This window comes from Malania oleifera, chromosome 6 (assembly GCF_029873635.1).
Source record: "Malania oleifera isolate guangnan ecotype guangnan chromosome 6, ASM2987363v1, whole genome shotgun sequence".
NCBI lineage: Eukaryota > Viridiplantae > Streptophyta > Magnoliopsida > Santalales > Ximeniaceae > Malania > Malania oleifera.
In genome coordinates, this window is record NC_080422.1 from 43,930,500 (window position 1) to 44,074,678 (window position 144,179).

A 144,179-nucleotide genomic window follows, 5' to 3' on the forward strand; every position below is an offset into this window, starting at 1 on the left:
TTAATTTTTTATTATTTTCTTTACAAAAAATTTTTAAGAATAAATAATCGTGTGCATGCCCATGACTATTCTTTTATAATATAAATGAGATTTTTCTTTGGTGTAATTTTTTAAAATTATCTAATTTATTCTTATAACTACCAATGATTACTCAAAAATACTCCTTTAACTATTGCAACTATTCCAAAATATCCTCATAATAATGTCAAATTTATTTTTATAACTATTTATAATTATCTTAATGTTATAAATGAAATAAAAGAGGAATACAAAATGGTTTGGAGCTAAAGAAATTCAACAGTCTAGTTCTTTAGGAACTAGATGTTGCTAATCATCTATTATCTCATTTTGTTGTAAAATATGTCCTTATATAGGCAAATATATTGACATCCTAAAGGTTAATCACATAACCATTATGTGAGCATACCAAAGGTTGTAACCTATTATCTAGATAATCATCTACATAAATATACATGTTTTATAACACTTCCTCTTGGATGACTATATACTATGAATATGCCTTGTTAAAACCTTTGCTAAGGAAACCTGTAGGATAAAACCTTAACGAAGGAAAAAACGTACAATATTCATACTTCCCCTAAAAATATAATCAATTAAGAAATATCCTTAAGTTGTCGCATTCTAACGATATGTACATGCTTCTTGAAAATTGAAGTTGGCAATACTTTTGTGAATATATCTGCTGGGTTGTCACTTTTATTCACTTTCTTTTTCTTTTGAGAAACAGTATCCTTTGCACCAATTGGTCTACCATGTTTTTGGCGCATTTTAGATTCATTAGATGTTATTCCCATTGGGTGTTCTTCAGGAACAATCAATCTGGCAAGAATATTTGCAGCTGGAACATGTGATTGAGTGACCCTTTTAGTGCCTGTAAAAATATTTGGCAATTGATTTGCAGCATTTTGCAAATGAATTATTCTTTGAACTTCAAGTTCACATTGATTTGTGCATGTATCAAGATTAGACAAAGTTAGTGTGTTCTAACAAATTTCTTGTGTTTTTAATCCTTTACCTTTTCCTTCTCCTAATGACGGGAAAACTGATTCATCAAATTGACAATCTAGAAATCTTGAAGATTAACTATTAGTGGTTCAAGATATCTAATGATGGAAGGAGAATCAAAACCAACATAAATACCAAATCGACATCGTGGTCTCATCTTACTTCGTTATGCAGGTGCAATAGGAACATATACAATGCAACCAAAAATTCTAAGATGAGATATATTAGGTTGGTGGCTAAACATTGAAAACTTGTGATATGCAATGGTTTAATTCTAGTCAAAGATGCAGTATGCACTATAGCATGATCCCAAGCAGATGTAGGAAGCTTTGATCGCAGAAGCGTAGGTCTAGCAATAAATTGTAAATGCTTAATGAAGGATTCTGCTAAACCATTTTGTGTATGAACATGTGCAATAGAATATTCAACACTTATTCCTAGTGACATGCAATAGTCATAAAATGCTTTTGAAGAAAATTCACCTACATGATCTAAAACGGACAGTTTGAATGGGATAATTAGGAAAACTTGATCTTAATTTTATTATTTGAGTAAGAAATTTAGAAAAAGCAATATTACAAGTTGAAAGTAAACAAACATGTGACCATCGAGTGGAAGAATCAATTAAAATCATGAAATATTGAAATGGCCCGCAAGATGGATGGATTGGGCTATAAATATCTCCTTGTATCCTTTGCAGAAAAGATGGAGACTCTAAAGATAATTTAGATGAAGAAGGTCTAACAAGTAATTTTCCTTAAGCACATGAAGTACAAAAATAATCACTAGGTAAAAGAACTTCCTGATCCTTTAATGGATGTCCATGTGTATTTTCAATGATTCATCGCATCATAATTGAACCAGGATGGCCAAGATGATCATGCCAAAGTATAAAACTTCTAGGCTCGGAGCACTTCCGGTGCATAAAATTTGATTCAACCATCCTTATTTTTGTGAAATATGGGCCAGATGAAAAACTTGAAAATTTTTCTAATATGATCTTTTGGTTTGAAACTGTAGATGTAATAAAAAGATACTTCATATCTCTTTTATTTTTGGTTTCAACATGATATCCATTGCGACATATATCTTTAAAACTTAGTAGATTTTTTCGGGATCTACTAAAATACAACGCATCATCAATATATAATTTTATATCATTTGGAAACATAATGTGAACTCTTCCAGAGCTCTCTATTGCATTTGCAGAGCTAGATATTGTATTAACATTAATTTCAGTTAATGTTAATTGCAAGAAATATTTTTTAACACGAAAAATTGTGTGAGTCGTGCCACTATCCACCAAACACATGTCATCCTCCATTTTATAAAGTTTATTTGGTATGATTTAGCATCAATGGGTTCAGACAAATTCACTTCAGCATTTTTCCCTTTTCCTTTTAACGATGCCTTGTAAAGATCAACTAAGTGTTTAAGAGTGCGACATATTCGAGATCAATGACCTTTTGTTCCATACCTATAACAAATATTGTCATTATTTTGCACTTTGTTATTTTGTTAAGAACTTTCTTTATTCTTTGCCCATTTTCTTTGAGTCTTTTCAACACCTTTACTTTCAAACTTTGAAGAATGATCATCATGGGTTCAACAATTTTTCCCACCACGACCCCTTTTACCACTACGATCTCATGCATGACTTTGAGAAAAAGTCACATTCACTTCAGGGAATGGTGTTGAGCCAATTGGACAAGATTGATAATTTTTTAAACAAAAGCTCATTATTTTGTTTAGCCACTAGTAAACAAGAAATTAGCTCATAATATTTTGTAAATTTACGCTCTCGATATTGCTGCTGCAGGAGCACATTCGAGGCATAAAAAGTCGAATATGTTTTTTCTAACATATCATCATCGGTAATTTTTTCTCCACATAACTTCAATTGAGAGCTAATTTTGAATAAGACTGAATTATATTCACTTACAGTTTTAAAATATAGTAGCTGCAAGTGTATCCAATCTTATCGAGCTTTTGGAAGAATTACCATTTTTTAGTGTTCATATATCTCTTTTAAGTTGTTCCAAAGGACTAATGAATCTTTAATAATAAGGTACTCAATTTTCAATTATTCGTGTAAATGGTGTTGAAGGAAAATCATTACCTTTGCGAGCGATCCTGCAGTGATGTTTGATTTCTTTCTTCAATTGTACTTCCAATATTCATAGAATTAAGGTAAATCTCAATATCAAGTACCCATGGGAGATAATTTCTTCCAGAAATATCAATGACAACGAATTAAAGTTTTGTAAGGTTTGACATCATAAAGTCACTCTGAAAACAAATAAAAATTCAAAATTAGGTAAGTATTAAATAAAAATGTTATCCTCACATATACCTTAACATAAAAATATTTAAGGATACGTACTCAAGATAAGAGATATAGTTAACATATAAATATATTTTGATGAAAAACTGAAGTTATATAGATAACAAATGTTAAAGGAAACAACATTCTTATCTTAAAATAATACCAACGAAACTTACTATACCGTTAGAAACTTGATCGTACTGATAACGTGTTGTAAATAAAATAAAAGAGGAATACAAAAAGGATTGGAGTTATATAAATTCAATAATTTAGTTTTTTAGAAACTAGATATTACTAATTCTCTTATTATCTCATTTTGTTGAAAAGTATGTCCTTATATAAGTAAATACATTAATATTCCAAATATTAACCACATAATGAATTTTTACGTGAAGATACCAAAGGTTGTAACATATTATTTAGATAATTATCCACATAAATGTACATGTTACATCACTTAAAATATTCTTATAACTTTCTATGTATATTCCAAAATACCATTATAATATTAAATTTATTATTAATTTTAGAAAATGATTCCGCCTGTTCTTTTTCTTTGCGAAAACTCGAGCAAATTTGGTCACTCGAGACAGTTGTACCCGGTTTTCTCGCCGTCTGTCTCGTTTCTCCCTGCTCCCTCCGTCTCCCTCCATCCCTCCTTAAGCAAAACCCTATGCATGGCTTGAGAAACCTCTGAGATCCTCCTAATTTGGCAATGGCTAAGAAACCAGTTACTAGAAGAGAACTCTTGAATCGATGGAGAAATATTGAAGAAGAAGACGAAAATTTCGACGATGCTTGCTCCGATCCCTCGAAAGTCAATCGCCTTCGCGAGCAGAAGGAAGAATGGTTCGTATTAGTCCTTCAACGTTTTCTTTTTCTTCTATTTGTTCAAACATTTACTCCGTAGGTTCATTTCATTTATTATTCCCTTAGGTTGCGGAGAAAAAAAACAGAGGAAAATGCAAGGGATGCAAGTTTGAGTCTTTTGATTTTCTTGGTTTTGTTTCTTAGATTAATTGATTTCTACGGAGCCTAAATGGTTGTATTAGCCTAAATTGGTTTATTTTGTTACTATTTGCAACCAAGCAGGCAGTAGCCTTTGCTATTGAGAATTAGCTTTTGTGTTATCATGCAATGCAATGTATGCATTGAGTGGAGTTGTGAGATTGAGTTTCTACCGGATTGGTTTGAGGCTGACATGTAATTGATGACCTCTTTGGGCTGTCTTTGTTTTTATGGACTATAACTGCTGAGCGCTTTATCCATGACACGTTGTCCCAATGGACACTAAGAAAAATATAATAGCGTGTTTTTGTTTTTTGCATCCCTGATAAACGTACTGCTTTGTGTCGATCTGTTTACTGATTCTAGCTTTTGACACTCAAATGTCATTTGAGCAGTGGTTGTAGTGTTCATTCTCCAAAGAAGAAAGGAAGAAGAAGACATTGATTTGAGTGTTTGACATGGTGTCCAAATTTCTTTTTGAGGCAAGAAACATGAAACAGCATGTGAATCATAGAAAATGTACGTCTGCACACTCTATAGGCGAATTTGATTTGTTGGAGTACCTGGAATGGAGTGTCATGGTGCCAATAACTTGAGCTGCTACTGTTGATTAGCACTGTCAACTTGTCATTGCAGCCTAGGGCATACCAAATCTCCCACCATAAATGCTTGTTTCTATAGTTTGCCTTTCTTCATTTATTTTGGGTCCAAAACATATTTTCCTTAGAATCTTCACAAGGCTCTAGTTCATTAACAGTTCTTTGAAAATGGAAATCCCAAGAAGACATATGACTTGTCAATATCAAAAAGGAGGAAATAGTTATGCCCCAAAGAAAAATGATAAAGGCAAGAAAAGGTGATGAAGAATGCATTATTATGTAGTTCCAACATATCTCTCAAGGGCCCTGCCTTTAATTTCTACCTTGTCCTTAAACTTTGATATTTTGAGTTAAGTTTTTAAATTTCGAAATCAAAATCCCCTCTCTCTGTCTCTCTCTCTCTCTCTCTCTCAATATAAAAAAGGGCAGCCCGGTGCACAAAGCTCCCGCGTATGCGTGGTCCAGGGAAGAGGCGGACCACAATGGGTCTATAGCATGCAGCCTTACCTTACATTTTTGTAAGAGACTGTTTTCACGCCTCAAGTGGGTTTTGTTTGGTGATGTGAGGGTATAAGAGGTGGCAAGGGTTTCCTTCAGGGAAGATGGGCATTGAAAGCTAGGTAGTTTTGGCTTAGTACTATAATAATTGCTTGGGCATAGGACGAATAATGGATAGGAAGGGGGCTTCATTTACTCTACCCTAATATTCGTGTCTTTCTTGCTGAACACCATGGCTGTGAGATGCTATGAATTAAGGGGCTTGCTCAATCCTGATTGAGGAGAAGACCTTCTATCAAGAATTGGATAAAATGAGGATGTTTTCATTCTTAAACAAAATTTGGTGCGTAATAGGTGGGTTGAGGTTATTGTCAATTGTTGCAAAATGGTTCTTTGATGGGTTTTCGTCATTTCTTGGAGTTGGGAGCTTGGGTAGTGGTTTTCGAGAAGTTCGAGATATTGGATGGCCATTTGTGCAAGAAAGGTAGGGAAAGTTTTGAAATTAGGGCATGGATGTAAGGGGAAGAGATTATCTATTTTTTGTTATTAGAGGGTCTAAAGTTGATGGATGGCATTGTTTTGGGGGAAGAATTCAATGTGTTGGTTAGGTCTCTTCTTCCTGGCACAGGTGATGAATATGTGATGAAGAAAATTGATAGTCGATTGTGGAGCCAATTTGTGTTAGTGGGAAAAGGACGTTGTAGGGGAAGGAAATTATCATCAAAATAGTGAGTGCATAATATAATGAAAGTAGAAAGTGAGCGATATTGTGTTCACTAGGGGTGGGGGACTGCAAGTGGAGGACCATGGGTTCTCATTGAGAGGAGCAAATAAGGTTCTTTGGATTTTAAATATTCCATAGTTGTGATGGGTGGGTTTCGTTTGGTGATGTGAGGTTATAAGAGGTGGCAAGGGTTTCCTTCAGGGGAAGATGGGCATTGAAGGCTAGGTAGTGCCAGCTTGGTACTCTAATAATTGCTTGGACATGGGGCGAATAATGGATAGGAAGGGGGCTTCATTGACTCTTTATGGGAGGTTAGGCTAGCCTATTGATCAAGCTAGTATCAATTTGAAGTTCCTAAGCTGGGCCAAAATAATGCAAAGAAGAGAGGCCCAATTATTTCTTGGAGCCACTTAATTGGGCAGGCTCAAATTGCTAAATGATAAGAGGATTTTACATAGAAGGAGAGTCTAAGGTCTGCAATCTCACTTAGCTCATTTGAAACTAGCCCAAATTCCTTCTCAAGGAGTTCAAGAGGTGTTTGTAATTGATCAAGCCTAGAGTTCTCCTATTAAATGTTGAAGGCAGCTGAAGGACTCACAATAGGTGTTTGTCGTCAAAGCAGAACCTAGGTGCAAATAGGACATTGCAATGCTCGTCTTTGAAGCAAACTCATGATGGCCAAGAGGGTATTTCCTCTTCTTCTTTAGAAAGAAGTAACAATGCATGAAGGTAATAAAGGGGAAGATGTTACAGAAGAAAGGTCCATCTCAAGCAATTCTAGAAGTTTTGTGGAAGATGAAATTTAGTTAGAGGAGAGGACCTTTGGCGGGACCTTGGCAGTGAGTGAGAGGGTGGGTCTATAAAGAACCAAAATTCTTGTGAGGTTGAGATTTTAAAGGGATAATGTTGTTTGGAGGAAAAATCTAATGGTGCAGAAGCAAACTTTGATAAATTAGGAGTCAAAAGGTTGATGCTCATCTTGCAGTGTTTTTAGACACCAAATTTCCAAGACCCAGCCCTCCCTCCATTTAGACCTGCAGACCTCTTTCCACCTTACTAAATGATCCTGTAAACCCCCAACTTCAGATCATAAGAAATCTCTCATTATTTTCTCAATCTTATTTGCAATCCTGACTGGAATTTGAAAAATAGAGAAACAATATAACGGGATACTTGATAAACAGGCCTTAATAAGGGTGACTCTCCCCCCATGGGAAAAAAGCACCCCTTTCCAACCATCCAGCCTCTTTGTCTCTCTTTCCGCTATTGGGTTCTAAAACTTCGCGAATTTAGGATTGCCCCTCAAAGGGACCCCTGAAAGTTCTCTTTTTCATATCCTTCTTGTTGTAGCCTCTATCCTTCTTGCTGTAGCCTCTATTTTCAATAAAATAGAAGACTTGTTAGGAGAAACTTTCAATTTTGGGTTTTGAATCCCAACTTTCAATTTCCAGGAAATTTCATTCAATTTTATTCCATAGTTAAAATTTCAAAATATTTTGTTGAAAGTTCAAGCTTTCAATAAATTTGGGATGATGGTGGAAATTTTGATGGAAATTGATTGTCATTTCAAATTTGAGGGAGGTGGTATGCAGAATTTCAAAAATTTTGTGGAAATTTAAGATGATTACTGGTAGTTTGTTGAATGGTGATGCAGGTGGGTTCTAAAATGAGAAAATATTTTGAAGAGGAATGAGTTAATTCTGATGGGAGGGTGATCAAATGAAGGGGCATTTGTGTATTATGGAAACATTAAATGTTCAGAAGACTGAATCAGATGAGAAGGTAATGAGGGTGATTGTCTTAAGGGAAAAAAAAAAGAAAAAAAAAAAGAATGGGGTGATGTGTCTAATAATGAGTGATGTCGACACTGAGTTTGCCTGTGATGCTGGTTTATTATTGGATGAGGTTTGGGAGCATTATGATTTCTATGATTTAGACGGTGTTATCTCATGTGATAGGGATTCTGCTTGATGATGTGAAAGGTGTCATTGGTAAATGCCAGAAAGTTATGAATCAGAGTAGGGATGGTATTTTGCCTACCCCTGTTTCATCTCCATTTGGGATCAATAGGAAGGATATTAAAACTCAAAAATGGTGGATCAGATGGATTTGTGGTTGTCATTTTTTCTTGGTCAATCTGTTCAATTAATTATGAGGGAAAAGGGTTGAAGTGGGATTTTCTTGTCTAGCAAGTTTAGGTTATCTTTTTTGTTTCTTTTCCTTTTTTATTTTTTATTTGTTATTTTGGCCTTTCTTTTGAGAACTTCTTGTCCTTTTTTCTGTGTAAGTCTTTTTTACTGTTTGTCTTTATACTTATCCTTTTTATAAAAGAATTTGCATGTTCTTCTGTTTTCTTTTATGAGTATTTGTCATTCATGCTACTGATAATACAATAGCAATTGTTCTCTACATTACTGCTTCTTTTGAGAATGCAACTAAACAAAGTGTATTCTTTTTTGCCTTGATGCACTTTGTCCAACTTGGAGGAAAAAATTCACTCATGACTTGAATTTCATGGCCATCATTTTTTTTTTTAATCTTTTGCTCTCGCCTAGTTATTGTTGACCATGTTTTAACACTTCAAATCAATTTTACAGTTTATGTTGGCTATGGATTTCCATGCAACAGGAAAATTTAAATTGCCAGTCATTCAAACTAATTCCTTTCTTGGGTACAGGAAACTTCTATATATTCACTTGAGAGAATGGAAGCATTACAATTTTAAACTTAATGAGACCTGTTTTCCTGGTAATTTTATTAATATATATTTGACTACAAAGAAGAATTTATTGAAGAAGAAAAGAGATGAAACACTAAATTTGAGGATTAGACATCCTCCTGAGAAAAATAACGAACAATCATTTCAACTGATCTGATGGAGCATCATAATGAGGCCAAAGATATACCTTTGAGAAGCTCAGAAGCAGAGCACCACAATGAGGCCAAGAAAATGTTCTTGCTCCGTAACTGATGTATAACAAAAATCTGCCCCTTGAAACACCTAGCGTTGTACTCATCTTAATATCTAATCGTGCTGCTGGGAGACAGCTACAGAATCTTATTCTATTCATTCCCAAATCCTGAATTGTGATGAAGAAATCTCTCCAGATCGAAAAGATTGATGTGCCCACTGTTCTCCAGAAAACTGTAGAGTACTCCAAATGCTCCCGAAAATGGGATGATGCAGAATATGATGTGCATTCGTTTTGTTACTGCAATAGCACACAACGGAGAGAATGTCTTAGTAGATGTCTGTCTCTGCTTTGATTATTTGGTGATAGTCCTAATTCCTGATCACATCATACTGTGTAGAACCCATTATCTTTGGAGGAGCCTTAGCTTTCAAAATATATATTGTATTTTTAGCTGTTTTTGAATATATGTCATAGAACATTGGTGATTGGTCTATGTTTGGTTTTTGTCTTCATCATTTAGTGAAATAGATTTTTCATGTTCTGAATTCAGGTTTGCAGATGCTTTTAACTTCTTAATTTGTTCACCAACTGAAAATCATATCTGGTGTGGCTTTTGGGATTTGATGGGACCTCTTGTGGAGACATTTTACAATTACTTCAAAAATGAGCATCATGATTCTCCTCTCAAGCTTCTTTGGGTGAGGATCTCTAAAGAAATGCGTCGATGCACACAATGTATTTGTCAGCACCATCAAGCACAAGAGATGTATTGTGTGGAGTATGAATCAAGTTCCATTGGTCCCCTTCTTGATGTGCTGCGGCATCTTGATGAAGAAAGGGTCACTCAACACTTGAAAGAGATAAATGCAAGAATAATTCAGGGAGAATATGTTCCTGCACGCGATGATGCTGAAGTTGTTAGCGTGATGTTTGAGGTATGGATCCCTTTTTCTTATTTGGTCACTTTTGTTCACTCGCTTTTATCTTTCAAAAAGATTCACAATCACTTATGAAAAACGAAGTGATCATCATAAGAAATGCTAGTGTTAGCTTCCAATGCTTGTAATTATGCTTTTATGTGTTTAAGCATCAACTAACTTGTCCTAGTGTGTGACTTTGATTCTGGAAGTTGTGTTACAGACTTACAGTTAGAAGTTAAACGTAAAAGGCAAATATCTCTATATTTTCATTATGGAATCCTATTGGTTTTTTTTTTTTATTTTTTCCCCTCGGTTTTTTGTGGTGACAGCACACAGCTCAAAAAATACTTTTTAGCTGGCTCAGATTTGTCAACTCAGAGACTTAAGCAATTACTGATTCTGACGCACTTTATTTATACTATGGACATATTATTCTGAAGTTGGATATCTATTTGTGCGCATTGCTCATTTTGTCTGCAAACCAACCATCTGCCGTGGGCAGTTTTGTTGTTTGATGAAGTTACGCAAGCCTAAGCAGTAATTGGATGTAGTAATCTAGCCAAAAGATTGATCTGCATGCTTTATAATTGGCACTTGCACACTTGGGGTTCTGAAAGTGTTACATGCAGTTTTCTACCTACTGATGCTATGCATGCCAAAAGTCCCAAGGCCTTTTGATTCAGGATACATGATTTGAGCTTCATCTTCTACCTTTTTTTTTCCCTCCCAAAATATGCAAAAATATGTTTTGAAGCTGAGAGCTTATGCCTCCCTTTGAAATCATTGGGAAGGAAAATCGAGAAAATACTTTACAAAAATACGCTCCTAGGTTTTTGGAAATTTGTACGATTTTGCTAAGTAAGGAAAAAATATATTTTTTGTAACTTGGGAGGTTTTTGGACTCATTTGGGATGAAAACAATTTCTCGGGACCTCAAAAATATTTTTATGGTTTTTGATGATTTTTATGATTTTTCTAAGTGCAAAAACATTTTTGTGAATTTTTGTGATTTTTTAATATTTTCCCAAATTTTGAAATAACAGAAAGATAATTAAAGAAAAATGATGAAAATCAAGTCCTAAAAATATTTTTAGAATATTTTCCCGAGTTTTCTGAATTTTTAGCATTTTTTGATTTTTTTGGTGATTTTTTACATAAAAATTATTTTAAGATGAGAAAGCAATGAAAATTGGCTTGAAAACATTTTTAGAATTTTTTCAATTTTTCTTGATTTTTTGGATTTATTGTGAATTGTTAATAATAAAAATAACAAATTAAACCGGTTCCATTCTGGTTCAAGGGACCCGAATCGGTTTGGAGAAGAACCAGTTCAAAGGGGAGGTAACCTGTTTAAGGTCTGGTCAAGATCAATGGGTTCAGAGTGGTGCGTGTAAGTGTGTGTAAAAGTGTGTGCAACAGTTAGTGTAAACAGTGTGTATTTTTTAGTGTGTGCATGAGTGTAAACAGTGTGTTTTTTAGTGTGTGCATGAGGGTGTGAACAGTGTGTGTTTTTTAGTGTGTGCAGGTGTGTGAACAGTGTAAACAGTGTGTCTTTTTTTTTAGTGTGTGCATGAGTGTAAACAGTGTGTGCGTGAGTGTAAACAGTGTGTGGGAACTCATGGTTACCTCCGCGGTCTCTTATAAAATTCAGATATCAAACCCGTTCACTTTAATTCAACAATTTTGAAAACAACACCAGCTTTTGAATTTGAAGAATGGATCACTGAGACTCTCCAGCAATACCTTTTGAAGATAATAAATGCAACACGGACTGCCAACAAAAACAAGAACTGCTATTGTATTTAAGATTGCCGAGCGGATCATCAATTGTATGCACTGTGCCACGCGGAAGCAACAACATCTTGAATAGTGAGCAAACAACAAATCTCAATAGTGCTGTAAATGCACGCAACGACACAAACCGGAAATCGAAAAAATGAAGCTTTGATCAGAAAAAGAAAAACACTGAAATTCCGGCGAACACCCATCTGAACAGACAGCAATGAATAGATTTGGATGATGCGAACAAAAAGAACCAAAGAACAAATGAATTGAAAATCAAACCTTCCCTGAACTGGCAGGACAGCTTAACAACAACCCATTCTGGAAAACAACCAACAAGATTGATAAGAATGGATGGAGCATCACCGATCTCGAACGCATGAACAGATTTGTAGAAATTAAACCACGAACAGATTTGTAGAGACACCAGACCACTGAACTAAACACGAATCTCTGACCAAGGATTTAAGAAATTCCAACAAGTGAGAGATTCGAAAATTTGATGTCAAAGTCGATTGTGAAAATCTAAACATGCAAACAAATTTCCAACCAAATCGAAAAATCAATGGCCATTGGGAAAGCAAGTTCACATTCACTTGCCGTGGTGAATGAAGATCTCATCCAAGCATCACTCAAAATCAATTCAATCAAGATCTCATGGGTGAGGTTCAGCCATGGCCGAGCCCCTCCCCCCTCTTTTATTTCTATCCTCCTTCCCATAATAGCCGTAAATCTACTCAAACAAAAACATATGCAGGATCCTGAAACAGACAGATAATACAGCACGCCCCAATCCTTTCTCTTATCTTGAGCAATTTATCAAACAGTTAGGATGCATTGAGAAATATATAAACAATCACTGAATCACGCAACATGTGATCGTCTTCAACTCAAGATCTATTCCATATTTTTCAACCAAAGAAGAGAAAGGAGGTGAAAGCTAGAAAGCGCTCACTTGGCATGTCGAGCATGCATGCAGCTGTGAGGGGATTCGTGAAGGAGGTTGGAGGTGGATGCTGGTTCGCCAGTTGGATCTGCGAGATCCTGCTTTGAACAGCCCTTGAAGACCAAGGTGGAGTAATCGGGAGCAGAGAGAGACGCGAGAGAGACGAGTGATGATGCCAAAGTTCGTGGTCGGGAGAGTGCCTGCGAAAGAGACGAGAGATGATGCTGGAGAATGAAGAGAGAGACTCGAGGGTGGTAATGGAGAGAAGAGGGACTGAAAGAGATGTTGTGCGTTGGTGGTGACACCGGTGTGAGGGTACGGCAACGATAGTGCGTCAGTGATGGTTTGATAGCGACGGGGTGTAGTGGTGATCGTGAGAGTGAGAACGAGAGAAAATGGAGAGAGAGAGGTGGTTAGGGGGAGATCGGAGATGCCGAGAGAGAGTCTGTGAGGGTGAGATACCGAGGGTGATGACTGTAGCAGTGTACTCTGCGGTCTGTGGGAGAACCGTGGGGGAGAGAAAGGAAAGCAGGAAAAATGGAGATGGGGTTGTGGGAGTATGATGAGAGAGAGACGGTGGATATGGTGGAGATGATGGCTCTGTGGTACTTGCAGAGGAGTCGCAGCTACTGTGTGTGGTGGTGGAGGCCGGAGATGGGGTCAGGATCTGGTGGTGCTTGCAAAGCTTGGCTAAGAGGGAGGAAAATGATGGCGGTTGGAAGAGACCGTGGGGATGCCGAAGTTGGTGGCTACGGTGAGACTGAGAGGGTGGAGGGCAGGAACGATGGAGATGAGAGAGATGAGGTGCGAAGAGATGGGGGATGATGGATGAACAGTAGAAAAGTCAAGACCCCATGCGTGAACAGTGGAATGAATGGAGACCCCCCCTTGCGCGTGAGCTGACACTTCCTATTTATAGGGAGTCTGGGTGGTGCAGATTGGCGCAAGAATGCCCGCGGGAAGCAGAAATATTCCAACAGAAAGATATTCCTTTCCTACGCTTTCTGTTAATGGGGTTTGGGAGGGAATCAGCTACTGCGCACACTTTTCCTTTCCCTTTTTATTTTTATTTTGAATTTCTTGCATATTTATTTTTTGTTTGTCCAATTTTGTCTCCTAAAAGGAAAGTCCTGGTTTGTAAACATAAAACTTGATTCTCGGGAATAGAAGGACCCGTTAAAGAATTCAATTTTAAAATTAAACGACTCCATACAAAAATTTGAAAGACTCAATTTAAAAATTAAGGGGCTTAAATTGAAAGACTCAAGTTAAAAATTAAAAGACTCGATTTAAAAACAACCAGGATTTATTTTGAAAATATCGGGACTCAACTTAAAAATACTGGGACTCATTTTTTTTGGAAAATAAATTGGACGCACTTTTGAAAATAACTGGGATTCAACTTAAAAACACTGTGACTCAAATAAAAGAATTTTAATTTTGTAAGGACTCAATTGGATTTTTTTTTTTAAAAAGGATCCTCTAATTTTCGGGATTTGAAGTCAACTTTTATTGCGCCGGGTCTCTTCAGGAAGGCTTGGTAAAAATTAGGGTGTCTACACGTGTATCTTGTGCTTATTTAGAAACCTCTATGGTCAAAATCTTCTGTCAATAATTCAAACTGAGATTCTGCTCATCTAGTCACCACTAGTTTCATGAATCATGACAATATCATTTGTAAACTAGGTTAGTTAGAAGTACAATATTGTACCCAAATTATGATTTTACAAAGAGTTGTAAGGAAGAAGAGACCCCCTAGCTGCTGTTGTTAACAGACCAGCTAGGATACTGCCATTGCTCAGCTACCAGCTGCGGCCCTCGCTGCTCCTTTAGAGTTACCATTGTCGCTTGGTGAAGTCGCCAGAGGCCTCTGGGTTGTTGGAAAATTGCCGACTGAAATGTCTTGTTCTCTCTCTTTTTCTCCTCCTCTCTCTTTTCCTCTCGTGATATGATTCTCTTTCTCACTCGTGTGTACGAAGTTATGGTGTCTTATGTTATAGGCTATGGTGAATCATTCGATCTAGATTGAAGGATTTTCCTTCAATTTGTGTTTAGACAAGATCGGGGAGATTTTTTCTTTGCTTGTGTTTGAAAAGAATGTTGCTCGAAACAAATGGGTTAGGTTGTCTAAGGAGGCAACTTTTTGGGTCATTGATGGGTTGTTGGTTTTTAGTCGGATGGAAAGGGGTTATCGGAGCATTCGTAAGGGTATCACACAATATTGGATGTCAATTAGGTGGACAAAGGTGGGAAAGTTTTTGGAGTTAGGGTTGGGGTTGAAAGGAAGGAAATTTGCAGTGTTCATTCCTGGAGGTGTAAAGGGCAATGGATGGAGAAACTTTGCGAACGATTTTTGCGAGATTTCTAAGGAATTTCAAAAGGACTCTGGTGGTGTTGTTGCAGAGTATTCTTCATATCCCAGGTCGTGGAGTCAAGTGGTGCTGGAAGGCAAAAAAGATGAAGGTGTAGTTTCTGGAAATTAGGTATGATGGTTGGGAGATAAGAACAATGCTGTTGGTGTGGAGGTGCGATGTAGCTGAAAGATCATGGGATTTTGAAGTTAGGTTCCATCATAGAGCGACCGGAACCAATTGACCAGAATGTGAGGGAAGCTAAGGTTTTGGTGGGAGTTACTCTTCTCTCAGATATAACTAGGGTTGCATTCAGGGAGGAGATTGTGAATAGGACAGGGCTTTGGGGGGTGGGGGGCGTATTTCTTATTTTGGACCTGGTCCAAATATTTGAAAAAGGAGGCTTGTCTTTTTTGAACAAATTGGTTCATTTATTTAAACAGGCCCAATGCTCAGGAAAGTTAGAGTTGGGTTTTAATGTGGTGTCAAAGGGAGCTCAGCCTTTGGGCTCTACGCAGATGGGCCATGGTGTTAGTCAGGCTTGTTATTTGTGTAAGAGTGATCCAGGTACTTCCTCGCTGGAAACCAAGAAGGGGCAGGCCAAAAATACTGATCCTAAAACACAGAAGACGAGTATTGGGAAGGAGGATCCTATTCCCTTTGATAGCCGAATTCTTTCCCAGTCTACTACTTTCCAAGTTATGAGTCAAAACTGATCAAGTTTTGGAACAAGCTCAGAATATTAACAGATTTGATTTGAAATAAGATTGCGGGATTAAAAATGTGACAAGTTTTGAAGAGGGATTAAAATGTGGTATGGAAAAGAATAAAAAAAAATCAGAAGATGCCTTGAAGAGGGGGGGGGGGGGGGAACTGATGGTTTTGGTCTTAATAATAACAGATTTGAGGTAAACAAGGTTTATTCTTGTCGGAAGGCGGCTTGTATGGGTGCTGAGATGAGGAAGGTCTTTGCAGATAAGAGAGAAAAATCTGGTGAGTCAGCGGCAAAGCTATTAAGAAGGGATTCTAAAGGAGAGCTTAGCATAGTGGAAGACTCTCATGCTAAGGACTTTGGGTGTAGTAATGGGGTAAGTAAAGAAAAGCAAAGAAAGAAAAAAGGGGACTTTTTAGATTCAGAAAGTGATGATATTAGTGAGTTTGACTGCAGTGGGGGGTTGTTGTTGGATGAAATCCTAGAACAATATGGGTATGTTTTCGATAATTGTGAAGAAATAGGGGATTTATCATATATTCATCCATCCCGTTGGGGGATTTGGAGAAAGTTTCTATTTTTGATAATGATGGGCTAGTTAAGAATCCATAGCCAAGGGATGGAATTTTGCCTACACTTGTGGAGGAGGTTCCTAGGAAGGAGTTAGAAGCTCAAAATCTTTTGGATAGAGTGGACTTAAAATTGACGGTGACATTAAAATTGAGGTTCCTAGGAAATTAAGTGCATATGGATGGTGACATAAGTCAAAAGTTAAGCGTCAAAGGGAATTAGTGAATTTGAAGAGCTTGGTAAATTATGATGGGAAGGGGTTGAAAAGGGATTTCTTTTATTTTTTTTTTAATTTTTTGCTTTTTATTTCTTTCGGTTTTTTGTTTTTTCTTTTATGTTTATTTATTTATTTATTTTTTGTTTTATTTGGTGGACTCGTTGTCCCAACTCATTGTGTCTTCCCATCTTTCTATCTAATATAGCTTTTTTTTTTTAATTAAAAAAAAAAACAATATTGTATTTTACCTTCTTTCATGATTTTATCCAAGCCTCTCCCCTTTAAAACATTACCACCTTTACCTTGAACCCTAAAGATACTCTACCCACTCCTAACTTGTTCAAAGATGCTGAGGTTCGTTTTTGCCGAAGGCAGAATTTTAATGATGGATGAGAATTGAGTCATGAAAGAGTTCTTTGGTCTGGAGTTGGGGAGAAGAAAGATCGTTTTGTTAGTTGGAAAGTGGTGTGTAGGTCTTAAGGAAGAGGGTGGTCTGGGTCTTCGTAATTTTTTCTAAAAACATTGCCTTTTGGGCAAATAGTCATGATGGTGTCTTTCGGAGGAAAAATTCCCTTTTGCTCAAAATTATTAAAAGAAAATTTGGCATGCATGGGAATTGGTAGGACACAAATATGGGGATAAGATGTTCCTTTGAGAATCCTTGGAGGTGTATTTCACAAATTTACTCTCTTTTTGTCCCATTTACTGAAATTGCTCTTTGGTAATGATCTCATATTCGTCTTTGGGAAGATATTTGGTTGGGTGGTTATGCTCTGTTCATTTATTTTCTCATCTTTGTTGACTATTGTACATTGGGGTTATCTCCTCTTCGTTGATCATTAATGGGGGAAAACTTTTCTTGAGATTTCCATTTTCATAGGTCTCTTAATGATAAGGAGGTGGATGAATCTCAGCCTTGGGGTTTTCTTAGAGGGTTTTTATCTTTCTAATAGGAAGGATTCTCAGTTATGGCCTCTTCATTGTTTGGCGTAGTTTTCTTCTAAGTTTTTTTCATTCATTTGATTCACATAAATGTGCTGTTTGATCTTTATGCTTGTATTTGGAAAGACTTAAGTTCCTGGAAGGATAAAGCTTTTAATTGGTTGGGTGTTCTTAATAGAGTTAACTCTAGCAATATGTTGTAGAGTAGGAGACTTTCTAAGTATTAACTCTGGATATGTGCGCTTTTTGTTTTGATAGTTGAGAATAAGTTTCTCATCTTTTTTTGCATTGTTCCTTTTCTTGTAGTGTTTGCCTGTTTGGTATAAGCTTTTTGGTATGTTTGAGGAGAGTTGGGTGTGTCCTTCTTCGGTAGAGGATTTGTTGGCTACTTCATTTATGGGGTTTGGTATGATTGTAGGTGGTTTGAAGTTGTGGAAGTGTGGGATTTTTGCTGTTTTGTAGGGTATTCTGTTGGAGAGAAATGCTCATATCTTTACAAGGAAAAAGATGTCCTTTCTCTTTACTTTGGGAGATAGGATTCGGTATTGGGCTTTGCTTTGGCCTTTTGCAGTGTTTTAAGGGGTTTTTTTTGGGGGGGGGGGGGGGGTGTGCTTTTCGGATTTGCAGCATGATTGGAAGGCTGTGTTTGACTGATATTTTTTGTTATTTTCTTTTTTGAGGAGGATTCCTTATGCTCCTTTTTTATGTTGATTCTTTCTTCTTTAATAATATATATTTTTTATTTCTCTAAAATATAAATTTTAAATTTATTGTACAAATATGCCTTTATACAATCTACACTTAAGAACAATATTGTATTTTTCTTATAATTTTTTGTTTGTAAACAAAATATTGGATAAATTAAGTTTGAAATTTCACTTTGTGTCTAACTATAACATTTGAATTGCAAGGAAATTACATTTCTTAGTTAAAATTTTGACAAGTTTTGCTAAAATTTTGAGATTTCAATGAATTTCGAGTGATTCATTGAAATTTTGATGCAAATTTTGTAAGATGAAAATTGACTATCATTTCATTTTTGAGGGTGATGGAGAGCAGAAGTTTTGATGAGAATTTCTTCAATTTCAGGGAAATTTAAGACGTGCAATGAACCAGATAAAAGCATTGGTTTTTGGGGGAACTTTGGCCTTCCAAATAGAATTGTCAAGTATAAACCTCTAAGGGATCGAAGGACCTAGAACAATTATTTGCTTACGAAGAAATGCGATAGTTATTGAACATAATTGACATAGAGAATAATTGTTTCATCCCTCTATCATTAAAGGGTCTCCTAAAGTAAAAATCCCTTGAAGGCAAAGGACCACATGAGTAAAAAAAAGAAAAAAATAAAAAAAGAAGAAGAAAATGGTACTATTATGCCCCAAGCTAAAACAAAAAGAGACGAGGTATAGAGATGGACAACAAAACATTCCCCAATCAAAGATCTTTCCAAAATGAATGTTATAACCCCTATCAGAGGACTTAGAGTGGGGAAAAAAGGGATGTACTTGAGAGAGAGCTTTTTACAAACTTTTTGAAGAGCAACTAGATCCCATAATGTTATCCCACCTATTCTCATCCTGCGCAAACTTGCTTTTACAATTGTATACCAGAGGGAAGAGTCCTTTAGGGGAAAGCACCAAAGTCATTTAGCTGGGCGAACAATGTTTTTAGATACCAAATTCCAAGACATGAACCAACCTTCTGTTTAGACTTCCACAACCTCCCAGCTCACCAAATGATGCCTAAAACCCCAACCCCTGACCACAAGAAATCCCTCATGATTTTCTTAATCGTACTAGAAATCCCGCTAGAATCTTGATACTAGAAAGATAATACAATGGGATACTACAAAGACAAGCTTGACTAGGAGTAATTCTACCCCCTAGAGAAAAAAAGAGCCCCCTTCCACCTATCTAGACGCTTAGCCACCCTCTCGACGACTAGATCCCAAAAGCTAATAGATCTAGGATTACCTCCTAAGGGGACCTCTAAATAGGACAAGGACCATTCCAACACAGTGCACCTCGTCTTTGAAGAGAGCTCTTGAACACACTTATCAAGCACATTAATAGCAGCAGTCCTACTTTTCGCCATGTTAATCTTATGCCCAGAAAACCTCTAAAAAATATGGAGAAGACCCAAATATTCAAAAAAGAAAGCCTATGGTCATCTAAAAAGGAAGATAGCGTCGTTAGCAAATTGATGGTGAGAAACCAACACTCCCTCGCTCCCTAGTCTCCACATCTAGACCTTTAACCAAACCTCTATTCACAGCCCTATCAACCATGGTCTTAAATTTCCATGAAATTGTCAAAATTTTTGTCGGAATTTTTTATTTCAATCACCCTCGAAATCGAAATGGTTAAATTTTCTTTTTACATAATTTCTATCAAAATTTGAAAGAATCATGTGAAATTTTTTGAATTTTCAAAATTTTATAGAAATCTGTTGAAATTTAAACTATAGAATGAAATTTCCTCAAAATTCAAGTGAGAGATTTAAGAGCGAAGTGAAATTTCTCTCTTAATTTGTTTTATTTTTTTTTTATTGAAACCAAAAGATTATTACAAGGGCTTTTAAAATTATATGAAAAAAATATACTTGCAACAATATTTTTTTTATCTAACCATTCATGTCTAAATATCATTATTTGCATAATAAAAAATATTTAAATAATTAAGGAATTTCATTTGTATCAACTGAATATGTTTAATGCACATTATCTTACAAATATGTTTGATACACAAATTATATTACAATTTTTTTTGCCTTACACAAGGTTTATCTGATGCCTCTGACATTAAGGCAAAGGGATCTAAGGGTCCCAAGGTTTATGCTTGTGGAAGTTTGCGTAGAGGGGTGTGGAAATGAAAAAAATTGTTCAATGATAAGAGAAAGCACTCTAGTGAGGTTGTGCCAAAGAATTTAAAAAGGAATTTAGAAGGAGACTTAGGTATTGTGGAAGACATAAATGCTAAGAATAAGATGGGAAATTCTTGTGATGGGGTTAGCAAAGGAAAAGAGGCAATGAAATGGGGGGATTTATCAAATAGTGAAAGTGATGGTCTAAGTGAATTTGATTGTGGCAGGGGTTTGTTGGATGAAATTAGTGAACAATGTGGATATGTTTCTGATTTCAGTGACATTTTAGGGGATTTATCACATGCACATCCATCCCCTTTGGAAGGATTGGAAGGGGTCTCTATATTTGAAAATGATGATTTGGTTAGTGAGATGCAGCACAAGGATGGTATTTTGCCAACTCCAGTGGAGGTGATTTCAAGGAAGGATTTAGAAGTTCAAGATCTCATGGATAAATTGGATTTAGAGTTTTGTGATCCTGGGGGAAATGAAGTGCATCTTGATGGGTGTAAAATTAGAGCTAAAAAGGGTCAAAGGGAGTTGGCTAACTTGTAGCGTTCGGTGAATTATGAAGGAAAAGGATTGAAGAGGGGGTTTCCTTGTTTAATTATTAATTTTTATTTATTTTATTTTATTTTTATGGGGTGGACTTCTTGTTCTCTTTCATTGTAATTTCTCTTTCTCTATGTAATATACCTTCTTTTATTATATAAAAAAAAATTATGTTCCAAATATTTTGATCTTCAAAAGCCCATATTTTGAATCATATTCTAGCAAGCAATCTCTCAACCGTTAATTTGAAACTTATTCAAATAGTACACATTCAAATTCCTCAAGCACATGGTTTTGGAAACTCATTGTGCCCATTTGTAATGTCTCAAATATGATCTGTCTATCTTTTTTTGTGGGATTTTTAGTATGTCTTTAGCTGCAGGAAATCTTCATTAATGAGGATAAAATCTTGTTAACAAGATTTACCAAAATGATCATAGAGAATATCTTGTAAATCTTCATAATTTGGATTTCAGAATCTTCTTTCAAAATTTACAATGTAGAATGTTTTAATCTTGTTTCAGTATCTCTTCATGTCAAAGTCAACAAACTACAGGGAATATCCAAAGCACTCCCCTAGAATAACACGTTAATTTCTAATTCAAGTTTCTGCACACATGGATGAGATGAGTCATTTTAGGTTGAGCTGTTTTAACTTCTGAATTTTGTGAAAACATAAGTTTTGCAGCCTGCACACGTACTATTTGTATTAGTCAACACATGCAACTTCTTCGACTTTTTCTTTCTTTAATATAAATCTTAGGTTCAAGAGTGATGATGCTTAATTTATTATTACTTTCTACCACAGAAGCTATTTATCTTTTAAGAAGATTAATGGAAAAGTTTAGGGAAAAGAAGAGGGACTTGTATATGGTATTTATTGACCTTGAGAAAGCATATGATAGGATACCTAGGGAAGTTGGTGGGTTTTCGAAAAAAAAGGTGTATGTAGTAGGTATACTGATGTCATTAAGGATATGTATGATGGAGTAATGACTAGTGTAAGGAACATAGATGGAGAAACTAAAGAACTTCCAATCACCATAGGTGTACATCAAGGATCTGCTTTGAGTCCTTATCTTTTTGCTTTAGTGATGAACCAATTGACTAAGAGTATTGAAAAAGAGGTTCCATGGTGTATGTTGTTTGTAGATGATATTGTATTAATTGACGAAATTAGGGATGGAGTAGAGGCTGAGTTAGAATTATGGAGAGAAGTTTTGGAATCTAGAGCCTTTAGGATAAGTAGAAATAAGACAGAATATATGAAATGTAATTTTAGTAATGATAGGAGGAATATTGGAGACAAAGTTAAACTTGATGATGAAGAAATAAATAGCACTTGTAGATTTCGATACCTTAGATCTATTATGCAAGCTGAAGGAGAAATTGAAAATGATGTAATGCATAGAGTTAAAGCAAGTTGGGTAAAATGGAGAAGTGCTTCAAGTGTGCTCTGTGATCGTAGAATACCTTTAAAATTGAAAGGGAAGTTTTATAGGACAGTTATAAAACCAGCTATGCTATATGGATCGGAATGTTGGGTGACGAAGAAACATAATGTCCAAAAAGTAAAAGTTGCCGAGATGAGAATGCTTAGATGGATGAGTGATATAACATTGAAAGATAAATTAAGGAATGAACACGTTCGTGGTAAGTTAGATGTAGCTCCTATGAAAGATAAGATAAGGGAGGGACGACTTAGATGGTATGGACACCTGCAACATAGGCCACATAGTGCACCTGCGGGGAAGAGTGACTTAGTTACTGTGGGGGCCAATAGAAGGGGTAGGGGTAGACCATAAATTAAGGAATGAACATGTTCGTGGTAAGTTAGATGTAGCTCTTATGAAAGATAAGATAAGGGAGGGACGACTTAGATGGTATGGACACCTGCAACATAGGCCACATAGTGCACCTGCGTGGAAGAGTGACTTAGTTACTGTGGGGGCCAATAGAAGGGGTAGGGGTAGACCTAAAATAACTTAGGAGGAGATAGTGAGTAAGGATTTAATATCCATGAATCTATCAAAAGAAATGGTCCATGATCGCATAAATTGGCGGAAAATGATTCATATAGCTGACCCCACCTAGTGGGACTAAGGCTTGGTTTTGTTGTTGTTGTTGTTTCTTTAAAACTGTTAGATGTAAATTTAGATTTTTACCCTTGATTTCCTTTGCATAAAAAGTATAATTCTTTGCCAACATTTTTTCCCCATAAATTTATACTCCCATAAATTTTCCATTCCTGTTGATTAAAATTCACTTAATGGCTGTCTTATGTTGTTTGTTCATGTGTGGTGACTGGATCCTGGTACTGCTTATCCAATCACAGGTTTTGATGTTTCCGGTCCTGTTGGATGACCAGTCATTGGTCACTGAGTTTCAACTGTTCATTCAAGCAATTGATGACATGCACGAATTGGCTTTGGCTGGGCATCAACAATATCCGGTACTTTGCAGCTGAAATGTTTGCATACTTTTTCTGGTTGCATTTTAAGTTGCTACTCTACTTTTACTGAGAAGTGAACCTTTTCTTGAAGGGTGTTTATGCATTGCTTTTTTTCAAAAGTACAAGAATTCGTTCTATTGGTCGTCGCTTAGCTGGATATATGGGAAAATTAAGGTATTTTTTCTTAATACTCATTGTTACTAGTCTCTCTTTCTCAGTGCGCGTCTCTGTGTGTGTGTGCGAGTTTTCAATGGCTTGAGTTTTCATTTTGCTTTCGTTTGTAATGTTAATGGTTCTATTACAAGAGGGGTTTACCCTTTTTTTTTTTATAGAAATTTTTAGTTATTTATTCTTTATATGGATGCACAAGAGGATCTGTACAATGAAAATGGAGTTTGTAGGGACAAAAACATCTGGTACAATCAAGTTTGAGTTGAAATTTGGAACTGAAGGAAAGCACGTGAGCATAATAAAGAAGTTGAGAACCATCTGAAAATAATCACCTAGGAGAAAAAATCTAATCAATGCATGTAATAAAAAAAAATCATTTTCTCATTTTGCTTGAAGTAAGGGAATTATTACTCTTGGAGGGGAATGAGAATTTTTAATTGATTTGAAAAGGCGGAAAGGGAAGCAAAGACTTCTACATATACATGAAGAGTAAATCGTCATAAAACTTTGAAAATAATTCTTGTAATGGAATAATATAAAAATATCAAAGGAAAATGATGCAAATTTCGTACATAGTCCTTATTTAAGATTCCAGTGTGTGTTGCCTGCCGTTTAAAGAAGATACGGAGGAATTTTTTGTGATCTTGAATGGGTATTAGTGAGGGGGATCATTTAGTTAGAGGGGGGATTTTGTGCAGATCTAAGGATGAGGTTAGTTGAAATTTGGTTTCTGAAAACATTTTTCTTGGGGGAAGTGTTCATGGCAGTTTCCCTGTCTTCTGGTTGTGTTATGACTTGTGAGACCTTTATCCTTCTCCTCTGTAGGACTATCAGAGCTTCATCCTATTGCCATGGCAATTGTAGGCTCTGAAGGAAAGGAAATGCAGATCAGTGCTGAAGGAAATGCCACTTGATATATTTGGTTGGAGCGCCATACTAGAATCTTTAAGGGTTATGTCACTCCTATACACCAAATATGGTATAGGATTGTGTTTTTGGCATCTCTGGTTTTTCTGGTAATGGTTTCGTTAGAGGGGTTTCATTGACCAATCTGTGGAGGGATTGGAGAGCTATTCTTCATTAGTTGTTTTATTCTTAATTTTTTTTCTTTTCTGTTCTTTTTCTTATTAGTGGACGATACCTTAACTCTTTTTTCATACGAGATCTCTTTCTTGCTTAGTATAGTTCTTTGCTTATCCCAAACAGAAAAATAGTACAATATTGCTACTGTAGCATGAACAATACAACATCTCTCTCTCTCTCTCAAATTTTAACTTTTGCTTGATAATGGACCAGAAATTTTTTGAACATTTTGTTGATTACTATGTTGCTGAAATATATGAATAATTAGTAGAACAAGGGCTCTTTGAGTTTGTGTGGTTGAGGTTCCAAAGGGTGTCCTGAGATTTTTTTTTTTTTTTTTTGCAATTCTTTGGGGGTATCTGGTTGGAGGGTACTGCCTGAATCTTCAGGGAGATTTGTGAATCTGGATAATTTGGGGATTTGTGACCTTTTCTTAGCTCGTTGTCATGTTCCTCAACAGTTTCTTTCAGGGGGTCTCTTTGATTTTCAGAGTGATTGGAGAGCTTTGATGTATTGATCATATGGTTTTGTTGAGTTTTAAATTTTTTTTTTTTTTTTTGTTGTTGTTTATTTTTTACTTTTATATAGAGGATGCCACATCCTCCTTGTTGGATTTTTTTTTTCTCTCTTTAAAAAGCAACCCCATGCCACAAGGCTTCCTGCTTTGTGAGGGTAGTGGAAGGCCGTCACAGTGTACGCAGCCTCACCCCTACTTTTATGTGGAGAGGCTATTCCTTGGACTCAAACTCATGATCAATTTGGTCACAAAAGAGCAACCTTACTGTTGATCCAAGGCCTGCCCTTTTTTTTTTTTCAAAAAATTAATTGAATAAAAAAATGGGTGTTCATTAAGGTTACTCTTGTTGGGGGATAGTGAGTAGAACTCATTCTCCTTCCTAAAGGAAAGAGAATGATTGTGGCTTAAAATTTTTTCAGCATTGGAATTATGCAGTGAAGAATTTTATTATGCTCTAAGAGAGCCCTTGCAAGATGGCAGGCAACAAAATACACTTGCTGATTTTTGAAGTCGAGCCTTTTGCTGTTGGTTAGTTGGCTTTTTTAATTAGGTTATGTACTTCCCACAGGAATCTACAAATAACAGATATTTGGAGTTTTCTTTATGATTTTTTTAAAAATCTATAAAATCTCTGTCCTTTATGTACAGGGTTTATTATTTTGAGGCTTTGAACTTACATTTGACAACAAAGAAAGGAGAAGGGGGAAGAGGAAGAAGAATAGGAAGAAAAGAGGGAAGAAGATAGAAAGAATGAGAGACAATAGATTACACACTTCAATAATTTATTCCAAGCTACTTGATTAGATGCACAGGCCTATATATTTTTTGGAAAATGAGAAACACTAGTTTCTAAAATAATCCCAAATTATGAAAATACTCCTCATTAATCAAAGTATCAAAGTAGCCAAAAAATAACTAGAAATCCTAAGAGAAGGCACATATAATAAAACTTTAAAGGGTAAAATCAAGTAACACCCCCTGAGTTTTCTAAAAGTCCAGGAACTCTCCTTGTGTTTTTAAAAACTACCAATGAGGTTTAATTTTGTTGACAAAATGAGCCTTTTAAGTATATATGGGAAAAAAAGGTTAGTTTTTGCCATAATAAAGTGATATTTTAAAATGACACACATTTAATAAATTTAATTGAAGAAATTGGTCAATATTATGTCTTGAAAATTAAGCGACTCAAAGATCTAATTGATTCGTAAATTAATTGGTCTATCCACTCCAATTGCTTTGAATCAATCAATTGACATCACCATAACAAAAAAATCTATCATTATTTCAATTTTTTTTTAAAAAAATATATGAAAAAAAAAATAGTAATAAATCATAAAAAATAACTAGTAATAAAAAATGTTTGTTAGATGTAATTTTCATTAAAATTTAATGACTAAGCATATCATAAAACAAATAAAACTTAGATAAATATTTTTAAATTCAAGTAACTTATTAAACATAGTGTTAAACAAAGATAAATAAAAAATTTAAAATTCATTCTTTATGAATTAAAATTATTAAATTGGATGTTAGTTCCTCCATGTAAAATATAAATGTTAAATGGATAAAGAAAACTCAAATTTAAATTAATTGGTTGATCATTGTTTGAGACAATTCATTGACTTTTCCTAATTTTTTTCAAGTTGGTATGTTATTAAATATGGTATTCAACCAGACCCAGAAAGCAAACCATGATTCGACCAACCATTCGATTTGAGCCGATTTTTTTTAAACAATATTTTAGTGGTTAAAGATATATTTAGTCATTTAATTCTCATGAAATGTATAAAAAATGTTGTGCAAAGCACTGAATGCCAATGCACAGCAGAAACCACAAATTGAATTGGAACGTGCAATGCAGGAACCAACGATGAACAATATGAAACTATCACAAAGAGAATAAAGCAAAGCAATAAAATCACATGACACAATAATTTACGTGGTTCGGCAATGTGCCAACTTCCACGGGAGCAAGTGGCTAATTTTCACTATCATTCGTCAAAAGCCACAATTAAGGGTTACAAATATTGTTTATATATTAACCCTATGCGTACAGAAGACTTAGAATGTATTTAGAACACTTCTGTAGTAATCCCCAAGGAAAATCCTTCGAAAACCCCAATCTACTGATCTTCGCAATTCAAATCATGTAAACAACGCCGAACAATACCGTCGGTGGTTATCTCCTGAGAGCAAACCGTCGACCCAATTGTTGACGATTTCTTCCTCCAAGTCAGCTTCCTTGTTCTTGCTTCACCTTGCTTTCTTTAAGCATGTTTTCCACTCAATATGAGCCACATACTCCAACAATCTCTACCTTGGCGAATATTCACCCCTTAAGAAAAATATGAAAGCATAACCCGCAGCTCCACTTAGGACAACAGTAGATTGGGACGCCTCCCATCTAGCAACTGGAGACGTTGATCAAGTTCAAGCAATGCTTGAACTTATCTGTTGTCATAGACTTTGTCAATATATTAGCTGCATTCTTAGACGTGTGAACCTTTTCAAGTAGTAATTCACCAGAAGCAACCAGTTCTCTGATCCTGTGAAATCGCACATCTATGCGCTTTGTCCTCACATGTTACACCTGGTTTTTCGTCAAATAGATGGAACTTTGGTTATTACACTGTAGCCGAACTCTACCTTGCTGGATACCTAGCTCCTTGACCAATCTTGTGAGCCACAACGCTTCTTTGGCAATCTCAGCCACTGCCATGTACTCCAATTCAATAGTAGATAAAGCAACGAGCCACTGCACCATAGACTTCCAACAAATAGGTCCTCTCACAAGGTTGAATATGTACCCTGTGGTTTACCTCCTGTTATCCAAGTCTCCTATGTAGTCAGCATTCACATAACCAACCACTGATGGGTCACTCTATTGTGTACTGAACATAATGCCATATCCGATTGTACCTCTCAAGTATCTGAGGACTTCCACTTGACTCCATCCCAATGTTGTTGACCCGGATTTGAAAAGAACTTGTTCACTGCGCTGATAGCTTGTGCCAGACCTGGCCTTTTACATGGCATGATATACATCAGACACCCCACTACATTGGCATAGGGGACCTTTGGCATGTCATGAACCTCATTGTCCGTCTTTGGGTACTGGGTCATAGAAAACCTAAAATGATTCGCTAATGGTGTACTCACTGTTTTAGCATTAGCCATGCTAAACCTGTCCAACACCTTCTCCATATGGTTGCCTTGAGATAACCACAATTTCCCTGTAGCTTTGTCCCTACAAATCTCCATCCCAAGAATCCTCTTGGCCGCACCCAAGTCTTTCATGTCGAACTCTTTACTCAACAGAGTCTTCAATTGATTTACCTCAGTCATATTCCTTGTAGCAATTAGCATGTCATCAACATAAAGCAATAGAAATATGAGTGAACCGTCCTCAAGACTCCTCACATAGACGCAACAATTGTACTCACACCTCATGTAGCCAATACGGATCATGTAGGAGTCAAACCGTTTGCACCATTGCCTTAAAGACTGCTTTAGCTTGTAAAATGACTTCTTCATTTTACAAACCAAATGCTCCTATCCAGGTTGGTAAAACCCTTCTGGCTGTGACATGTAAATCAGCTCCTCTAAATCACCATGGAGGAATGTTGTCTTTATGTGAATCTGCTCTAGATGCATGCCGTAATGTACCACCAATTCCAACACTACCCTGATGGAAGTGTGTCTAACCACAGGGGAGAAGATTTCATCATAATCAACTCATTTCCTCTGCGAGTAAACCTTTGCTACAAACTGAGCCTTGGACTTATATCTTTTTTTTTTTTTTTCTGAAACCGCTTCTTTCTTCCTCTACACCCACTTGCATCCTATCACCCTCTTCCCTACTGGAAGCTTCACCAAATCCTATGTTTGGTTCTTATGTAGTGATTCCATCTCTTCCAGCATAGCGCCCATGCAATTACTTTTCTCTAGTGCATTGCTTCCTGAAAGGTAGTAGGATCCCTGCTGCTAGTGATAAGTGCATAAGACACCAGATCATCGTAGTCGTACTTGGGCGGTGGTCAGAGAGTGCGTCTGGGTCTATCTACGGCTACACTGCGATGCTGTTGTTGGTCTTCCGAGCTAGATTCCTTGTATCCTAACCATTGTCATCCCTACCTTGAGTCTCTAACTCCACTTGCACCACACGCTCGTTGCTGTTGCAGTTTTCTAGCACCTATTTCTCTTCTTCTTTCTAAGTACGTTGCAACATGACTTTATCATCGAAAATCACGTTTCTACTGATCACCACTTTGTTTGCCATCAAATCTCATAGCTTGAACCCTTTCACCCCTTTCTGATATCCCAGAAAGATGCACCGTCTAGACTTTGCATCAAGCTTTGATCTATCCTCACCAGGAATGTGCACATAGGCTGGACACTCAAATACTCTCAAATCAGAGTAGTCTACCTCGTTACCTGTCCACACCTCCTTAGCAACCTTCCTATCTTGGTGATCTGTTAACCAAGAAACAAGCCATACTCACCGCTTCAACCTTGAAATTCTTAACGAGTCTAGCATTCAACTTGAGACACCGAGCCCTTTCAGCTAGGGTTTGGTTCATCCTTTCCGCCACACCATTTTGTTGTGGTGTCTTGCGTACTATAAGATGTCTCCTTATGCCATGCTGCTCGCACAACTTTCTGAACCTCGAATTTGTGTACTTAGTGCCATTGTCTGACTTGGGGCACTTAATTTTTCTTCTAGTCTAGTTTTCCACTTCAGCTTTCCCCAATTTAGACTTGGCAAACGTCTTTGACTTGTGCCGCATGGAGTATACCCAGACCTTTCGTGAGTAATCATCAATGAAACTCAACGAAGTACATATGCCCTCCTCGTGATGCTACTCGCATTGGCCCCCAAACATTTGAATGAATGTAGTCTTGTATTCCCTCTGTCTTATGCGTAGCTGCCATGAACTGGACCTTATTTTGTTTCCCAAGCACACAGTACCTGCAGTAATCCAACTTGCGTAATTTGACCCCCTTCAAAAGATTTCTCTTGGGAAGCTCCTTCATTCCACACTCACCCATATGCCCTAACCGCATATGCCACAAAACGGTATTGTCCGACTTAGACTCTGCAGTTGCAGCTCTACCTACAGCTGTAGTACCTAGCAGTGTATAGATATTTCCTGGTACTTTCTGCCCCTTCATCACGGTTAGAATTCTCTTACTCACCTTTATTACCCCACTTACAGACTTGTAACTAAACCCATTACTATCTAAAGTGTCCAATGAAATCAAATTCTTTCTTAACTCTGGTATATGCCTAATATCACATAATGTCCACACCACACCATCATACATCTTGATTTTGTTGTTCTCCATTCCGACAACTTTGCATGAAGTATCGTTTCCCATTAGAACTGAACCAGAATTCACCAATCTGTAAGTGGTGAACTAGTCTTTGTTGGATGTCATATGAAAAGAGCATGCCGAGTCTAAGATCCAAGAATCCGAGAGACCATATGAACCGGATGAAACCGAGAACATATCACCGTCATATCTCTTAGAGTCTCCTTCTTCCACTACATTCACCGTGTTTGATGAACCTTTTTTATTTTTAGCATTCTGCTTCTTCCTCTCTGGACAATCCGGTTTTATGTGCCTCTTTTTCTTGCACTTAAAACACCGTACGTCCTTCCTCCTGGAATTGGACCGAGCCTTATTGTTACTCAGTCCACCTCGGAACTTGCTTCTCCCACGATCCTGATTACCTTTCACCACAACCCCTTCACCTTGAGAATTCTCATTGTTGACCTTTTTCCTCTGATGGAAACTCAATAGGGCACTCGTAATATCCTCCAGCTCTAGAGTCTCTTGCCCCCATGTCAGAGTTGTAACAAGATTCTCATACGTAGGAGACATAGCTAGGGAATTAGCATCAATGCCTTGTATTCGTCCTTGAATTTTACATCAACCCGCTTCAGATCGCTGATGATCTGATTGAATACGTTGATGTGTTGATTTAGATTCGAACCCTCTGTCATCTTAAGTCCATATAGTTTTTGCTTAAGATACAACTTGTTCGTTAATGACTTGGACATATACTAGCTCTCCAGTTTCAGCGAAACTGCCACCGGTGTTTCCTCATCCATGACGTGATACATCACGTCATCGGCCAGACAAAGCCTGATAGTAGCCACAACCTTTGCTTCCAACTCCTTCCAACTTATGTCGTCCATGCCTTCCGACTGTTTTCCGTATAGTGCCTTCATCATACCTTGTTGCACCAATAAGTCCTTAACCCTCCTCTACCAAAGTTTGAAATTTCCTGTCCATCGAACTTAACAACATTGAACTTTGCTGAAGAAATCTTAGCCATTGTAACCAACAGCTATGATACCAATTTGTTGTGCAAAGCGCTGAATGCCAATGCGCTACCACAAATTGAATCGGAATGTGCAATGCAGGAACCGACGATGAACAATACGAAACAATCACAAAGAGAATAAAGGAAAGCAATAAAATCACACGACACAAGAATTTATGTGGTTCGGCAATGTGCCTACTTCCACAGGAGCAAACAGCTGATTTTCACTATCATTCGTCAAAAGTTACAATCAAGGGTTACAAATATTGTTTATATTATGGGTACAGAAGACTTAGAATGTATCTAAAACACTTCTGTATTAATCCCCGGAGGAAATCCCTCTGAAAACCCCAATCTATTGATCTTCACGATTCAAATCTCATAAACAGTGCCGAACAATACCATTGACGATTATCTCCTGAGAGCAAACCGTCGACGGTTTCTTCTTACAACTCAGCTTCCTTGTTCTCGCTTCACCTTGCTTTCCTCGAGCATGTTTTCCACTCAATATAAGCCACATATTCCAACAAAAAATATTTTCTAACACTATAATTATTTAAGTATTTTTTTGAATTATTAGTATTATTTATTTAATTTTCATAATTTTAATTTTTTAATATAATATTTAATATGTTGTCATGCTTATGTTAACTGATTGACCCGACTTAGTCGTTGGGTATTCAATTCACTTATAAGTTTAATTTTCAAACCATATTGTAATTAATTGACTAATTTTTCCAACTTAATTTATTAAATTAATGTTATTTTCTTAATTTATCTTATCAAAATTGAATGGAAGGGTAAAATTGTCATTTTCTTAGATATAAAATTTAATTTTTTGATGAACTTAATGGTTGACTAAGGGTCAACTAATGGAAGGTTCATTTTGTCTATAAAATTAATTCACAAGGGGTTTGGTGGTAGTTTTAAAAAACTCAGGGGGTTGGAGTGTCATATTTTGAAAAGTGAGGGAGTGTTGGATTTTACCCAATTTCAAAACTACTAACATGGGCTTGTGTGCTGATCTGAGGCTCATGTGCTCACCTGAGTCCTTTGTTTTCTTTATCATTCTTCTTGCTTGAAAAAATCTTGTCCCAAGAGTGAATTGATGATATTGCACCAAGAGAAGTAGAGGAGCGCCAATGTGCTTCAGTAGCATGCTAATAGCCAAACATGGAGAACCATCAGTAGGAGTAAAAATGGGAGGATGAAATTCAATGGTGGAATTGGAGGAGCTGCACCTGCAAGACACCATTGAAAACACACCATTGAAAACACAGGAAGCTTCAAAGAACCTTGATGAGGAGGCAACTTCATATTGAAATCATGATCAGGATTCAAATCCATTGATGAATCAAAAAAATATTGAATGCATGGCACACAAGGGAATAGTATCTCCAGTTGAAATAGAAATAGAAATTGAAGTCCAAGAGTATACATGAATGGATCGACAATTAGATGAACAGTTAAGAAGATTAATCTGAGATAGAAAATGAGAATAACAAAGTGTAAGAGAACAGTTAGGAGACTGCACAAATAAGGCCCTAGAAGGAGACTTTGAGAAGAAATGAGGGTCATAAATAAATTTAATTAGCAAAGGATCCTCTCGAAGTGGCAGCTGTAGAATTGGGGTTTCATTCATTTGTCAATCAACCTTCACATGAAGCTCATAGAGTGGATTCATTGGGACTAAGGTGACAATGTGATAGGTGCCAGGAGCTCATTAGTCAATGTGCACATTAACTCCCTTACAAAAATGGTTCTTCAGGTGTAACTTCCTTTTCAGATGAGGTAAATAAGGGTGGTTTAACTAAAACAAAAGGAGCAAGGGATGTAACCTTGGGCAATGTAGCAGTAGATTAAAATTGAGAGTAGGGTTGAGGGCAGACGCTAACTTGATTAGGAGGTCTGTTTTTGGCAAGATCACATGCTAGTACGAAGGCTTCTTTAAGGTTCCTAGGCTGACACAGAATGATATGCTGATTTTGGGCCTCAAACAATGATATGCTGATTTATGGCGATGCTCTATTATGGCTATAATTTGATGTGTTTGGATGGAAAGGAATGCTAGAATTTTCAAAGGAGTGGCTATGTCAAGTAACTTGCTTTGGAGTAGAGTGACTTATCTGTTCATTGTGGGTGTCAGAAAATGATTTTTCTCGCCACATCTCTTTGGAAGGCATGTAGTGGGACTGGTTGGCTCCTTTGCATTGAGTTTGGTTTTGGGCTTAGACCTTGGAGCTTGTAATTATTACTTTTGATGTAAAGGGATAATTTTATTGTCCATGTTTTTTCCTTTTTGTTTAATTCTTCTTGTACATTCTGCCCTCTCTAATAACATTTTGTTGTTTATAAAAAAAAAAAAAAAAAAAAAAAAATGTTGCAGTCTCACAGTAGACCATTCTTGTGTGGGTTCCCAATATAATCGCCATCAAAGGTCTTCACTATATATCTCATTTTAGTAAGATAGCACATCAATTGAAGAAGTTACAAGCTCTCTATTGAACATCTCTAGGTTATGCTCAATTGTTTGCCAATATCATTCACAGGACCAAGATGTGTTAATTGAAAAACCAGAAGGCTATGTCACTTGATTTATAATAATTAAAAAGGTATTCCAAGTCAGGCAACCAATTTAAGAAGTCAAGAGTACTTATATTATCATCAAAGGCAAGGTCTTAAATTTTGATTTCAACTAAAATTTCAAAGCTCCAAAAGTAGGGAAATATTGATGGAAATATCTATTTTGATTTGAAAACCGATGGAGGTGAATGGTGAAGCATGCAATTCTTTTATGAAATTTTGGAAATGGTCAATAGACATAATATTGTATGTTCTAGGACTAATATATTATAAATAAAATACATCTATGTTGTGTATGAGGTGCAGTAGTTGTTATACAATATGTGTATCGAACATATTTGTAATATAATATGTGTATTAAACATATTTGATTAATATAAGTGAAATTCTTAAATCAACTAAATGTTATTTATTGTACAAATAAAGATAACTTAGACATGAATGGTTAAACAAAATGTTGCTAATCTCTAAGTTTAATTTTTCATATTTCAAAAGCCCTTATAATAATATTTTTTTTCATACAAAAAAGAAGTTACATTAAGTGAGAAATTTCACTTTGCATCTAAATATAACATATGAATCCCAAGGAAATTTTATTCCACAGTTAAAATTTTGGCAAGTTTCGCTAAATTTTGAGATTTCAATGAATATTGGGTGATTTATTGACGTTTTGATGGAAATCGATTGTCATTTCGATTTCAAGGTTGATGTAAAGCAGGAATTTCAATAATTTTGTGGAAATTTAAGATCATGACCAAAGGAAGGGAGGGCATAAAAATTTTTCTTAGGGACCATAGTAACTTGAATAGTCCTTGTAGTAGGGGTCAAGGAGTCTACAAAGGTACTTGACAGCCAAGAAGAGCTGTAGATATCAGACAACTGAAAAGGGCAAATTTGTAGAGAGAATAAGAATCTCATGATGATGCATATGCTCATGCAACTTTTGCACTACCTTAAAATAAAAGCTCAATTTCAGCTGCAAAACTTATCTCATTCAAGGATCTAAAAGAATTCATCCAAGGGCAAGATCCATCTTTTGAGTCAGAGAAATTCTGGACAAATTCTACCCTTTTTTCTGGTATGGATGTATTCGGCTCAGTTATGGTTGAGCCAGCAGTCTAGACCAGTCTTTTGCTTATATTGGAGATGGCTTGGTTCTTTTATGTTTGCTTGCTGTCATGACATGACACCATCACTGCCATTCATTATCATGCTAGTCATCATCATTATGTGCTCAGAATCGCCTGATGCCATGTACGCTCATCTCACCTACCCAGCTGTCATGCATCCCGCTACTTATCTGGTTCTCTACAGCTTCCAGTCCCAAGAATAAGCCATTTCTGCTGGCCAGCTTCACCATCATGGCATCAAACCATTGAGTCATCCTAGTTACAAAACATCACCACCACTGTGGGGAAGGCGATGGCAAACTGATCGCCAATTAGCATACTGATATTGATCCTTGGTGAAGCGAACAAAGAATGTGGTGGTGAAGCTTACTTGGAAGATTGGCAAATGTGGAATGATGGGCCTGGAAGGAGGAGGCAGACTTGGATGGACAATTTGTGATGGAACTGAAGGTTGATGCTGGTGGATGAAGACATGAAGACAACTGGGGTGAGTGACTTAGGTGGATTTGATGATTGCTCAAAAATGACAATTATCCTTGCTCCATTGTGGTGGAGATTGCAATGAGGAATTTTTTTCGTCTGGCTTCTTTTGGAACTGCGGAGATTCTGTAGTTGTGACTGAGGGAATTGGGCAAGGACGTGAGGAGGGGGGCTCAAGTAGGCTGTGATGATGATGAACAGAGGGGCAGCATTGATGGTGGAAAAATTGATTTCCTGTGTTTTTTTGGTGCTAGAACTGTGTTGTGTGAGATGGGGAATTGAGCTTTGTTGGTACTATAGATTCACAAAGATGGGAGAGTGATCGATTCCAGGAATTGGCCCTTTTACCACTTGATGTAGGACAAGGGGGAAGAAAGAAAAAAAAAAAGGGGGGGGGGGGTGGGAGAGGAAGAAGAATAGGAAGAAAAGAGTGAAGAAGATGGAGAGAGTAAGAGAGAGAATGGATTAAATAAACTCAATAAAATTCATTCCAAGCTACTTGACTATGACAAACCTATATATAAGCAAATTAGAGAACATTAGGGCATGTTTTGTTTTGTTAACAGTTTTCATTTTTCATTTTCAGATTTCCAAAAAACTACAAAAATGTTACCTTGTTTTTTGGTTTTCCAATATTTCTATAGGAGATTTAGAAGACACTAAAAGATGTTTCCAAATTTTCTATACAATTCCGGAAAGATGAAAAACTGATGGCATTTTTGTAATTATTTGGAAAACTGAAAATGGAAAATAAAATTATTCCACAAGTGAACAGGGCCTTAGTTTCTAAAACCAATTAAAATATCAAGATAACCAGAAAAACCTAGAAATCCTAAAAGAACATCGATATAAATAAAACCCAAAAATTACTAAACTCAGGATCATGTGCTCATGTGCTCATCTGACTCCTTTCCATTCCTCGTCGCATAGTGAATAAGTGAATATGAATCACTGGAACTATAACATAGTAACCATGGGAATTTTCTTAATAATTTTTTTATCTGTTAATAATTTGTTCTTTTGTGTTAACTTAGGACTTTGAGATTTTGAAGATAAGGTTTTATATGTGCTGACATTTTGCAACTTTTTGTGTCTTTTTCTGGGTAAAAAGTGAATTTAGAAAAAGTGGGATTGCTGGTATTAATCTAGGAGGTGATGATAGATCTTTTGGAGTTGGCTACTTTAGTGGGGTGTGCTACCCTTGACTGGCCTTCGTTGTATTTAGGCGTTCCCTTGGGTGGTAATCCTAGGTCTGTGAGCTTTTGGTCTCCTGCGGTACAGAAGGTGTTGAAGGGTGCTCTTTTTTCATTTGATGGTAGGGTAACTCTCATTCAATCTTGTCTTTCTAGCATTCCTCTTTACCTTTCGTCTATTTCTAAAGCTCCTCTTGTGGTGGCTAGGACTAGGACTATTAAGAAAATCATGAGAGACTTCTTTTGTCTAGGGTGGGGAGAAGAAAGATCATTTGGTGTGGTGTAGGTCTAAAAAGGAAGGGGGTTCAGGTCTTGGGAATTTGGTGTCTAAAAACATTGCCTTAATGAATAAATGGTTATGGGAATTTTCTTTAGAGGAGAACCCACTTTGGCATAAAGTAAATAAAGTAAATTTGGCATATAAGGAAATGGATGGGATACTTATGTAGGTTCTCAATCATCTTGTGAGATTCCTTGAAGATTTATGTCTCATCTTTACCCACATGATATTTCTAAAACAAATTTGAGGTGGGCGACGGGATGAGTTTTTCTTTTTTGGGAAGACCCTTGGGTGGAGGATTTGGCTCTTTTCATGTTGTTTCCTCATCTGTATCATCTTTCTTCATTACATAATGGTCCTATTTCTTCCTTTTTGCTTTCTAATGGAGAGAAGTCTTTGTGGGATTTTCATTTCCATAGATTTTTGAATGATAGAAAGGTGGAGGAAGTTGCATCTTTGTCAAGTTTATTGGAGGGTTGATTCCTTCCAATAAGGAGGTTGCTTTTTTGTTCCCTCCTCTCTCTCTCCATTCCCTTTGCTTTCTTCTTCGCCTCTTGCAAGGAATGCTGCAGAGGCTCTGCAGTGGCTGGCATCTCAACTAGCTCTCTGGATCGGAAGCAGAAGGCATCAGCTCTGACACCATTTTGATTGACTGTTGGATCTTCAGACGAAGAAATCAGAGCATTTAGAGAGTGGATCAAATCTTTGGACGACCAGCAGTGCTACCACCTGCCGTCATGGCCTTGCCATATGCCGAAACCTACTCATCATAGAAATCGATAAGTTTTCTTATCTCTTTCTATAATAAATTCTCCAATCTGATGCTCTGTTTTGACCCACTCTTCAATTTTTCCCTTGAGTGCTCTTTTAAAATCTTTTTTTTTTTTTTCTTTTCTTTTTTTGGATTTTAATTTGATCTACCTTGTAGATCTAATGCTTTAGACTTACTGGTGGCTCCTTCTTGAGATTCCAACCACCGAGTTTGTGTTCTTAGATCTCGAGCTTTGCTGATGTTTGGAAGGGGTTTATGGTTGAGACATTGGGACAATTTATGGTTTATTGACTGGGGTTTTCGGTTTGAGGTGTTGGACCTAGAATCATACTTGTTTTCAGCAGAGAGATTTAGGCTCAGATAGCTGGTTTGTGACTAGGCATAGCTGGATAATGACTAGGCTAGGATGGGGCTGTAGGATAGGGTTCTGCTGTCTGTTATTTATTTATTTTTGTGATGTTTTGGCTCTGGTTTGCAACTTTGCATACAACATTGCTCACATGCTCATTAGAAATATACATGATTGTATTCTCATTTGTAAAAGCCATTCATGCATTATTTTCATTCTTATCACATGCAAATTCATGCTGATTTACAAGATATTCAAAACAACTTGTGGACCAAACTTTGATTTCAAGAATATTATGATTTCTAGTTAAACAAATGCATTTTTAACGACAACATTCTATTTTTCAAGAACAACTTGCACTTGTGTGGTTTCTAAGTTAGAACATGCACACATTATGTTGTATGACTTATGCACTAGACATATTGCCACCCCAGATCCTTTGAAAAGAGAAATATATACACACTTTTCTTTATATACATATTTCCTTTATAGCTTTCAATACATGGCTTCGATATTTAGTTACTAAATTTTATCATTCAACAATTGTTAAATACATACAGTCTGCCCGTGTAAGACTAATTGCCCTAAACATTTCTAACACACAGCCGATCCCAAGCCTGGATAAAGGCGCAGGGTTGTGCTAGCTAGTTGACAGCCAACGTAAACTTGTCAATCCAAATGATATGAATCCTTATCAAATATTCACTGGGGTGTTCCATATGAATGATGTGTTTCATTTATACCACTTGTATGTAGCGAAAAATGGGCAAGGTTTGGGAGATGGGGTCAAGGTTTCGCATCTTCATATTTTTGATGATACTATATTTTTTCTATAGGATCATAAACCATCCGTTAAGAATATCATGTGTCCCCTTCACGTTTTTGAGAAGCTTTTTGGGCTTAAGATTAATATGGGTAAGAGCGGTATCGCAGCTATTAATATGGCTGTTGAGAATGTTAGGGAGCTATCTGTGGTTTGTAGTGTTTTGGAATGGCTGCTGCTCTATCTTCGGGTTCTGTTGTGGGTAACCCTAGATTTGCTAGTTTTTGAGGTCCTGTCATGAAAAGGGTTTCTAAGAGAGTGGATGGGTGGAAGGCATGCTTTTTTTATCTTGGTGGTAGAATTACTCTTTATCCAGGCCTATCTTTCAAGTATCCCTTTATATATTTTATTTTTTATTTTTAAGATCTCAGCAAGGGTTGCTAATAAGATTGACAAGATTATGAGGGATTTTTTGTGGTCGAGGGTAGGGGTAGTAGGGATCATCTGATTAGTTGGGGAGTTGTGGGTAGGTCTAAATAGGAGGGTGGTTTGGTTATTGGAAATCTAGTGTCTAAAAACCAAGGTCTTAATTTCGATTTTGACTCAAATTTCAAAGCTCCAAAAGTACAGGAATATCGACGAAAATTTCGATTTTGATTTCGACGTCAATTTCAATTTCGATTTGAAAAAATAATGGAAATCAGTAGTAAAACATGGAATTCTTTGTGAAACTTTAGAAATGGTTAGCAAACATAATAATGTAAGTTTTAGGACTAATATATTACAAGTTAAATACATCTATGTTGTGTACGAGGTGGAAAATTTGTAATATAGTATGTTTATCAAACATATTTGTAAGATCATGTACAGTAAACATATTCAGCTAATACAAATGAAATTCATAAATCATTTAAATATTATTTATTATACAAATAATGATAATTTATACATAAATGGTTAAATAAAATGCTGCTGTAAGTTTATGTTTTCATATAATTTCAAAAGCATTTGAAATAATATTTTGGTTCTATAAAAATAAATAAAATAAATTAAGAGAGAAATTTCACAGGATTTGTTGCTAAGAACATTGTTAATTTGAAGAAATCCTAGACTCTTCAGAAATTTTGTTTTTGTTTTTTTGTTTTGTTTTGTATTTGTTTTTGTTTTTGTTTTTTTTAAAGAAAAAGAACAGTTGTAGATTATTAATGAATAGTTTTTGTTTAAAAGTTCTGTATGTTATTCTGTTTGTGAATAGGAGAGCAGCAGACTTGGACCCTTTGCAGCCCTTGCTCAAGAAATGCATTCTCCTTCTGGAGAAGGAAGTGTTGCCATCTAATTTGGAGACTTCAAGGCCAAGGATGCAGCTGGAATTCACATCCGTGTGGCTTGGAATCAATGCCTTGTAGGAAATTTCAGCTCAGATTTTATCTTTAGCTCTTTAGTATGTTCATGTTTTATTCCTTGCTGCTTACGTTTACATCTGTATTTTGAAGGCTTGGTTTCTTGGAACCTTCAGCATTTGAAGAAGGGATATTGGAGCGCTATCCAATTTTCCTGAGTATTGTGCTAAATCATATAAGTGACGAATCAGATGAATTTCTGCATGCAGTTAAATGCTTGAGACATCTTTTTGAAATGCTTGGTTTGTTAACTTCTCATTTTGTTTTTCCATAGATTTTGACACATTGTTTGGTATATATATGCTGTTTTTCACTACCATTTGGGCTTGCTTTTAGGATGTAAGCTATGGTTGAGGTCTACACTGTCTCCAAGTGTGATGCGCAATACATTGCTGGGTCAATGTTTCCATAGCCGAAATGAGAAAAGTCATAAAGAGATTTTTGATCTTTTCCAGCCTTTCCTGCAGGCATGTCTGCGAGGCATTCTGCTGTTATGTTTTCAACTTTCAAGTTCCTTTATCAATAAAGTTCTTATTCTCCATGCATGTATTTCTTAGTTATTTTCATGTTACAAGTAGTTTTCTGACATGTTGGTGTGAATGGTTATATATCTAGTCTTTGGAGGCTTTGCAAGATGGGGAACATGAAGAGCAACGGAGACATTTTCTTTATTTTCTTCTCCATCAAGTGACTGTGAGCAACAATTTCAGTATTCTAATGAGAAAAAAGGCTTGCCAGGTTCTCTTTTTTTCTTTCCATTCTAGTTTGTCAAAATTCAGCTTTATTTAGCACGTCGACATGCTTTTCCATTTTAGTTATTTATTATCTTTTTGGCTCATGTTTCTTACTGTTAATTGCAAGATTTGTATCGGCAGATAGCTCTTCTTATTATTCATCGAGGTTACAAGATGAACCCGCCATGCCCACCTTTTGAGTGTGCACACATGTGGTATGCAGTTTTGAGTTCTATTTGCTCTCTTTGAAATTTATGTATAGGATCTCCGTTAGAGAATATGTTAGGTGTTAGCCTTGTTCAAATTTGAATTTACTTTTTCGAAGTGCTGACTAGACTTTTTGCGTAACCCTTGTTTGAAAAATATGCTAAAGCCATGGTCTTAAATTTCCACGAAATTGTCAAAATTTCAATTGGAATTCCCGGTTTTCATCACCCTCGAAATTGAAATGGCTGTCAATTTCTGCCTCGCATACTTTTTGTCAAACTCTCAACAAATCATCCTAAATTTATAGAAATTTTGAAATTTTAGCAAAACTTGTTGAAATTTTAACTATGGAATGAAATTTCCTCGGAATTCAAATGAGATATTCACGAGTGAAGTGAAATTTCTCTTTTAATTTATTTATTTTTTTATTTTTATCAGAACAAAAGATTATAATGAGGTATTTTGAAATTATTTGAAAAAAAAACTTACAACAACATTTTATTTAATCATTCATGTCTAAATTATCATTATTTGTATAATAAATAATATTTAAATGATTATGAATTTTATTTGTATTAACTTAGTATGTTTAATGCCCATTATCTTACAAATATGTTTGAAACATATTATATTACAACTTTTCCATCTCATACACAACATAGATGTATTTAGCTTGTAATATATTAGTGCTAAAACTTACATTATTATGTCTGTTAACCATTTCTAAAGTTTCAGAAAAGAATTTCATGTTTTACCCTTCATTTCCAGGATTTTTTCAAATTGAAAGCGAAATCAAAATTTTTTTTGAAATTTCTGTACTTTTGGAGCTTCGAAAATTTGAGTCGAAATCAAAATTTAAGACCTTGGCTAATGCTTTTACCATTCAACTTGCTGGATTTCATTAAGTTGGAATCAAGTTATCTATAGAAGTGTATTTTTGTAAATACCTATACCTTCCGCCTATGAATCAAAAAGGAAGGGAAATTGTATCTTCTTTATTTGTTTTTATTTTTTATTTTTAAAATTTTTATTCCTCAGAACCCCATATGAAATTCAGAATTTTGATTATTAGCCCTTCATGGTTGGGGAAACTAATAACTGATTATACCTGCACAGATAGATGAGAGGTCGACAAGCCTTTCCACATGAATATGCAATTGTTCTGATGTTGGACAAGAACTAAGGAGAAGCAACATTTATGTAACTCATTTTTTTAGCTATTTCATTGGACAGGGGCCCTTCTCTTGTGTCTTCATTGAGGGACTCTTCGCTTCACAGTTCTCTGCGGCAACCTGCCTTTGATCTTATTCAAACTATTATTGTGTCTGATGCTGCTGCCTTGATAATGTCTTTGCTGACTTGCCATATGCCTCCAAGTAAATATAGCAATATGTTTGTTGAGTTGGATGATGAAAAGGATGATGATGGGCTTTTACTTGCTTTCGAATTTGAGGATGATATTAGTTCTTGGAGTGAATTTAATGCACAGGGTAAGATTACCTCTCAGGAATATAAGGGTTGGATGTGCATGCCTATGTTATGGTTTGATGTGTTTGTTGAAATTGATCCATCAGTTCTTCCTACATCATTTTCAAAAGCTGTTTTTTGGGCTCGATCACGTTTTTCAATGGTAGAGCCTGAAAATAATGCTGAAATGTTGGCTTCTGTTAGAGATTGGTTGTCATCCAGTGCTACAGAAATTTCCACTTCATTTGGGTGGAAAGTTCCAACAGGTTCTGATGATGGTGGACATGGGAAGGAGTCGAAAAACTCAATAAAGTTGTCAATGATGCAAGCCCCCTTGGTGAGAACATTCAAAAGGTTTGTAAAGTTTCATATTTTTTCTATCTGTCTCGTTTGTATTGTAATGTTGCTTCTACTGCATTAAATTTTGTTTTGATGCTGTTCTGGTTGGTTAGTAAATAGAAACATTTGGAGAAAAATCTGTAGAGATTGTGTCAAAATTTAGAAACTCATGAAGATGCTTGAAAATATTAAAATAATCCTATTTATTTTAGGATATGGGGTTTGGATACTTCTTGGTTCACTTAAGTCATTTTATTCTCATTGAAACTGGAGTTTTCATTCATTTCCTCTTTCTATCGAGTGTGGAAGCTTAAAATCCTTTAGAGGTAAAGGTATTTGAGAGGATGGCCATTCTAAATAGAAGTAACACCTACTGTTTCTTACTGATTAGAAGACCATACATAGCTCTCTACCGATGTATGTGGTGTGTTATGTGAGTAGTGAGGATTGTGCTCATTAATTTCTTCATTGATCTTTGTCTTGGTGCTTAAAGCACAAACTTTTGGATTTGTTGGTGTTAACTATTTGGAGCAGTGTTTTAAAAGGCGTTCTCAAGGTGCGCCTTGAAGTGTTTTGGGCCTAAAACGCTCTAAGGCATTAGTGGAAGTGTGTAATTCCTAAAAGGCGTACGCCTCATGGGGAGAAGGCGTACGCCTCAGGTGTAAAGTCCTGCCTTTTTACGCCTCAAATGGCAAGGCGTACGCCTTTCAGGATTCTTGATTTAAAACATAAATTAAACAGGGCAGAACCCAGAATGCATCGAAAGCCCTATCCTCCCTCTCCCACGAAGCTTCCTCTATTCTGCTCCCTCGACGAAGCCTCCAGCGAGTCTTCTCCTCGACGATAGCCTCTGCTCTCTCTCCGACGATTCCTCCTGAACCTGCTCTCTCTTCAACGACTCACCGGCTGCTTCCAACGATTCCTCCAAGCTTTTCGTCTCTCTTTGATGATTCGACGTTCCCTTCCAAACTCTGATCTGCCTCCGACGACTCCTTCTGAATTATTTTTCCCCTTCATGAACCCTTCAGAGCTGTCGTCTCTCTGCGGCGACCCTCTGCAGTCTCTCACCTCTCTTCGCGACCCGCTCACCCTCTTGTACTCTCTGCCACTGTGTTGGCTGCGGCTGCCTTTTAGAAATTAGAATCTTGAGACATTTTTGATTTGACTTTTTCTTATGGTTCATGCTTGTTTTTTTAATATATATTGCTTGTGTTTGTTAGTTAAAATTTAAAACTTAAAATTGGCCTTTATGATATTGACAAATTATGTTTTTATACTTTTTTCTCTATTATTATAAAATTTTTCACATTTTTTTATTATATATAAATTAATTTTATTTATTAATTATTTTAAAAAATATAGTCCCAAAATGCGTACGCCTTGCCTCGTGGAGGGTAAAACGCCTCGCCGTATGCCTTCACCTTTTAAAACATTGATTTGGGGGCTTTTCTCGTTGATTGGTTTTTGAGGTTTTAGGAGGGATAAGATTGCAAGAGTGATTTTTTGGTGTGCAGTTTTTGCTGTTATATAGCTACTTGGTCATGCCCCGAACCCGCCAGGTGGGGCCCGGGGTGTGATGGGACCATTCACTGTCTCTGATACCATTCTCACAACGGAAATAATAAAACAACCACAAATAAAATACCAGAGTTCTATGCTATTCAACCCAAAATGTATATCCATATGTCCATACACTTCATATTACTTAACTAGAAATTTAAACATAGCTTTACACATAACTGTTCTCACAACCACCCAAAATTTACAAAAATACTAACCCGACCCCCAGAGCTTTCTAAGCTCGATCACCTGAAGGACCTGAAAAGTTTAATAAATTGCCGGGGTGAGACACCTCTCAGTAAGGAAAGAATAAACTATAACAATGTGTAGCAGATGAATATTTATTAAAAACAAAATATAACTGTTTGTTAATCAAGAGTAACTAACAAGCCATATGCAAACTGAACTCACACATAACCAATATTTATAGTGAAATTTCCTGAGGATTGGGGAGATTACACGCCCATACATGTAATGCCCCTTTGCTCTGATACCATTTGTAACCTTACCCTTTAATTCGGGTGCGGCTACAATTGATACCGATCAGGGCACTCACCTTACTCAGTAAGCCCTCGGGCAAAGAGATTTACTTTGCCGTAAAATTCATGCAATAATATTCACATATCAGTATTCACACACAATCCAATATAAAACATATTTTAGAAATCCACGTATTTACATACATCACCACACATCCACACAGGATTTAGTACATTCCATTCAATTCACATCCACACAGGATTCTACTCGCTTCATTCCCCAACCACCATCATTTTTAGTACGTGGCCCACATAGATCTGTTGCGTACTATCCTGTACGTGGCCCACATAGGGCTACTACATATATCTCAGTACGTGAACCACATAGAGCTACTGCGTACCACCCCGTACGTGGCCCACATAGGGCAGTTGTGTACTTTACTGTATGTGGCCCACGTAGGGCAGTTACGTATTTCACTGTACGTTTATGCTCACAGTAGACTGTATTCACCCAAACAGGCAATATTTACAACCAAACAGTATTCGCCACCAAATAGTGTTCACAGCCAGGCAGTATTCTCAACCAGACAATATTCACAAGCAAACAATATTCACAATCGAGCAGTATGTACAACCTGTTAATTATGAAAAGTTATTCTCATGCCACAGTTTTTTTTTCCCCAAATCTGATTTATGATCAAAAACCATTATTTTCCAATGCCTAAATCATTTAGAAAATCATACTATAAATATATAATTCAAATACTCGAAATTATTCGATTTAACTTATCAAAAAGCTGGTATAATTTTATTTCCCTTACTTGTTTCCTGAGAAGCCTGCTAAAACCCTAAACCACGCCTGTGGTGCTAAGAATTCCCAACCCTTATATCGCAGTATCTCCAGTTCAATCAACTTAACCCCAGTATATTTATCATCTAACACATTTTCTGGGTCCTCGTATTCCTAATAATTATTTAAACCTTAAAATAACTTACCTTGATTTTAGAGTGGTACCTAAGGACCCCAAATTGACAATCCGCTCGGATCAACTTGTAGAGAATCACCCCTAGATCATCGTGGTGGTTCCTGATTGTTGAAACGGGGTAAAATTGGGCTGGAAATGAAGAGAGAAGGAGGAGAGGCCGAAAGTTAGAGAGATAGAGTGAAGGAAAACTATTTCTCTCGCTGAAAATATGATTTGAGCCTTTATATAAACAATTGTCCTCGTGTCCTCATTGACGAGACATGTGTACTCGTCGACAAATCACAGAAGGGCGTTCATCGACAAAGACAATGAGTTCGTCGGCGAACCTTTAATGGCCTGAAATTCTCTGCTCTCGGTATCTCCTAGTCGACGAGTCTCTGCTGATGCCCCTTTCAAATTTCTCTTCTTTATCTTTATTTATTTTCCTTTTTTATTTTATTTATTTTTCTTTAATTTTCTGGGTTTTGGTTATTACATTGTCCCCCTCTTACAAAATTTTGTCCTTGAAATTCGTTAATCAATATATTCTATCATGCATTTCACACAAACGTTATGCTTTAACATGTAAACATTTGTATCACTTAAAATCAAATGAAATTATTACTCATCCTAACATAAACTCATTACCTGCGCCTCTAGCAGTGTCCGTCTCAGCTGGGGCAAGTGTGTAGACATGAGCTGGTCCGCTGCGTGGCACTAGATTGTTCCTTTGATTTTGATCTAGAGTGGGTGCATTGCCCAGTAGCTCACGACAATCTCGAGCCATGTGGCCGTACTTGCCGCACCGGTAAGACATAGGACCCCTACCCCGACATTCTCCCCAATACCTCCGATTACACCTCGCACAGTAAGAGGGTGTTGAGTTACCCCCTTGACCTTGATCACCCCTAACTGGCCTCTAACCCTTAGTATCTTTGTCTCCCCTCCCAGAACCCTATTTGACATCTGCATGGGAATTGGGAGACATGGGTCTCTTCCTCCGTTTTGACACATCTGCACTTCTCTGTAGACTCGACTCTGCTACGGTGGCTTTATCCACCAGTCCTGAGAAGTCTTGTATATGCTCGTGGATTCTTTGTTTCAGCCCTCTTTCAAACCTTCTCACCTTCTGATATTCATTTGGGACCATGAAGGGAGCGAAGCGAGAAAACTCCATGAACCTAGCAGCGTACTGCTGGACGGTGAGGTGCCCTCGAGTCAAGTTGAAAAATTCCTTTGCCTTCGCATTCCTGGTGGTGGTGGGGAAATACCGGTCGTAGAAGACCTCCTTGAAATGTACTTAGGTCATCACCGTGGGTACTGCCCGCTGTTCTTCCAATAACTTCACCGCTTGCCACCATCGCTCAACCTCTCCTGTCAGCTTGAAGGTGGCAAAAAGAGCCTTCTGTTTCTCAGTGCAATCTAGCACTATCAGTATTTTCTCCATCTCCTGCACCCATGTCTCAACCATGAGTGGGTTAGTGCCACCGAAAAGTAGAAAGTTTCAAGTGGGTGAATTGATCAATCGGACGACCTTGATTCACAGGTGGGCAACTCGATCCCTCGGGATCCCACCTAATCTCTTCCCTGACTTGCTGAGCTAAACCTCGCAGCAGTCTGGAGATTTCAATATCATCCCTGTTGGAAGCCCCTAACTCGTTTTCCCCTCCAGCATCCACATCTTTACCTTTGGAATCCATTCTGTAGATAGGACAGAGGCAAATTTAGAATTTCCATATCTTAATACAATTGGCACAGTTATAAAACAAAGAAACCAATTTAATATTTAAATCCTCAATTAACATTGAACACCCAATTAACCTCAATCATCTTAACCTTTGAGTTCTAATTCCAAATTTCAGGCTCTGCTTGGAAACATCACCGTCGATGGATTTACCGTGGTTTTTAAAAACCGTCCACTGATTCAAAAAATCACAGAAGTCCGTCAATGGATTTCTGCCTCCAAGTTACGAAACAAAACTCAAATTCCTATCAATACCTTAATCTATCCATTTCTACCCTCATCCTAACTCGAACCTATACTCTGGAATGAATTCATCTTAGAATCTACAGAATCTATAACCTAAAGGACCTTAAAAGTTTAATAAATCGTCGAGGTGAGATACCTCTTAGTAAGGAAAGAATAAACTATAACAGTGTGTGGCAAATGAATTTTTATTAAAAACAAAATATAGCTGTTTGTTAATCAAGAGTAACGGACAAGCCATATGCAAACTGAACTCACACATACATAACCAATATTTATAGCGAAAGTTCCTGAGGATTGGGGAGATTACACGCCCATACATGTAACTCTCCTTTGCTTTGATACCGTTTGTGACCTTACCCTTTAATTCGGGTGTGGTTACAACTGATATCGATCAGGGCACTCACCTTACTCAGTAAGCCCTCAGGCAAAGAGATTTACTTTACCATAAATATTCATGCAATAATATTCACATACCAGTATTCACACACAATCTAGTATAAATCATATTTCAGAAATCCACGTATTTACATACATCACCACACATCCACATAAGATTTAGTACATTCCATTCAATTCACATCCACATAGGATTCTACTCGCTTCATTCCCCAACCACCATCATTTTCAGTACATGGCCCACAGAGCTATTGCGTACTACCCTGTACGTGGCCCACATAGGGCTACTGCATATATTTCAGTACGTGGCCCACATAGAGCTACTGTGTACTACCCTGTATGTGGCCCATATAGGGCAGCTGCGTACTTCAGTGTACGTGGCCCACGTAGGGCAGTTACATATTTCACTGTACGTTTATGCTCACAACAGACAATATTCACCGAAATAGGCAATATTTACAAGCAAACAGTATTCACCACCAAACAGTGTTCACAGCCAGGCGGTATTCTCAACCAGACATTATTCACGAGTAAACATTATTCACAATCGAACAGTATGTACAACCCGTTAATTATGAAAAGTTATTCTCATGCCACAGTTTTTTTTCCCCAAATCTGATTTATGATCAAAAACCATTATTTTCCAATGCCTAAATCATTCAGAAAATCATACTATAAATATATAATTCAAATACTCGAAATTATCTTGTTTAACTTATCAAAAAGCTAGTATAATTTTTTTCCCCTTACCTATTTCCTAAGAAGCCTGTTAAAATCTTAAACCACGCCCGCAGTGCTCAGAATTCCAAACCTTGAAATCGCATTATCCCCAGTTCAATCAACTCAACCCCATTATATTTATCATCTAACGCATTTCTTGGGTCCTCATATTCCAAATAATCATTTAAATCCTAAAATAACTTACTTACCCTTATTTTGGAGTGGTGCTCAAGGACCCCAAATCAACAATTCGCTCCGATCAACTTGCAGAGAATCACCCCTAGATCATTGTGGTGGTTCCTGATCGTTGAAACGGGGTTAAATCGGGCCGAAAATGAAGAGAGAAGGAGGAGAGGCCGAAAGTTAGAGAGAGAGTGAAGGAAAACTATTTTTCTTGTTGAAAATCTGATTTAAGCCTTTATATAGACCGCTGTCCATGTGTCCTCGTTGACGAGACATGTGTACTCGTCGACGAATCACAGAAGGGCGTTCGTCAACGAAGACAATGAGTTCGTTGACGAACCCTTAATGGCTTGAACTTCTTTGCTCTCGGCTTGCGCTTGTCGATGAGTCCCTGCTGATGCCCCCTTCAAATTTCTCTTCTTTCTCTTTATTTATTTCCCTTTTTTCTTTTATTTGTTTTTCTTTTATTTTTTGGGTTCGGGTTATTAAAGCTTTGGCTGGAGAGAAAAGATCACATTTCATCTTTTGATTTGACAAGGATCAGGGTTGTTGTTGTTGTTGTTGTTTTGTTTTGTTTTTTTTTTCTTTTTAAAAAAAAAAAAAACTATCATGTAGGTTTTCTCTACAGGGTGTTTTGACAGAATGGCTTTTTTGGGTATGTGGAGTGATTGCTGGCTTTATTTGCTTAGTTTTGTTTTCTTATTTTATTAGTTTTTTTCTTGCTTTTATTTTTCTTCCTTTATTATTATGTGTATTTCTCGTCCTCATACATTATTCTTTCTTAATAAATTTCTTCTTCTTCACAAAATAAGAAAAATGTATGAAGAAAAACTAATTTCAATTTTGTGGAGCTTTTTGCTCAGTCAATTTTTCCAGAAAAATATTCGTGTTGACATTTTCAAATGAATTGTGGATATTTTGATGAAAAATTTATAAGACAGAAAGTGACTGCTCTTTCAATTTCTAGGGTGGTGAAAAGAGGAAACTTCAATAATTTTACAGAAATTTAAGAACATGAATTTGTGTATGTGAATGCACACGCACCCGTAGGCTTGACCAAAAATTTATATGGTCTGACAAACTTTTGGAAATTTAATACCTGGAATGCTCCTCATATCTTTTTAAGCTGTTTTCTAACATTTAAGGCCTCTGAAAAAAGCCTATTTTGGATTTTTAAAATTTAAATTCATTGTATAATCTGATCATTATTTACTTTGGAAGCATGTTATAGATTTACTGCACATTTTATGGTTCGAATTGAGCGAGGAGAACTTCTGAAGCAGTGGACTTGGGAACCAAGAATGGGTGAAAGCTTGATCCTCCTGCTTCTGGATCCTAATGATGTGAGTGTGTATTTGGAAATTTTATGCATCCTATTCCTCCACATCATGACTAAAGAGATGAAACAGGATTTCATCTCTTTATCTGCCCCCACGCCCTTTGTTTGTGCTGTGGGGGTGTGGGTGTGGTGAGGGGCTTATCCTTTGTGGTTCCTTTTACTGGGGTCTGAGGTTTAGGCCTTTTTGTTTTTTGGGTGCAGAGTGTGAGGCAAGTTGGAAAGTGTATCTTGGAGCAGGTTTCAAACACTCGAGGCCTTGCAAATGGTTTACAGTTTCTTTGCTCCTCTTTACCTTCTTTGTCTGCCACTTTCTTTGGCCTGAAACATGCTTTGAAATCGGTAATACTTCTTTTTTGTTTTTTTTTTCTTGGTGTTTGGTTGGAGTTGGGGGGTCTTTTGCTTAATACAGTCCCATTAATTACATATACCAGAACTGATTTGTGAGTGTGTTATCTGGACACTGGACATGCATAATTGTAGACAATTCTAGTCTTTTTGTTCTTTCTGTTTATTTATATAAGCTACTTATTTGTGTCTTTCTTTCATAAATAAGATTTTCATGTTTTAAAAATTCACGATCTTGGAATGTCAACTCATATTTCTGTCTACTGCATGAGCTCATAACTAGATTCACAGGGGTTGATATTATTTTGTGCAATAAGCAGATGTCCCATCTCTCTTATATAGTTTTGTTTCATTTCCAGGTTGAACTAGATTCAGGCCTATTAAATTTTCAGGCATTGCACAATTTTTTCTTTGTTCTGTGTAAATTGTTGAAAGAAGTGTTTCCAAGTTCTCGGGAGCATCCATCCAGTGACTTAAATATCTCAAAGTTCTCTTCACAAGGTGGATTTCTAGTTGATGCTTTAACCATAAGTGATCATAAAAATCTGTCTATTGTTGACTTAAAATCTTGGGACAAGTTCAGTTGCTTACTGGCGGAAACTGCATGGCCTTTTATACGGAAGTGTTTGGTAGAGGGGAAGGCTTTTATTGATTATAGATACTCCCAGGTATTGTGGCTAGCCTCCTATTTCAATTGCTTGTAGCTTGTCATTAGCATTTTTCATGAAAGCATTTGTCCCGTTTTATACCAATCAGATTGTGTATGCTTTCCCCCTGTGTGCATAATTGCCCAGATGGCATCATTCCTGATGACATCTATCTCAGTAACCTCACACATGATAAACTATGAGATTTGGAAATCATACTGATTCGAAGATCCGTGAAATATGGAGGAGCTGAACCCAAAGTTAGATGGGGTGCTGTGCAAAATATTCTGCTAATTGAAATCCAAATTGCTTTGAGCCCTTGTAAAATTTATGGGACTGGGTTTGGTAATTTAGTTTATAATAAGATCAATGAGCCTTGGTTTTTTGCTTTAGTACACGACATTATCATGCTTTTCAATTGGCTTCACTTATTGGGCATTTTTTATCTTGCTACTTCTTTTTTGTGCCAGATGACATGTGTCCGCTTACTTGAGATCCTTCCTGTTGTTTTTGAAAGACTTCTCCTTTCATATCATAAACTGTCTGGAAATTCTGTGATGATGGTGGAGAATGTATTTGATTTCAAATGGCTTAATGATTTGGTTGAATGGGGAAATTCATCACTTGAAGTCATAGGCAGATATTGGAAACAAACTATATCTGCTTTGCTGGATTTACTTCAAAGATCATGGAGTGACAAACATACAGCAGTTATCAGGGCCATTGAATGTGTAATTTCACGTGGTGAGTTTTTCACTTATTTTATTTTCAAATTTAGAAATCATGTTCTTATTGGTGATTTATCATTGTCGTTTAATGTCTATTACATTATCTTACATGTTTTTCTATTTTAGACAGTGTTGCAATGGATGAGTTCGCTAAACAAGTATCACACCTTTCTGTTTCATTATCAAATGAAGCTTTTTATAATGCTGGAAAAGCGAATTCAAAAGCTTTGAAACCTGATGGCTTGTTATGTGAGACAGAGTTTTCTGCTCCATGTGCACGTCCCTCCTCCATGGGGGATGAAGATGTACAGATTCTTGACTCATTAACTGTTGCGAACAAAAAGGAGAGCAAAAATGTGATTGTTCTTTCTGATGATGAGATGGAGAAAGATATTTCTTCTGAGATCAGTCAATCACATACTGAATCAAAGCACTGTAGATTGGATGCCAGTACGCTGGTCCCTGTTGCTGAAAAAAGAGCCGTAATAGGTGATCTTGCAAAGAAAGTTTCTGATACTGATACATCACAGAATATGTTGATGGCTTCCCAGCAAAGAGATGGGACGGGTAGTTCTAGTTTAGTTTATCAGAAGCAGGATTTTTCTACATCTAGTAGCCAGCTGGTGTCAGCATCTCTCAAATCAAAAATTTTAGGGAGCAGAAGAAAAGAAATAAATTTAGAAGGTAGCATAAATAATTCTTTCCCATCTCAAGGTAGCGTTAATTTGAAGGAATCTTTTGATGGAACTGTATATTCCAAAAACACAGATAACAAATGCAACACTATGGTTTCTGAACCAAGTGATGTAGTCGTAAAAGAGTTGGTACGTGATACTGAAGATAGTTTGTGGGAGCTTGCACTTAAGTCTGAGAAGGGTCATGAATTGTGCTCAAGAAAGCCAATAACTAATCTTCCTAAGAGGCAACTCATCCAACTTCATATGCCTTCGCAAAATAGATCTGGCTATTTGCATAGGCTGGAGGCTGCATTAAAAAGGTTTAAGCCTCCAAATCTTGATGAGTGGTATAGGCCTATTTTAGAGATTAATTATTTCACAGCAGTGGGGTTATCATCTGCAAGTGAAGATGAGAGTCGAAGTGTTAGCAATTTAAAGGAAGTCCCTGTGTTTTTTCAATCACCAGAACAATACGTGGATATTTTCCGGCCTTTGGTTTTAGAGGAATTTAAAGCGCAGCTGCATAATTCCTTTCTAGAGCTGTCTTCAATAGAGGATATGCATTGTGGCAGTTTATCTGTACTATCGGTTGAGCGGATTGATGACTTTCATCTTGTTCGCTGTTTACATGATAACAATGATTCAGCAGCATCCAGAAACTGTTCTGAAAATGACCTTGTTTTGCTAACCAAACAGCCTTTGCAAAATTCTTCTCATGAAGTTCATTTAGTTGGAAAGGTATTTTGTTAATATTTCTTTTGAGACTTTGAAGGGTGTTGCGTGACAGTCCAATGCAATTATGCCAATGGTCATATGAGTTTACTGTCTAAGTGTGCTCATTCACATCTGCATATTCAAATTAACTTCTCATAATTCGTGCGGATCATATTCATGCATTTACCATTGACTTTTGATTCACCATATTTATGTTTATCATTCTGCAGGTGTTATAATTTTACTGAACCAAAGAACCCAATGACTTCCATGATGACTTTCTTATTTATAGATCTGATTGACTCTAAACCCTATGTGCTTGTGTTTCTCTACAAGATGTTTTGATTTCGGATTCATTATGCTCTGATTGTCTTTTAAAAACTAACTGTCTTTTAAAAACTAATTGTCTTTGGAGTGATCAAAGTTATATCTAAATATATATTTATATCTCGAGTGCAAGTGCTTTTAGTGATGCTTGGAAATTCATAAGCTTATTGGATGGTTAGAGAAAATTCTTTGTATGATGTCTCTACTAACTCATAGGTCAGGGAAACAAATCCAGAGAACAATTGCAACTAGGGTGCATGAGGTTCTACTATCTTACAATAAATAATATAGCATGAATGACTTTGTGAAACATCATGTATCATGGTCTTCACTAAATATATGATCCATATGCTATGTGATCTGTGTGATGCACTCACACTTTCTTCTCTTGGCAGTTTTGTATTAAATGAATTCCCTGATTTATTCCCTGTTTTTTCTTTATCCACTACTCCCCCAAGCAAAAAGGAAAAAATAAAAGTTACTTCAGCTTTGGACTTTTTGCGAATTTATGGTTGAAGGAACATATTTAATGACTTCTTTGTGCTTTCCTTTTTCTATGTTAGAGCTTAAGCTATTGGGTTGTGGACCAACAGTGTGTATCAAATTCAAATTCTCAACACTTCCCAACATGTGTGACCTGATTGCTCATAGAGAGGTGGACAAATAATGAACAACAGACAATATTGCCCTTACTGCAGATTTTAGCAATTCCTGTCAAGCTGTTTTCATTTACATCATATGTATGCAAGTTGTTACAAATAATATACTCTATAAGCTCAAAGATTTGGTGAACAAATCAGCTAGTTGATATTCAGACTTGACTTGTCATAAATGAATCACATTCCGCATGAGCTTTTCCCAAAGAAATTAGTCTTCCTTGATATTTCATGGATCACTGGATTCAAGGCAATATGAAAAGCTATATGATGATCAAACAATAAAATCATAGGTTGAAGATGTCTGAATCGAAGTCCCCCTAACATATCTTCAACCAACCAACTCACAAGTAGTGTCCGCTATTGGCTTTATATGCACTCCCACTAGATTTAGCCACCGTGGGATTTTTCTTGCTCTTCTGTGACACAAGATTACCTCTTAACAGATACACAGTATTTAGTAGTAGATCTATGAGGTAGCGATCTGGCTCAATCTCCCACAATTAAGAGTGTGACCATGATTTTGATATGACAGACCTTGACATAGTTCGTCTGTGACTGTGAGATACCTCAGAATGTGCACATCATTCCAATGAGAGGAGCCTCAGAATTGACTAACAACATTAGCTGCAAAAGCAGTTTGTGATTTTGTAACCACTAAATAATTTGTCTTCCCATACTGTGGTCTATGGAGTCTTCTTGTTAACAACTTTCCTTGATCAGCTATAATTTTGGTGTTGGGATCCACAGAAGTGGGTATGGGTTTAGATCCTAACATTCTTGTCTCATGGTAAATAAAAAACATAATTTTGTTGGGACAAAGAAATACTATGACATGACCGGGCTACCTCAATACCCAACAAACACCTCAGTTAATTCAAATGGTATGGTGTCATCCATTTTAGTGAAGGGGTGTACATAGAGTAATACAAAGTAGATTATGAAAAGGTTGCATTTGCACTGATGAAGAAATGGTGTAAAATTGGACAGTACTACCTGTATCCCTAGACTTAGAGAATAACCTATGAAAGTGCACTTAATGGCATGGGGACCCCATTTGTCATCCGTCATGAGTAAGCGACAAAAAAAATAAACCAACCAAATACACAATTAGCTAACCAAAATGAGCTCTATATAGAAAGAACTGAAAGTGGGTCCTATACATTGAAAACTGAAGAAGGCAAACAATCAATTAAAGTACATCTTGTGAGAATTACATTAGACCAGAACACGTCAGCGACATTCATATGAATAAAAAAGATGGGTTCAATTGACCACAATATTCAACAGAAGAGTTATCGTGTTGGTTTGGGAAAATATATAATATTTGGCTTCTCTTTGGTCTTTGGGGCAGGGGAATTTTAAAGAGGGGGGGGTGGGGGGTGAGCTTTTCTGATATTCAGCATGATTGGCGTTACATGTTGGATTGTTAGTTTGCTCTGATTTTCTTTATTGATTGATTTATTGATTTTTTAAAGTTTTTTGGTTTTTTCTATGGTTTTTTTGTTTGGATTTTCCCAGACGTTGCTAAGAAGATTTCTTATTCTCCTGGTTGTGCTTTCTTAATCTATTAATGATATTCTTCATTTTCGAGAAAAAAGAGTTCTTTTCAGTTCGTTAGGAAATGCTTGAGGAACAAATATGAATAAAAAGTGTTCAACTGACCAGAATAGATTGTCTGCTCTTTCACTCACTCTCTGATTCATACTGGAGTGTGAACGTCAGATGATCGGTAAAGAGTGCTTGCATTAATAGAGCTCTTAATAGAGTCAACACCAACAATTTGCTGCAGAGCAGGAGGCTTTCAAAGGCTTTGTTCCTTAATTTCTGTTTTCTGTCTTCTAACAGTTTGGAGACTGTTGTGGAATAGATTGTTTGGAGTATTTGGTGAGGTTTCTTTTGCAGGATTCAGCAAAAGTACAGAAGCTGGTAGTTTGGGGAGATGTTTACAATTTTCTATTGTATGTGGGATTTTGTCGAAGATAATGCACGTAGTTGCCTTTTTACCATTGTTTTGGGACAGGATACGATATTTGAAATCTCTGTAGGCTTTCAGGGCAGGCTGTTTTAAGGGTACTTGTTTTGAGAATGTTAAGTGTGGTTGGAAGGCCATATTGTGCTGATTGTGTTTTGTTTTTTGATTTCTCCTTTTATCTGGGGTATACCTTGTTCTATTTGATGTACATTCTCTTTTTTATTCTAGTACATATTATTTTTCTATAAAAGTATGCCTGCATTAGTGGTGAATGCACCAAACAGTATGAATAGACAAATAATCCAAATTTTAATTTCATTGCGGAAAGCTCAAAAATGAGAAATAACCCAAAATAATTCTTTCATTAAATAAAGCCATTAAGCTGTAAAATATGGAATAATAATCCACAGAAGTTACAAAGTGATGCAATGGCAAGTTTAAATTTGCACAAGTAGGGCCCAAAGAGCTGAATGAACTAACATAAAAGTTTAGTGACTTATTAACACGAGAAGCCAATGGTACACAACTATTCTTTTTGAAGCAAGTGGATTTGCAGTCCAATCTAAAGAAACAACAGAGACTCTTTAAACTTTCCCAAATGGCCTAAGCTACATTGTATCTGAACGGAGACTACTGGATGATGTAGGCTAAATAATAAATGCTGTTAGATTGATAACCTACTAAATCATCCTTCTCATAAAATCCTGAACAGTAACTGAATTAGGGAAAATGCTGTGAGATGTTAAAACCAGAGATGATCATGGATTCAGGTCAGGGGTCATCCCTGCTGTTTAAGGGGCTGTGATGAGTGACCTGTTGCGAGCTTGTGCATGAGTAGGTGTATAGTACTCTACCTTGAGATGTTGTTTGAACAAGAAAAGGAAGCATGAAGACCCCCAACCAAGGTTTTAGATTCTGTTTTGATTAAAATTTTGAGGCATAAAGAATATGGAAATTTCAATTCCTTTAAATGATGAAAATTTTTATTCAAAATTTATTTTTTAAAAAATTATGGAAATTAGTAGTAAAACATAGAATTTTTTTTTTTTTTTTGGTATTATGAAACATTAGAAGTTTTCAATGGGCATAAATAATGCAAGTTTTAGAAGTGATATGTAGTGTATAAGTTTGAAGAATTGTAAAATGACAGCCATATCAAACATTTTCAATTAATATAAATGAAATTCCTGGGATATGCATAATGGATGGTGTCATAGGGGCTAACTTCATTGCACTCAACTTGATGCGAGCACCAAGTGGCACACTTGGTTTAGCAAATGACTCACAATTTCGTTGGTTAAGTCCTACAAGTGTGTAACAGTGAAACAACAATTCGCAAGGCAACAGTATTTACGGGAGTGACACCTCCCAACCTTTTCTCTTATTCAAAGACGAGGATTACACACTCTAACATGTGCAGGAACGGCATGCATGAATCCCCCTATGTCCCCTGCCTCCCATATGTTAAATTAATGCACTGTTGACACACTCAATTGCCTAAGGTCTACAGTTAACAACCCCAATTGCCTAGGTTGTGTTGGAAGCAGCCTCCTTGCCAACCAGGCTAAACAAGTTATGCTTACAATAATGTGGCTAAAAACATGCTTAGATTTCAATTAACGAATTTACCCTGCAACCAAGCCTGGATGTCATCCTTACAAGGAAAACTGCCAAGTAGCTGCATCAATATGTTAACTCTGCAACATTTGACATTGGACATTGCATCCTGCCCATAGAAAACACTTTGTGTCAAGCATGGTTTCCTTAATAATGACTTATTCCACCTCCCATCAATACCATATGTCAATGAGGCACTTGACATAACTGAGTTAACCATCTAACCATGCCAAATAATACACACCACCGTAAGCAACCTTGTCAAGGACCATGGCCCACACCATGTCCATCCGTGACCATGTCGAGTAGGCAACTTAGCATATGTGTGCTCCCTCTTTAGCAACATAGAATAACCAACCATCGAATGTCAAAACAACCCATCACATGCCATATTAAGCTACTGCTGTGGCACATAAATTGCCCACACCTTATGCCTCGGCAATGTCAAGCTAATCAAGGGTCTGACAAATCACCCCCACCAGAAGGCACTGACATTCTCGTTGGGAGCCTGTCAACATAGTGCCTTATCTGTGTCTCAAAGTGACATAGTGTCACATCCCGTTCCCATGTTGCTTCTGCTTCTGGCGATCCCTTCCACTTGATCAAGTAATGGGTTCTTCGATTATTATTACTCTGTCTCTCAATTTTATGATCAAGGATTCTTTTGACATTCTCGTCAAACCGTTTCCTTATCACTAGTGGAACTTTGTTTGCTTGCCTCCTATCCTCATTTAAGAGGTCTGCATGGTAAGGCTTCTAGAAACTCACATGGAAAGTTCGATGAACTTTCAATCTGTCAGGCAGCTTTAGTCTGTAAGCAAGTATGGGCCTCATCTTCTGTTCATCCATGCACACCTACGCTTTGCTAACCCAATGTCTCAAGAACATAACTCTTGACGACAGAATTTACACTTCTCCTTCTTGACTTACACCCCTCAACTTGCGGAATACTTTCTTCAGGTGCTGCACTTGTTCTTCCAAAGAATTGTTGTAGACAATAATATCATGTCACCTGCACATGGTTACTTGAATTCTGAGTCTGCATCTCTTTTGTTCTTACATTGTGATTTTTCTTGGAGCATTTGGAATATATTATTTGGTATGTTGTCAGAAGCTTGGGTTTGTACAGATTTTGTTGAAGGAATGTTGACTATTTCTTTTGAGGGTTTTCGAAGAAGGAACGTTAAAGCTGCTCTTTGGAAATGTGGAATATATGCTGTGCTGTGGGGTTTATGGTTGGAGTGCAATGCACTGATATTTTCAAGGAAAAAATTGAATAAGTAGTTGGTTTGGGAGAAGATTTATTACTTGGCCTCTTTATGGCGCATTAGTATTGGATGTTTAAAGGGAGTAACCTTTTGAAATATGGTAATTCTATGCTAGTAGTTCTCGAAGCTCCATCTCATAAGCCCTAGCAGGTTCAACTATTCCTTGCTTGTCCTCGAAGCTCCATCTCAGAAGCCTTAGCAAGTTCAATAGTTCGAAGCTTCATCTTCGAAGCTTCCACTTGTTTTTCTTCGAATCAAAGGTCATCTTCTTTGATGACTTGAAAGCTATTCTCTGAAGGCTTGTTCGGAGTTTTAGTAGGGTTCGAAATCCGAAGCTTCTTCTTTTTATCATCGTCAGATCTAAACTTATGTTAAAAACCTAAGGATGGGTTTCTCCTTCTCTCGCATAACAATTCTCTTACCCTCGTGTGAACACAACTATGGTTTTGTTAGCCGTAGGCGGTGTTAAAGCCTCTGGAGCAGATCGAAGGAAAATCCTTCAATGTGAGATTGGATAAAAAGGGGGAGATCCCTTTACTGTGCTTGCTCGTGAATAAAGTTCTCAAAATAATTGGATTAAATTCACGAAGGAGGCAGTTTCCTGGCTTGCCGAGGTCTTTTAACTTTCATTCGGTTGGAAAGGGGCTCCAGAAGCGTTCGCAAGAAAAACCTTCATTGCTGGATGGCGATTAGGTGGATGAGCGTGGGGGAAGTTTTTGGAATTATGGCTGAGGGGGAAAGGTAAGAATTTTTTGATGTTCATTCTTGGAGGCGTAAAAGGAATTGAGTGGCAAAGCTTTGCGAATGTGTTCTGCAAATTTGTGAAGGAAATTTGTCATGATTTTGAAGGAGCAGGTGTTGCAAGAACTTCAGTCCCCAGATCATGGAGTAAGGTGGTAATGGAAGAAAAGTCAGGCAAAGGCTGCTTAAGTAGTGCACAATAGTAAAAATTGTGTATTAGGTGCAGGGCTGATCAATGATTGAAGGAACCAGGTTGTCATTACCAGATTACAGTGCTGCTCGATTGGAGGTGAAAGTCCATAATGTGCAGGGAACTAGGGTTCCAATGGTTGTTGCTAATATTGCAGAGACGGCTAGGGCTGTGATAAGGGATGGCGAGGCTGCAATGTCTGGGCCTGGTTGTTTGGTACTCATCCTAGATTTGGGCGAGGTTTATGAAAGGTGGTGCTTCTTTTTTAATGAAGTTGGGGCATTTACTAGAACAAGCCCAGTGTTTTGACAAGAATGATATAGGCCTTTCTTTGGATTCAAAACAAGTCTCTTATAAACAGGGACTTTCACAAATAGGCCTCGTATCTAGAAAGGCCGTGGGCAAGGATATGGGTGATTGGGACCTTCCCTTGCACAACACTGTTTCTGAACGAGCCCACTTTCCTCGACAAAATTTACTTATAGGAGAGGTGGGTAGTCAGCAAGATGCTAAAGAAATACAAAATCTCTCTCCTGCTCTCCAAAATAAGCATAGAATGGATCAAACATTCAAAGACAATCAGGATTTAGTTTGGTTTTGAAATCAGTTTGTGAAGAACATGATGATAATAATACAAGTGTTAGATTGGCTGTTGATTCTGGTTTTGTAGAGGGATTAGAGGCTGGCGTTAACAAGAATAATAAAAAAGAAGAAGTTGGATTGCATAGGACATCCGGTGTTTCGGGATTTATTTTTGAAAAATCTTAAGGTCCTAAGGTGTATATTTGTCAAAAGGCTGCAATAATGGATGCGGAAATGAAGAAATTATATGAAGCAAAAAGAAAGCATTTTGGTGAGATAAGGGCAAAGATTATAATGAGAGATTCTAAAGGAGAGTTGAGCAGTGTAGAAGATACACTTGCTAAGATGAAGGATATAGCAAGTGATGGAGTCAGCAAAGGAAGGGAGGCTAAGTTGGGGAGATTTTTTAGATAAAGATAGTGATGACATCAATGTGTTTAACTGTGGTGGTGGTTCACTGTTGGATGATATTCAGGAACAGTATGGATATGTTTTTAATTCCCGTGATGTTCTTGGGGACTTGTCATATATGTACATCCAACCCTGGTGGAAGGTTTGGAGGGGATTCCTAAATTTAGAACAATGGATGGGATAATAAAATGCTGCGCAATGATGGAATTTTACCTACACCAATGGAGGTGATTTCTAAGAAGGACGCAGAAGGCTAGAGGCCTAAGATATAATGGATAAATTGGATTTAAAAATGTGTGATGGTGGTGGACTTGAAGTGCACTTTGATTGGGTAAGTACAAAGTGAAAAAGGGTTAGAGGGAGCTTGCAAATTAAAGTGCTCAGTGAATTATGACGGAAAGGGATTGAAAAGGGGTTTTCTTTGTAGGATTACTTTTTGGTTATTTTTTATTTTATTTTTTATATGTTATTTTTTAATTTTAATTGTTATTTTTTATTATTATTTTATTATTTATTATTTTTTTAGATGGACCTATTTTCCCCTTATGTTTTAGGATCTCTTCCTCAATCTAATATACCTTTTGTTATCTAAAAGAAATTAAAAAAAAAGGGAGCGAGCTTTTAAGAAATTTAGCAACCACAAACATCAACAACAAAACCAAGCCTTAGTCCCACTAGGTGGGGTTGGCTATATGAATCATTTTCCGCCAATTTATGCGATCATTGACCATTTCTATTGATAGATTCAAGGATATTAAATCCTTACTCACTATCTCCTCCCATGTTATTTTAGGTCTACCTCTATCCCTTCTATTGCCTCCCACTGTAACTAGGTCACTCTTCTTTTTAAGAAATTTAGCAAGATTGGAGAAATTCTTTGCTTTTATACTTCAATGTATTTTTTTGTGCTTTTAGTTTCTTTTTTTTTTGGATTGTTCTAGAATTTTGATGGGAGATGTCTCATTTTCCTCTTTGTAAAATCTTCTCTTTCTAATGAAATGCCTTCTTTTTCTTTTTAAAAAAAATTCATAGAAAACATCATTCTTTAAATTACAAAGTTACATGGCATATGTCAAACTATATGGCATAACTAGGAACTTGCAGTATCCATATCTGATTACAGAAGCAGTCTTAGGCTTGTCCCCCTTTGTGATCCTTATTTTCCAGTAGCTTGATTGCAAGTCCATCTTTGTGAAGAATGATGCTTTTGCCAATCAATCAAACAAATCAATGTTGGGGGATTAAATATTTGTTCATTATTATGACTTTGTTTAAGGCTTGATAATCTACTGACATCCATAGTGAACTATCATGCTTTTTTTTTTGAACAATACTGGAGCACTATAAGGAGCCTTGGAGGTTTGAACAAGCCCTGCCCTCAACAACTCATCCAACTGCTTAATTTTGCCATCTCCAAAGGTCTGATTTTGTATGGGGCTTGTGCAGCAGGTCTAGCACTAGGCATAAACTCTATTTGATGTTCAGGTTACACATCTGGGTGGAAGATATTGTGGGAATTCTGCAGGCATGACATTAGAAAATTTTCCCAAAAGTTTTGCAACCACATCTGGAACTTCCACCATTTGATTTGGTTTGATCTCCACAATTGCAGCCAAGAATGGAGGGTTCCCTTTCCTCGATCTGTTATTCAATTGCATGGCTGAGATGACACCCACCTTATGCTTACCACACTTCTTGCTGGGATCCTTGTATACTGTAGGAACAAAACAAGATTCCTTCTCATTAAAGATTACGATTCCAGCAAATGTGGGGCATTGACATCACTTTAGTCTTCACAAAGAATTCCATGCTGAGTATGATATCAAAATCAACTAGGGGTTCCGTCATTAGACTACAACTAGAATTCTGGGAACATTGAGAAGCCTCCTTCCTTTATTCTGGTTGTGGCCTTCACCTTTGGACTTCTCCTGTTTATCCTTCTTCTTCCCTGCCTCTTTCTTGGCCTTACCTTTATCCTTATCTTTCCTAGTCTTGGCCTTGGGACCCTCGGTCTTATTGTTGATTTTGAAATCAACTGAGCCATCTGCTGCTGCAATGGCTGCAGTGAGATCTTTCACTCCTTGTTTATGTAGGTTTATCTGTTCCCACAGTCATAAACCAGAAAGAAAGTTGAACAACTTTTCTTACTTTGACATGTTCTTTATGTCCAACATCAAGGATTTGAATTCCTTCATATAGTCTCGCATGGTTCCGGTTTGGTTCAATCGTTTAAGGGCATCTCTTGCAACCTAGGTTGTGTTGTAAGGAAGGAATTAATCTTTCAATTCATTCTTCAAGGTCTCCCATGTCTCAATTCAAGGAATTAATCCTTCAATTCATTTTTCAAGGTCTCCCATGCCTCAATTTGGAGTCTACCTGCATTTGCATCATCCTTTGTCTGTGTACAACATGATAATTGAGCGTCACCCGATCGGTACATCGATGTTATGACAACCTTTTCATTTTCTAGAACGTGTGCAGCCTTGAAACAGTGCTCCATGTCCCATAAGAAATTCTCAAGGTTCTCTGCATTGTGATTTCCTTCGAAGGATTTCGATACAAGGACAAGAATTTGGTGAGAGGCCTCACCCCTACTAGAGCATGAGGAGTTTGCCCTTCTCACAAGGGTGATTTTACCATCTACCAAGCAAAGTTTGCCATTCAAGGTTTCTATAAGGGTCATTATTTCACTTAATAGCATCGATATTTTGGCTTCTGTAGCTACCACGAAATCAACGTGTCTTTGTTGCAATTCAACCAATTCCTTGGTTAAATGATCACGCTGTATCATTAATGGAATTGCATTGTTGGTTTGTGGAAAACTAAGGAAGTTCTCCTAATGATGCAATCGTTCCTACTTACTTGAGTTCGTTCGCCATCACCGACCTGATACCAATTGGCACAGGGTCTAAGTTCATAGCACACAACTTGACAATGCGATGGCACCAAGTGGCACACTTGGTTAAGACAATGACACACAATTTTGTTGGTTAAGTCCTACAAGTGTGTAACAATGAAACCATGGTCTTAAATTTCCACGCAATTGTCAAAATTTCTGGTTTACGTCACCCTCGAAATCGAAATGGCATTTGATTGGCGCCAAGTGGCACACTTGGTTAAGCCAATGACACACAATTTCGTTGGTTAAGTCCTAAAAGTGTGTAACAATGAAACCATGGTCTTAAATTTCCACGCAATTGTTGAAATTTCTGGTTTCGGTCACCCTCGAAATTGAAATGGGATTCGATTTTTGTCTTGCATAATTTTCGTCAAAATCTCAATGAATCATAAAAAATTTATTGAAATCTCAAAATTTTAACTATGCAATGAAATTTCCTCAAAATTCAAATGAGAGATTTAGGAGTGAAGTGGAATTTATCTTTTAATTTATTTTATTTATTTTTGTTGAAACAAAATATTATGGCAAGTGGTTTTGAAATTATATGAAAAAATAAACTTACAATAACATTTTATTTAACCATTCATGTCTAAATTATCATTATTTTTATAATACAAAATATTTAAATGATTTATGAATTTCATTTGTATTAACTAAATATGTTTAATGCCCATATCTTACAAATACGTTTAATACTCATACTATATTACAACTTTTCCACTTCATACACAACATAAATGTATTTAACCTGTAATATATTAGTCCTAAAACTTACATTATTATGTCTGTTAACCATTCCTAAAGTTTCACAATGAATTCCATGCTTTACTACCTATTTCCATTATCTTTTCAAATCGAAATCAAAATTGACATCAAAATTGAATTTTCCATTGAAATTTCCATACTTTTGGAGCTTTGAAATTTGAATCTAAATCAAAATTAAGACCTTGAAACAACAATTCTTAAGGCAACAGTATTTACAAAAGCAACACTCCCAACCTTTTCTCTTATTCAAAGACTAGGATTACACACTTTTAACATGTCTAGAAACACTATGTGTGCCAAATGCCACTCACATGTTAAATAATACATGGTCGACACTCCCAACAGCCTAGGGCTTGCAGTGGACAACCTCAACTGCCTAGGTTGTGTTGGACACAACCAAAATTTGCAAAGAAGGCTAAACAAGCTATGTGTCACAGCCCCACATCGGATGTGTATTAGTGAGATCTTGGGCTTATAAGGATGGTTTGGACTCCAACTATGTGAGGCGCCTTTTATAGCTTAAATCCGTGAGACTAGTGGCGAAAGCGGGCAATACCTCACTGGAGTTGGGTCCAAGACCGTTACATTTGGTATCAGAGTTGCTTTGGGGGTACAATCATGTGGGTGGATCCTACACAAAGGTGTAAGCCACTCTGCCGAGGGCGTAAGAGATCGGATGGGAAAGCCTGTCATGGTCCCACATCGGATGTGTGCTAGGGAGATCTTGGGTTTGGAAAGATGATTTGGACTCCAACTATGTGAGGTGCCTTTTATAGGACAAATCCGTGAGGCTAGTGGGCCAAAGCGGAAAATACCTCACCAGAGTTGGATTCAGGACACCATTACACTATGCTTACAATTCTGTGGCTCAAAAGATGTCTAGATGTCAACCCACGAATTTACCCTTCATCCAAGCCTCTATGTTAGCCCTATAAGGAAAATTGCCAAGTAACTGTCCTACTTGGTCAGCATGTCAACTTTGCAACATTTGGCACTGACATTGCAAATTGCCCTTGGGTCAACATTTTGTGTCAAGTATCATTTCACTTAACCATGACTTATTCCATGTCCCAGCAACACCATATGTCAATGAGGCACTTGATTGACACTCCGTAGACTTATTCCGCATCCCAGCAACACCATGGTTAGATGGTCAAACTATTCAAGGGTATGATAGATGGCCACATGAGTGACAAAGAGGAAATGAAAGTGGAGCTGGAGTCTACCATGGTGGAAGATGCAACATCTAGTGTTAGATAAACAAAATTTAAGTCGTCGTTTCTTTGATCATCCCCCTGAAATTTCTGCAGTTTTTTGACCTTCTCTTATTATCACTCTCCAAAACTATCTCAACTTGAATAGCACAACCTTTTCCCTGAACCCTAATGCTTTTCTATTTCCATTTCTTCTAGGCGTTATTCTGCATTTTTGATTTCATTCAACTCTTTTTCTGTGATCCTCACCTTTATTTGTAGCCTACCAATACTTACTTTGAACCTCTACATACTTCAAAAAGTGGGGTGTCATCATTCTTTTTAGGTGGAGAGGAAGCTTTTAATTTGGACTGGATTGAGAATGTTGGTTGTGGTGCTAAAGAGTGAAGAACTGCAGCTGGTTGCGCATCAAAATTCTGTGGTTTAGTCAGGGGCAAAGCATTGTGGGTTTGACAGTAATAGTGGGTGCTTGTTTTCTGTTGGAAGGGGGATGTTTTTTCACCTGAAGTTACTTGGGAACAAGTATGGGAGGTTTTTGTGTTTGTAGATATACATAGACGGTGGGCAAGCAGCTAAGTTTGTTTCCCAAAAGGTGTCGAAGATGGCGGGTAATAGATGCTTTGCTTCATATCAACAAATTCTGTCTATTTGTTTAGATAATGTTTTTCTTGTTCAACTAATTTACTCTTCAGCCTTGGCTAGTATGAATCATGATACAATTCAGATTATGGAGGAATCAAAGTTCGCGTGAGGAATAGTGAAAATCAATTTTGGAGGTTATGTGAATCTGATGACAGTCTTTTATGAGATCAATTGATGGTTGAAAATGGGGTGAAAGATGAGAGTGTTCATTCTTCACATTCATGTACAGTAATGAGGGACTTCAGTAAATTGAGAGGATTTAGTTGAACAACAGGAAGTGGGGAGATGATGCTCCTAGAAATTCCTTTGAAGATGCGCGGACTCATGTTTGCGGATTGAAGTAAGATGACCAAGTAAGAGAGTCAATTGAAGAGGGTTTTTTGGCCGTTGTTCCTAACGCTGCTTGTGTTCCCACCGATGTATTCGTTGAATTATTTCAGGTAATAAATAGTAGAATGCTGAGATTGAACATATTGTGGAGGTTCAAGGGGGCCCAGATCCTCAGAAAGGTATTCTACCCAGCCCTTGCTTGTTCAAATATCCTAAGATTCCTTTGTGCCAAAGGGAGGATTTTAATAAGGGAGGAGTTATAGCTATTAAACTATTTAGCACATTGGGGGTTTAGAATAAACTGAGGAGTTTGGTATTAAGTTAATGAGTCCATTTGGGCAAGAGTTGAAAGTGGTAACGTCTCCTAGGATGTATGGGAGGAAAGAGATGAGAGTGCAAAAAAATTTAGTTTCCTCCATGAGTTATTGATGTTTATTTTTTATTTTTTTGGGCGGGGGAGGGGGGTTGGTTGACGTAAATGTGGTAAAGTAGTCAAAATATGAATATTATCAGTTGTAATGTGAAGTAGTTCTCCTTTTGTTGTTACTATACTTGAAATTGTGATTTTTTTTTTTTTTTGGGGGGGGGGGGGGGGGGCGTTGGTGGAGTTGATTTGGAGCATGTGGTTAGGAATAAGGATAGGCCTTTTGAGGGGAATTCTAATTGTGTGGGATGTTCATTATATTTGTAAAATAGATTATCTTGTTGGGTTGTTTTCTTTGTCAATGTTGTTAGAAATTAAAGTAGGAGTCATTGGTGAACTCTGGTTTCTTTGTCTGCCATCCTAGGTGGATTTTAGGGGGAAGGATTTATCTTTGGAGATAATGCTCTTTACTTGGTTTGTCCGCCCCGGGGGGGGAGGGATAGATCACTTGCTAATGGGTTTTTGTTTAGTAATGAGTGGGAAGATGAGTTTCTTGGTCTTTCTCGGAGTGTTTGTCTAGAACATGTGTGATCATTTTCCCATTTCATTAGAGTCTAGCAAGGTCAAGTGGGGTTGTACTCCACTTAGGTTTGAAAGCATGTGGCTTTTTTCCTTCTTTGTTTAGGAATTTTTGGAGTGATCAAGTTGAGAAAGGGGTAGGATGGTTTTAGGTTTATTAAAAGACTTAAAGGCTTAAGGAGGTGTTGAAGACTCGGACGAGAAGGGTTGGATGACAGGTATACTGTGTGATTACTTGTTTGGGCAAGAGATGCAATGGGAAGAAAAGCTTGTTGTGACGCTTGATACTACTAGAACTTGGAGTACTCTTCCTCTGACATAGAGACAGTACGTTGCACCCTGCTCGACCCAAAAGGTGAGAAGTTGGTGGCGGCTGCATTGGCTGCCCCCAAAGGTGTGAATTCAGTGGTGGCTGCATTGGCAACATGTGAAGGTCTGTTGTGAAGATCCCAACACTGCTCAATAGTATGATTATTCCGTCCACAATGAGTGCAGTTGCAAGGAGTACCTCTGCCTTCGTCCGTCTCTACCACTACGACTACTCGAACCACCGCGATAACTTTTGCTGTTGTTTGGTAGAGAACTAGAATCACCCTGTGTAGCAAAGACTGTCCTCTCATAGCCAGATGCAAGAACAGGAGAATGTGTGCTAAAGGAAGCATGAAGAACATGAAAATAAACATTAGCAAATGGTGGCAGCTCGGCACTACAGAGCATTTGGGACCAAACTCCCTCAAACTTAGGTCTCAAGCTTGCTAGAACACGAAGAACTGTCATCTGCTTCCTCTGCTTCTGCATCTCACAAATGTCAGCAATTATAGGTTTCATGACATTAAGCTCCTCATGAATTCGCTTTATCTCTCCCAAATAATCTGCAATGCTCCTATCTCCTTGTTGTAATGGAAAGTACTCTTGGAATAAATTAGACATGCGTATAATGTTACTGGAGTATAGAAGTTTGACATAATCCCAAATCTCCTTGCACGTATCTAGATGCATACACATCTGTGCAATCTGTGGCTCAATCGAATTCCATAATAGGGAAACAACCAAGGCATCTTCCTGAACCCACACGTCTTTTCTCTTCTCATCAAAAGAATCAGATTGGAGCAAGTGGTCAGATTTCCCTAATCCTGCTAAATTAGTCCAAAGAGCTTTAGACCATTGAATATAATTCTTTCCATCCAACTTTTGAGTTGTTATTTAAAGCAGAGGTCTAGGAAACAAATTTTTGGGTTTCATAGATTCCGTCCCAACACTCACAAATCAGCAATCACACCAAAAACAAGAAGAACAATAAAAAACTAATTGAGACCATCACAAACTATGTGAACCAACGACACAACGGTGGATGAGGTGAACAACTCACCGACAGATATAGTGCTGCCACAGCACTCACAAGCCAGCAACCACACCAAAAACAAGAAGAACAATCAATAATCAGAAAAATCACAAACCACGTGAAGCACCGATGCAACCACGGACGAGGTGAGCAACTCACCGATGGATATAGCACTTCCACGGCCTCACAACTGAACATATGAACGCTGCCATGGCTCCAAAAAACTCACAAGGTAACCTTTATAAACCCTGAACAGAAATTAATGGAATATCATGACTGCATGGTCGAAAAAGGTTGAATTTTTGAGCAAGAAACTGCCCTAACAGCTTGATGATATAGTCTAAAGAAGGAATCAGAGCATGGAAGAAGAAAATGAGCCCCGAACTTCACTCACGTGCCGGGGCGTGGGTCGGCCCTGCCGGCCTTTGGCTGGCATGTGGGGGCGCATGGAGTGACCTCCGGGGATGGGGTTTTGTGGGGTGGGTTGTTGCCGGGTGGTGGGCGATTGATTATGGGTGTATGGTTGGTTTTGTGATTTAGTATGGGATGGAGATGGCTCTGGGAAGAACGGCTGCAGGAATGGTGTTTTCTGGGGATGGCTGAGGGAAATAGGGTTTAGATAGGATCATGCTTTGAAACCATGTTAAGATTTGATTAAAATGAATGACCTAACTTGATGATAGGTCTCTCTCTCTATTTATAATATGAATTAAATACATTCTAAGGACAACAATACCCTTACTAACTCTCACTAATTAACATACTAACACACTCAATAATAATACTAAAAGACATATATAACCTCTAACAGGCATAAAGGAGAGTGAATAATACAATATGGAATTTAATTAATTGTCATATATGTCCATGAAAGAATGCGATACTTGATTTTTCTTTTAATTAAATGTTATATATTTTAATTTCCCTGGCACTTCCACCTTTTGGTATATATTAATAGCAGAAAATGATGTTTTTGATCACAAAAAGAAGCAGATTAAGAAATAGAAGAAAGAACTACAACCTATGAGAGGACAAATGGCTGGAAAAAAAAAAAAAAAAAAAAAGAGAAAAACCATAAAAGGGAAAAAAGAAAAACAAAAAAAAAATTAATAAACTCTTTTTAAGGGGGCATTTGGCAAAATTAAGCATTAAGCACTGAATTTTGTGAACCGATTTTGAACTTGATTGAACCCCTTTACACTGAAAAGGATAACTTGTTTGCCAAATCCCAAAATTTTGCATGTGTAATTAAAAAAAAAAAATTACAAGAAAATTTCATCATCCCCCAAATTTTAGAAATATCAATTCAATTAAAAGGATTTTGTCTCTTCACTGAATCTGTGCATCACTTCGTATTTATCCACACAAAAAAAAAAAGGTTCTTATGTTTGAACCAAGTCTGTTGCATTAATTCAGATTTATCAAATTCAAAAGAAAAAAAATTGATTCTTGTATTTGCAAAAAATGTAGTGCATCAATCATCTAAAAAAATTACAACTTTTCAAATGAATAAAAAAAATTCATTCTTGTCATGGGAGGGGTAAAGGCAGGCATTGGTGAAGCAGGATCAGCATGATGGCCGTCCTGTATCCTCCTATTACAGATCAGAAGAGAAATTGGAGAACTTGCACTCCTTGATCCCGCTTCTTTCTTCAAAAATCAGTTCTTCTCCTCCGTACAGACACAGTGCAGGTGGAGACAATGGGTGGCTACCGTGGTCTCGTCTGCTCCAGATCTCGTGATGGTTATGCAAGGTTGTGGCAAAAAGAATGGATGGCCAGCAGCTGCGGTTGTTATGGGAGGTGGTGGATGAAGCAGTGGTGGCCGATGGTGGTGTCATGGGCCATGGTGGTGGTGAGAGTATGGGTCTGGCAGAGAGGATCAACGAGGTGTGCCTATGGGGTTGGATGAAGCAATCTTGTTGGTTTGAGGAAATGCCTTTGAATGTCTTTCAGCTATTTATTGAGTGGTGACTGAACCAGTGGGATTAGGATATTCAGATGTCCAACCAAATATAACTGATCACTTAATTAAAAGACCTATTCAGTGAACCAGCTCTATCTAGAGTCCATCTGTGCAAGACTTCATTTCCTCCAGGATTAACTGTCCACAATCTCGTATGATCTATAATTTTTTGAACACCCTCCTCCACTGGGGTAGGTAACCCATCCCTACATATATTAATCACTGGCTCACAGCCAAATCTTGCCCCATTCTCCCCTCCTCAAAAACGAATACCTCCGAACCTTCAAGCGGGAAGCAAATAAGAAATATCCCCAAGAATGCCAAAAGAGTTAGAACTCAGTAGTATAATCCAATTTTTTGTGAATCTTGTCCAACAATAGACAACTGTTACAAGCGGAAGGCAAATAAGAAACCATTACTAAAGCATTCTTTATTCCTCCATCTGCATTTGATTGCACCTCCTGCTCTGCCTGAGAATTATTAAGCAATCTATTAAAAAAATTTATTTGACAACTCCATATCATGAGCACTATACCTAGAGGCCCCACTGTCTGGGACTCTCCAATAGTCATTGCTGCCTTCTTTTAATTCAGATCCATGTCTGCAGAACCCTATACTGGTTTTAATTGCGAGCCATCAGCAAGAAAGCGCCACAAGCCCACAACAGTTCACCAAGTGGGCCAAATCTATTAAAACTTTTAAAACAAGCCCTTCTTTGTCCACCAGGTCCACAATGCACTTTTGTTACACAAAAAATCCCTTAATGTGTAGCCCTGCATTCTCAGGCTCAACATGCTGATTAGTTATATTACCCATTACCTCTAGACTACATGGATTATAAGGCTCACTACTCGCTGGCCCAAACATTACCATGTTCTTTGTTGATGGTTCACTTGCAGGAAACCCTAGTATGTCACTGAAATGCGGACACGACCATCTTCTCTATTTGATTGCACTGTGCAGTAGCTGCCGTACTGCCTTCACAATGGAAACTTTATGTATTCCCACAAATTGCACACCTCCATCCTTGAATGGATGGCTCATGAGGAAATCCTCCCTTAATACCCTCACTTGACTGACTCTGACCTTTTTTTGCCTCCTTAATGCCAGCCCTCTTAAGATTGGACTCATTCAATACATTTCTCCCTACCAAACCCTGTAACTGTTTCACTTCCTTTTAACCCTTCCAGAACAAAAATAAAAAAACTCCAGATCTCCCAAGAAATCTACCAATCTGAGTCGGCCTGGTTGCCACAGCATAGTCATGATGGCCAAATTTCTTTCTCTGAACAAACCTACTCAATTGAAACCACACTGGGATCAAACTCTGCAAGATCCATTGTACCACTGAAACAAGTGTCTGCATCCATCGGTTTCTTGTCACATTGTTATTGATTGAAACCCTAAAACCTCCTACCCTCATCCTTCATGGCTGTCATTCAATTTCATGACGAATAAAGATGATAGCATTTTCCTTCAATTTGTTCTAATCGCCGGAGATTCTTCTCTATCATGGCTGCTGTTCAAGATCATGGTTGATGAATAAATAAGATAGCATCTTGAGAGAGAGAACACATGATACAAAAAAAAAAAAAAACAAATGATCCTTGATATGGGGCTTGATTTGACTACTAAACTCAAAAAACATATTGCTCACCTCCTTCATTATGATTCAATATTTTGTAGGTTGTTGGTTAAATGACTATTCTCTATATATTGCTTGTTATCTAGTTTGGTGATGGCATTCTTTTTGTCTTCCAGGTGGAGAGGCGTGAGAAAGATAATAAAAAGAAGTTAAATATGCTGATCATCAGGTTTTTTATTCAAAATGGTTCGTCTCGCTTAAATCGAGCTAGAAAGCTTCTCGTAGAACGGAGGAAGTGGTATTTAAATCGTATCATGAGCCTTACATCCCAACTTCGAGAGTTCCAAGCACTTTCATCATTGAAGTATATCCCCTTGCTTCCTGTCATCTTGAAACCTGACCGCAGTTCTCTTGGTTGCCATGAATACCAGGAATTATGCCTGGGTAAGCTGTCCCAACCTTTGCAGAAAATACTGAAATCATCATTTAATGACAGTCAACTTCGAGCTATCAGTGCTGCCATTGGATCTTCGGATGCAAATAAAAGTTTTGGTTTGTCACTTATCCAGGGTCCTCCAGGTATGTAATTTTTTCAGATTTAATTAGCAGGATAGCAGGAGTTTGAAGTGATTCTTAGTGTTCTTGTTGTTCCTGCCTTGATATTTTTAGGCACCGGAAAGACACGGACCATTGTAGCCATTGTTAGTGGTTTGCTTGCTTCCTATTCAAAGAGGAAGAATGAAATGAATCACTGCAGCAATCTGAAATCAAGCACTACCTCATGCACCAATTTAAAGACCTCAATTAGCCAGTCTGCTGCAATTGCGAGGGCCTGGCAGGATGCAGCCTTGGCTAGACAATTGAATGAGGATGTAAAGAAAAATTTGAATTCAACGGATAGTTCTGCGAGAGGAAGGGTGCTCATTTGTGCTCAATCCAATGCTGCAGTTGATGAGTTGGTGTCAAGAATATCTACTGATGGTCTTTACGGCAGTGATGGGATGATGTTCAAACCGTATCTTGTAAGGGTTGGAAATGCCAAAACTATTCATCCAAATTCCCTTCCTTTCTTTATTGACACCCTTGTTGATCAACGCTTGGTAGAAGAGAGGATGGATTCAACTGATGCAAAGAATGATTTATGTGGGCACTCAGCGACACTCCGTTCTAATCTTGAGAAATTGGTAGATCAGATTAGGTTCTATGAAGCCACGCGCGCTGATTTAAGGGATAAACATTTAGACTCGAAAAATTCTGTGGGGGATGGGGCTACTAAGGGGGTTGGTAATAAGGAAATGTCTGATGCAGAAATTGGGGCAAAATTACGAACACTTCATGAACAAAAGAATGAGATATGGAAAGATCTTGCATCTGCTCAGGTGCGAGAGAGGAAAGCCAATGAAGAAAGCAGAGCCCTTAAACAAAAACTACGGAAGTCCATATTGAGGGAAGCTGAAATTGTGGTAACGACACTGAGCGGCTGTGGGGGTGATCTATATGGAGTGTGCTCTGAATTCTCTTCAGGCCATAAACTTGGAAATGCATCTGAAAACTCTCTGTTTGATGCTGTTGTGATTGATGAAGCAGCTCAAGTATGAGTAATTTAATATTTATTATTTCTTTTTTGTTTTTTTTTTTAATTATCTGTCATTTTATAGATTTTTTTCTTTTTTCTTTTTCATGAATTTTGTTTTTATTACTCTAGGCTTTGGAACCAGCTACTCTTATTCCTCTTCAGCTTCTAAGATCAAATGGGACTAAATGCATTATGGTATGGGGCCATGGCTCAATTCATTTTGATGTATTTTATTTTTTTAATAATTAATATATTTTAATCTTATTAAAAAATCGATGTTCAAGTTTACCTTGAAATTGTTGTTGAAGGTTGGCGATCCAAAGCAGCTTCCAGCTACTGTGCTTTCTAATGTTGCCAGCAAATTTCAATATCAATGTAGCATGTTTGAACGCTTACAAAGGGCTGGTTATCCGGTCACCATGCTTACGAAACAGGTAAAATAATAGCACTTGTTTGTTCTAAACTTTTGTGATTTTTTTTTATTGATAAAAAATCAGAACCTAATATAGATGTGATTAAAAAGGGGGGGAAAAAAAAAAGAAGAAAAAAAAAAGGGGTGGGGGGAAGCAACACCCATAATGGATGAGGGATCCCTTTATGCATCAAGGGGAAAGGAAAATGAATATCCTGAAGTCCCCATGCACCTGATAAGACCTTAAGGTTTTATTGTGGAGAAATTGGGGACATTTTAAGAAGGGGAAATAGTAAGAAAAATAGGGTTTGATCACTTCGAGGGTATCTGCCTCCAAATTAGTCGAAAGCTATGAATTATGTTATTGCTTGGATGGAAAAGCACTGTAGGGTTACATACATATAGGGTAGGAAACTTACTCCTATTAGGAATGTAAAATATCTCAATTCAAGTCTTTAATGGATTCAATCCCAATTGATTTGGGAATCCTAGCACAATAAATAAAAATACCAACATTAAATAATACTAACATTAAATAAAATTAATTCGGAATCATAATAGATTAATTGGAAATGCCAATTGATTTGGGAATTTTTACATTCTTGCCTCCTTCAAATCAACCTTGTCCTTAAGGCTGAGCAGCTATAAACTCTGGGAATCTCTCCTCCAAGGATTGATAAGTTTCCTAAGTTGCATCTTCAAATGGTAAGTGAGACTAGTGAACTAAAACTTCTATGATGTTTTGAATTCTATGTTTGATCACCTGGTGATCCTAAATTGCTTGTGGCTGCACTTGTACCTCACCCATAGGTGCAACATCAGGCAAGTAGTGCTGCACAATAACTTGCTCCCCTAACTTCTTTCTGAGACGAGACATGAAAAACTGGGTGTACATTAGAACTTGTTAGTAAGTCAAGAAGATAAGCAACAAAGCCTATATGTTTTAAGATCTTATAAGACCCGTAGAATCAAGGAGGCAACTGCATTGAAGAAAGAACAGTCATAGATATCTGTCCATAGGGTTGTAGCTTGAGAAATATCCAATCTCCCACTAAGAATTCCCTTTCACTATGGTGCTTATCAGCTTGTTGTTTCATACGAGCTTGAGCTGCAACAAGATTTTCCTTGAGGTGCTGAAGCACTTTTGTCTTCATCATGTAAGAGGAGCACGACCATAAACAACCTCAGATGGAGTCAACTTGATGAAGGAATGATAAGTGGTATTATACCACCATTTCACCCATGGGAGTCATCGCACCCAATCCTTCAGTTTGTCACTAGCAAAGCAACAAAGATAAATCTCCAAGCACCTGTTAACAACTTCAGTTTGCTCATTTGATTGTGGATGATATGCAGTGCTCATATTCAATTGTGTTCCTTGCAAATGGAAAAACTCCTTCCAAAAGTTGCTGGTAAATACTTTGACAAGATCACTAACAATAGTCTGAGGAATTCCATGCAAAACTTGACAATATTTTCAACAAAAGTACGAGCAATACTTATAGCATTATAAGAGTGAGTTATGACACAAATGAGCATATTTTGTGAGACAGTCCATAACAAAAGAAATAGTAAACTTACCATGAGAAGATGGTAGTCCCTCACTGAAATCCATGGAGATATCAGTCGAAGCTTCTTCTGGAATATGAAGAGGTTGTAGAAAGCCTGGTCTCACCACGGTTTCCCCTTTCTGTTATTGAGAAACATCACATTCTGCCACGAACTTTTTGATTTCACCCTTCATTCCCTTCCAGTAAAATTCCTGAGAAATGTGCTTGTAGGTTCTATGAAAACCAGAGTCACCTGCAGCCGGTGATGCGTGTAATTCTTGCTGTATGGTTTGCTTGTGAATTGAATTAGGCGCTAAAAAATCCTCCCTTTATACAGCAAGTTTAAAGAGTCCCAAAGGTAAGGAAGGACTGAAGTTGGCTCTTTTTGCAGCTTTTGGATAATACCTCTAGTATCCAAATTTTGCCCCCATTCTTTCCTAATTTGTTCAAGAGTAGTACATGCAGATATAGAAATAGCTATAAGTTCAACCTGTTAAGGAAGTTGTGAGAGTGCATCTGCCACCACATTCTTAGTCCCTTTCTTGTAAGTAATCTTATAATCATAGCCCAACAACTTTGTGACCCACTTTTGTTGTTCCATGGAAGAGATTTGTTGCTCTAAAAAATACTTAGGACTCTTGTGATCAGTTCAGATTTGAAAATGCTGACCAAATAAATATGGTCTCCATTTTGTAACTGCATGCAATATGGCTAGCATCTCTTTCTCATAAACAGACATGCTGATATCGGATGGAGAAAGAGCCTCACTAGTAAAAGCAATGGGGCGTTTGTCTTGCATTTAAACTGCTCCAATGCCAACTTCTGATGCATCATACTCAATGATGAACACCTTGTTGAAATTTGGCTAGGCAAGAATTGGTGTGGTGAACATTGCGTACTTAAGCTTGAAAAAGACTTGTTCAGCTTTCTCACTCCACCTGAATGCATCCTTTTTTAGTAGAGCTGTCAGTGGAGCAGCATCTTTCCATAATCCTTGACAAACTTGCGGTGGTAACCAGTTTATCCCAAAATTTCTCGTAGCATTTTGATTGTTTGTGGAATAGGCCAGTTTGTCATCACGTGTATTTTAGAAGGGTCAGCTGAACACCTTCTTGCGAAACAGTATGCCCAAGGTATTCGACATGTGATTGAGCAATTGCATTTAGATTTCTTGACAAGCAAATGATGTTCATGAAGAGTGGTGAATACATTCGCAAATGACCTAAATGATCTTCAAGAGATGAGCTATATATCAAGATATCATCAAAAAATAAGAGAGCAAAATTACATAAATAAGGTCGGAAAATGTCATTCATGAGACTTTGGGAGCCATTGTGAGTTCTAAATGCAATCTTCTGAATGTCATCCTTGTATGCCTGAACAAGCGATAGCCTAATCTCAAGTCAAATTTGGTGAAATGCTGGGCACCTCCCAACTCATCTAACAATTCATCCACGACAAAGATAGGATATTTATCCTTCACAGTGTTCTTGTTCAGTGCTTGATAATCAACACACATCCGCCAAGAAGCATCCTTCTTCGTCATTAATAAGATAGGAGAAGAATATGGATTGACACTTGGTTGAATTATGCCCACATTTAGCATTTTTTTCTCTTCTTCTCTTTCTGCTTTCTAAAAATAAGGAGAGCGATAAGAACGGACATGAGTAGGGACAGTACTTGGCAATAGAGGAATACTGTGATCATGTATTCGCTGAGGTGGCAATCCCTGTGGCTTTGCAAATAGGTCAGAAAATTATGAAATAAGAGAGTCTAGTCCTTCATCCTGTTCAGATTGATGTTGTAACTCTTGTGCTCGAAGTTGTACCAAGCAACCATGTGGCTCCTTTTTAAAGAGCTTCTCCATCTGATGGCTTGAAACTATAGTGACATTACCACAACATTTGCCTTTAAGAGTCACTCTCTGGCCATTCACAGCAAACTTTTTAACTAGTTTAGAGAAATTCCAAGCTATATCACCTAAAGTCCTTAACCATTTAATACCCAAAACCACTTCATAGTCTTCTAGTGGTAACAAAAAGAAATCAACATACAAGGCATGGTTTTGCATTGTAAGTTTAACCCTCGGACACTTGCTCTAACATGTCAAGGTCCTTCCATTTATAGCCTTCGCATCAAACTTTTCACATTGCTCCACAGGATAGAGTAGTCGTTTAGTAGTTTTAGCATCTATGAAATTACTAGTGATGGTAAGAGGTTGGCATTTTAGGATATGACTAATTTTCATGGTTTGAGGATTAGCATAACTAGCTAAAGCATGAATTGAAGAAATAATAGATTCATCATTATCATCAGATTCCATGCCTTTCTGATCTGAATAAGGGGGGTCATCCTCGACCTCTTCTGACTCCTTCATTGGTGCAATCATCAACAGTTGCCCCTTTTTGCAATGGTGCCTCTATGCCACTTAATGCTAACACAAACCTTTTGTCATTCTCTCTTTAACTTCCTTATGAATCAATCGTTTGCCAAGAGGATTGTGAGGAGCAGGTGGTGTGATAGTGTTGCTGATTTTCTGTTTGCTAATGGTCTTGTTGGAGCGGCATCATTCTTCTCCTAACTAACTTCTCTTCTTCTAACCGTGCAAAGGAAATTACAGTAGTCATAGTTTGTGGCCGACATACTTTGACCTCACGCTGAATGTAAGAGAGGAGACCTATAATAAAAGTACCGACGAGTTGGCTTTCATTCTAATCATTAGTTCTATTTGATAGTCGCTCAAATCGTGCCTGGTACTGCAAGACAGTGCTAGTTTGGCATATTTTAGCAAGCTTTCCATTGATATTCTCATATTAGTGGTTCCAAATCGGACAAGTAACCCAAAACAAGTTCTACCCATGAAGGCATTCCATAAGAACCTTTGAACCAGTCATACCATTGCATAGTATTGCAATCTAGACTAATAGAAGCAATCTCAACTTTATATGTTTCTAGAGTGCAGCGAAATGAAAGTATTTTTCAGCCTTAGAAACCCAACCGGTAGGGTCATCACTGTCCCACTGAGGAAATTCCACCTTCATACGGGAAGGGCCACAATCACGCTCTACCTGGAACCTCCTTTGTGCACGTACGACTGCTCCCTACTATTAGTTGATGTAGAGGCATCATCTTCTCTCTCCGTGGGAAGATGTAATGAGTAGTTTACAGTGCGATGCTTGGATCTCTTCAAATTGAGACTTAAACATATTGCTAAGTTCAGCCTTTAGCCTAGCTTTCATTTGGGACTCTACTGAATTTTTTGAGGCCATTGCGTATGAGTGAAGATCAAGAATTCCAATATCTTGCTTTTGTTGTGGGTTAATGGCATTCACTAGAACGCCGACTCTGATACCAAAGGATAAGACCCTAGGGAAGAAATTGTGGAAGTTTTAAGAAGGGAAAATAGTAAGAGAAAATAGAGTTTGATCACTTCGAGGGAATCTGCCTCCAAATTACATGAAGGCTTTGAATTATGTTATTGCTTGGATGGAAAAGCCTCATAGGGTTACATATATATAGGGTAGGGAAACTTACTCCTATTAAGAATGTAAAATATCCCAATGCTAGTCCTTAATGGACTCAGTCCCAAATTCCCAATTGATTTGGGAATCCTAACACATTAAATAAAAATCTCAACAATAAATTGAATTCATTGGGAATAATAATAGATTAATTAGAAATCCCAATTGATTTGGGAATCCTATCATTAAATGGAATATCCCAATTGATTTGGGAATCCTAACAACACCCAAACTCCATGGGGAATACTGATGGCCTATAAATCCAATTGATTTGGGAATCCTATCATTAAATAGAAAATCCAATAGATTTGGGAATCCTAACAGCACCCAAACTCCATGGGGAATAATGATGGTCTATAAATGAAAGCAAGGATGGAGCCCCCTTCCTTGTCAAAGAAGTTTTCCTGCTGGATGGTTTCTTTGAACTGCAATTTATTCCATGGGAAGTAGAAAGATCTCTATTTTCTTGGATTTTCTGGATGGTTGTTGCTGATATAAATTGTCATAGATGGCCTATGACTCATCTTTATGAAAGACCTGCAATTGCAATGAGAGTATAGCCCCTGTTGTTACCACTTATAAATACTGATGTCACTTATATGAAGTACTTGAAGTAAATATAGGACTTGAAATTATAATTTCCTTGGTTTTGCTGTACTTTCAAATTTGGAGCCTGCATAAGCTTCTTTTAGCCTCACTGGATTTTGAAAAGGAACTTTTTAAAAGTAAACTGATGAAAAGGAGCTGATTGAGATTGCTGTTGAAAATTGCCCGCCCGCAGCACACCCCCCCCCCCCCCCACCCGCCAAAGAGGGAAAAAATTGCTGTTAGAGATGGAAAATTCTAAATGTTTAATAAAAATGTTGTAAACTGTCTGAAAATATATAAAATGACTGGAATGGATATGTATTTTTAGGAAATGTAATTAATGTATTGATAAATTTGTATTGTAAAAAGAAAATGGCTAAGAACACCAATGGAATAGAATAAATTGTTTCCAAGAAAGGTAGCTCTTAGCTTTTTGTAGTTTAAAATCCAGAGCTTTTAAAAGTTCCCCTAAAAAGCTAAAAGTTTTTTAAAAGCTGGAAGAGCTATTTACCAAACGCATTATACCCAGCTTTTACTTTTAAAAGGAGAAGTTGAGGCAAAAACAGGGGGCCAACCTGACCCTTGATTTGGATTATATTTGTTTTACCCATTTGGTAGTTATTGATTGTTAATCTTACAACGTGGGAGGTGTCCTCAAGCTAGGTTTTCAATTTCAACTCTCATCTAAAATTTCATGGTGCCAAAATTCTTGAATTTTGATGTCAATGGAAATTAGTATTAAAGAATGGAATTCTTTTATGAAACTTTAGAAACTATTGATAGACATAATAATACTTGATGTTGTCCTTGGTCATCGTCAAATCAACTAAGGCATCCACCTTGCTTTCTTTGACATGTCATTAATGCCATCAATTACTAAGTACAATGTTTGTTTCCTTGTCCATGTCTAATCCAATCATTGAAACCATGTTTGCAAACTAGAATCATGGGGTAGAAGCCATCAACAGAAACCAATTCTTGTTTTGGGCATGCTAATGTTGTCGTCTAAATTTTCTTGACCTAATGACAATGATAGGTCTCCTTTTCTATTTATAATATGTGCCAAGTACATAATGGCCATAATATCCTCACTAACTCTTAGTTATTAACATAGGTAATAATACTAAATGACCAATAACACCCCCCTCAAGTAGGAGCATAGATATCATATGCTTTAGTATTATTACAAATTGATTGTTACAAATCATTTTAATTTGAGCGCTCACTGAAGTTTTATTGAACATATTCGGACGACTTCAAATGAGAGGTTTCAATGAGCTTCTACATAAGTTTTTCCTGCACAAAATGAAGTACTTTGATATGCTTTGTTCTCTCATGGAATGCTGGATAGGAGGCAATGTGAATAGCAATCTGATATCACACATCAACTTCATAGGGTAAGATTATGGAAACCCAAATTCTTCCAACATGTTCTTCAACCAACAAATTCACATGTTGTGAACAACAACATTCCATGGGCTCATTGGAGGAAAATCTATTAATTGGCTCACAACACATGTTGCAAAGAATATATTTGGTCCCATGGTTGTAAGGTACTTTTACTTACCAACAAATCTTCGATATCATCTTGGATCAGCTAACAAATTCCCCTCATCTGTTAATAATTTGTTGTTGAGGATCATAGGTATATTAGCAGGTTTGGATCCCTACGGTCCAGTGTCATCTAAAAGTCTTTGTGACTGTCCCTATATTGGATCTGAATATTTCTCTATCCACGAAGTACTTTAATGGAACCAAATCTCCAACCTTAAACTTTGTCTGTAGAAATATCTTCAAACTCTCTATACCCTGGTCATGATTACCAGAAATTACAATGTCATCTATGTGCACAATGAGAAAAAACAGCGATAGAATACGAAGAGATCTTCACACATAATTGAAGGTCAAACTAAAGAACAGCTGCATTGAACCTGCCAAACCATGTTCTGGAATATTGTTTTAAACCATACATGGATTTCTTTAGATGAACACCAATTCTGACTCCCCTTTACCTACAAACCCAGGTGGTTGTCCTATACATACCTCTTCCAAAAGATTTAGGAAGGAATTTTTCACATATGATGGAAAGGCCAATGACTAGTGGTGGGTAAGGAGATGAACAAACAAATTGAGGCAAGTTTGGTGACTCATAAATATGTGCCAAAATTAATCCAAACCGCGCCAACTGCATATATCCTTTAGCAACTAGATAGACCTTTTTCATGAGCCTCTGAACTATCAGGATTTGCCATCACAGTACACAGCCAGTTCCAAAGTGTCATTATCATGTATTGCACTCATCTCTTTAGTCATTGCAGTCCTCTACCCAAAATGGGATAACGCTTCAGCACACATTTATGGAAAGCAACATCATAAAGAAACTAACAAAAGAGATATGAGGGTTGTAAGAAATCAAGAAACCATAGCAACAAAATTAGTGATAGGATGTTTGACAAGTGCATTTTGAAGTAGGACGCTCAACATCATTAGATAATGAAACCAAAGGTAGAAGTTGGAGGAGGCTCTATTCTCCTGAGTCGTTTTCAAATGTACCCTTGCAAATTAGGATGACCCAGGCGACTAGAAGGACTCAAACTAGATGCAGATGCAAGATGATGACTAGGGAGAGAGAATAGGACATGATCTGGAAGGTTGGGCAGATGAAAGGACTCAAGGAATCATGATACTATGGGGTACACTCAAAGAAGGGAACATGAGAAGAAACAAAAGTGCTATGCAATGTATGACTATAGTTGACATATCCCTTTTTGATCGCATGAGGATCTAACTTATCCAAGCTTGGAGTTAATTGAGGGACAAAGGGTGCACACCCAAATATATGCGGTAATGGGAACAATAGAGCATTTGGGAAGAGAACAAAATATGATATTTTACCATCAAGAATAGAGGATGGCATAAGAAAGCACCACATCACCCCAAAACACTTCTAGGTGCATTCATTTAATACAGCAGGGTACAAGTGATTTCAAGCATATGTCTATTTTCCCTCTTTGTAACTACATTTTGTTGAGAGTGGACACAAAATTATTTAAGAATCATGCTATGCTAGGACTACAAAATATTCAGATAGGAAAATTAGATTGTCTTAATCTTAGAGAAAAAGGAAGAAAATATGTAACTCAAAACTATTAAATAGTGACAAAATAGACACAACCTGACTGAGACCACAACTTCAAAATTGGCTAAGATGAAAGGTCTTAACCCCTTTTTATCGACTCTGGAAGGAAACAGACCACAATATTGCTTTCCTAACTGACAGGACCTACATGGAAGACTAGACATATAAGTCAAAGTAGAAATTAATTGTTTTAACTTGTCCAATGAAGGATGACCAAGGAGGCAATGAATTTGAGGTGGCTTAACAACAGTAATGCATGCAATAGGGGGAGATTGCGACCCAAAGTAGTAAGTGCCACCAGTTTTATTCCTCCTCCAATCATCTTCCTTGTCTTAAAATCTTGAATGGCAAGAGAGTGAGGAAAGAATGTTACAAATCAATTCATGGTTTTTGTAAGTTTGCTAACTGACATAAGATTAAAGGGCAAATTAGGAATATATGAAACAGAAAAGAGAGGCACAGGAAGTAGGATTTACCGCCATTATTCCTTAATAGCATTAGCGGGCCCATGAGCAAGGGTAACATGAGGTAAGCTTTTAGAATGCTGGTGGGTGGAAAAGAAATTGGTTATTCATGTCATTGTTGTGAAACCTGAATCTATACTAGATGACAGGCAAGCTGTAGGGTGACTCATCAGAGAAAGAGATGCAATGAGAAGAGAAGCTTGCTTAGATGCCTGATACTGCAATTTATAATACTCATCCTTGAAATAGGTACAGCTCCCCATTTACTAAGGGGGATTTAATGTGGGGGGTTACTGTGAAGATCTCAACACTGCCAAGTTCTATAACCTCCTCATCTGCAATGAGTATGCTTGTATCAGGGGCCGTTACAAGGCCGATCCCTTCTGTTGTGACCACTTGAATTGCCTCAGGAACCTCTGTGACTACTTGGTTGAAACAAGGTCCGCATTCTATAGCAAAGGAAGCCTTCTTGGAACTAGAGATCAAATCACCAGCACTAGGGCTGAGGAATGGGCGCTGGAAGAAGTAGAAAGGTCATTCTCCTCCGTGTATGTTTCGTCTAATTCCTGTTGGTTTTCAGATATATCATCCCCTAAATCCTCTGATATTGCTTCTTTTGTACCTGAGTATGCTGTCAATAGATCCACCTTTTGCATCCGTGTCTCAATGCGAATTGTGTTGTCTTCTGGATGCACCACTGCATCTACCTTCTGCTGGACCAAGGGGCTATTAGGGGATTTTGAAATTGGTTTGCAATGTGGTTTTCTCACATCAATGGCTCATATATGGTTTATATCATGCAATTATGTAATACAATAAAAATATAAGCATATTCAATAAATATTAATGAAAGTTTTAAATCAATTAAATATTATTTCTTATGTTAACGTCACTAATTTTGACATAAAATACTAAAGAAAATATTTTAGTTAATATCTGCATTCAATTTTCATAAAAAGTTAAGACTTTTAAACCTATCATTCATATCCTTCTTGTAATAATCATTATTTGGCCCACAACCTGACAACTTAAGCTTTTTGATGAAGTGGTAATTGCACATGGTATCAGAGCTATTGCTAGGCCCTGTGTTTTGGGCTCGTTGCCCACATTTATTGTTTCTTTTCTTATTTTGTATAATGAGTGCTGTCTATCGATTGTTTACCTCTCCACGTGCAATCAGGCTGCTTGTGTGGAGGAGCGTTAAGACTTGATATACCGTACAGCTTAAGCTTTTAGTAAATTGGTAATCTAACAATTTCCAATGAAAGAAGATTTACTAATACAAATTTTAATTTGGAGGGATTTGAGTCTCCGATTTCAGTTTTGAGAAAAATTTTGTCCCATTGTAAATTTTTTGAAATCATGGGATGGATATATTTTTAGAACAAGAACTGAAATTGACTAACATTTCAATTTTGAGGGTAATGGAAAGTGGAAATCTTGGCTAAAATTTTGACAATTCATGGAAATTAGAGAACACTTTTCGTCCTCACCTAAGTGGTTACATGCTGGGTGGGGCTACTTAAGAGAAGTACAAAGCTGTTCTTGACATGAGTATACCTTCTGCTTCATAATCAAGCCCCAATTCCAATTGGAGGTACCATAGGGCCAGCTGTCTTCTTTTTTCTTTTCTTTTTTTGTTGCTTCCTCTTTGTTGCCACTTCTCTACCATCATCATCAGCTTATCATCATCTTCTTCTTCCCCTTCTTTCCACTCTGCTGTATTTTTTATGCTGTTTTTTTTTTTGTTTGAGGCACCCATTGGATATTGCAAGTTTGTCTCTGCTTCCATTGCTTAAGAGGTTTCGAAAACCACTGCCTGCTTTTGTTATGATTCTTCTACTTCATCCTTCTGCCTTCCTCCCTTTATCTAGCTTAATGACTTTCTTGTTTACCTATCTTGCTTTTTTTTTTTTGGGTTGTGGGGAGGGTTTGTTTTTCATTCTCTTATCCACATTCCCTTGTAATTGGGGTTGCAATTGCATTAAAAAAGTTGCTTATTTATTTTCTTCTATATAAATAAATTTGAGGTTTACTTGTGTTAGCTGATATCTGCTTAGTTGGTGTGAATTTTTGGTCACTTCACTAGTTTTCTTGCTTATTAAAATTTATAGTGAATTTCCCTTTCCTGCATTTTCCGTAGTCTACTAAATTTGGCCAATCCAACCTGGTGGGGCTCAGGACTTGGTTATTGTTGTGTTAATCTATTGAACTGATGCGCGTGGAATAACATCCAATTTTGAATTTAAAAGTTTTCTAGTTGTTTCTGAAACCATTTGAGAGCTTAGTTTGTAATAATTCAAAGTATGATGACTTTACTAATATATTTCCCTGTGCTTGACATCCATAGGGTTTAGAACTCTCTTCCCTCCCTTCCTCTCTCCCATCTAGTTTCATTTATTTTTCTAACCTTTTCTTTCCTCCGTATTTAGTGGTCATTTTTGTAATTTTGTATCATAAGAAACTCGGTGAGACCCCAGAGGGATAATTAAGTGGTAAAGTGCTGCTGCATATGAATACCCTAATATTATCTAAAGCACATGGGAACAGCTTCAGTTATGCACTTGTAAACACATGCACCCATAATACACTCACATTGGTGTGCCGTGCAATTCGAATCATGAATCATAAGATTCAAATTGAGAAATGTATGGTCCATGGTCTTTTAAAAAAAAAATTATTTTTTGATTTCGTGCTAGATTTGAATTGTCAATCTAGTAAATCAAATTGAAATTCGAATTAATAATTGTATGGCTTTGACTTTTGACAAATGGTGGCAAGTTCGAAGCTTTTTTTAAATTGTCTTGCATATGATAAGATGTCCTTTCTTTTTCTTCCTTTTATTCCTGATTTAAAATTTTGATTTTTTTTTTTCAACTGCCAGTATAGAATGCACCCAGAGATATGTCGATTTCCTTCTCTGCATTTTTATGACAGCAAATTATTAAATGGAGATCAGATGTCTAGCAAATCAGCAACATTCCATGAGACTCCAGGCCTTGGACCCTATATTTTCTTTGATGTTGTTGGTGGCAAGGAGCTTCGTGGTAAAAATTCTGGTGCATTGTCCCTCTATAATGAACAGGAGGCTGATGCTGCAGTTGAAATACTGATGTTTTTCAGTCAGAGGTATATTTTCTTTGACCCAGTCCTATCACTATTGATGTGATTCATGTAGTTAGTCTATAATCAATGCAACTTGGGATATGCATAGGTACCCATCTGAGTTTGTTGGTGAGAGAATTGGTATCATAACTCCATATAAGTGTCAACTTTCTCTTTTGCGTTCACGGTTCTCTAGTGCATTTGGACCTTCTGTTACAGCTGATATGGAATTTAATACTGTTGATGGTTTCCAAGGCCGGGAGGTTGATATACTGGTGCTTTCCACAGTCAGAGCAGCAGGTTCATGCTCTACAGAAACTGGAATAAACTCGAGCAGTATAGGATTTGTTGCGGATGTAAGAAGGATGAATGTTGCTTTGACGAGGGCAAAGCTCTCCCTGTGGATTTTGGGTAATGCAAAAACGTTGAACACAAACCATAGTTGGGCTGCTCTTGTGAAGGATGCTAAAGAGAGAAATTTGATCATATCTTGTAAAATGCCCTACCAGTCCATTTTCAAATCAGCATTGAGAATGAAATCTGAGTCAGAAAAATTTAATACGCATTCCAAACCGCTGGTAAAAAGCTCTAGGCAGCATGTCAAACAAGATAAACACAATACTAAGGGGACCAGTGCAGGGGAAAGAAAATATATTGGTTGTGAAGCTGAAAGAAACAAAAGAGTAGCCGGAGAAGACCATGATTTTCCAGCAGATGTCCAAAGGAACAAAAGGACCAGAGATGAGCACAGCTTTTCAATGAAGGACGACTTTAGGTCTTTAGGTGTTGCTGATAAGGACAGTAGAACCTCCAAAGATTTGAAGTCTAAAACTGCAGGAGAAAATGTTAGCAATGCTGAAGATAAGCATAGAGGGAGTATGGAAAAAACACTTAATTTGGGGAATGCTCATAGAGATAAGAAGAAAGTTACTGATGAAAATTCTAGGGGTAAACATTTGAAGCCGCAAGTGTCGAGGGAGTCGAAGGAATATTTTGAGCATAATAAAACCCATACTAAGAAGGATGTTTCAAAATCCTCCATTGATGGAGTCCATCGTGAAAGAGAAGGAAATGATGGATGTGGAGTCCCCAGTCAAGTTCAAACGCATGGTGATTTGATTGCAAAAAGGAGGCAACAGCGGGATGCCGTTGAAGCCCTTCTTTCTTCAGCTCTTGTATCCTCAAGGAAGACTGAAATCTCACTGAAATCTGTGTCTTATAAAAGATCTGCCTCGGGATCAGTTGCCGGTGGTGGCATCAGACCAGCCAAAGCAAAGAAAGGTAAAATTTATGACTTCATTGTTCAAATCAAGTATTAATGTCTAGGAGGCATTTTGCTCGAGCTATCCTAAATGCCCTATTAAAATATGGCAATCTCCACCACCACGACCACTATAATAATTATTTAATTGTAATAGCCAAAAGAAATAATAATAATTGTTTTAATCATAATAATGAAAACAAAATAATTAATAACAAGTTTTAATGGTAATAAATAATTATTATTATTAGCAAATAGAAAGGAGCAATTTCACCCAACTGCAACGATCATATGGATGTTTTTCTCGTATGAACTTGGGTTCTCATGGAATCTCAATATTCCGTAAGAAAAGTCGGTATTGAATTCCTCAAATTTTTGTTTTTTTTTCTTTTTCTTTTGGGTGGGTGTGGGGAGGGGGAGAGATCTTGCATTTTCAGGGAAACCAAGATGCTTGCCTTGTAAGATTCCCTTGAAGTCCTAAATGTGGCATCCAAGAATTTAGAGACCATATTGCTAGGAGTCTTGTCTTAACTTTGCACTTTTGGTGGCAGTATCTTTGTTAAATTGATGTCTGAGTTGTTTATGATTTCTTTTATTGTTGATTGGTTGGTCACTTCTGATAATACCTTCTGGCTTCGCAGCAACTCATTCAATCTTGTGGCTCTAGTTATATTGAAAATTTCATGTTAGGGGTTTGTTTATCTAAGCAGTTGTCCAAATGCAGCTTAAAAATTATTTGAAATTTTGATGAAATATTTTTCACTGGAGTCCAATATCTCTATTTTTTCATATTACACAAATTATATTGTTCCAGATCAATTGAATGAGCATAAATTTTCTAGGAGCTTGAATACAGGAATGAGCAGAAGAATATTGATGTTTGAAAAAGATGCTCAACTTTTCAAGATTTGAATCCAGTTTGAAATATTCAATCAGTTGCTTGGATTTCTTAGTTCTTGCTTTGATTTTTTGGCGCATCCCTTATCATAAATTTGGAAAAAGCCCGTCTACCATATCTTATAGTGCCGTTAACGCAGTATGTGCTGTCCATAATACATTCTTCTGGAGTCTCATTTGCGGTGATAATTTAATTTAACGAAGTATTATTTCATTTCTCACAGTTCCAGGGGCACCCTCAACATCTACACTGCAGAAGCACACTGATCAGACCCATGAAGGTGGGAGTCACAAATGAAATATGACTCCTTTCATAAGCTCTGATTCAAGATCTAAAAGGAGCATTGCGGGCTGTAAAGAGAAGGCCGCCTGGCTTTTGTCTCAGCTGTTTTAGCGGCCACTCCATTTGGGTTTTATGATTGCTTGAAGCAGCAGTAATTGAGGCTATAATCAGGATTAGCGCTTGTGAGCTTTTGGGTTGCCTTGTACATCAAATTTTGTATCCATCGTAATTGGTATGAGTCTCTTTTTATTTGTATTCCTTTTGTAAATTTTTATATCTAATTCTTTGTTGAAGGTCACCAAACCATTATTGGTTAACTCGAGCCTGTCCATGTAAATATTGTTTATATTAAAATAGTTGCTAGAAATCAAAAGCTTCACTTTTATTTTTGCCTATTCTTGTCCATTTGTTTTTGTATTTTGCATTTTCTTATTGACTTTGTGGGTACCATAGACAAGTGTATATTTAATTTTAAATAATTTGTAATATTGTGTGTAGGGGCACAAATTTGGGACATTGTTGACACAGAATAGGCGCAGTTTTGTATTTAACAAATCTTAAAATAGAAGGTACAATTGCACAAGGATGTGTTAATTAAAATAACATAATATTATATTATAGTTAAGCATAGTATCCATGATAAAGATAAAATTTTAAAATAATGCATAAAAATTTTAATAAAAAATTATAACAGCTTCTTGGTTCCTTTTAACCTTGTAAATATTTCACAATTTCTTCTGAAAATGTAAATAATTTATAATATTTGTTCTGAACTCGCAATCGGGTCTTGTGTAAATATCATCATTTGTAAATGAAAAAAATCATGTTATAATACGTGTTAGAGGAACGTTGAAAAGTGTTTAGATAAAAGTTTAGAGTCGAGCATTAAAAATATATTTTTGAAATTGTAAACATTTTTACTGTCTGATTCAAGTCGGTAAGTATAGAAGTATCAATCTCAATAGTGTTAAATTAATCCTCAGTTATTATTATTTAGTCTTACAAGATAATTTTCTCACATCATTCTATGGGTATTATAAACAAACTAAAATAACATCTTTTTTTCATAATTACACTTATTTTGATTTAATGTAGTTACTAATAGATTGTGTTTTAAATTTAATTTTTTTTATCTAGTCAATATATATATATATATACACAATGTATTGAAAGACATGTATAGACATTATATTTTTTTTTTTATTATGTGATGTACATGTATAAGATATTTTGAAAAGACCAAAATTATTTTTTAAAAAAATAATAAAATAATATTTAATAAAATTTTATTTTATAGGAATTTTTATAATTAATAAAAATTTTATAAAATGTATGTGTTACATGTCGAAACTCCTGCTTCTATTGTTAGCATCTACAAAATGGGTTCTAAGGGAGTAACCATAATAGCTCTATTGATAAAATTAATTACTTGATTTATGTTATGATGAATGATTTAGGAGAATATCTATTCTAGATTTCAAAAGAAGTGGAGCCACCAACTTATATTTTTGAAAAAAAGAAAAAAAAATAAAGATTTAAGAAAACAAAGAATGGAATTTGGGAATATGTTTTGCAGCAAGGCGATAATTACCAATCATCTCAAGAATAATCCTATCATTATCTATTTAGAGAACTGCTACCTCTATTGTGTCTTTAAACATGATATAATAATAATAAAAAAAAAAGGCTTTCATCATCAAATGAGATCATTACTATGAAAGAGTAAGCAAATATGAGTCTTCGAGTCGGAGGCCCTTGATATTACTCTTAAGAAAGGAGATGACCCTAAAAGCCCTAATTTTTTGAAATTTTAAGTGACAAAAGATGAAGAAGAGATCAATTTTACATTCTAACATATTTAATGGAAGCAAAAACTTTTAATTCAAATCTAGGGTGTTATCATCGACCAATTTTAAACGATCTAGGCTCCAACAACAACACAAAATAATGATCTAGGTGCTTGAAAAAGAAATAAAGCTGTTGTAGTGAAAGATTTTGACAAACAAGCATGTCACAAACTCTTATAATTTTATGGTGCCTACTTGATTTAAATCCTGATTGTTGAAGCATTTACTTCCCTTGAGGATTCATCCTTTGTCTATGTGCAGATGAATGAAGACAGTATTTAGTAGGGTCTTCCTACTATCCCACTATGAGCAAAAATCAAGTTGTGGAAGCCTGATAGTAAAATTAAAAGCTGATGACTTAGAAAATGATGACTAATAGAGCATTGTGTGCACATCTTGGCAGTGATAGTGGAAGATGAGCTAATAAAACTATTAGAGGTTATATATGTCTTTTAGTACTATAATTATTCAGTATGTTGCTTAGTGAGAGTTGGTAAGGGTATTATTGTCATTAAAATGTATTTTAATTTGTATTATAAATAGAGGAAGAGACCTATCTTCAAGTTATGTCATTCATTTTAATCATACCTTAACATGGTATGAGAGGGTGATCCAACCTAAACCCTATTCCCCTAAGCCATTGTCGGAAAGCACCATTCCCTTAACTATCCTTCCTAGATCCACCTCCATCGTGTATTATTTCACAAAACCAACCATACATCCATAAACACCCCCCTGACGATCCACCCCATAAAATCCCATCGCTGGAGGACACCCCACGCACCCCCATATGTCGGCCAATTGTAGGTAGGGCCGACCCCACACGTTGGTGCATTAGTGAAGTTACGATCACTTTTTTTTTTCATCTGCCATGCTCTGATTCCTTCTTTATGCTATATTATCAAGTTGTTAGGCCAATATTTTGCTAAAAAATTCAACCTTTTTCGACCATGCATTCGTGGTGTTTCTAATAATTTCTGTTTAGGGTTTGCTTCTTTGTGAATTTTTTTTGGTGTCGTGGCAGCACTTGTATGCTCAATTGTGAGTCGGTGGCAGTGCTATATCAATCGGTGAGTTGTTCACCTCGTTCGTGGTTGTCAGTGCTTCATATAGTTTTTTATTGTCCCGATTATTGATTATTCTTCTTATTTTTGGGCGAGGTTGCAAATTTATGAGTGCTATGGCAGTGCTATATCCATCGGTGAGTTGTTCACCTCGTCCGTCGTTGTGTCGGTGCTTCACATAGTTTTTGATTGTATATATTACCAAATTTCCTTTCAATCTTTTGTTCGTTAGCAAAATTACTCAATCCATGAATTGTTTAGTGACATTCTTCCATGATTCTGTGGTTATTTAGGATTTGAAGATGATTGGTGGAGGGCATGAAGCTGGTGGACTCTATCACTTTGAGTTGTTATCTCCTTCTACCACCTACACGGCTACGACCAAACCTTTCCAAATTCATTGTATCCTGGGTCATCCTTCATTGGAAAAGTTAAAATGTCTTGTCCTTAGATTGAATTATATGTCTACTCTCGATTGTGAGTCTTATCAGTCAAAAGCACCGTTGTGTTTCTTTTTCTTCCCGAGTTAATAAACGGGTTGCACGCCCTTTTATGTTAATTCATGCAGATGTTTGGGGTCACCATTGTGTTTCTTTTTCTTCTCGAGTTAATAAACGGGTTGCATGCCCTTTTATGTTAATTCATGCAGATGTTTGGGGTCCTAATAAGGTCGTGTCCAAGTTGGGTTGTCAATACTTTGTAACCTTCGTGGATGGTTATTCAAGAATGACTTGGTTATATTTAATAAAAGATCGTTTTGAGTTATTTCATGTATTTTGTGCCTTTTGTTTTGAAAGAAAAACTCAATTTGGTTTGCCAATTCAAATACTTTGAAATGATAATGCTAAAGAGTTTTTTAGTACAAAATTCATTACTTATATGACTCAGTTTGGTATTGTTCATCAATCATCTTGTGTCCACACTTCTCAACAAAATGGGGTTACAAAGCCGAAAATAAACATCTTCTTGAAATCACTTGCACCTTACTTTATCAAATGTATGTACCTAAAGTGTTTTGGAGTGATGTTGTACTTAATGCTTGTTATCTAATCAACAAAATGAGATCCTTTGTTCTTAGTGGTAAAATTCCCTGCTCCATTCTCTTTCCTAATTCACCTTTATTTTCTCTTCCTCCTTGTATATTTGGGTATGTGTCATTTGTTCATCAACTACATTGTGGTGGATAAGTTGGATTCTTGTGCTATAAAATATGTTTTTCTGAGCCACTTATATACTCACAAGGGATATCATTGTTATAGTCCTGTGTTGCATCACTTCTTTGTTTTTGCTGATGTTACCTTCTTTGAGCCAACACCTTACTACACCTTGTCATTGAGTGTTTATGAGCTCAATGAGTCTCTTTCTTTGCTTAATATTTTAGATTCTATGTTGCTATCCTTGCCCAACCAACCATTTTGACTTTTTGAGTCCGATCTTTGTTTTGATTATGACATATCACAATATCTCATCTGTGTGCTAAGTGAATGAACATGTTTACCTTTCTAAAAGAATAGATGATGCTACAATATGAAAGCCTTGAAAAGCACCTAGACAATCATATTCAAGAGAGCAAAGCTTGAAAACTCTGTTTATTTTTTTAAGATGTAATAGTAATTAGGGTTCATTTGTGCATGCATACTCATATGATTTAAATTGAAGCTCGACCTTGACCTAGATTGACTTTAGGAACCTAAGAAATTTATAAAAACCTTTTATACTTAAAATTATATGTCCACTAAAAGGTTTAAAATGTTTTTGAAGTGAGACCAAGGGCCAAAACTCATTTTTGTTTAGGCCGGGTTGACTGGCTGTTAAAGCCCAGTCAACCAGATAGTGCACTTGACTGGCTTTATAAAGGCCCAACAGACTGGATGTTTCATCTAGGTCGATCGGATTGAAGTCCTGTGCAATTTATAAAGGGCCTAGTCGACTGACCTCTCGAAAGCATACTTGGTCCAGTTGACCGGTCTTCATACGAAGGATGATCCAACAAACATAATCATATGGCCTGACAGACCGAAGCTCGTGAAAAAAGAAATCACCCTTTGGTTGGTCGACCGAAACTCTTGGGCTGAAGCAAATTTTGAGCCCTAACGGTTAGAAAAATTTGAATTAAAATATTATTTTAATGTCCAATGGTCATATTTTGAAATTGCCTATAAATACTTGGCCAAATCTCTTTGCAAATGTTAGAGAAACATATTGAAATTATACTTGTTTATCCTTTGATTCTTACTCACATATTTATATTCATCTCAAAGATCAAATTCATTTTTCTCCTACTTTCTTCTTGAAAATCATTTTGGAGATACTATTTTGAGTTATTTAAAAAGGTCTGAGCATATATTTAATCTCATATATATTTTTCTTGAGAGCCTTCTTGTTTTTGAAAGGTCAATCATTTAGAAGGAAAACCCTAGCTTCTCCTATTCTTATTTTTGAATACATTTTTAAGAGAAAATATTTTGGGGTTATTCATGAGAGCTTTGAGCATAATTTATTTCATATATACTTGCTTGAAAAGCTTCTCATATTTGATTTTACAAAAGGTCAATCTTAAGGAAAATCATTTTCCACCCTCTCACTTTTACTTGAAAAATATTTTTGAGAGAAAAATTATAAACTCTATTAAGTTTCATTTTATAAATCATTTGAGAGTGTATCTAGTCTTTATATTTTACATCTTTACTTATTGAAGAAGCATTTTACTTGTATGAAAATTTTATTTTTATTTGTATCCCTGCGATTCAGGTAGTGAGCCATGCTAAGCGTGGGGTATCGCCTAGATAGGTAGCTCTTCCTGAAAGGAGTGACCCAAGCGTGGGGTATCTCTTGGAGAGTGGGGCTCAACCCTGTTGAAGGAGTGTTTACCAAGCGTGGGGTATCACTTGGAGAGGAGGGCTCCATCCTATTTGAAGGAGTGTGTAATGGTTTGCTCCACCCGGTTAAGGCAGCAGGTTTAGTGGAATCCTTGGAGGGTTTGCCCAAGGCGAGGACATAGGCGGGATTCGCCAAATCTCATTAAAAATCTTTGTGTCATTTTCTCTCTCCCTTATCTTGTTTTATTTCCGCATGTGCATGTTTGTTTAATTATTGTTGTGATTGTTTTACATACGCATTTAATTTTAATTACGATAGGTAAACATGCATAATCCTTATCACCCTCTTATTATTGCTTTGTTATTGCTCTATCATTTACTACCCTTCCTAAATCTATTTTGGAAGCCTTAGCCCATTCCGGTTGGAGAGACCATGGTTGAAGAGATGAATGCTTTACATAACAATGGTACTTTGTACCTCTTCCTCTTAACAAGTTTGTGGTTGGTTGTCGCTGGGTATACACTACGAAAGTCAACGTTGATGGATCTATGGCTCGTCTAAAGGCCCATCTTACTGTTAAGGGATACACTCAAGTGTATGGTTTGGATTATTTTGATATTGTTTCTTTAGTTAAGAAACTTACATCAGCATGTATATTCATCTCCTTTACTACTACTTGTCACTGGTCTCTACATCAGCTAGATGTGAAAAAAATGCCTTTTTGCATGGTGACCTTGAAGATGAGGTTTATATGAAGCAACCACCTGGGTTTGTTGCTCAAGGGGAGTCAGGCTTGGTGTGTCAACTCAAGAAGACTTCATATGGTTTAAAACAGTCTCCTAGAGCATTGTTTGGTCATTTAAGTATTGCATTACTTGAGTTTGGTCTTTGACGGTGTATTGTGGGTCATTCCACATTTTATCGTCATATTTCATTAGGTAGGATCCTTCTCATTGTTTATGTGGATGATATTATCATTACAGGTGATAATGATAAATATATTCAAAGTCTCAATCTTTTTTTTTTTCACAGACTAAGTTTCAAACCAAAGATTTGGGACCTTTGAAATACTTCTTGAGTATAGAAGTATTTAGATCTTGTATTGGAACTGTTGTGTCATAGGGGAAGTATGTTATTGATTTGTTGGATGAAATTGGCTTGTTAGGATCTAAACCAGTTGATACACCCATGGATACTAATAAAAAGTTAATCCTAGATCTAGGTGATTTGCTACCTAATCCTAGATAATACCAGAGACTTACTAGAAAGTTAAATTATCTCATAGCTACTTAGTCAAATATATCTTTTGAAACAAGTGTTGTGAGTCAATTTCTAGATTCTACAGCGACAAGTTGTTCGGATGCAGTAATTCGTATCTTGAGATATCTCAAAAGTGCACCTAGGAGAAGTCGTTTATATGGTGATTAGGGTCACTTATATCTGTGGATATATAGATGCAGACTGGGATGGATTGCCTTCGGATCGGAGATCCACCACTGGGTACTATATCTTGGTTGGTGGTAATTTGGTTTCTTGGAAGAGTAAGGAACAATCTATGGTGGTAAGGTCAAGTGCTGAATCAAAATATAGATCTATGGCTCACACTGCTTGTGAACTTGTTTGGTTTAAGAACATGTTGGCGGAAGAATTGAGTATTTCGTATTATCAGCCTATGAAGTTGATGTGTGATAATCAAGCTACTCTTCATATTGCCTCCAACCTAATCTTTCATGAGTGGACGAAACACATTGAAGTTGATTGCCACTTTGTTCAGGAGAAACTTGTGCAGAACCTCATTTCAACTACTTATGTGAAGTTGGACATATAGCTTGTCGATTGTTTTACAAAAGCATTGGGGGGGGGGGGGGGGGGGGCGGGTGTTAAATTCATTTGTAACAAGTTAAGAGCATATGACATTTATACTCCAGCTTGGCGAGGGGGTGGGGGCATTAGAGGTTATATGTCTTTTAGTATTATTATTGAATCTGTTAACATGTTAATTAGTGAGAGTTAGTAAGAGTATTATTGTCATTAGAATGTAGTTAATTTGTAGTATAAATAGAGGAAGTGACCTATCTTCAAGTTAGGTTTTTAATCAAATCTTAGCAAAAACATATCAAATTAAGATGCAAAAATACTGAAGGACACGTGGGGAACCCCTAGTATGTTATTCACAACGATGCAAAACTTCGATGTTTATAAAATGAGCTTCTATTTGTTTGAGAGTAGTCTACAATGATAAGTTGAAATAATTTTAAAATTACATGAAAATAACATTTCATAGACGAAAATAAAGATAATTATTCTTTACAACCTTTAAGTCAAAATATAATGATACTACTACCACCTATAAATGGGCCAAAAGGATTAGCCAACCTAAAGGATTTAAATAAACATATTTATAGGGTGTCATTAAATGAACAGGAAAAGACTTTTTTTTTTCATAAGGGAGACTTTAAAGGAAAGAATGAAGTAGTTGAGAGATCGGAAGTTACAAAAGATAAATCAATAAGGGTGAAAAAGGCCAAATGGTGGGGGTGCTATCAGCGATGGGGAGCTCAACAAAACAATGATGCATAAGAAAATGAAGATAAGAAATAGCGGCAACAAAAAGACTAAAATTATAGCTGCGGCAAAAAGGACACAACACTTAGGACTGTTGATATGCACAAGTGAGTAGAAGGGAATGTTGTAACTTCTGTCCAAGTAAGAATGATAAGGAAGATAACAAATGGGACCTCAATAAATACTTTGACATGTTGATAAACAGTATGCAACTTTTTGCATAACTTACTCAGAGAAGGAACAAACACCCATATAGTAAGTAATAATGCATATGAATGGATTCAAAAGTATATTTGAATATAATCACTATAAAAAATGGGATCTCTAGTAACGGAAATATATGAAAAAAAATTGTCACTAATAATATGTTTTTAGTGACGAATACTACGCTTATTAGTGACGAAAATTAAAACTATCACTAATACTCAATTACTAATGAAGAAAAACAATTAGTCACGAATAAATCTGTTACTAACGGGCATTTTCCTAGGTTAGTTATGATGCTAAAATATTGGTTCCCTTTTAGTAACGAAAATCATATGGGTCACTAGTAGAGTCTTTTAGTGATGTTTTTTGAACCGTCCCTACCATTTTTTACCTAATTCTTTTACGTAAATATAAGATAGGATTATTAACAATGGTTTTTGAACCAATGCTATTAGTTTTTTTAGTAACGAAAATTAGATGGCTCACAACTAGAGACTTTTAGTGATGGTTTTGGAACTATTGCTACTATTTTTGCCTTAATTCTTTTACTTAAATATAAGTTAGGATTATTAGTGATGGTTCAAAAACCATCATTATTAGTTTTCACTGACGAGCATGGAACCGTCACAACTATTTTTCTCTTGGTTATTTTGCTTAAATATAAGTCAGGATCATTAGTGATGATTTTTGAATATCCACCATTAATTTTTTAGGGATGGTTTTGAAATTGTTACTACTATATTTTCTTTGGTTTTTTCACACAAATATAACTCAGAATTATTAGTGACAATTTTTGAGTTGCCACTAGAAGCTTTTAATGACAGTTTGGAACCATCCCTATTGGTTTTCCCTTGATTCTTTTACTTAAATATAAGTTAAGATTGGTAGTGACATTTTCTGAACCGGTCACTATTAGTTTTTTAGTGACGAAAATTAGATGGATAACTATTAGAGGCTTTTAGTGAGGGTTGCGAGGATACTTTCTAATGACTATCCCTATTGTTATTATATGTCTTTGCCTGCATGGCTGTGTGTAATGCGTCAGCGTTGTTCAGGACTTCAGTTTGAGAACTCCTGTCAAGCTGGGCTCTTCTCCAAACTGACTAATGCTTACTGTTGGTTACAATCGGAAGATCAGGAAACTTCTACAGGTATTTTTCGTTTCTTGAGTACTATGTTTGTTGGTTATATTGTCTAGTTAGATAAAGAAATCTTTATGACTGGCAAGTGTTTTGGTGCATCACATTTGAGGCAGAATTAGCTGATGCGACTTATGTCATTGATACATCCATTGCTGGAACGAGGATAAGTGGACGACTCTGCGGTGGTGAGAATTTTGAGGTCTCTTATATTTTTTTTATTAGAAGTTTAGACACCAGCATTGGTTCAAATATTTAGTGTCAGCTCTGGTTTTTTGATTTTTAGGAAACAAAAATTGCACCACCACCGACCAAGGTAAGATTAACAGTTTTTGTTGTCTTAATTATTAGTGTTATTCTGAAGTACTACTTGTTAAATTTCAAGTCAATTTTATTGATGTGGATGTTTAGTGCTTTCTGTTATTCGAGAAGTCTTGCTTTTCAATGTTTGCACACATTTTTGTCATGGCTTACATATTCCTTCTCGTGCTTAGTATGAATGGAACATATTAGTTCAACATATTCCTTGATCTATTTGCAATTCACATACCATCAAAGTTGATATTAAAAATATAATCTGGGAAAAAAATATAGGGAAGGATGAAGGCAAATACTTATTTGTTACACTGATCTCTGTTTTGAGTTCCCTTTCTGCTTCATTTTATAAGTCTGTAATTTATGTTAGGGATAAACATCTGATCATTTGTTTTGTATTCTTCTTTAATAAATTGTTTAAAAATTTTTTTTCTTCGTCATTAGTTTATCCTCTCGATTTTTGTTTGATTGGTTTAGATCTTTTGATTTTAGTTTATTTTATTATGTTTGTTTTTTGCTAGGTTTGTTTAGATTTGTTTCTTATTTAATTTTGATTGGATTTATAGTCCTGTGTTGGTTGGTTGTTCGTGTTGTTTTTGAGAGGCCTTTAATATCTTTTTATCTGTAATCTCTCAATACTCGTCTTATAACCACGGTATTCCTCCCCCAAAAGTGAAGGTATATCAATAAATAATTGGAGGTGCCGCCCTCCTTTAGTTAGAAGCAAAAAAAAAGGTTTGAAAATTGTTACTACTTTTGGTAGTCATTTTAAGGATGGACATAGTGCAGTCACTTTGAGATGAGCATGGTGTTTAAGTATTAGGATACCTTCACTACAAAAAAACAAAAAAAAAGGGTTTTAGTGACAAAATTATATGCGATAGAGCTAAAATCGTTACTAATGACGAGTCATTAGTGATGAAAATCAAATTCATCACTAATAGGCTAAGTATTGGTGACAATGAAACTGAAATCGTCACTAATACTTTTGTCACTAAAAACCCCTTTTCCCAGTCAAACTATTATGAGAAAATATTAGCAATAATTTTTTGGGTATTAGTGACGGTTGTTAAAAAAAATCACTAATAATCTACTATTAGTGACAAACATTTTCGTCACTAATACCCAAAAAATCATCGTTAATATTTTTCTGCAATAGTTTGAGCGGGAAAAGGGATTTTTAGTGACGAAAGTATTAGTGACGATTTCAATTTCGTCGTCACTAATACTTAGCCTTTTAGTGACAAATTTGATTTTCGTCACTAATTCGTCACTAATGACTCATTATTAGTACGATTTTAGTTCCGTCACTAATATTTCGTCACTTAAAACCCCTTTTCCTGCTTAAACTATTGTGGGAAAATATTAGCGACAATTTTTTTGGGTATTAGTGATGAAAATGTTCGTCACTAATAGTGGTTTATTAGTGATGGATTAACCGTTACTAATAGTCTGCTATTACTAACGGTGTTTAAAAGTGTCACTAAAACCCTTACCCATAGCCATTATTTCCATTTCGCACAAAAATACCAAACCTCCCTACACGATCGAACCCTCCCTCCTCCTTGTCCTCCCTGCATGATCGAAGCCCACCATTGGACACACCACCACCACCGCTCCATCGCCGGATGCACCATTGCTGCCACACCGCCGCCGGACGCACCATCGCCGCCGCTCCATCGCCAGACACACCATTGCCGTCACTCCACTGGCGGATGCACCACCGCTGCCGCACCACTGCCTCTAACGACCGCCGCCTGCAAGAAGGTTTGCCTCATCCTCCCCCTCTCCCTCTTCCTCTTCGTCATCATCATCATCATCATCATCATCTTCTTCTTCTTCTTCTTCTTCTTCTTCTTCTATTACTGTATTTTTTTTGTGTTGGTGTGTGTTTGTTATTGTCTTTTGATATTGAACTATGTTTTGATAGTAACATTTTCTTTGTACTCTTGCATATTTATGTTGAGCTTGTTACTTTTTGATAGTATCAGATGAGCATATATATATTTCTGCACATTGAGACATGTCTAATGAATTAAGAATCATATGTCTTGGCATGATCTAAGACATGTTAATTAAATCTATACACGTTAATCACACAGAGTGATCTTAGGAAGCTATATATGGTAATCTAGCTAAGTTACATAGAGTGATTTTAGGAAGCTATACATGGTAAGCTAAATCTCCTCTCCTATTTATGAACAAGGCATAATTTATGGCCTTCTATTGACATCCCACTTGAAATTGATACGGATTATCCATAAACATCAATTTGTTTGTAAGAAAATTATATATGTCATTGCCGTGTGAGAGCCTTGGTGAAAATATCTACCACTTGAAGATTGCTAGACACATGAGAAAGAGAGATAGTTTGAGCTTCAAATGCCTCATGGATGAAGTGACAATCAACCTTGATATGTTTAGTGCTTTCATGGAAGAAATGTCACCCTGTTCTTTGACTGTCCTTAGCCCAAATTGGGCTCTAATTTAAAGAAAGGTCCATAATGGTCCTTTAATCCCTCAAAATTAGTCACAATAATGACAATTTTTGAAACCATCACTAAAACCCTTACCTAGAAAACCCCTTAAGACCTTTCATTTCTTCGCGTTGAATCCCATAAATCCCCTCTCACACTTTCCCCTTCCCTCTCCTAGCTCCCTTGCGCTCCTACCTCCTGCCTCCTTCCTGCGCCGCCGGTACACACTGCCACTGCCGGTTTGTGCAGATCCTTCTCCTAGCTCCCTTGCGGTCCTCCCTCCTCCCTCCTCCCTGCGCCACCGGAACCCTTCCCTCTCCTAGCTTCCTTGTGGTCCTCCCTCCCCCCTGTGCTGCCGGAACCCTTCCCTCTCCCAGCTTCCTTGCAATCCTCCCTTCTCCTTGCGCCATCAGAATGCTTCCCTCTCCTAGCTCCTTCATGCTCCTCCCTTCTCCATCCTCCCTACGTCTATGTCGCTTGTACCCACCGCCACCACCGGAACCCTTTGCATTTAATCGGTAAGTGATCTTTGTGCCTCTTCCTCCACCTCTTTAGTTTTGTGAAGTGAATTTTTTCTTTATTTTAATATTTTATTTCTATAAGATTCGTTCACTTCAATTTGGATTATGTTCCTTGGTGTATTGTAATCCTGAAAATTTACATTTCCTGGTTTAGAAAGTTTATTTGAATGTGGAAATTATGTTTTTTTTTTTTTTGGTGACTAACATGTACCATCTATGTTTACAAGATGAACTATCAATTTGGAAAGAGGGTATTATGATATTAGTAGAGCTGAAAGTTATTTTGAACAAAAATTTATTTTCCATTAATTCACTAGCATGAAATCTCCCACAATAATCACTAATTATATTTCATTAATACAATGAAAAAACTCTCCATTTTATACCTTATATCTTCAAGACATATAACAAGAAATTGACCACTTATGTTTCTTCCTAATTCAGTTAAAATTGCATGAAGTGCAAGATTATGATCTACTTTTCCATTTTGTTCATACTTCTCAAGAGCACATGTAGTTGCATAGGATGTGCACACAACTGCATGCATTTGATCTTCACCCAAGTACTCAACTAGTATCCAAGATATATACAAATATTGAAGTATTAGAATATTGGGACCACTGCAACTTTGTGGTAGGTCGAAGTTATTTGTGCATCATCGAGTGGTAATTTCTATAAAACTAGCTTAGTATTACATACAAGTGTTATATATGTTTACGCTTCCAAAGTTGCTAATATAAGTTTTTATATGATAAGTTTGCAAAGTTTGATTGTATTCTAACTTTGCTTCTAGTTGGTTTGTGACAAAATATGCATATTTCACGTTTTGGACACCTAGAACCCCATTTTTGACTCTTAGCTATTTTCTTAGCTATCCTTGTAGTCATTCCTACTCACTTCTGAACTTATTTTCACATCTCAAGCTTTAACAAAAACTAAAGAAAAGGAACCTTTAAGGACTAACTGTAGAAAACGCTGCTTTTAATAGAGCCACCGTTCCCACTTTCAAGATTACCTGAATCAACCAAAGCTGCATCCAGTTTGGATTAGTACCCCTCCTATTTCCCTCCTCTTTTCTTATCTGTTTCTTCAAGAAGACGACTTCTCTTCCCAATATTACTATCATCAGCAACCTCAACTTCTTCTTCCTCTTCCTCTTCCTCCTTTTGTTGTATAATTCTTTGAAAATTAGTGCTTCTCGTAGCCTAGTTCTCTCTACTATTGGCAAGCTATAATCCATCCCTACTTCCTTTCCATATTTATCAATCTCTATGTATTTTCTCATTTTGTAAAAAAGGGTTAGAAAGAAGAAGTCGCATGACCCAATCAAGCGCTTAAAGATAATACTGTCTTATTTATAAGACAAGACCATCTAATATGTAAGATAAAACCGTCTTATATGTAAGATAAGACCGTCTTATATGTACGATAAGACAGTCTTATCTTATGAGCGCATGATTGGGTCATGCAACTTCTCACTTCTAGCCCTTTTTACAGAATAAGAAGATAAATAGAGATTGATAAAGATGGAAAGGAGGTAGGGATGGATTCTAGCTTGCCAATAGTGAAGAGAACCAGACTAAGAGAAGCCCTAATTTTGAAGGAATTGTACAAGAGGAGGAGAAGGAAGAAGAAGAAGAAGAAGAAGAAGAAGAGGTTGTTGATCATAATAATATTGGGAAGAGAGGTCGTCTTCTTGAAGAAACAGATAAGAAAAGAGGAGGTGTTGATGAGGAGGGAAATTGGAGGAGTACTAAGGCTAGGTTGGGGAGAAGAAAAGTTTCCAAACTGGACGCAGCTTTGGTTGATTCAGGTGATTATGAAAGTAGGAAGGATGACTACTAAGAGCAACCGTAGCAGTGTTTTCCATAGTTAGTTCTCAAAGGTTCCTTTTCTTTAGATTTTGTTAAATCTTGAGATAATAAAAGAAGTTCAGGAGTGAGTAGGAATTGTAATAACCCAGAAAATTATTGGAATTAAATAAGAGGGAAAGGAAAATTTTAAAAGGGACTCAAAGGGGGTCTCATCAACAAAAGTAGTCGACGAGTACTCTACTGTAGTTCGTCGATGTAGACATGTGTCTCATCGATGAGAAGATATCGAGAGAGGGTTTTTGGTAGTCTGAAATTCATTGTCGAGGGGTTCAGGTTCGTTGACGAACCTCCTTCATGGACTCGTCGACAAGATGACGTGTCTTGTCGACGAATCCAAGTCTATAAGTACACTTAAAACCAGATTTTCACAAGAATTCTGTGTAGGAAAACTCTCTTTCTCTCTCTAAATGACCCTCTCCTCTTCTCTCTTCCATTCCGGCCCCATTTCTCACCAGTTCGATGATCCAAGGTCACTACGACACTCCTAGGAAAGTTCTCTCCAAGTCTGCTGGAGCGGATCGTTGGTGGGTCTGACTTAAACTCCATCCCAAAATTCAAGGTAAGGTTTTTATTTGGTATTTGCCTACCGTATAGTTATAGAAAATCTAGAAGTTAGAAAAATACTGAAGTTTTGTTTTGGGAGATGTTGTTTTCAGGGTGTTGAGTAGAGAACCCTGCGGATGTAGGACCAAATACAGTAGGGGCTTTTCCATAATTAGGTAAGAGAAATATGCTATGCTAGGAAATTTAGCAAAGTTATCAGAAATGTTATACATGTTTATATATATATATATATATATATATATATATATATATCAGTTTATTATCCAGTTTTCTAGAATATGAAATTTTAGCAAAGTTATCAGAAATTTGTGTTTGCCTGATATAAAATTTATATAGTTTTTCCCAAAATATCATAATTTTACAGTATTTATAGATATAGACAGATATTTATCATACAAATATTAAAGATATTTTTCTAGACTAGTATGTTACAGTAATTATAGAATGTCATGTTTCCTAAAACCATAACACTCAGATTTACAGATTATACAGTCAAATATTACAGTAAGATATCAGTTATAACAGTCAGTTACTACAGATATGTTATACAGATGTTACAGTATATACAGTTTTGATTTATAGTATTATGATTATTTTGGAAACATGATGAAAACAGTAGAAGGATTATAGTAGTAGTAGTAGTATATATATATACACAGTATCAGATCCCTGATGAAATAGTTCAAATAGATTTAGTTAGCAGAGCACGGTACCGTTGCTATTTACATATCAGAGTGCAACCACATATCTCAGATAGTATGTGGATTCCATCAACCGTGCTCGGAGAGCTTGAAAACTCCCAAAAACTATGGGTTGAGGGGGCCCGATTTGATGAGGTAGTTTTTCCAGTTCCGTGCTTAGGAGTGGATGCAGTTCGGCTGGTCTGAGGAAGGGTAGAGTATAGTGACTTACCTGGTAGGCCAACCAGAGTTAAGTTTAGCCTACAAGCCACACAACCTTGTCATGAGGGGTCAAATCATGACATACAATTTTTCAGGAAAAATCTCAGCTATGTATATGTATACAAATTTACAGCATTTACTGATTATAGTATGATATTACTAGTATGAATGGTAGAAAACTCAGATGATACAGTTATGTTTTAAATTACGAAGAATGCAAGTTATTCTTTATATTAATTTACCAACTGATACAGTTTCGGATATTGTTATAGTATTCATGCAACTCAGTTGCTACACACTAGTAATAGCATATTTCCACTTACTAAGTGTTGTCTCACTTCATTACTTTAACATTTTTTAGGTGATCCAGTTAGGCGAGCAGATGAGGCTCGCAGATAGAGTGACCTTTTTATTTGCCCTGTTGATAGGGTAAGTGTATTTTGAGGTTTATGTTTTGAGTAGGTGGTATCGGTGGGAAATGTAAGAATGTACCTATGGTTTAGAGACACTGGATTCTGGTATTGTATTTATATATGAGTGTATAACTTTATGTTTTTCACAGCATAGGTGTGTTTATTATCTACGGGAATACCTTGGTGCCCATTTCTGGGACCTGAGATGCTATAGCAGGGATATGAGTATTTTATCAATTTTTTTTTTTTTTTAAAAAAATGGCGTAATTTTTAGATCGTTACAGGAATGACTACAGGTATAGCTAAGAAAATAGCTAGGAGTCAAAATGGGGTTCTAGGTGTCCAAAAAGTGAAATATGCATATTTTTGTCACAAACCAACTAGAAGCAAAGTTAGATCACAACCAAGCTTTGCAAACTTAATTGATTTAAGCACTAAAGTGTCCAAGTCGGGCATACGAGGTCCAAACCAAGTGGGGTCAATCCCGACACATCCGTGACATTGAGCTGGATGTGTCAGAGTTGACAATGCCCAAAAACTTCTCATGGGGAGCTTTTTATGCACTTAGAAGCAAAGTTAGAATACAAGCAAACTTAGTGGATTTAAGCATTAGGTGTCCAAGTCAGGCATACGAGGTCCAAACCAAGTGGGGTCAATCCCAAAACGTCAATGACATTGAGCTTGACATGCCGGAGCTAACGGTACCCAAAAACTCTTTCTTGCATGATTGAAAATTATATGCTTAAAGACAACTTAGTAAACTTAGTTGATTTTAAGCACTCAGGTTTTTGGTTTAAAACTTTGTTTTCTTTGGTTTATTTTATAAACAAAAAAAAAATAAAATGAAAAGGGTGTTTTGACACCTAAAAAAAGAATGCCAATTCAAGCTTCTTTTACTAAAAGGAAGCATTTCTCTAAAATTTTGTTGCGAGTATGCATCCTATGTTGCATCAAGAAGTACTATCCTATTTGTATTATGCTATGATAATCATTTTGCAAGTCCAAGTACAACGGCCTCATCTAATCTGGGGATGTCAATCTTGATCTTGATTCGAAAAACTTAGTTCACTAGATAGAATTATGTGAAGCAGATCTACCAGGCCTTGGAATGAACTTACAAAATCCCAAGATGTGAAGAAAAGAAGACAAGATTGGGTCATGCCTACAAAAATAAAAGGGACCAATAGTCTTGGTCTCTAGAAGAACATAATCGTATATGATCCATAGTTATGTTTTGGAGCATTTGTTTAACATGTCATGTTTAAGATGAATAAAGCATTGTTTTATTGTGTGAAAAATTTTCTTTGCCACAACTTCTGAAATTTGGACTAAAGATAGGTGGCTATCTTTGGCTAATTAGGAAATAAACTTAATGAATTGAGTTTCCACTTGTTAACTCATTGAGCTTAAATGAGTAAGCCAATTTCTTCTTTAGTCACATACCTAAAATAACCTAGGATTTGGGGGTCCTCAATAAATGACGATTCAATTAAGATAATGACAAATACCAAGATGAAGGTATACACATTTCAGCTATCAAATTTTTAGATAACATTATCCTTTAGTAAATTTAGTCGACCTTGTATATGTTTTTCTCGATCACTTGTCAAAGAATCACCCCCCACATTAGGGCAATTTTGAGGATTGTAGCGAAAATGAAAAGGAAAAAGAAAGGAAAATGTGATAAGTCAAAAGTCAAAAGGAAATAAAGAAGAAGAGCGAAATGGTGAATGAGCAATAGCAAAAGAAAATTAAAGTGCATAATGAAAATCAATGAAAAAACAAGTGCTAAATGGCAACTTGAAGAAAGAAAATTTTGCAAACCCTTTCATAGGTGATCACTTGACCAGTTTGAAGCCCTTATGAATGTGAACTTTGACCCTTAACATGAGTTTCTTCTTTAGCTTGTAAACCTCAGCATACATTAAAGTCCTAATAGAGGTCCTGATAAGATTAGTTTATTAGTCTTTGCCATAATTCAATTATAAAATAAGAACATTAAAGTCATAAACTATGTAACGACCTAGTCCTGAGATGGGTACATAGCCAACTTCATTGCAGGTTCAGTCAAAATCACCAAAAGATCCTTAAAATAAGAATATATACATTACTTAGGGTTGGGACATTAATGTGGTTTTTGAGCCCAGTTTCCCATTTTTCTTAAGCCCCAAAAGATGGTGTATGTATTGTTTGTCATTAAGACCACCTTGAGGTCCAAATGTCAATAGGGATGCTCATAAAATAATATTACTACACCCAAAGATTGACTGAGTAAAGTCAATTTAATAACTTCAGATTGATGCTATGGTATTCATAGAAACCATGGCGAACAATAGGTGTACATCCCAACATCCAATCAAGTACTAATCCCAAGGAAGGACATTGGTGGCATTTGATAGAACCAAGGCATTAAAATAATAAAAAAATACGAAAGAGGAAAAAAGAAGAAAGAAAATGAGGAAAGACTGAGCCAAAAAATCGAAAGGGTAATTCAATAGCTTCCAAACCGCACTAGGAATGATGGATAAATATCCAGTAAACCTTGTTCACTACTTAAGATTCGAGCAAGACAACTTGAGAAGAAATTAAGTCATTGTGCATTAGACCAATCATTAGGTTGTTACAACCTAATACATGTTTAATAATGTAGATTCATTATTGGGGAATTGCATAACCTTATTTTATAGCTTGTTTTCATTCAACTGGTTTTCAAATATCATTATGAAGTCACTTGAAAATAGAACCAACATCCATGTCCTTGAACAAAGAGCTCGCAAGCTACATGGTTATGAGATAACAACTCAAATGAGACCAATTTAAATATTAGACTAAATCAACAAAGGGAAAAGGGAAGAACCTAATTGATGGTTTAAAAATGCCTCATTATATTGCATTCATATTATGACATGACATTTTATTTGTTTAATAGTTTAGGAAACTGTGAAGGTTTGTCTATTCCCTCAATTTTGCATATCTTCAAAAACGTAGAGGGGTTTTATCACCAATGACACGTGTCAAAGGTTTATCCCTTCAAACCTAGAGTAGTTTTCTCATTGGTGGTACAGTGGTTTGTTGCCTATGCTAGAAGTTTACCTTTGAAAACGAAGAGTAGTTTTCTCACTGGTGACACAACTGCTTGTTGCCCATGTAAGGGATTTATCTCTTAAAAGACTGAAATGCACTTCCCACCAATGATACAAGGGTCTATCGACAATGCTAGAGGTTTACTCCCAAAAACCTATATCTCACCAATGACACAGTGGCTGCTACCTATGTCAAAGGTTCATTTCTTAAAAACTTGGAGTGGTTTTCTCATCCATGTTACAACGGTTTGTTGCCTATGTTAGGGATTTATCTCTGAAAAAAACCTAGACTAGTTTTCTCACCAGTGGAAAAATGGTTTGTTTCGCATGTTATAGGTTCACCTCTCAAAAACCTAGAGTGGTTTTCTCACTGATGGTACAACAGTTTCTTGCCCAAACTAGGTGTTTACGCCCTGAAAACGAAGAGTAGTTTTCTCACCAATGATACAACATTTTTTTACTTGTGTCATAGGTTCATCTTTCAAAAACCTACATTGGTTTTTTCACTAATCATACAGCGGTTTGTTGCCCATATTAAAGGTTTATCATTCCTGAAAGCCTAGAATGTTTTTCTTATTGGTGGTATAATGACTTATTGCCCATGCTAGAGGTATATCTCTGAAAACCTTACAGTGATTTTCTCATCAATGACATAACGATTGTTGCCCATTGATTACATGTCAAAGTTGCGTAATTAAGTATTTAAATGCATTAATTAAGTGTTACCATTTTAATTAAATACTTAATTATGTCCATTATTTTAATCATTGAGTTCATTCGATAACATTAAGATAATTATCGTATTTTTGCCGCAAACTTACGAATATTTATGATTAATTATTAGAGGATAATTTTTAGAAGTTAAAGAAGACACAAAAATGCCTTGAAGTCGTACCATGCATGCAAGAGAATGCAAAACCAAGAAAGTCATGCACGCGAAGAAGCAAGGTGGCCATGATCGCGGAGAAGAAGATGTGCAAATAATCCTCGGCCGTGTAATGAAATTGGAAGAGCTTCATGCATGCATGCAAGATGACAAGACCACGTGGTTGGGCCTCGGGCAGTTTTGATGAGAAAAGGCAAAAAGGCTTTTAAGGAGAAGCGAGGCTAGGAAGCAGCTGGGCCGTGTTTGAAGAATTGGAGGCCACGTGCATGCATTAAATGAGTGCATGGGCCATTGACAAGACCACGTGGGAGCTGGAGCCCGTGCATGCATGAGAGAGGCCGTGAGTGCATGTGTTGTGAACTAAAGCATCCTGGGCCATGAGGAGAGCTTTGGAAACACAAGGTGATTGAAGGCGGCGGCGTGCATGCAAGGCCCATACGTGAAGGGGCAGCCCGTGGAGGCATGCGCTGGAGCTAATGCAAGGCCGTGGGGGTCATCTTGAGAGCCCATGCACTGGGCTTGCTAGCTGGCAGACCTGGGCTTTAAATTAATATTTTATTTATTTTTTATTTTTATTTAAAATTAAATTTTCTAACTTTTTGAGATGTAAAATCACTAATTAAAGTTTTATATTCAAGATTTTCAAGTATTTCTTTTTCTATTAATAACATAGCCAATCCATTTAGTTTTTCTTGTGACATAGTTGAATAAAATTTTATAAGCAATAAATGCATTTGAAAAACAATCTATCTTTTTTATAAAGTTCAATGTTTCAATTGGTATACTCGTTTCTTCCAAACTTTCTTTTAAAATTCTCAATTCTGAAAATAAATTAAAACCATTAATATCTGAATGTGTTCCACATTTTAAAATATTCTCAAGTGTCAACCATTTTTGTTTCAAATTATTCTCATCTAATGATTTTAATATTTTTAAATCATATAAAAAACTAAAAATATTCTCATATGTTTGAAATTGTTCAAATCTACTCTCAAATGAAATAATAACTTGATCTATTATGTATAAGAAAAAATTAATCCCAAAAGATTCTTCAGTTAAGTGTGTTGTATCATCATTAGCATTCTCATCAGATTGTTTTTTCCTATTAATTACATATATATTTTTTTTTTACGAAATATAGGTTCAATATTCATTTCAAGTGCAATCTCTTTTACTAAAATCATAGAAGATATAAATCCATTCTCCTTATAATTTTTTAAAAAAACAATAAGACCTTTAATTGATTAATGGCGACATCAATACGCATATCTTTTGATTGTAAATTTTTACTAATACAATTAACAGCAAATAGTATGTCATACCAAATAATCATTCCTAGTAAGAATTCAAAATTTTTCATTTCATAAGTTGCTATATAATAAGATTCACTCTTTGTTTTTGGATCATCACTAGTTTTTTCTAATTGAAGTAAAACATCTCTAATTTGAGAAATTTGAAACCTTATTGCCTTAACATTCTCTATTCGACTTTCCCAACGTGTTTGTGATAATGATTTTACAGTTAAATTCAGTATATATTCGGTTAAAATTTTTCATCGTTTCGTACAAGAAGAAAATAATGTATATATTCGTTGTACTACTCCAAAAAAAGTTATAACTCTAGAATAACAATTAGCTATATCACAAAGTACTAGATTAAGACTATGACACGGAGTGTAAAATGCTCTAGGATTTATACCTAATAGTCTCTTTTGTACACCTTGTTGTTTTTCTTTCATATTAGATCCATTATCATATCCTTGCCCTCTTATATTCTCAATACCAAGTTCAAATTTTTGTATGACATTTATTAATTTATTAAAAAGTCATTTTCCTGACGTATCATCTACTTTTAGAAATTCTATAAAATGTTTTTCTATTTTAATTGGACTTGTAGAAAGATTCAAATATCGTATTATTAAAGACATTTGTTCTTGATGACTTACATCCGGAATGCAATCTAGTATGATTGAATAATATTTTGTTTCATTGATTTGCTTCATAATTTTCTTTTTAATATTAAGAGTTAACAAATTTATCAATTCATTTTACATATTATGATCTAGATAATGATTATGAATTTCACCATGTTGAAAACATCGAATATGTTATTTCATTATTGGATCAAATTCTGCTATCATTTCAATTAAACTTAAAAAAATTCCATTATTTTCTTGATAAATTCGTTCATATTTTCCACGAAATGTCAAATTTTTTTTAGTAAGAGTTTTCACAACCGAAATAATTCTCAATAATACTTTTTTCTAGTGTTCTTTTTCTTTGTTAATTTGTTCTTCTATATTTTTATCAATTGTTGTATTTTTTTAACAATCTTAACTCTAAATCAGCCCATTTACTCATATTGAAAATATGTTCTTCATTAATTTCGTGACTTTTAAGCTTAATACTAAAATTTTTCCAATCTTTACACCCTTCATTAGCTAGTTGTTGGTTATTTAATTTTTGGCCAAATAACTTACAACAAAAATGAAATATTCCATCTAAATCTTTAGAATATATAAGCCATTTTCTATCATGTTTCTCTCCATTTGATAATTTTCGAATATAATATATATTTGAAAAATGTCTTGAATTTTCATCTTTTGGAAAAATTAAATCATTATCCCTAATAGGACCTTTTTCAACTAGTAAATTTCGTAATTTGGTATCTATATTTTCCCAATATTTTGGATCATAAATATTATCATCATTATTTATTTATTTTTCTTCTATATTTTTAAAATGTCTTTCAAAAGAAATATCATTAGTGAACATTTCCTGTATATCAATGTTATCTTTATTATTATTATTATTATTATTATTATTATTATTATTATTATCTATCATCATATTAGATTCTAATTCTAGCTTTGTAATTGAGTGCTCGTTTCTTGGAGGATTTTCATCTTGCTCATTTATATTTTGCTTAAAACTAAAAATAAATTTATCAAGAAATCCCTTTTGAGATGACATTAATTCTTCTCTTTTTTTTCTTTGTTTTTCATATCCGGATTCATATTTTTTTGTTGACATAATTAAATTTCAAAATTAACATTAACTATAAATTAACAAATTATGTAAACAAATAAAAATAAATTTAATGAATCTATAAAAATAATAGATTGAAACAATATTACCTAATTATTATTATTATTGCAAATCGATCGGCGAGCGAGACTTTAGAGATATCGGAATCTTGCCGGATGTAACGCTCTAACCTCAAAGCTTCCAAAATCTAAGAAAAAATAGAAAAAAAAAAAAAAAATTTAGAATGAAAATAATAGAAAAATAATATACAAACATTGAAATCAAAATTAGAGTTGATGAAAATTACAGAGAATCAGAGATCTGAAGATGATGAACACAAGAGTCGAAGCAAAAATCATAGAGAGACCAAGAGATGAGAGTTAGAGAGTGTGAGAGATGAAAATAATTTTTTAGAGAGACTAAGAGAGAGAGATGAGAGTAATAGATAATTAGAAATATAATAAAGTTGTTAGTTGGGAAGTATAAGACTTGAAAAAAAAAGAATTAAATTGTATTTATTTTATATTTTAAAATATAATTTTATTTATTTGTTAGTTGGGAAGTCAATTATGGGAATAGAGCATAATAAATAATGTTAACATTATTTAATTAAAAAAAATTTTGGGGCCCAAAAACTATATTATTATATTAATAAAAAATTTAGGGGCCCTAGGCGGGCGCCTCAACTGCCTAAAGGCAGAGCCGACCCTAGCCATACTGTTCTCCTTGGGGGGTTCTACGCTGCAAAGAGAACCAGGGAAGCTAGCTCACCTCATGGCCTCTCTCTCTCTCTCTCTCTCTCTCTCTCGTTACTTTGCTATCTAATTTTAATGTCATTTAAATACTTAGTTTGAAGTTTATCTCTATTTAATCCAGCTTTGAAGTTTAGTTATTTTGAAGCAGTCGTTTGGGATGTATTTTTATTTAAACCTTGTTGAGTTAATCATTTTTATTGAAGCTATTATTGGGAATTATTTTTGTTTGAGTTATCTTTTTTATTTGTGTGAGTTATTTTTATTGTTATGTTCAAGTTATTTTTATTCAAAGTTCCCCTTATTGTCATTTAATTGTTTCATTTCACTTTAATGTCATTATATCCTGTGGGAATTCTTTAGGGGTTTAAATTTAGTCATTTTTATTTAAGAGTTATTTGAGATTATCTATTGTTAGGTTTAGTTTATTTATTTAGTCGAGCTTTATTTTTTGTTTAATTTATTTTTTTCATTTAGTTGAGTCAGGATCTATTTATTTTATTCAAGTTATTATTGCGTAAAGTCAGTTTATTATTCTTAATTCATTGTTGAAGTTTGATTTTAGTTTATCTTTGTTTTATTATTTGAATGTTTAATCAGTGAGTTGTTTGGTTGGTTTTATGCATGTTAGGTTCACAGTTTAGGCTTCGTGTCATTTCAATTTCGTCACAAACTTTCAAAAATTCCAATAAATCGAATTTGAACTATGTTCAATAAATTTGTTTTCTTATTTTCTTATTTTTTTTTTACGCAATTTTGGAATTAATCTGCATTCCCTGAGGAGACGATCTGACATTTTGGACGAATTATTACACGACAGAACTCCTACACTTGGGATAGCCTGTGTGCTATTCATTTTTTTGAGTGAGTCACCCATGTTAGAGGTTTGTCCCTTGAAAACCTAGAGTGATTTTCTTATTGATGGTACAATGGTTTTTTGCCCATTCCAGAGGTTTATCCCTTGAAAACCTATAATGGTTTTCTTACTACCGACACAACGGTTTGTTGCCTATGTCAGAGGTATATCCCCCAAACCTAAAGTGGTTTGAGCAATGGTATAGAGGTTTCTTGACTTATGCCAAAGGTTTATCCCCCAAAGATCTATAGTGTTTTTCTCACCAATGACACAACGGTTTGTGGCCCATGTCAAAGGTTCACTACCTTTCAATGCTTATCAAAGATACAACGGTAGGACTACCCATATCTCTAATAGCCTTTTCTAAAAAATAAAATAAAATAAAATCAATCCTTTTACATCCATGACATATCAATATGTTATTCATATCATTAGGAAATCAATGCATTGCCATTGGCACCTGCATACTTATCTGGCTCTTTTCTATCCTCAAAGTCTTGATTTATCATCGTCGCTATAAAAAATTAGGGTCCTACTCTTTATTCTCTCATTGTTGTAGAATGTAACTTTTGTTAGAATTGGTGCAATCCCAAGAGGGGGGATGAAGTGGGTGTTTTAAAAATTTACTCAAATATTTAAACAATTGTCACAATTCATTTTATGCTCGTGTTCTAAATATGTAAAGGCAATCTCAAGATGTATAATAGTAGAAGTGCAGAAATAAAAGAGTATATGGAAAGAGAGAGCAAAATCAAGATACTACAAGGTTCGGCTATACCCTCCTACGTCCCTACCTCAAGAAAACCACTTGAGGAATTCACTATCCATCCATTAACAGGTGGAGCCACCTCTCTCCTTCACTTGGTGGAGACGCCCTTAGAATCCCTCCTTTACATAGGCGAAGATGCCTTTGCAATCCCTCCTTACCAGGCAGAGATGCCTTTACAATCCCTATGAAGTAGGACGGGTATGGTTGGCCTAATCCTACGGTCAACCCTCACATAAGCATATATACTCAAAACACTCTGGTTTAAGAATTCAATTAACTAACATAAGCACCATAAATTATGCGACATTTCACATGTTGTCGGATTTTTAAAAAGGTGTATGATTTTGTCTAGAAAATAAGTTCCAAGTGTTCCTTATCAAGGAATCAAGCTTTTATGCAAAAATATGTTAATTTAAAAATCAAGATTACAAGTTCTAAGTTAAAAAACTAACATTCTCACAAATTGATATTAGCTAGCAAGGGTCAATATTGAAATCTAAGGATTCAAATGGGTTATTCAAATATGGTATTTTAGGCTACAAGCAATGGTTCACAAAATAAAGAAAGAATTCAAAAAAGTATTGAATTTATCAAGAGAATTGTTGGATGAATTGATGTTGTTCAACATGAGTTTAGGCCACGCCGTTAGTCCATCAAACAAGCTTTGACACACCAAGATGAAACAATTATGGAGTGTGGGGAGGAGTGGTCGTGTGGGTGTATAAAGGGCAGGTTGTGTGGGTGTTTATATGGGAGGCCTTGAGGGTGAGAGAAGGAGGAGGGGTGATGGCATCACTGAATAGAGTGGTCTATCCCCACTTGATCTCCGGAGAGAACGTCGTAACCTCACACTACACAATCAAGAGATTGGAGAAAGCTTTAAAATTTCAACAATAGAATCCTTCTTCAATATTCAAAACATAGACTAATGTCTTAGTTCTTACAATGATAAAGATATAAATCTAGCATAGGGGACAAGACATTAAACATGCTTACAACTCCCACACAAGCATGGGAGACAAGAACGTTAAACACTCTCACTAAATATCAACATAATTAATATTTTCCAACTTACTAGACGCACACTTATGCTTAGTTGTCTTAGAATTATTACAATTCAAATTGGAGATTCAAATATGTGCCAAAGGAGGTCCAAAATCATGTGGGGCCCATAGAGCATAACTGTGTGGGGCTCAAAAGCTGTGTGGAGTGCACAAGCAGTGTGGAGCCCACATGAGCCTTAAGGTGGATCTTGCTTCAACACTTCACTTGGGTCTTCATACACCTAATAGTATTGAAATAAAATATCCAAGAAAAATATAAATCCAACATAATAATAAAATCTTAAAAAAAAGTCTTCCATAAAAAAAGTAGATGATCTTCAAGTAATCTCATAGGTACCTACAAAACAATCATGAATAATAGTAGACATTGGGAGGTCGTCCACGTGTCACCATATCAGCAAAAGAGATAGACAAGACATGTTGATCTCCATCATCTCTCCCAAGCCCAAAAGAATTCTTCTCCGAGGAATGAGAAGTGATGTACTATGAATACAACTCTAGGTTGGGACGAAGGAGGTCTTCTTTAAGTATCCAACTTCTCTCAGAAAATAGCTTGCCTCTCCACTTGACCAAGAACTTTTGGTATGATCTTGCTCGTGTAAATGTTGTCTTGTCATCCAAGATCTCTTCAATCTCATCAAGCATCATTGGTATAGGTAAAGGTGGAGGCAAAGGTAACTTTGGGTTCTCATGGTCATGAGGAGTGGGGAATGGAGTAGGATCGCCTGTAAGGTTAGAATTGAAAGGCTCCACAAAAGATAATGTTTCAAGAAAAGGGGTTAGATCTTCAACATTAAACACATTGCTTATACCAAATCAATAGGAATATCAAGCATGTAAGCATTAGAACTAATTTTCCTTTAAAACCTTGAAAGGTCCCATCCTTTTGGCATGCAACTTTCTTATCTTTCCTATAGGAATCCGCTCAGGATGAACATGGACCATAACTATATCACCCTCTAAAAATTTTTGCAACCTGTGACATATATCAGCACTAGATTTATAATGCTCATTATTCAAGTTAATTTTCATTCTCATTTCAGAGTGTAAATCATGTATATGATTTGAAAAATCATCAACTAGCTCACTCACTCTAGCCTGTGGGGGTAATGGGACGAGATCTATAGGCTTCCTAGGTTGGTAACCAGTGACAATCTGGAAAGGACTCAATCCTGTAGTTCTATTCACTGAACTACTAAATGCAAATTCAACTATATGAAGACACAAATCCCACGAACCTATGTTTTCGCCCACTAGACATCTCAATAGGTTACCTAAGCTCCTATTAACTACCTCAGTTTGTCCATCAATTTGGGGGTGGTATGTCCTTGTCAGAGACAATGGTCTTGGGAAGACCATATAGCCTTATAATTTCTCTAAAAAAGATAGTGGCAACTTTATATGCATCATGTGTCCTGTTGAATGGAATAAAGTGTGACATTTTATAAAATCTAACCACAACAATGAACACAGAATAGTCTATAATAATGTCCTTCCAAAGGGTATGAGGCACAGGTAAAGGAGTATACAATCCAGTGTTTTGCTTCCTACCCTTTGTAGTTTAGCATGTACCACAATGAGACATATTTCTAGCAACATCCATTTTCAAACTAGGCTAAAAGAATCTATCCTCTACCATGGAAATGGTCTTGTCTCTACCAAAGTGACCTACAACACCACCTGCATGCAATTCCCATATCAATTTGGTCACTTAGAGATGTAAAGGGTATGCACAACCTAGTCCCTTTAAATTGAAATCCACAATGGATCACTAAATCAGGATGGGTTCTAGGAAGTCCCTGTAAGTCAGAAAATATGTCATAGAAATCAGGATATTGGTAATATTCTTTCTTAATACTCTTAAAGCCTATGAATCTCACCTCTAAGGTCTGTAAAGTGGCCACAACTCGGTTCAAGGCATCACCAGCTTTGTTTTCAACACCGACTCAGTGTTTGAGCACAAAATTATACTGCTGAATATATTCAACCCACTTTACATGCCTATGATTCAATTTAATTTGGGTGCTCAAATATCTAAGGGTTTGGTGGTTAGAAAAGAGTACAAACTCCTATAGGAGCAAGTAATGTCTCCAGTGCCTCAAAGATTGAACCATTGCATAAAATTCTTTGTCATAGGTCGAATAACACTATTTTGCATCATTCAACTTCTCCTAAAGAAGACAACAGGATGTCCCTCTTGACTAAGCACTTCTCATATGCCTAAGGCTATAGAGTTGATCCATGAGACATTCGCTATAAGAGATTGGGACATACTTTTATTTCAACCTTTCTTTCATCAAATCCCAATGCTCTATGGGCCTATGACTAAGGTGAGCTTATTGTATTTCGAAATTCACCCAATGAAGCTTTGCTTGCTTGGTCAACCTAATATTTGTAAATATCACTCGATGTGGGTCATTCAATTTATACCAATAAAAATATGAATCCATTTTAGTCAACCAATCCTGACAAAATTTTGGGTCCATTTGACCATCATATGTAAGGGCTTCAATTTTAACTCTTTTCACCACATCCGTGTCCGGATTATGATTTTCCCTACGATATGGTCTCCTTGGTTGAAAATCCTCTTCATCATAATCCTCATCATTTCAGTTTGGAACATAAGAGTAATGATGTTGGAACCTTCTAGAAGCATTTGGTCTTTGTGGGGGAGGAATGAGAGGTTGTTCTTGAGGTATTACCTTTTCTCTTGGAGTATGGTTTTGCTCCCTAAAATAATGGGTAGCAACCTCATTGTCAATCTTAAGGGGTTGTCCCGAATTTTCTGGTAGTGGGTTAAGAGCTAAATGTTGACCTTATAGGTCATACTCGGTTTTGATAATGACAAATACTTAAGTATTTGATGGATATCTAGTTTGTATGTAGGTATATATTAGCAGATCAATTGATGGCATATAAAGACTCAAAGTATAAAGACTTTGAAGTTTTTCCTTTGTTGTAATTTATATTATTACTCAATTCGGGTTTGTAATAGTAAATATAGGAAAATGTCTGTAATAATCTCTGCATGTCATGCATGTAGGTAATTGTAAGCTCAAGACCTTAGAAAGACCTTAGGGATCGGTCGACCAACGCTAGATTTTTGGGACCATTTCAAAATGACCCTAGAAAGATCTTAGGTCCCAGCATAAGCACATAAGATGTCCCCAAAATCACTTATAATATTAGGGGAATTAATTGAAGGGAAAAATGGACATAAAGGGCAAAAATGTGAGGTTTTGGGTGACCGAACTCCTGGTGTTCAAAACACCTCAGGCGGCCGAATCATGGACTAGTCAATATATTGGCCTAAATTTGGAAAACTGAACTAAAATACACGTATTGTCCATGGTCAACTGAACCACTGATCTGACCTTTCCCAACAACTCGGCAGCCCGAACCTTAGCGTTCAAATCATCCTCGGGTCACTGAACACATGAATTCGGTTAACTGAACTTCAGACCGGGCATCCGATTCTCAGACAGTGTGGAAATTGCCTTGGTTCAGCAAATTGAACCCATGCTTAGGCGACTGAACTTCAAAAACTAACTTTTTTCATTGTCTTTGTTTGGGTGACCGAACTGTGGTTCAACCACTTGAAAACTCTTGGGTTGTTTTATTTTTATCGCGGTTAAGCACGGTTAAACGAGGTTAATATTTCTTAATGGTTTTAAAACAATATTAATAATTCCCCCCATGTCCTTAATGGTTATAATTTGGCCTACTTCTATAAGTAGGGCCTTATTTGTGACGATTAGTATGAGATTAGTAAGATCATTATTGAAAAATCCTCTTAAATTTAAAAAGCCTATTTTGCCTATACTACTTCCAAATACTCTCACTCACTCATTTCCTTGATTATTCAAGCATTATGAGAGTTCCTAAATGTGCTAGTGCTTTATTTTACATTGCTTAAAACTCTCATCTATATGGTTGTTGATTGTTTGATTTTTGAGAGTTAAGCAAGAGTGTTTCCCACAGATTAGACTTGATAAATCTTGTGTTAGGAAAACTCATTGGCTTGAGGATCTTAGCATTGTCATTGCAAGATTTCCTAAAACAATAATTTTTGTGTGCAAAGAATTTTTACAAGCTATATTTTAAACAACTCTTGTGCTTATTTCATTGAGAAAAATCTTTTAAGTTAGTTTGAATATTTTTATTAGCATTTTTGAAATCCTAATATGAATATTGAGATTTGTTATATCTTATTTCAAAGAAACAACATGCATGTACACTCTTGAGCATATTTGAGATTATACATTACTAAGTGTTGATAGCACACATACACGTCACTGAGCTTACAATTCCTACACTGTTGGTGTGCATTGATTTGTGATTGTGCTTAGTGGTACATATCAGCTTGTGTAAGAAGCATCTTCGTGTACATAAATTTTATATTTATTGTATTCCAGGTGTAGGCCTGAAGAGGGAGACTAGCCCTGTTGAACAGTCCCTGATTGGCTTAGACCCGATTAGGAAAGTTAGGTGCACCATCCTGGTAAAGTGTAGGTTGAGGTCAGCCCCACTAATTCACTTGGTTGTAAATGGTGCCGCTCCACCCGTTAAGTGAGCCATAGTGGAATGCTTATGCTGGTGAGCCAAGGCAGAGATGTAGGCGCTTTGGTTGAACCTCGATAACATATCGCATGTGATATTTTTTTTTTTTGCACTTTTTATTACCGCACGTGTATGTTTTATTTATGATTGCATAAACAAACCCTAGGTTGTGTAATACTGCTGCTAGACTGGTTGACCTAGAGATAAATTTTTAAATCTCCAATTCATCCCCCGCCTTAGCATTGCACCAAAGCTAACAATTGGTATCAGAACCTTGTGGCATTGACTTAAATGTTTTTTCTAAAAGATTGAGATGACTCTCATTGGTGTATCCCCATTCGGAGCGGGACATTGACGTACTAGTCCTCCATTGTTTTGTGGTGTCGATTACACCAACTGGAAAATTAGATTGAGTGTATTTATAAAATCTATGAGTTGGAGAGCCTGGCAGGTGATTGTCAAAGGAATTTGTATGCTATAAACGAAAATGATATTACTTTAATGCATGCAAATTCATATGCCATGGAATTATTATATTGTGCTTTAGATTCTAACATCTTTCTTGAGATCATGGCATGTAGAAGTGCACAGGAAATCTGGGATGAACTTGAAAGAAAATATGGAGAATCCTGGGAGAATGAAACCACCACTCCAGAAGTGGTAAATGATAGGGTAATTGCTTTATCAGACGTTGAGACAAATGATTCTATCTTTGTCTCTATTGATGATTCTTATGCTGAATGTTGTGATATGTCATATGCTGAATCATCTGTTGATAATACTGTTAATGATGCATGCAATGATTCTGGTGAAAAATACTGCGATATATTGTATGATGAATCATTTGATATTCCTTGTGATAAATTTGTTGACAAAGCATGCGTTGATTCATATGGTAGTTATAGAGATAAATCTTATACTGAATCATGTAATAAATTTAATGATAAAAGCATGCCTTCATGTGAAGAACTAGAATGTGCTTTATCTAAAATGCATAAGCTTCTAGTTCAAATGTCTAAACAGAAAATAATTTTGAAGAATAAAAATAAGAAAGTGGCAAGTCAATTAAAAGATCTAAGAAAATATCATGCCACCTTAGAGAAGAAAAAAGTTAAGAAGATATTGAAAATTATCTGTCTAAAGAAAGAAATAAAGGATGATACACCCTTAGGAATTAAAAGAAATAAATTTTTGAAAAAGGCTTCATACTTCAAGTCCCACAGTCACAAAAATGCCTTAATGAGTAAAAGCTAAATAAATAAGCATAATATTTCACGAGCATATTAAATTTTCTTATTTCAAAAAATGAAATGGCACTTTCAATCTACTTGTCCATCTAGAAGTGCTAGAGGCTTAGATAAGGAGAAGGCGTGGGTAGTTATGAAAGCAAACCTTGTAAGATCTAAGGAAGAACGGATTCCAATAGAAATTATACAAATATTTTAATCTTCCCTTAGTTCCTAGGTTTAGGGGTAGTGATGACTATAGGCTTATGAAGTGGTTCAGGGTCAAAATATAAAAACCTAGTATTTGCATCCACTTAAAATTGGACATAACATCCTTTCTAGGTAACAAATTCAAAATGCTTAACTCACACTTAAATATGAATATCTAAAATTAAGCATACTTTGTCCATTGCACAATTCTGAGTTTTAGGAAATGAATCCTTCTAGTTAAACATCTTGTCCTAAACTCATCTTGAAAGCCTAAAATGCCTAATACAATGTTTAACCATCACTTTAGGCTTGAAGCACTATTGATCATAAATAACTAATATATATTGAGTGTTCATCATGAGGCATCCCCTCTACTCACCAGCTGTATCCTTGCTTCATAATTATAATTATATCTAAAGGATACATACCACTGTCCAAAGAGTTGTATTCAAAAATTCATACTCTCCTAGATGCTCTTTGCCCAAGCCTGGACATAATTACATGCACAAAAATATTTTGTATATTGTCCTGCTTATTAAAATACTCTCTTGAACTTAATAAAGATTTAATCCTTAAGAGTATTAATTTCTCTTTCAAGCTCTCAAACTATAAATCAAATCCATTAGAGCTTCATAGCATTGGAGATGTGTTGAATGACTATAGTTGGTTGCACTAGGTCTTAATCTAGAAGAATGTATAAAATTCAAGTGGCCTATGCACATGTAATTAATATTGGAAGTCATTCAATCTCATGCCTCTCACGCATTGAGATTCACAAGAAAAAAGGTTATATAGGCTTTGTACATCGAAAGAACATTAATTGGTCCAATAATCCAAAAGAATTCTTCACCATGATTAAACCATTGAAAGTCTTAAGAATCTTGGCTAAAATACTTAGAAATGAAAAAGACATTAAAATGAGTTGAGTGTATAACTCAGGGGAAGCATTTATCTTTCATGACTATTTATATTAAATGCTCTCACGATCATAGTCTATATGCCTTGATGAATAGACAACACTATACTGAACTCAAATCTATCCTTTGTTCTCAACTATTTATATTATTTAATGGATAGATTATATTTTATGAACTGTTGAATACTACTATTTGCATGCTTGTACTGAAACCCTCCTGCATGGCGAATGCAGTGATGTGTTGCATGTTGGTAGTAGATATAGGTTCTCGTGTGCCTTGAACTGATTCATAAATTGCTTATTTGAACCTATCAGGTATAAGTTTTATGGAAAAATGTCCAATTTACAGACGACATGCTGCCGAAATTTCGACAGGAATTTTTCCAAAATAAAACCTTGTACACAGATGATTATAATAAAATTAATGTTAAAATACTTTTGAAAGGATGAGTAAAAACTAATTGAATATTAAATTTTACCCTTGCATTATCATCGAGAATATTTAGATGAGCTCAGCTCCATCTCTATAGAAAGAACATAAAAGACTCAAATGCATCACTTTGCTTTTTAAAATATTGAGGCTCTTATGATATCCTTGAACATTATATTCTACACTTGAAGTTTTATGATTTGATATGAAATGTTCTTGGGTCATAAATTGTATAGAATGCCTTAATATCTATTTTTGATGCCCTTGTTGTCTATAGGGACGACTATACTGATTAGAGATAAATATTGTTAATAAATATCCAGTATAGTTGTTGAAGATTGGTTTGTGTGCTCACTTATACTTTGGCATATTCAATGAAATCAATCCCTTACAAAGTATAAGTAATTTATTTCTTCTAAGCTATGGTTCAAATCGATAGGGGGAGCATCCAAAATTAAATTCTACCCTGTTATGCTTACCAACACTTTTTTGCTTAGATCTGTTTTTGAATCAAGTGTGGCATGTGATTAAATGAAATGTTTTATTGAAAATCATAACTTGAAACGTGTTGATTTACCACAGTCACTTGATTTGCCATATGATCTTGTATGTGATTGTTAAATTTTTAGGATCATTATGGTTGTGGTTTTTTGATTATATTTTAGCATATGCTTCATTGACAAACTAGATAATTTGTGCTTACTTGTTTTAAATTAAAGTTTCCTTTTTAGCAAGCACCCCCAGTACTTTTTACAAATATCAAAGGGGTATATATATTTATTATATACATACATATATATATATATATATATATTAAAAAATTGCATAACTGGTTTGGTAACTTAATATGAAAATGCATGCGAACTAGTTAGATTATGTTTGTATTCAAACCAACTATTTGCTATCATATGTCGTGTGCTTTAAACTCATATCTTTCACAGGTCTTATTATATTTTTCAATTGCAATGGTTTGTGCATATTTATGGTGTAACCTTGTTTTCATGTCATTTAAATCATTTAAATGACCAATTTTATTATTTGTGTGCTTAATTGTTGATGTTATCTTTGTCATTCATTTTGCATTGTATAAATATTCTATCTCTTGAATGATTGAAAGTTATACCTCTATTTTATGTCTTGATCATATTGGACTATTTGAGTTTGTAGTTGTGGATAAACTGTTAATCTAAAACTCAATTAGGTCATTTCTATATAGATATTTTTGGAAAAATGTTCTATTTTTAAACGGCATGCTGCCGAAATTTCTATAACCTTTCCCAAACCTATCTTGTTTCTAAATGAATCACAATCAATGCCTATGACTTTATATATATCATAGCCCTTTTTTCTATTGCCAAAAGGGGGAGAAGAGGCAAAATTGGGTATTTGAAAATGTTTACACTGTTAAATCTTTAACATTATGCATATTGTTAGGGGGAGCCTTTCAAGGCTATACCCACTTTTGCATGGTGTATTTGTCATCACCAAAAAGGGGGATATTGTTGACCTTATAGGTCATACTCGATTTTGATAATGACAAATACTCAAGTATTTGATGGATATCTAGTTTGTGTGCAAGTATATATTAGCAGATCAATTGATGGCACATAAGGACTAAAAGTATAAAGACCAAGTTTTTCCTTTGTTGTAATTTGTATTATTGCTCAATTCGGGTCTGTAATAGTAAATATAGGAAAAAGTCTGTAATAATCTCTTCATGTCATGCATATAGGTAATTGTAAAGTTAAGACCTTAGGGATCGGTCGACTGACATAAGATTTTTGGGACCATTTCAAAATGACCCTAGAAAGACCTTAGGTCCCAGCACAAGCACATACAATGTCCCCAAAATCACTTATAATATAAGGGGAATTATTTAAAGGGAGAAATGGACATAAAGCGAAAAAATGTGAGGTTTTGGGTGACTGAAGCCCTAGTCTTCAAAACACCTCAAGCACCCAAACCGTGGACTGGTCAACATGTTGACCTGAGTTTGACAAATCGAACTAAAATACACGTATCGTCCACGGTCGACTGAACCGCTAATCTGACCTTTCCCATCAACTCGGAAGCTCGAACCTTAGCATTCAAATCATCCTTGAGCGACTGAAAACATGAGTTTGGTTAACCGAACTTCAAATTGGCCACCCGAATCTCAGACAGTGTGGAAATTGCCTTGGTTTAGCAAACCGAACTCATGCTTAGGCGATTGAACTTCAAAAATTGACTTTTTTCATTATCTCATTTCAGGCGACCGAACCGTGGTTCAGCCACCCAAAAACTCTCGGGTTGTTTTATTTTTACCGTGGTTAAGCACGGTTAAATGGGGTTAATATTTCTTTATGGTTTTTAAACTATATTAATAATTTCCCTCATATCCTTAACGGTTATAATTTGGCCTACTTCTATAAATAAGGCCTCATTTGTGAAGATTAGTATGACATTAGCAAGATCATTATCGAAAAATCCTCTCAAATTTAAAAAACCTATTTTGCCTATACTACTTCCAAATACTCTCGCTCACTCATTTCCTTGATCATTTAAGCATTGTGAGAGTTCCTAAATATGCTTGTGCTTTGTTTTACATTGCTTAAAACTCTCATCTTTGTGGTTGTTGATTGTTTGATTTTTGAGAGTTAAGCAAGAGTGTTTTCGTATGATTTAACTTAATAAATCTTGTGTTGGGAAAATTCATTAGCTTGAGGATCTTAGCATTGTCATTGCAAGATTTCCTAAAATAATAGTTTTTGTGTGCAAAGAATTTTTACGAGTTATATTTCAAACAACTCTTGCGCTTATTTCATTGAGGAAAATCTTTTGAGTTAGTTTGAATATTTTTATTAACATCTTTGAAACCCTAATCTGAATATTGAGATTTTGTTATATCTTGTTTCAAAGAAACAACTTGTTTGTACACTATTGAGCATATTTGAGATTATACATTACTGAGTGCTGATAGCACACATACACATCAATGAGCTAACAATTGTTATACTGTTGGTGTGCATTGATTTGTGATTGTGCTTAGTGGTATATATCATCTTGTGTAAGAAGCATTTCCGTGTATGTAAATTTTATATTCATTGTATTCCAGGTGTGGGCTTGAAGAGGGAGACTAGTCCTATTGAATAGTCCCGGATTGGCTTAGACTCGGTTAGGAAAGTTAGGTGTACCATCCTGGTAAGGTGTAGGTTGAGGTTAGCCCCACTAATTGACCTAGTTGTAAACGGTGTTGTTCCACTCATTAAGTGAGCCATATTGGAATCCTTCTGCTGGTGAGCCAAGGCGGGGACGTAGGCACTTTGACCGAACCTTGATAACATATCACGTGTGCTACTCATTTTTTCCGCACTTTATATTATCGCACATGTATGTTTTATTTATGATTCCATAGATAGACCCTAGGTTGTGTACTACTACTGTTAGATTGGTTGACTTAGGGATAAATTTTTAAATCTCCAATTCACCCCCTTTTGGGATTGCACCGAAGCTAACACTAAACTAGCTTCCAACCTCTCAATTCTTGCAAGCACATTGGTCAATTCTTGGGGTCAAGTCATGGACTTGGTCTTGCAAGTCATCTAAGAGTATGTCATGGTCTATATCATTCCTACAACCACGATAATGATGCCCGATTTGGATTGCCATCAAAACACAATCCTCCTCCTTGGAGGTTCTTTCTTGAAACCCAATAAAAATAATGTTCCAAATATCCAAAATTCAAAATCTTTGTAGGTTGTTTTGGGCCAAATAGTTGACTATTTCAAACAGAATGGAAATCATCTGAATTCTGGAGCCAAATAGTCAACTGTTTGGGTCAAATAGTTGACTGTTTTGGATAGACACTGGTTTTTCTACTATTCTTAGGGAAAATGGGACTTTGAGGGTTCACCCAATTCGACTTAGGCTCTAATATCAAGATGATGTAGGACGGGTATGGTAGGCCTAGTCCTATGGTCAACCGTCATGCAAGCACATAGACTCAAAACATTTTGGTTTAAGAATTCAATTAACTAACATAAACACCATAAATTATGTGATATTTCACATGTCGGATTTTGAAAAGGTGTATGATTCTATCCAAAAAATAAGTCCCAAGTGTTCCTTATCAAGTAATCAAGCTTTTATGCGAAAAGATGTTACTTTCAAAATCAAGATTACAAGTTCTAAGTTAACAAACTAACATTCTCACAATTGATATTAGCTAGAAAGTGCCAATATTGAAATCTAAGGATTCAAATGGGTTATTCAAATATGGGATTTTAGGCTACAAGCAATGGTTCACAAAATAAAGCAAGGATTCAAAAGAGTACCGAATTTACCAAGAGAATCGTTGGATGATTTGACATTGTTCAACATGAGTTTAGACCACACCATTAGTCCTTTGAACAAGCTTTGACACACCAAGATGAAACAACTATGGAGTGTAGGGAGGAGTGGCTGTGTGGGTATATAAAAGGGAGGTTGTGTGGGTGTTTAGATGGGAGGTCGTGATGGTGAGAGAGGGAGGAGTGGGTGATGGTATCGATAGTTAGAGTGATCTCTCACCACTTGATCTTCGGAGAGAACGTCGTAGCCTTATACTACACAATCAAGAGATTGGACAAAATTTTCAAGCTTCATAAATGGAATTCTTCTTCAATATTCAAAACATATACTAATGTCTTAGTTCTTACAATGATAAAGATATAAAGCTAGCATGGGGAAAGAGACATTAAACATGCTTACAACTCCCACACAAGCATGGGAGACAAGAACATTAAACGCTCTCACTAAATACTAACACAATTAATATTTTCCAACTTACTAGACACACACTTATGCTTAGTTGTCTTAGACTTATTACAATTCAAATTGGAGATTAAAATATGCACCAAAGGAGGTCCAAAATTATGTGGAGCCCATGGAGCATAACTGCATGGGGCTCACAAGCTGTGTGGGGCTTACATGGGTCTTGAGGTGGATCTTGCTTCAACACTTTACTTGGGTCTTCATGCACCTAATAGTCTTGAAATAAAACATCAAAGAAAAATATGAATCCAACATAACAATAAAGTCTTCAAAATAATTAAAAAAAAAGTCTTCCATTAAAAATGTAGATGATCTTCAAGTAATCCCATGTGTACCTACAAAATAGTCATGAATAATAGTGGACATCGGAAGGTCATCCATGTGTCACCATATCGGCAAAAGAGATAGTCAAGGCATGTTGATCCCCATCACCCTCCTTACCAAGTAGTGATGCATTTACAATCCCTTCTTACCCAGTAGAGATGCCTCTTCAAGCAATATACCCTTGCTTGACTCAATTCACACCTGAATCGTTGATGTAGAATGAAGAGTCAAATGTTGTACAATGAATGCTCCTTAATAGAGCTGATGAGTACACTTGAAGCACACTGCCCAAGCAATTATAAAAACCGTCACTAATAGTCTTAACCTTTCTCCCCATCAACAAATGCATTATTAGTGATGGTTTTAAAAACTGTCACTAAGATAAAGACTGTTAGTGACAATTGTTCTCTTCAAGCATTCTACTTAAGGACATGCTCTTCTTGTTGTATTTTATCTTCAACTCATCTAGATTCTTATTTGTGGTGTCAGGTAGAATGGCTAGGTTAGCCAACATTATTTTTATCTTGTTTTTCTTCCATGACAATATCAGAAACTATTTTTATCTATCCACTGCTACGGAGATAGTCTCCTAGCCTACTAGCTTTGCTGAATTGCAAACATCTTCATGAGTGACGGTTTGTACATGATTATTCCAAAAGGTATGAACATAAAGAGGTTTAAATTTAGAGAATCTTTTAAACCTCATTATCAATGACATCTCTTCCATAGTTTTCTTCTCATTTTATTTTATCTTTAACTCATCCAGATTCTCATTTTTGGTGTCAGGCAGACTGGCTAGGTTAGCCACAATATTATTTCTATCCTGTTTTGCTTCCTTGACAGTATCAGCAATTATTTTTATCTGTCCACTGCTATGAAAATAGTCTCTGATTGGCTGGCCCTTCCAAATTGTAATAATCTTCATGAGCAACAAACCCATAGATATTTGAACCAAGCGTGTGTTTTTTTTTTTTCATGCATCCCATTCCTTTTTACTATGATAAACAACTTCAAATTATATCTCTCAAACTCTATTGCATTTAAAAAATTAGTCCAATCATTGTAGAACTTCACCATAGATACAAGACTAATACAAGACTATTAGTGACGGTTTTCCTAAACCATTACTAATAATAGACTATTAGCGACGGTTTATGAGAATTGTTGTTAATATTTTTGACCTCTTTCTTAGTCACCAAATGCATTATTAGCGATGGTTGTATAAACCTTGACTAATACAAGACTATTAGTGACGATTTTTCTAAACCGTTACTAATAATACACTATTAGTGACGGTTTATGAAAGTCGTCACTAATATTTTTTACATTTTTTCCAGTCAAAAATGCATTATTAGTAACGGTTCTATAAACCGTGAATAATACAAGACAATTAGTGATGATTTATGAAAACCGTCACTAATATTCTTGACCTTTTTCCCAGTCAACCAATGCATTATTAGTGACGGTTCTATAAATCGTAACTAATACAAGACTATTAGTGACGATTTTTCTAAACCGTTACTAATACACTATTAGTGACAGTTTATGAGAATCGTCGCTAATATTTTTGACCTTTTTCCCAGTTAGCAAATGCATTATTAGTGACGGTTCTATAAATAATGACTAATACAAGACTATTAGCAACGATTTTTCTAAATAATTACTAATAATAGACTATTAGTCATAGCTTATGAGAATTGTCGCTAATATTTTTGACCTTTTTCCTAGTGAACAAATGCATTATTAGTGATGGTTCTATAAACTGTGACTAATACAAGACTATTAGTGACAATTTTCTTACACTATTAGTGATAGTTTATGAGAATCGTCGCTAATATTCTTGACCTTTTTCCTAGTTAATGAATACTTTATTAGTGATGGTTCTATAAACTATGACAAATACAAGACTATTATTGACGATTTTTATAAAATGTTACTAATAATTAACTATTAGTGACGCTTTGGAGTCGTCACTAATACTTGCCAAAATGTTACTAATATTTTCCCGCAATAGTTTGAACGGGAAATGTGATTTTTAGTGACGAAAGTATTAGTGATGCTTTTAATTTCATCACTAAAAGTTGTGTATTAGTGATGGTAGCCAAAATTGTCTCTAACACTTATACTATTAGTGAAGGTTTTGAAAAACGCCACTACTACTGCAATTTTAGTGAAGAAATTCAAAGCGTCACTAATATTTTCATCACTAAAAACTAGCCCTTTTTTTTGGTAGTGCCAATACACTCCCAAATGAATATGAATGAAACTCAGAGGAGAATCTAGAAGGTGGGCACTAGTAATTTGCAAAGTGCTTGAAAAGATTTTTCAAATAAAGCTAAAAAACTTTGGATGTGAGTAATAGATGTATATCCCTTTCTTCTCTAGCTAAAACAAGTTAGAAGCCTTATATTTATAGGTTAGACGGTCAATTAGTCGTTTTATGATTGTTGGGCTTTGAAAATAAATGATTATTTTGAAAACTAGCCGTTTTATGGCCGTTAGGGCGCTTATCCGTAATTTCTGGTCGCCCAATTTGAGGATCCAATTGCTCGAATTTCTAGGCAATTTCACTCGCGAACACCCTTTATTATTTGGAGCATAACTTTTGCTAGAGAACTCCAAATAGGGCGATCTGGAATCAAAAGAAAGCTAAAAAAATTTTCAACAACTTTCATGTTGAACATTTTTGAAGATGGTTAGTTTTGATAGAGAAAATTGCACATCAATGTGACGGGAGAAAAATAAAGGGGATTTGGATAATCTTATTTTGGACATTTTCATTCCGAAACTGATTTTAACACTTTGAAATAATTTTTGCACATTAAAAAAATGATTTTTAATGAAATATAGAGTGCCTAGGGTCCAACTAAGGTCTTCTATGAGCTTCTTCACATAAAATAAGAGAGTCTAATCGAAGTCTCTCTCCCCATACCCTAGACTTTTCTTCATGAATTTCAAGCTTGAACCTTCAATTGCACTTTTAAGGTTGAATTAAGCCTTAATTGAGTTATTTTAGAGGTTGTTATGTATAAAGAAAAGCTTCTGTCATTGGAAAAGATATTTCTTGTTGCTAAAAAACCCCATTTAAGACAAGGAAGGGGCTTTTGTGATGCCTCGAACCCGCTAAGTGGGGCCCGGGTGCTCCGTGTTCCATTTACCTGTATCTGATACTATAACATCAATTATGCAGTGAAAAAATAAACTAACATCCTTTATAATATACTAGAGTTCTATATAAATATATATATCCCAAAAGTATTCTCCAGCATCCAGTATTCACAAATATACAACTCATAAATCCTAAATACAATACAACCCAAAATATATATCCAAAGTTATACCCTTTCTCTCTCTCTCTCTCTCTCTCTCTCTCTCTCTCTCTCTCTCTCTCTCTCTCTCTCTCTCTCTCTCTAAACTGTTAGGCCAACCCCGAGCTCACTAAGCTCGATCATGCAGAGGTCCTGAAAAAGATGAAGTTCATATCGGGTGAGACACATCTCAGTAAGACGGAATAGATTAATACCATTTTGTGGCTATCGTGAGGTTTGTGTACAAAATATAATCATCATTTAAAAATTAATCCACAATTATAAAATGAATCATCACTTAAAAATTAATCCACAATTATAAAATCATTCTCTGTCCCAACTCACACACATGCAACATATTTTATTAACGATAGTTTCACAAGGATTGGGGTGATTACCCGCCCATACAAGTAGCACCCTCTAATACCTTATGCAACCTATGACTATAACTGAAGCATATTAGGGCACTTACCTTACTCAATAAGCCCTCAGGTGGATAGTTTATCTCGTATTCACACACATTCACACAAATGTTTATAGGCAGAAGTTTCCGAGAATTGGGAAGATTACCCACCCATACAAGTAGCTTCCCTCTGCCCTAATACGTTATGCAGTCTAGTATGGATACATCTAATATTAATCAGAGCACTCACCTTTCTCAGTAAGCCCTTGGGCAGAAAGTTTACTTCTCTCCAAATACATATAATACTGCAATATATAATACATTATTACTTTTACTCTATGTCTGTTAACTCTGTATTATTCATTTTTTCAAGTTCTTAGTTTTCACACTTCTCAATATTTCACATCACATAAATCTCACCTCCACATTTCACATTCACATTTCATTTGCTTTGTATTCCGGTTTGCATTCATATATTCTGTTCTCGTTTTATTCACTGATTAAATAAACAATTATGCATTTAGAACTCACTACTAGATGGATAACACACTATCATGCTTCCTCCCCATGATGGGTTGTGCGGTCCGAAGGTTGGACTTAACCCTGGTCGGCCCACCAGAGTTAAATAAAAAAAGCAACCTCTTTAGTCTATCAGATTGGCTTTCCCACACTGGTATGGACTTTAGGGGGAACTCTATCCTACATAGCACAATTGACCATCCCGTCTCCACACTCTCTCTAAGATGTGTGGGTGCACTAGTTCTTCAGAAATCATGCGCAATAGTACTGTGCATAACACGAAACCACAATCCACCGGAATTCTCAAACCATAACTTGCAATTTAACATTCACATTCAACTTTGATTTAACAATCACACACAATAAATATTCTCAACGCATTTCAGTATTTTCAACATCTCATAAATATATATATATATATATATATATATATCATAATTCATTGTAATATATTCTTTTTACTCATGCCATACGATTTAGACTAATACACATATTTATACATTTACTAAGAAAATGCCAACCCACATTTATCATTCACATTACTGAAAATACACATTTAATCATCTCCACAATTATCCAAAAAATCCATTACTTTCATCATTCCATTTTTGCAAATAATAACTAATAACACAACCCTAAACTCAAAATCACAGTTCAAATGGTTGGCTTTTCTAAAATTCGCACAACAAACATATACTTATACATATTATTTTTTCCATTTTAACCAGTAAATTCATAAAATTACTAGCTTAAAATCTATTCCCCTTACCTAGTTTCCAGGATCTATACTAGCAGGGATCCCAAAATTATACCCACGGCGCTCACGCGAACCCTGAATTCATGAACCCTAGTTTATCAATTCCACCCCATATAAAATACCATTCTTTTCCACATTTCCTAAACTCATAAACTTAAAATAAATAATTAAATTACCAAAATCATCAAATTTTCTTAATTTACTAAATCTTACCCTAACCTTGGAGTGGTGCCTAGAAAGCCCAATTCAAAAATCTGCTTTGTTAGACTTATAGAGAAACGCTTCTAGAACCATGTGGTGATTTCAGATTGTCAGTTAGGCTGAAAATTTGAGAGAAATTGAAGAGAAAGAGTGGGTTTACCTTACCTTAGGAGTGGTGCCTACAACGCTCCTACGAAAAATTCACTCCGGTAGGAATGTCGGTGGCAAAAAATGGAACCCAACGATATTTTCCTTTTTCCGATCAGCCGAGTATTTGTTGAGAAAATGAGGACAAAAGAATGAGAAGACAAAGGAGAGACAGAGAGTGAGAGCACTGGAGAGAGACGCAGGACTCTGCAATCCAATTTGAAATTGGATGTAGAGCAGCTTCTTGAAGAAGCTTTTACTAACATATATATATATATATATATATATATATATATATTCCAATTAATTTTTTTTCTTTCATACTATTCCTTTTTATTTGTTTATTTGATTAATTAATTTAATAAAATTTAATTAATTAATTGATTAATAATAAATTTTTTTGGTTACTACATTCTTCCCTCTTTAAAAGAATTATGTCCTCGAAATTCACCACCCGATCATTTTTCACATTTCTAAAATTTATTAACTCACTATATCCTAAACAATCTAGTATATACCACCATCTGAATTTTTGCATTATCTACAATTAAATAAAACCATCTTTATGTCAAACATAAACTCGTACCTACGCCCTTGACAATATCTGCCCTGAAAAGAATTTGGAATCCCATTATCATAACCTAATCAACACAATCATTAAACTAAAATTCAATATACATCCAAATTATCAACCTAAGGACTAGTCCCATAGCTTAGAAATAGAATCATCTAAGGTTTGCCGTGGTTTTTATGAAACAGTCGACTGCTTCAGAAAAATCACAAGAAGCCGTCAACGCACTTCCTCCTCTAGCTTACAAGACAAAATCCTATAACTCTCAATACCTAATGTACTCATTTCCTATCCTTTCCATCATATGTTTCTATACTCTGGTATTAATCATCCCAAGTCTACAGAACCTAAAACCTATGCTCTGATACCACATTGTGACGCCCGAAACCTGCCAAGTGGGGCCCTGGTGCCACATGTTCCATTTACCTGTATTTGATATTATAACATCAATTACGCAGCGGAAAAATAAACTAACATCCTTTATAACATAGCAGAGTTCTATATATATATATATATATATATATGTATGTATGTATATGTATATGTATATGTATATGTATATATATGTATATATTCTCTAGCATTCAGTATTCACAAATATACAACTTAGAAATCCTAAATACAATATAGCCCAAAATATATATCCAAAGTTATACCCTCTCTCTCTCTCTCTCTCTCTCTCTCTCTCTCTCTCCCTCTCTCTCTCTTTCTCTCTCTCTCTCTCTCTCTCTCTCTCTCTCTCTCTCTCTCTAAACTACTAGGCCAGCTCCGAGCTCACTGAGTTCATTCACGCGAAGGTCTTAAGAAAGACGAAATTTATATCGAGTGAGACATCTCGTTAAGATGGAATAGATTAATACCAGTGTGTGGGTATCATGAGATTTGGGTACCACCCATACTAGAAGGTCCTGTATCATCACCACTTCCAGGATGAGCGTTGCTATTTCTAAGGTCCATCCTAAAAATAGAACAAAAGCAATTTTAGAATTTCAATACCTTAATATGACAGTACTTTTATCTAACTAAGAACCTTAAGATATCCTCCTAAACCCAATCAACATAACGTCCGTATTTCCAATTTAAGATTTAGTCTTACCATTCAGAAACAAGATCCGATGATAGTTTACCATAGGTTTCCTGAAATCGTCACCCTAGGAAAATCACTAAAACCACCACGAAATTTCTTGCTTCCAGGCTACAAGATAGAACCCTAAATTATAGTCTTAATCATCACCAAAATCCATTCCTATACTTTGGTATTATTATCCGATGTACCCAAGAGTCTGCAAAACCTAGCAACTTGATTCTGATACCAAACTGTGATGCCCTGTTTTTTTTTTTTCTAATCACATACCTTTGATATCATAACAATAATAATAAATTCCACCCGGACCCAAGGTGGGGTACCGGGGATACACCTATTCATATCCATATTTTAACTATGAAGCGGAAAACATAACCCTATTAAACTTTTAGTACAATACCAGAGTACTATTGTCTCCCAAAAATATACATACTGCCCCCCGAAGATCATCAAATCTTCAAAGTATATAAAAACATATATCTAGTACCAAAATAAAAATATACCCTCTCTAATAGAAATCTACTCCTCCTCTATCTCGAAGCTCGGTCCACTTGACATCTTGGATTTCATGAAATGTTAAGATCTACGGGGTGAGACGCCTCTCGGTAAGCGGGGAAAAATTATTATCAGTGTGTGGCAATGAGTTTTAGTGTATCACATCATTTTCACAAAAATATTAATTTAATTGAGAAATCATGGAAATTTGTTCTCATATCCATATATATATATATATACACACACACACACACACACACACACACATCTGTAACCATATATTATTCTCAAAATATAATCATGCTCAACAAATATTTCTGTGCACAAAGTAACATATCTATCAAAGTACAATCATATGAGTGTATTGTGTCTGTAATGAGGAAACCTATTCATATCATCATCATGTAATAACCCCATATGACCGGGTTGTGCGGCCCAATGGTGAGACTTAATCCTGGTTGGCCTACCAGGCTAAGTCAAAATACCTCATTGGTAGTACGATTGGCCCACCGCAGCCTGGTCCGAACTAGGGGCAGTTAACATCTCTCCAAAGGCCCAATCGACTTCCATTACCAACACACTCCCTGAGCCATGTGGTTGCACTTACTCAATCATTAGCAATGGTACCGTGCTCTCATATCATTAAACAACCGGGTTCTCATTTCCATAACTTGTTATACATATAAGTTTATTTCCAAAAATTTTCATTTCTTATAAATATGCACAAGCTCATGAGTGTCCATGTCTATGTATCACATCTCGTCTGTAACTAATGGTTGTACATCATATCTAATAAAAAAATGTTTGTATAAAATCTCATCTCATCATATAAAATATTCACATATTTATATCTTAGTAATCGCAATTGTTTCTCATGCCACACAAATTTTTAATATTATTTAACCATATAATAATTATCTAGTAAAACATTGGTTATTTCCAAAAACTACCATTTCATGTATATATATACTTGATAAGTCAAAAAATTTACGTCTAATATTTTTATATCATACTTCAATTTAATATGTTAAATTTCCTGAAAGTCCTGACATAATTTATTCCCCTTACCTATTTCCTGAGGAAACACTCGTAGGGATCCAAAATCAACGCCTGCGGCGTTCGCACAAAGTCCTGTATTCCAAAAATCCTAAGTTAGTTAGCACAATCCCAGCATGTATACCATCCTAGTATTCAATTACTAAGTCCACATAAATCAAATAATTAATTAAGCTTAAAACAACTCACTCACCCTAGTTTTGGAGTGGTGGCTGGAATCCTCAAAACATGAATTCGTCTCGTTTAACTTGACGAGGATCATCGCTAGGCCTTAAAAATAGTGTCTGATCATCAATCTGGTGCTTTTGGATTGAGAAAATGAGGAGAGAGAGAGAGAGAGAGAGAGAGAGAGAGAGAGAGAGAGAGAGAGAGAGAGAGAGAGAGAGAGAGTTTTAAGTTTACAAAGAAAAAATGACATGCAGCTTTATATAGCTTTTTGTCCCAAAGAAAAACCGTCGACAGTTTTCTTCAGCTCTTTGAAGCCGTCGACGGTTTGGTCTTTAACCAAACCGAATTTTAACTGTTGTACCTTTACCTGACTGCAGTAACATAAAACCGTCGACGGTTTATTGAGCTCCTATTAAACTGTTGATGGTTTGGTCTACACCAAACCATTTTCCCTCTTTTCCTTATTTATATTTATTCTTATTATTTTTCGGGTCATTACAAGCTATTCGGCGCTAGTGCTAGTCGACCGAACCTCTCGGATTTCGGCTATGTTTTAGTGCTAATTATGTTTAAATCTTAATTAAATAATTTTGAAAAATACTAGCATGTCCCTAACGGTTATATTTTGTCAAGACTCTATAAATACCCAATTCGCTTTTTAAGTCTAATCCCATTTTAATAATGACAAAACACAAAAATCTCATCTGTGTATTTAGTACTTGAACATGTTTATACTTAAGCACACACACATGGAAAAGAAAAAATGGAATCCGTAAGGAACATAAAGCTCACATGCCTTGGCCCATTCCAAAAGAGAGTTCAAGAGAAAATGAGTCAAGACATAGTTTCATTTCAGTTGTGTTGTTTTAGATTATATTTGTATATGCATGATCACATGAGATAGTTGGAAGCTAAAAAATGACCAATAAGTTGACCTTAGGATGCATGTTTTTCATGAATTATTCTTATGCACAAGTTCTAGGTTAGATGTGCATTTTAAAAGGATCATAGAGCAGAAAAATAGGGCATTTGTCGACTAGCCACATGGAGTCGTCAACGAGTGAGTGTAGTACACTCGTCGAATAGTGAGTTATCTCATCAATGAGAAAATACCGAGACCCTAATTTTCTCAGACAGACCAATCGGCAACGTATCCCCTAATCCCATTGACGAACGAGTGTTGAACACTCGTTGATGAGTCTGTCGAGAAGCCTGACGCTCTAGTGCGCAACGAGCATAATTTTTTTAATAAAATTATTTGTTTTTTATCCAAAGGCCAGAAAATGCCTAGATCTTGAAAATACTTATAAATATCAAACCCTAAACCCTAGTTGAACAAATTTTGAACCTCTTGCCAACATTCTATCACATTTAGACATCTTTTGTGCATTCTCTCAGTTTTTTTTTAAAGAGCTTTCACTCATACATCTTGCAAACATCTTTTGTATTGAGGTTTGATAAAAGCAAGTATTTGATTTGTGTTTTCAAAGTATTTCTTCTCTCATATTCTTTTATTTAATAGAACTCTAGTTTTCCATATATTTGTTTGAAAAACCTTTTGGGAAAAGTTCATTCTAGGACTTTGAATCTTTGAAGCATTCTTGATATTATTTTAATTCAAAGATTTTATATTCTTTTATTCGTGCCAAAATTTATATGAGAAAACCCTAGATCTCTAACACATATTATTTGAAAAATCAATTTTTAGAAATATATTGCATTGGGTGTAGATCTTTGAGAAAACTCATCATACACATTTTTATATACAAAGATAATATATTTTTTTCATTACAAAAATCATATTGAGATCAACACATATTCTCTCTTGAGCTTCAAGTTATATTTGTGAGAGTGCTTAGGGCTTATTATACACATTAGCTTGTTGAGAAGCATTTGAGTGTATCCAGAAATTGTATTCATCTATTGTATTTGAAGTTTGGTGTGTGAACCGTGGTGAGGATGTTACGCCTCGTGGAAGCAGTGAATTGTAAGGAGCAAGTTACGCCTCTTGTAAGCAGCGGATTAAGAGGAAGCTGTGTCTCTTGTAAGCAATGGGTTAGGAGGAAGCTCTGCCTCTTATAAGTAGCGAATTGCAACAAGGAGCTCCATCCCAGTTTAAGGAGTGGAATAGTGGAATCCTTGGGTGTTTTGCCCAAGGCGAAGCCGTAGGAGGAGTTTGGCCGAGCATCGTTAAAAATTATGTATTTGTACTCTCTCTCTCTCTCTCTCTCTCTCTCTCTCTCTATCACTCTTTACATTTCCGTACTTATGCTCATATTGGATTTGTTGTGCATGTTTTAAATATTGGCACATCTGAATATCTAAAATACTTGAGATTGATTGGGTAATAATGAATTGGTTGATATATCCACAACTTGATTTAATTGGATTGTGTAATACTGAAATCTGTTTATCTCCAAACTTGTGTTTGCATGGTTGGGTTTTCAAATTAGGGATTGAAAGACCTAAATATTTTTAAATACCCAATTCACTCCCCTCTTGGGATTACACCTAAATTAACATACCCCCTAATTACTCATTTTTAAATCAATGCATATATTGAAAATCCTCCCAAAAATTATTTTTTTGCTTTATTCATTTTCACTCTTTTTCTCTTAATTCCTTTGAAAAATCATTTTTAAAGAGAGCTTTGCTTGTTATTTTACTTCTTTCACGTGCAAAGTTATTAGAATTGAGAGTTGTTTAAGAAATCATTCATTTGGGCATATGTATTTCAAAAAAAAAAAAAAAAAATACTTACTCTCTCAAGCCTTTACTTTTGAAAATAATCTTTGAGAGTAAGATTAAAAGTTCTCCGGTTAGTGTTTCTTTGATAAATAATTTTGTGGAGAAATTTCTTATAGGTTGTGAATCTTTGCACATATGTTGCAAGATTCATAAGCTCACATGTGTTTATTTGTACAAATCTTCTTGAGCATGAAGCCCCAGCTTCCCTTGAATTTTATTTGAAAAATCATTTTGGGAAAATTCTTGGGATATTGAAAAGAGAACATTGAGCATACTTTTATCTATATATTTTTGCTTGAAAGGTTTCCCATATTTATATTGAGAAATTTATTTTTCATACTCTCGGTTTTAATTGGAAAATATCTTTTCTGAGAGAAATACCATACATATTCACTTGAGCTTTAATTCATATATTGTGTGAGTGCATTTTAGAGCTTCATTGTATACAAACCTTGCTTTTGAGAAATTTTATTTTGTATAAAATTTTTATATTTGTTGTATTCCAGGCATCGCCTGAAGAGGGAGACTTGTCCTGTGAAGAGTCCCGTATTGGTTCAGGCCCGGTTGGGAAAGTTAGGATTTGCACTATCCTACGAAGTATGCACAGTTTGGCTTAGCCTGGTGAATTGAGTTGAGGTGTCTCTGTCTCGTAAGGAGAATTGGTTGTGGCTCAACCTCGTAATTTGATTTGGGAAGTCTCTGGCCCGTAAGGAGACTGTAAGTGGCATCGCTCCACCTAGTTAAAGTGAGCACCTAGTGGAATCCTCTTATTTGTGAGCTTAAGGCGGGGACATAGGCAGGATTGGCCGAACCCCGATAACAAATATTGTGTCGTTCTCTCTTCCTTACGCATTTTAATTTCTGCTTATGTATGCTTAATTATATTGTCTTGTTTATTTACATACATTATTATATATGGGATTTGAAACTGATTGGGAAAATACTAAGACTGCTATTTGTGTTCAAATATTTGTTCAGTTATATATTGTTGGGGTTTCAGTAGATTAGAAAGTCCCTAGGTTGGTGTAATGCTTCCTGCTGCTTCTAATTAAACAAACTCAACCTAGGAAGATTTTCAAATACCCAATTCACCCCCCTCTTGGGAATACACCAATTACATCAAGCTCTTGAGCCAATCCACCAGTTAATTTGATAATACCATTAGAAGAAAGAATGCTTCTCCAAATTTCCATCGTCCAACTAAAATTGAAGAAAAAGTGCTCAACACACTCCTCCTCAACAGAATAGAAAGGACAGTAAGAATTATCTGATCATTTCAACAATGAATTCTATTTGCAGTAGCAAGTCTATTCTTGGTAGAAAGACCAGCAATGAAGATGTGTTTGGTGATCGATCCCTCCAAATCACATTAAATCAGTTCACCTTCTCACCGAGATTGGCCAGTAGCTTATAACTTCTAGCAGTTGACTAGTCTTGGTTATTTAGGATAATCTCTCGTAGAAGAAATCTGACCTTAAGAACACTTCTCCAACACTATGTCATCGGGCCCTTCACATCCAAGTCAAGCAAATGGGTGGCCCTGCATTTATTAGAGTTTATCCATTTGCACCATAGAGAAGATTGGGGGAGGTAGTGAAGGTTCAAAATAGCTTACCTATCATGGCAACATTCCACATATTCAAATCAAGAAGGCCCAATTCACCATTCTCTTTAGGACTACAAACATCCTGCCAATTAACCTTAGAGGTTCTATTCAATTGAGATGAACCAGACCATAAGATCCTCCTAATCATTTTATTGATGTCGTAGATCGTTTGTTTCGGTAGAAGATAGATTTGCATCCAATATGAAGCAATCAAAGAGAGGACCATTTTGGCCAGTTGCAGCTTGCCACTATAGCTAATATTCTTGGAACCCCATCCTTCAATCCTACTCATAACTCTGTCCGATAAGGTTTTATAGTTAGAAGTAGAGAGCCTTCTTGTGATGAGAGGAATACCCAAATATCTAAAAGGCAGGTTCCCTTCTTGAAAAGAAAAATGGGCGAGGATAAAATCTTTTTCACCAGAAGTCAAACTAGAAAAGTAAACTTGGCTCTTACTAAGATTGAATTGCAGACTAGTGAGGGTAGAAAAATCATCAAGTGCATCCACTAGACATAGGGTAGAATTAATATCTCTATGAGCAAATAAAATCAGATCATCAGTAAAGTAGAGGTGAGTTATCTTATTAATTTTACAGTCCTTGTGGAAGATAAAATCAAGTCTATAAGTTCTTTATTGAAGCAGCCTATTTTAAAGTCTCCATAACCATCACAAAGAGGTAAGGGGATAAGAGGTCCCCTTGCCTAAGACCTCTTGTGCCTTTAAAATATCCACAAGGTTCACTATTGAGATTAACTGAATACCTCGGGGTAGAATAACATAACTGAATGCAGTCCTTTTAGATTGCTGGAACATGGATGGCCTCCAAGATGTTGCTCATACAAGTCCAATCAACTGAATAAGCTTTCATCAGGTTAATTTTAATAGCAATTCTCTTACCAAGGTCTTTCTTGTGATAGGTTTGCATTAAATCTTGACACAAAAATACATTTTCAATTATATTCCTTCCTTTCACGAAAGCAACTTGATAATCACTAACCAATATTGGCAGAAAAATATTTACTTTGTTAGCCAACATCTTAGAAATTACCTCGTATAAGACATTGTAGCAAGAAATAGGTATGAAGTCCTTCAAAGAATCAGCAGTTGGAGTCTTAGAAACCAATGATATAAAAATGGAGTTGATAGCTTTGAGCATCTTTCTAGAAGAGAAAAAAAATCCATAACTGCCGCCATTACTGACCAAGCCTTTTTAAAAAAATGGTTGTTGAAACCATCGAAGCTTTAAAATCATCAAAATCCCTTATAACTTTAAAGATGTCTTCTCTTCGAAATAAAGGAATGAGGGAAGGGATTGAGGA

The 144,179-nt window shown here is 36.0% G+C and overlaps 1 protein-coding gene across 3 annotated transcripts; it reads left to right on the top strand.

The window, feature by feature from the left end:
* The first annotated feature begins 3,930 nt into the window (after positions 1-3,930).
* LOC131158231 (uncharacterized) lies at positions 3,931-90,590 on the top strand. 3 transcript variants are annotated; one of them, XM_058112955.1, is made up of 23 exons: positions 3,967-4,201; positions 9,647-10,031; positions 23,289-23,405; positions 23,497-23,579; positions 40,313-40,459; positions 40,551-40,699; positions 40,794-40,924; positions 41,073-41,195; positions 41,333-41,406; positions 42,632-42,888; positions 42,973-43,219; positions 50,729-50,840; positions 51,038-51,175; positions 51,541-51,849; positions 52,299-52,572; positions 52,683-53,971; positions 73,576-73,978; positions 74,069-74,991; positions 75,105-75,170; positions 75,284-75,409; positions 87,534-87,778; positions 87,864-89,035; positions 90,137-90,590. In XM_058112955.1, exons 1-23 carry the CDS (start codon positions 4,068-4,070, stop codon positions 90,208-90,210), a joined length of 6,978 nt encoding a protein of 2,325 aa, XP_057968938.1. In that variant the 5' UTR covers positions 3,967-4,067; the 3' UTR covers positions 90,211-90,590. The 3 variants fall into 3 exon arrangements, with proteins under 3 accessions (XP_057968937.1, XP_057968938.1, XP_057968939.1); XM_058112954.1 differs by having other exon boundaries at positions 3,931-4,201; positions 42,632-43,219; XM_058112956.1 differs by lacking the exons at positions 50,729-50,840; positions 51,038-51,175 and having other exon boundaries at positions 42,632-43,202.
* Positions 90,591-144,179: the final 53,589 nt, after the last annotated feature.

Bases quoted from the DNA above. Each gene is read 5' to 3' on its own strand.
- LOC131158231 (XM_058112954.1), top strand. From the start codon at position 4,068: ATGGCTAAGAAACCAGTTACTAGAAGAGAACTCTTGAATCGATGGAGA. The intron at 75,410-87,533 runs GTAAAATAATAG...TTCAACTGCCAG, and splicing joins TCACCATGCTTACGAAACAG to TATAGAATGCACCCAGAGAT. The intron at 89,036-90,136 runs GTAAAATTTATG...CATTTCTCACAG, and splicing joins ACCAGCCAAAGCAAAGAAAG to TTCCAGGGGCACCCTCAACA.